The sequence below is a fragment of the Zalophus californianus genome, chromosome 5 (genome assembly GCF_009762305.2).
Source record: "Zalophus californianus isolate mZalCal1 chromosome 5, mZalCal1.pri.v2, whole genome shotgun sequence".
Taxonomy (NCBI): Eukaryota; Metazoa; Chordata; class Mammalia; order Carnivora; family Otariidae; genus Zalophus; species Zalophus californianus.
Genome location: NC_045599.1, coordinates 128,388,212 through 128,532,390, shown reverse-complemented (window position 1 = coordinate 128,532,390; position 144,179 = coordinate 128,388,212). Strand labels below are relative to the sequence as shown.

The window sequence follows — 144,179 nt, the reverse complement described above, 5'->3', positions numbered from 1 at the left end:
ATTATCTTAACTTCTCCCCTCTCCCCTCCCAGGAGGTGGGTGGGGGTAAGGGGGTAGGGCAGAAAATTCTTCTTCTCATTACATGCTTGGTTCCGTTGGCAGCCAGCCCCTGTCCTGAGGCTCTCCAGGAGCCCCCAGCCACCAGTCATCCCATGAACATTCAAAAAGACACTACTTCAGGGCGCCTGGGTGGCTCAGTTTTGGTTAAGCGTCTGCCTTCAGCTCAGGTCATGATCCCAGGGTCGTGGGATCAAGCCGCGCACCTGGCTCCCTGCTCAGCGGGGAGTCTGCTTCTCCCTCTCCCACTCCCCCCGCTTGTGTTCCCTCTCTCGCTGTCAAATAAAAAATAAAATCTTAAAAAAAAAAAGACACTTTCAGAGATTCCAGGTGCCAGGAAATGAGACAGACACCAAATATGTATTTCTTATGTCACAGACATCCTGTTGTTTTTCAAGTCTTTTCTGAATTTGGGACTTGATCTCGTAGCACAGCAATGTTAGGATTGCTAAGGAAGACTGCTTGGTGCATGAGAATAAAGACAAGAGTTGACCTAAAACTTTCGGAATTCATTTTACAAAGTCCTGGTGAATTTTTATTGTTGTTCCGTTTGCATCATGACAATACAATTATCCAGATGAAAAAGGAAATGAATCACAAAGACACTGTGTGCCCAACTTTCACTTTCTCCCAGCAGTCATTGGAATGCCGGCAATGACGTCTCTTGAAAGTACTGATCTAAACACAACCCAAAGTTGGTTTCTTCAACAGTGGGATTGCACGTTTCCCAGGGACACGAAGAAGGCTTGTCTAGGAGTGTTAGTGATCACTCGAATATTAGTGCCCACTTGTGTGGGACCAATCAGGATGTTTGTATAAATTTTTTTTCCCCTAGCAACAGTGAGCTGTTTGGGTAGATCGCGAGTTAACGTGACATCGAGTTTTGCAGGTGAGTGGAACAGAGGGTGAGGTGGCCAAGGGAGTTGAATGTTTGCAAGGGAGGATTTTAAGTGTTGGACGTGGGATAGAAGGTGGGTGAGGTAGGCAGACAGTATATGGTGCTGAGGGTGAGGGCGGGTGATGGATATTGGAAAAATGGTCATGCCAATAAGTTGGAGGTCTCAGTGAACTCAATGTTTGGAGTGGGACTTGGGGTCAATAAGCTATAGTTTGGATACTTCAGTTCAAGATTTACAAGGCGGCTGAGGAGAGGTGGAGGAAAATTTGTTTGAGATGAGTGGGCTGGGGAAAGGAGGGAAGAAGATATTGAATGAATGGAGTCGTCTTTGATGCGTGAAGAAAGGGTGACCAGAAGGTCAGTAAGTGACTGACACTAACGCAGAGGCTTAGTGAGGGATCAACAGACTTCAAAATCATCTGTAGTTTAAAAAACTTTTGTTTCTGAAATAATTTCAGACTTTAAGAAGTTACAAAAAATAGCACAAAGGATTGCTGTAAGCACCTCACTCAGATTCTTACGATGTTAATAAAAATGTCAAATCACAATATAATTGTCAAAATCAGGAAACTAACATCAATACAATATAATACATCGTCTTACAGACATGACTCAAATTTCACCATTGTCCCACCAATGTCCTTATTTTTGGTCCAGGTTCCAGTCCAGGATCACACACTCCATTTTCTCGTCATGTCTTGTTTCCTCTAATTTAAAGCACTTACTCAGTCCTTCTTGACCTTGACATTTGAGAAACATACTGGCCAGTTCTTTTGTAGGGTATCTCTGAATTTGGGTTGTCTTAATGTGAGTTGATGATTAAATTCAGGCTCTGCGTTTTTGGCAAAGATGTAGCCTTTTTAGTACATCTTATCCGGAGGTACATGATGTTTATTTGTCCCATTATTGGTGATAACTTTGACAGTTTGGTTAAGGGGGTGTCTGCTGGAGGTCTCCCGTGTTGTTTCCCCAGCGGAAGGAGGAATAATATGGGTGAGACAAGGAGAACACTTTGGAAGGAGCAAGGAGGCCTCTACCCTGCCTCGTGCCTCCGAGCTCCCCTGCAAGTGAGGGAAGCCCCAGCATCAGTAAAGAAGGCCACGGGGTAGCATCCTCAGAGGGTGTCTCGTTTCTGTTCAAACAGGGCCATGAAGGGAATGCTGGGAGGAGAGGGATTTGCTGACAGAAGCTGATTCCAGAGGGCCTCGGAAAGGATGGGAAATTGGGTGAGATGGGGCCAAGTGCAGAGCCGCCTGGGGAGTAGGAGTCCGTGATGACAGGCGGCCTGGGGGCTCGGCCTGCAGGTGGTGGCCCAGGGGACAAGGCCTGTTGGACTTGGTGGGCGCAGGCTCATGGCCACGTGACCCGAGAGCTCATCGGAGGTGTGGAATTCGGGCCCAACTTCAGGCACTGAGGAGCAGAATCGACAGTTTTCACAAGACGCCCGAGGGGTTTGTAAACCTCTCAAAAAGCACTGTCTCAGCGGACGGGGAGCAACCGCGCCCGCATCGCTGGCATTGCTGATGTCCCCCGCCCGCGACCCCCACCGCCGCCAGCCCGGTGCAGCCCCGCGGCTGCAAGCGGTCTGCGCCTCCGGATGCTGAGCGAAGGAGCTCGCGGTGGGTCAGCCCTACCGTGAGGCTTGGCACTCGTTCACGGAAGCTCAGCCTAGAAGAAGCTGTTTCTTTAGCCCTCTCAGTGATTCTGAGATATAGATCCACAAACAAATCTCTTTCTACCTAAACCGAGTGGGCCGGATTCTGTTGCCTAGCACTACGAAGCTTGCGCAGCACACGTGTCCCCTGGAAGTGGGTAGTTAGGACAGTGCTCCACGGGAGGTGCAGGAGGAAGCCACCTGCGTGTGGGTCTGGCTTCACGGATTTTCTCCTCGCGGGACCACAGCCAAAGGGAATTGAGAGGTGGGATCTAGCAAATTCACAGGCTGGAGACCATGAGACTCCGCCCAGGAGCTGACCTCACTAACTGTTGTGAGCTGAATGTGTCCCCCCAGTATTCAGATGTCCAAGTCCTAACCCCCAGGGTGGCTGTATTTGAAGATGGAACTTCTAAGGAAGTAAGTCAGGTTAAAGGAGGTCATCAGGGTGGGCCCTTGATCCAACAGGATTGGTGTCCTTATAAGAAGAGGGACCAGAGCTCCCTCGAGCTTGAGTGCTCTCTCTCTCTCTTTTTTTTTTTTTTTTTACAGATAAGAGGTCATGTGAGCGCCGAGAGAGATATAAGCTAGGAGGAGAGGTCTAGGAATGAAACCTGCCTTCCTAACACCTTGATCTTGGACTTTCCAGCCTCCAGAACTGTGAGAAAGAAATGTCTGTGGTTTAAGTCCCCCAGTCTATGGGATTTTGTTATAGCAACCCAAGCTGACCAGTACAATTACTCTAGCTGTCCCCGCACATGACTTTCTGCAGATTCAACACTGTTTATGCTGCACAATGAGGTCTTTGTTATAGTGAATAATGAATAATATGGTTCCATATTGTATTTTCAGTAGGTAAAGATTTTGTTACAGAATTGATAAACATATACACCAAGATTTTATATACATATATAACATATCATATATAATATAAAATAAATATATGTATATATAATATGGTGTATGTAAATATAATTTATGTATATATTTATTTTAATGTCAACAAGAAGCGTACTAAACCTTGGGTGAAAATGTCAGGAGTTGGGGGGTGGGACGAGCTGTTCACCAGAGACAGACACGCCTGCTCGCTACAGGGTAGTCTGTCTCTGACTTCTCACAGCGGAGTCTGGATTTGCCTGTGTGGCTTTAATGATCTGTGAATAGCATTACACAGGTTGCATCCTTTTGCATCAGATGTCTCTCCTTCAGCATTTGGCTCGTGAGATCCGTCCCTGTTGTCATGTATGGTTCTAAGATGGCTCACTTTCATTGTGTTCGTATTCTGCGTGCCATCTCTGCATATTGTTAATGTTTAACATGGGCAGTTCTGTCTAAACCTACTTCCTCTTATATGTACAGCGTGGGTAAATCTTCCTTGACGTTTGCCCGTCTTGTTTAGTATCTATTTATCTTGCTTCCTTCGAATGACAGTTGAATGGTTGGGTATTCTTTCCCTTCCTTCTTCTGTATACCAGCAGTGTGTTTTCCTTGTGCAGGACAAGGTCAGGTCTTTTGGCACCAAGTGCAGCCATTGGTGGAGATCCTGGTCTTTTTTTCTCTTCTGAGCCATTAAAATGTTCTGTCCGGGGTGTATTTCACACAGCCGTTGGTGTGTCCCACCCCAGTGGGCATAAGCTCAGTCCCCTGACTCAACCTATTGCTCTGGATGAGCTACGGCAACACTTCCTGCTTCGGTTTTTAACTTCAACGGATGCAGGGGAAGTAAATACGTAGACAATATGGATTAAACAAAATTGTGGACACTCATTCTAGTCAAAGATCGTAAGATGTTCATTATTTTGCCAGAAGATGGTAGCAAAGTTACAATCAGATGTTGGGTAAAACATTTCAACACTCAATGAAAACCAACCAAGCCAAATAAAAACAAAAAATGGAAACAAACTAGGAAAATGATAAAATGGCACCTGCTTATTGAATATGTAATTTTTACGTTATAATCCTATTATTGGAACTCAGTATTATTAGAAGAAAAAATGTACAAAATAAAGACAATTCTTACCTCATAAGTTTGATGAAATAAATGATTCTAAAAAAATTCTTGAAGAGTCCAAAATCTTTATCAAACTAAATTTCTACCTTCTCAATAGTATTTGCTACTGAATTAAGAGATTGGAAATGAAAACGGTAAAGTAATAAAGTTCACAACATGCTATAAATTTTCACAGTGGTATCCCATTTGGTATCAAGTTACATTATTCAACATGTTCTCCAACAGGAAAAGGTGTGGAAAGAAACTCAGATCTAATAACTAAAATGTTTTCTATTGAGACGATGATGATTAATTTATGAAAATTAAAGTAGAAAATGAGATGAGGAGAACTGAAACAGATACTTTTCTTGCTCCTTTCTTGCCCTCCTGTTCAGGATATTTTCAACATTCCTTCATTTCCTTTCCCACTCTTGCCTACCTAATGAACCCCCCAGTTCATTCATTCATTCGTTCATTCCTTATTCTTCATTGAGTCTAACATATGCCAGGTACGTTCTAGATGCTACGGAAATCACAGTGACAAAGGCAAATAAGGACTCTGCTTTGGTTATAGTCATGCTAGTGTATCACTAGTTGTCAACAGACTGAAACAGAAAATTTTGTCTTTAAGATTTCCAGAGGCTAAGCCTGTCACCTAAAACCTTATATGACATGAACTTTGAAAAAATTTTATGAAGCCTCGTCTCTTTTTGCTGTCAATCAACAAGCAAGTTCCTATTGAAGATACGATTGTCTTCTAGACATGAATGCAAGAACCAGCTCCTCACGGGGTCTTTCCTTTTACTTGTTAAGATTTTTCAAGGCTGGTCTATTTGGCATGGGTTTTGGCTAGCAGGGTAGGGATGAGAAATGCCTTTGAGCTAGGTAAAAACACAGAAGTGGAGTTGTTGAGAAAAAGTGCACCAAAGTTTTAGAACAGCCTATCTCAAAGGATGACTTCCTAAAATGCACTTTTCCTGCTCTATTTCTCTAACTTTCGTAAGCACCCTGTGGGCCGACCCGTGAAAGCGACACTGGATCCAAGAGTCCCTTCTCTCACCTGCCTGTGGGATCTGCTTTGTGTTTGAACGTGGAAGCCGGGGGAGATCACTGTGCTTTCCTGAGACCAACAATCCCATTTTTAGAAGTCAGGAAGTTTTCAAGTGACTCTCCATACATTGAGCTGTAGTTAGTTGCTCCATAAGGTCACCCTCGCTTGATACTTTGAGAGCTAAAAGGGAAAGATCTACTTTTCTTTTCACATGAGGAAATTCACATGTTGGGAAACCCATGGACACGCCAGGTGAAATCCACTCGACGTTCTCCCAGGGTGCTAGAGTCTCCACTGCGCTCCTCCTCCACCGCCTCTTCCTCCCGCGGGAAGCTCCAGGCGGCCGCACGTGCCGCCCAGCCCAGGCTCCTCCCCTCCCTCCCCCGACCCCCCTGCCCGGGAGCGGCCAGGAGCTGCTTTCCTCCGCCCGCGGAGATGGCGCTCGACCCCACAGGGCAGCATCTCAGACAAGTCGAAAAGGATGTTTTGATTCCTAAAATAATGAGAGAAAAAGCCCGAGAGATGTTCTGAACAAGTTCAAGATTTTACCAAACGTTGCAAGGACTCTGGAATCCTTATGGTAGTAAAATGCCGGAAAGAAAATTCTGCATTGAAAGAATGTCTAACTGCTCATTATAATGATCCAGTCTTTTATGAAGAATGCAAAATGGAATACCTGAAGGAAAGGGAAGAATTCAGAAAAACTGGAATTCCTGCCAAGAAAAGGCTACAGAAACTTCCCACAAGCATGTAGGCAAATACTCAGATACTTAGCCCTGATACTCATGGAAATCATTATCACCTAAAATAATGGACTCAAGGAAGTGTTTGCTTTATCCTAAATTATGGAAATAATAAAGATTTCCTTTTAAATTTCAAAAAAAAAATGCTGGTGCATTTCTCCCTGAGACCCCCTTGCTAATTGTAGCCATCACCACCTTGTTGGCCTTCTGGGGGCCTTGTCTCCCAACCTATGGGGGGCCACATCCGTACCAACACTTCCTGCTCCTGCTGTCAGTCCTTAATTGCCCATAGACAGCCAAGACCAAGAGCAGTTACTTCCCATGGCTCCCACCTTTTTTGGTACACACAGTGATTTGCAACAATGTCTTTTGTTTACTCTCTGGAAGCCACCTGCCCATCTGATCCTCCCAGGAGGGCAAGGAAAGAGGGCATGTGCAAAGATTTTATCCAAACCCCGTTCTCTTTCAAATTCTGTCTTGCTCCCACCCTCCTTGCGGCTTGTGGCCGAGGCGCCCCCCCCCCCCCCCCCCCCCCCCCGCAGAGCGTGGTTTCCCCCTCAGGCTTGGAGGTGCTGTCGCTCTCTGGGGTTCTGGGGAGATGGGAGCCAGAAGTGTGGGAGGCAGCGAGGTGGCTGGACTGTGTCCTTGCCACCCTCCCCCACATTCTCAGTCACATCATAGTGACTTCTTTTCTTGATTTGGCAAGGACAAGGTGAAATCTACTTAGGAAACCTATTACGGCATAGTTACTGTTTCTGAAAGGAAAATACATAATACAACGAAAAGATGAAGAAGTGAATTGAGTAAAGAAAAAACGCTAGGGGCATGAAACACCCAGGATGGGAAGGGGTAGCACGTTCGCAGGTGCGTATCTATTAGAGGAGGCTTAGCTTTGGCCCAGCGTCTGGCAGGTATGGACTTGGAAGCTTTCTTTTAGCCCTAAGATTCTGTAATTCTATTTCCACTGAACAAAATTCCACAGACGCCTCTGGCAATTTCCAATGTCTCCCAAGTCTTAGAGTCAGGAAATTGCATGGAAATCCTCAGAAAAGAAGTTATAATCCATGGCACACTTGCCACACATGTGGGAATGTGGGCTGCGATGAGCGCCAGGAATTAAAGGACGCTTCTCTGCATCGATGAACTTCTTACATGTGACTTTTCAGCCTGGAAGTTGGAATGTTTTAAGGGACGGGAAGAATACCTCTGAAACAGAAACTCAAGGCACATGGACCAAACCCGCCTTTCAAAATGCTAGCACGCCGGAGAGAACCTTAGAATCCATCCCTTTAGCTTCCGTGGTGTTTGCTTTCGGAAATGGCCCCGTGTTTTACAAGAGGATAGCTGGTTTGCTTGGATAGTGTTGTCTTCTATATACATAAACATAGCACTTGGAGTCAGGAGACTTGGAATTCAGTTTTAGATCTAGAAAGACTCATTAGCAGTAGGGCCTTTATTAAGTTGCATAACTTAACAGAACCACGGTTTTCTCACCTGTGAAAGGGGATGAAATTAGCAATAATGTTTGTTGTTGGAGAGCAACGGATATTTTATCATATCTGAGCATGTATCGTAGACACTATGCAAGGGGTTATTCACTATTAATTGAATACAGTAAGACAAGCAGCTAATCGAACTAGCTCATTATGTGGTGCAACCAGCCATACTCCCAGGGTTCACGAGCTGGTCCTCCTAGTTCATGTTGTTTGGAGTTTGTTATATAACCACCCAGAAGGGTTTGAGAGGAGAGTGTAGGTCCTTTTTTGGAGCAGAAGAAGGCAGTAGAAGAGCTTGGGTTCTAAGCATTTTGTCGGAAGCACAAGCACTACCCACTTTAGGAGACCACATCTGCCTGCTCAGGTGGCTTTGGTCAGTCCCCTTCTCTACGCCCCCTGCCTTAGCAGCTGTCCCCTCTCCCTGAGGGTCCCCGTCTTCCACAGAATCCTAATTAGACCCTGGGCTCTCTCAGGAAAAGCTCTGAGATCAACTCCTGCCCCCTCATAGAAATGTGTTTTGTTCCTTTCTTTCAAGGTTTTACTTTGTTTTCGAAGCCGGTCCCTGCCTGCATCTGAGCACAGTTTAGCTCAGTAAGCAAGCAGGGGCCGCTGCATCCTCTCCCAGCTCCCTTCCTTGTTGTCCGACAGATATCCTCGCTAGTCTGGGCGACGGGAAGGTGAGAAGGCCAGCAGGTAGAGGAGGAAGGCTCTGAAGACGGGGCACTTTTATCTGCGTTTCTATTCAGCACGTGAAGGGCATGCTAGTGACTTTCTGCACGCTGCTCCATGGGAGCGGGAGAGACAGGACGAGAGCTTGGGACTCAGTCCTTGGGCCTGCTTGGCTTGTCTGTTCAGAGGAGGGGAGCCCTTGTGGGAGAGGTGCTAAGGCAGGAGCCCCCAGAATGAAGATGCCTGCTCTGACCCCACGGAAAGTCACAGACTGACATGTGCCCATGGCGGACAGAATCTTTCAGTCTTAGGATCTCTCTTGGTCTAGACCAGCACTGTCCAGAAGAACTTTATGCTATTAAACAATTATGAAAAATTAAATAAAAACATTGTAAAGTCTGTTGTGGTCATGTTAACCACATATCAGGTGCTCGGTAGTCACGTGCATTTAGCGGCAACCGTTTTGGAAACATAGGTTCAGACTAGCCGCCCTGGGGGTGTGGGATGTCCATTACTGTGCTCCCAGGATCTGCTAGTCGGTGTCCTGATACAGACGAGAGATCGTGGACTGACAGGCCCCCAGGGGCCAGGGGGGTAAAGAGAGAGTGTGTGGTGGGTGGGTGAGCTGAGGGAGGGTGGGCACTGGGCCAGCTCAGGAGTCTGTACCTCGTCCCAAGACCAGCTGTTACTTGGCTTTAGCTAATGGTTGCCATTTGGAAATGTAGGTCCCAGCGGGGGGCGGGGGTAGGGAGGGCAGATCTTTCTTTTTTTCTGTTTTGACATTGATAAAGGAATTTCTAAAAAGTCAACATTGTATAGGTTAAAAACAGCGAAAACTTGAAAAGCCAAAACCTCACCACGTGGAAGCCTTGACATAGTCCATGAGCCACCAATTTAAAGCTCTGCAGATGGACCAAACCACTGTCCCCGAAACAGCTTCTGTGGGATCAGCCTCATGTGGAGAGAGGGCTGTGGGAACGTTGGCTGCAGGAGGACAGAACTTGGGGGTGAGCTTCTAGAAACAGGCAGACTGAATGAAGGAGATGGTGGTAGGAGTAAGAAGGAACCAAAAAACCAAACACATTTGTTTGTTTTTTTTCTTTTAAAGGTCAAAAGTCAGAGAAGCTTCCAGTATGAACCCAGGTTGACGGAGAAGGCGGCTCCCTCGCATCCCGCGAGGAAGAATCTCTGATCAGAGGCTGTGATTTGCCCCGGGGATCCCAGTTTTCTCCATGTCAGCATTTTGTAAGTGTGCTGTGGCTCATCCACAGGCGGGGGGCGGCGGGGGGAGAAGGCTTTCCTTGCCCCAGTGCGCACAGCTGTCTAGTTGCCCCCAAATCTTCACTGTATGGCCGTGGCACAGGAAAGCATCTCAAAATAACCATGCTAACATTTCAGTGGAAGGAATGGATGGCGGGGTGGGGGGGGTGGTGAGGGAGAGATTTAGTTTAGTTACAGAGATGTCAATTATCTCAATGAATAATTGTCCTGCTCTTCTATGATGAACGTTAGTTATCCTATTTCAATTCAACCAGTTCTGACCATATAAGGGTTAGAGACAGCTTTCAAATTATTAAAAGTAAAATGCATCACAAAGAAGGGATCCGTTTTATAAATTCAACACTACAAAAAAACTTGCTAGATCTTTTTTTTTTTTAAGATTTATTTATTTATTTCAGAGAGAAGGAGAGCATGCGAGTGACTCCACATGCACGAGCGGGGGGATGAGCAGAGGGAGAGAATCTGAAGCAGACTCCACCCTGAGCGCAGAGCCTGATGTGGGGCTCCATCTCACGACCCTGAGATCATGACCTGAGCCAAAATCAAGAGTCGGACTCTTCATGGACTGAGCCCCCCAGGTGCCCCCCAATTGCTATATATTAAAGTCCCAGTCTCTTTAACCATATGTATTATTGGATTGTATTTACTACGTATTTTGGTTCAGATACTTCAAGAAAAATGATTTATTTGCATTTCAAATTCCTGGGTTATGTCTTAGTTATGACTCAGATGTTCTGCTGATCATATTAACACTGCCGCTTTACAATGCTTTCCCCCATGATGCCAGGAATGTTGCATAAACCAGATTGAGAAACCTGAGTCAAACTGAGGCAAACATGAGCAAACTTCATCCAAATGAAAGTAGAATTGGCAGTTTTCAACCAGATATTTACAATGGCTGAGTTTTTGTTTTGTTAAATTTCACTGGAGGCAACATTTATGGAGTAACTATTGTATACTCTCTCTTACGTGCCCTGGGGTTGGGATATAAGGATAAATTCAACACTTTCATTCTTGCCCTCAGCAAGTTTGAAACTCAGAAATGCAGTCTTTGATATTTCCTTCTGAAATTCAGTGGAAGTTGACAAATAATGACGGAGGGCCTGGGGTGTTCCAGGCAACATGCTAAGCATTTGGAAGTTACTGCAGGAGACAAACAGGAATACAGAACTTGCTGAGTAATATTGTAAAATACCGACAAGGTGTTTGCAGATACAAGAATTAAATCCTCTCTCAGAATGTGGATGTTTTCTGGAAAAGAAAATGCTGTTAAGTGAAAAGAAGTTATTGCCTTTGGAACCCGGAGTCCCTTTCCCCTTGGAGCTTTGGAGCTTGTACTTTACTTTATTCAAACCATCAGCAAGTTTGTTGAGATGCCTCTTTCCCCAGAGGAACAGTCCTCAGAGAACTTGCATCTGTGAATACAGTGTTTTAACAGGCACCTCAGCAAAGGGCAAGACTATTCTGGGAGCTCGAGGCCTTGCCTCCTGTGTTAGTCCACCTGGGCTGCCAGGACGAAATACCACAGCCCAAGTGGCTTAAGCAACAGAAATTTATTTTTTTCATAGTTTTGGAGGCCAGAAGTCCAGGATCAACGTGCTGTCAGGGTGGGTTTCTGGTGAGTCCTCTCTCCCTGGCTTGTAGACCGCCACCTCTGTGGCTCACCAGAGAGAGTTCTCTGGTGTTTCTTCCTCTTCTTCCTTTTTAAAAAGATTTTATTTATTCTTTTATTTTAGAGAGAGCATGGGGGGAGGGCAGAGGGAGAGAGAAGGAGAGGAGTAGACTCCCCACTGAGCACGGAGCCCGACACGGGGCTCGATCTCATGACCCTGAGATCATGACCTGAGCTCAAATCAAGTCAGACGCTTAACTGACTGAGCCACCCAGGTGCCCCTCTTTCTCTTCTTATAAGGACACCAGTCCTGTAGGATTAGGGTCCCACCCTTATGACCTCAGATGACTATAATTAGCTTTTTAAAGGCCTCTCTCCAAATACAGTCAAGATGGGGGTTAGGGTTTTAACATATGAATGTGGGGGGGGACAAAATTCAGTCTATAACAACTTCTTTCATTTTAGATATCAGATCATTTCATCTAGAAAACGGTAGTGCCTGAAAGTAATTGTCCCCCTCCCCTAATTTAATAAAAACCAACCAACAAACAAACCAGGTCCTTCGAGGTTAACCCTGGAAAGAGAATCTCCTGGAGAGGAGGAACGGCTGGATCCTATGGCCCTGTTGTTTGTCCCCCACGTTCCACTGCACTGTGGCGGGGTGTGTGGGGGGTCCTTTTATATGCATTCCCGCCGCCAACTCCACGCTGGCTGGGGGGAGTAGTGAGAGCGGCGAGTATCATTTCCCCTTTAACAAAACCGGCCTAAACAGGGCAGCATGACCTTTCCATGCATGCCTACAGCACAGCCGAGCCAAGGTTATGTCACTTAAGAGAGGCTTTCCTGAGAGCGAGGAAGTGACAAAAGGCAGAGAATTACTGACCTCTATAGGAAGCATGATAATCCTTGGGCCAAGTCTTCTCTGTTTAGGGTCCACTAGAGTGAGCCGCCTTGCTTCCTAGTTCCTGGGGGTATTAAAGACACCTAACCTTCGAAATGCTATCCCAAGAGAGAATGCCTAAGCAACTTTTTTTCTCTTTCCCATTTCCCGCCTTGCTGGTCACACCAGCAGTGACTGCCCCTCTGCAGGAGAAGTCGTGGAGGCAGAACCCCAGAATGACGACGTACCAGTGTGCCTCTCAGCATTTCCTAACAGGTCAGCCCTTTGCTGGCAATTATCACCCCTTTGTCTCCATGGATGTGGCTAAACCGTGAGTCATCTTTATCTTCCTAGTGTTCCAGATTAAGCACCGAGGTGTGCCAGACACCCTTGGTGGAATAAATGGTTCACATGCCATCTTTTTGTCGGGGTGCTAGATGATCTCTGCTTCATTCCATCTCTTCACTCTTGCATCTTTCTTCCTTCCAAGTGACAGACGTCTGGTGCCCCCAAAAAGAAGTCAGAAGGGATGAGATCAAATAATTCCACCAGATCTTGCTTGCAGAGTTCAATTTTCATAATTACTCAACAACCTCCGACAGCATGAAAACCCACCCTAAAATCCTGATAGGCCCCCCAATAGTTGCACAGCAATAACGAAAGGACTAAAACAGTGTATTTACATGTAGACATTCTGAGCAGCTAATCTTGGTGACAACATTTAAAAAGTACTGTTTCCCATACATGCATTTTATCTACCAAATAAAAATTGATGGAAAATGCTTTCATGTAGGAAAGGAGAATTTTTTTTTTAGCAGTAAAAGCCAAGGTTATTTTCCTAACTCAATCACAACTATAATTCTCAGCCTTCTGCTGTCACTCTTCAAAGCAGGCCCCCAGTCTAAGATCTGGGAGGCGATGCCAATTCCTGATTCAGCTCCTGACTCTCAGTGTGCAGGATTCCTCTTTGGGCATTCCCTTGAAGAACTGAAACCCACTTCCTTAAAGAGAAAATTACAGAAACTTAGGACACTGTGTTGTGATCTTAGTTGAGACAAATGTTCAAAAGGAGTTCCTTTTTTATTTTATTTTATTTTTTAAAGAGTTTATTTATTTGAGAGACTGAAAGAGGGTGTAAGTGTCAGGAGGGGAAGCGGCAGAGGGAGAGGGAGAAGCAGGCTCCCCGCTGAGTAGGGAGCCGGATGTGGGACTTGATCCCAGGGCACTGGGATCCTGACCCGAGCTGAAGGCAGACACTTGACAGACTGAGCCACTCAGGTGCCCCAAGGAGTTCCTTTTTTAAAAAAATTATTTTAATTACAAAAAAGTAGACAATGATAGAAAAGACCAGGAAGCCAGACTCAGTTTTTCTTTGAAAATGTTTAATTTCCGTGTTTCCAATTTTGAGTATTTGGGCATGATGGTAGCTCTGAGCAGAACCTTTTCAATCCATTGGTGTCCTTGAATTAAAACAGGCCTCTCAATCATTCATTCATATAGTAAGCATTTATTAAAGGCCGCCAGGTAGGTCTGAGGGATGCAGAAGTGGGAAGGGACACTCTCCCTGCTCTCCAGGGTGCACAGTCGGTACCTACGGTGGGGTGAACAGCCCCTTCAAGCAGTGCACTCACTAGCACCGGCAGCTTGGTGGCCTTTGCGGGAAAAGGGGTGGCTGGGAGGTTTGGGGCAGTTTGGAACGAAGTGGGGTCCTGTGTCTTTCCGTATATAAAGTAGGACGTGAGGGGGGACTCTGGCTGCAGGCCTCTCTGGGTTCAGCAGATGTCAGAAAAAAAGTTATTTCGATGTCTCAGTAAAAAGAAGAGAGAGGAATCCAGGCTTTTGATCAAATATAGCTTATTCGCAGGAGGCTGGGGCAGGGAGAGGAGAAAGTGGGGAGAAAAGCATACCTAGGTACAGCAGTGCAGATGCCCAAGAGTCTACCAGGCAAATGCAATTGACTGCAGGGAAGACCTCCAGGGAAGTGCCACGGAGATGAGCTGATGGACACGGAAAGGCTCCAAAACAGTGCCTGGCGCATTTATAGTAGCTCTCCTGAGAAGACTCCAAGGACTTAGTGATGGTAGGAAATTCATTTTTATTGTCTGTAACACTCAACAATACTTTTTAATATCGGTGCTCCCCCTTCTCTATTAATCTCTCTCTGGGCCACCCATGGGAATTCCCCCCCCTGCCCCCCTCCCCTTTTGCCTTCCTTTGAGTCTTCAAAGCTTCGCTAATTCCCCTTTGACCTGTAAGGTGGCGGTGTCTAACACAGTCAGTAGATGTCACTGTCAAATAGTGAAGGTGTCTAACCAACCAAGCCCTGAGGTCAGAAGCTTCAGGTTCCCTTCGGTGGATTTACTCCCTCCTTGGTTGGCTCTGAGAGGTCTGAAATCTGTGCATGTATTTACTGAAGACAGCGGTGTGGCCACCTCTCCATTTCAGATCTGACGTCGGAGGCTTGGTTTCCCTGGGGTCTGTGATCCCAGGCTCTCACCGGCGTCCAGCTGCAGCGCATTGCCTCATGCCCTAAGAAGCCACAGTTGCCCTTCAAGGCTGATTCAATGGCATTTAATGGTATCTAACCCTGGCCCTTCGCCCTCTGGACTTAGATCTTTAAGTTGTGGCCAAAATCTCAGCTCCGAAGATGGAGACAGGATCAGGTCCCACATGGTCTTGAGGGCAGGAGTCAGTCTGAATGTGTCCTGTCACTTGATAGCAGACAGACACTCTTCATCAGCTACTCAGGACTCCAGGCGCCAGGAAGTAAGTTGAGGTCAGGGAGTTTGTTTTATCTACTGATTTGGAAAAATATTTAGCCTCCCTGGAACAGGGATGTGCATTCCGTGTGCCTGAAGCCATGAAATTTGGCAAGTCTCATATCAGATGCCTAAAACTGTTATACAACTCAGTTTAATTTAGATTGTAAGGCTGCCAGAGGGAACCGGGTCTCTCATTTGGCCCAAGAGTCCCCTCTGACAATTCTTAGGGCCCAACAATCAATACCAACCCACAACAGTAATAATGATAACAGGAATAGTATCCATTTCCCAGATTCGATAACATAGCTTTGCATAATCAGAAGCTAGAGTTTGGTCCAGAGGGACATGTGAGAACTTGTGCAATAATTTGGCCCTCCTGCAAATGAAGACAAAGGTATCTGATGGCGTGATTAGAATGAAAACATCATCCAAGCTAGTGTTTCTTCTGTAATGGGCTCTGGCGACCCAAAAAGAAAAGCCATCTTTCTTAAAATTTTTCAGAGAAGAGGCTATCGCATGTCCCAGGTCATTTTTATTCAAGATTGTCTTAGAAAGATTTAATTCCACTTATTTTGCATGGTATATATGAATCTGTAAGAGCAAGCGCTCAAAACTTTGTTCTCTGGCCAAGTAACACTTAAAAGAGAAAAGCAAACTCAAAACCAGTATGTCTAACATTTACCTTCCAAATGGTGAGTGATACTTACGTTGTGTTTCTGTGTATGTGTTCAAAACTGTGAAAAGAGTGTATATTCTATTTTTTAAAAGATTTTATTTATTTATTTGAGAGAGAGAGAGGCAGAGGGAGAAGCAGGCTCTCTGTTGAGCAGGGAGCCTGACGCGGGGCTCGATCCCAGGACCCTGGGATCATGACCTGAGCCGAAGGCAGAAGCTTAACTGAATGAGCCACCCAGGTGTCTCAAGGGTGTATATTCTAGATTCAAATAGATGTGGGTTCACCTTGTCCCACAGCATATCCTTCGGCTTTCTCATCTTTATGTTCTGCTCATCACACCAAGGTGTATTTTGTGGAACGCTAACTTTGTAGAATAGAAAACAAGGAACCCGGGAAAGAAGAAAAGAAACAAGAGTTAAAAATTAAGTTTGGGAAGGGGCAGGTTGAATAAAGTTCTACTGGCTTTTTAGTCGTAGGGTCACTCAGAACCTTTACTATATTCACATATAATGAGAGTATCAAAGAGGGGAGCTATATAAATGAAAACACAAGGAATCTCCAAGAGTTGCTCAAACTTATCTATGGGAACTCTTTCTCCTAAGCATCTCATGGGATCCAGGAACTTAGAAAAATCATGACTACACCCCTCAGGACTCTTCAGGTTGTAAATAATAGAGACCCAACGCTAGCTTAGACATTTGCTCGGGTAACCAAACCGAAGGCGGGACACGGGTGCAGCAGCTTATAACAGTTACTATTTATTGTGAGATGACCACGTGCCAAGCACTGTTCAACATGCTTCACACGTGTTAACATGCTTCACATATGTTAATTCGTTCAATCCTCACAACAACCCCACGAGTTACGTACTATTATTATCTTTTTACAGATGTGAAACTCAGGTTGGGAGGTGTTCTTTCCCAAGGTTACCCAGGCAGTCTGACTCCGAGCCCACACCTGGAAGCACTGTGCGTTGTGCGTCTCCAGGGACTTCAGTGCTGTCAAAGTTTATTTTCTCAGTGTGACTCTCGTGTCCTTGGGTCTGTTTTGTTCTCTTCAACCAACTTTCCCAGTGAGATTAGAGACCAGGCTCTCATCTTTTAGCTTGCTCCTCACCTCTTTCCCAGGAAAGGGATCCTCCCCCATAATGCTTTATTGAAAACCTTCTGGGCTACAATTAGCCGACTTGAGGTCACACACCCCGTCTTGGTGGGCAGGAGGGGGAGGTGTTCTCATGAGCTCAGCTCACATATTGCTACTGTGGCTGGAGGAGTGGAGGACGTGATTGGCCACATCCACTCTATCAACATGGTCTTCATGGTGGGGGAGGGGGGGAGCAGGTCTCTGAAAGAATGTATGTTAGACTTACTTCTGAAAGAAGGAAGGTGTGTTTTCCAGAAGAAGCAGCCTGGGGCATTGGTATTCTGAATTCTGACACACCCTGGGATCTTTTAGGATCGAATGGACTATGTATCTAGAGCTGCCAACACCGTCCCTGGCTCTGAAATACGTTGTCAATTTATTGCTGGCTCCTTGAAGAATAGAAAGCCCCTTCATTTAATGGGGGCACTAATCTAACTAGTGGCATGGCTGGCTAGGAAGTGTGCTTTGTATAAAAGTCACAAGAGTTAGTCATGTCAAGGTCTAGGTCTCAGAGGTCAGACCAACCTGGAGGACAAACAAAACCAGGTCACAAGTCCAGGGAATGGGGCAGTGAGATCCAAATCTGTCATAGAGCATAGATAGACATGCTCAGATGGGACCCATCAGGAGTCCATGTCCAGAGGTTTCCCATCTAAGTAGAGGGCACAGCCAGGAGTCCCAGCGTGCAGGAAGGGGTCCAGCTCAGAGCGAGGTCTGGATGTGCCCACTGGGGTCAGAGAGCAGGATCCCGGGCGGGTGGATCCCAGGGAGCCGCCCTCAGACATGGAACAGGGAGACAAGACCTCAGATTCCAACATCAGGGGTTGACTAGGGAGCAAGTGATACCAGAGCGTTTCCTCCAATTCCTGGATGGGAAAGATCACACAAACAGCACACCAATTTACTGCAGCCTACCACACCCACAAATTCTAAAGGCCATTGACTCCTTGCAGGAATGGGCTGCCAAATCCCCAGTGGGGCTCTGTGGGGAGCACTCGCGGCTGGGGTTCTGAAGGACACTCTTCTGCAGGTTAGTCGTGGTATTGGCCACTCTGGTTCTTGGACCAGGAGGGTGCAGTGCGCCTCCTTTTTTGTGAGTTTCAACAAGGTGGGTCCTCCTCCACCTTTGCTATTGTTCATTTCATGGCGCCGCTGTCATAAATTACCACAAACTCAGCGACTTAAAACAACACAAATTTATTACCTCTCAGTTCTGGAGCCCCAAAAGAGACACTGGGCCAAGATCACTGGGCTAACATCAAGGTGTTGGGAGGGCTGTGTTCCTTCTGGAGGCTCTGGGGGAGGATCCCTTTCCTTGCCCTTTCCAGCTTCTAGAGGCTGCCGCATTCCTTGGTTGGGGGCCCCTCCTCCATCTTCAAAGCCAGCGGCCTAGCATGTTCCAGCGTCTAACTCTGACCCTCTGTGTTCCTTGTTAAGGACCCTTGTGATTACATGGGACCCCAGCCCCTTCCAGATAATCCAGGGTAATCACCTCTTCTCAAGGGACCTTAACTTAATCATACTTTCATGGTCCCTTCTGCCATGCGAGGAAACACATTCACAGGTTTCAAGGATTAGATGTGGAAATCTTTGGGGAGCCATTAACCTGCCCACCACAGTGTCATATTCACTTGTAAACCTCCAACAGCTTTGGCTATTTGTCACATGCATACATCATTTCCACAGGGCTTCTCCGGTTCCGGGTTTCCTAAGCACCAGCCTGGGTACCTGCAGGATGAAAACTGCATGCCCTGCATGTTTTAGCTCTCCCCGTGGAGGACGATGGGGCTGGAGGGCCCCCGCTGTTCCCCAACGTGGGAGGTGGGAGTCATTGTCTATGGTAGAGGCCCAGGTCACCCAGAGAGCCCTCGCCGACGATTATGTTTTCCTCCACGAAGGGGAGAATTTCTTGGCAACCTGTTGCTAGCTGCAGCCATATAAATCTGCTCTATTTAAGCAAGCTTTATGGAAAAGCAAATGGGATGGATAGGTCTCTGGAAAAATTCTCATGCCTGTTCTCCAGGAAAAATGCATGAGACTATTCATCACTGGTTGTAATGGTAAAAAACTGCAAACAAGTAAAATTTCCTTCAGTAGCAGAACAGATACTTAAACTATTGCTAAACCCTATGGTGATCAGCAAAGTGACTTAGAAGTCTGTATATGAATATGGAAAAAATATTAAAAATACAATGTTAAGTGAAAAAAAACCCAAGTTATAGAATAATATTGTTTATGTACTTAGGAGGTAAAAGTTTAAAAATATGCTCGGGATGGAAACACTTCAGCTTCTGGAAAGTGGGCTACTCTGGACTGGAGGGACGAAATGACATTGGCTAAGGCCACGGAGGAGACAGTAGTCACACTAAGTTTCATCTCTTTAACAACAACAAAAAACTGAAGTGAATATGGCAAAGTGAAAATATTTATTATAGCTAAGTGGTATAATATATACTACAGTATTTTTGTGTATGTTGAAATATTTGATAATAAAGTAATAATGAAAAATTCTAAGCATAAGATATAATGGTTAGATTTTTTTGAAGCAACATTTTTTATCTATAATATAATGTTAAAAAGAAATTTGAATTAGTCCCGCTATGCAGTCAAATTACATACTGAGCCAGTGAATGATTAGTAGATTTTCAGTGCTGTAGCCTGAGTTAGCGCTCGAACCTCAGGTCTTTACTTCTAATGCTGCAGCTAGTCCTCTGCCTGCTTGTCTGTCTACTTAGCACGGCCGGTGAGAATGTATTCTCTTATTTTCCTCTTATACAAAATCCCACTTGGAGAGGGGATGAGGTTTTTTTGTTTGTCTACCAACACTAATTCTCTTTTTAATGCTTTTTAAAAAAAGATTTTATTTATTGATTTGTCAGAGAGAGAGAGGGAGAGTGTACAAGTGGGGCGCAAGGGCAGGCAGAGGGAGAGGGACAAGCAGCCCCCCCTCCCCTTAGGCAGGGAGCCTGATGCAGGGCTCGATCCCAGGACCCTGGGATCATGACCTGAGGTGAAGGCAGACTGAGCCACCCAGGTGCCCCTTACCAACACTAATTCTTACTAAGAACCTCTCTAGTATAATTCCAGCATGAACTTGCTTTAGCAGGGTAAAGTCAATGTTCCAGATTTCCCCCCCCCCCCCCCCCCAGGGACTTATGCAATAGACATGAATTTTCTCTCTGGAACTAGATGGAAACATATGCTAGGTAAATTTTTTATAATGAATATGGAATTATCTCTTTACTACAATCATATTGAATTTTGAATAGGACATCGTCCAAACAATGATGTAAGAATGCAGCTTCCCCAGGGCTACATTTCTGCCTTATCCGCAATGTTACAGGCAAGTTTAAAAGCAACTGCTGTTTAGAAATTTGATACAATCTTCCTGTGTCTTTTCTTTTCCAGTCACCTAGTACTTTGTACTTTTCTTCTCTCTGCAAGTCCCATGTTGTACTATTTCTCCAGTCTTCCCAAATTGCAAGGAGAGGTCCCTGACAGTCTGCACGGAAGGAGAATTTATAGTTGAAAAAAAAGATTTTAAGGAGTTGAGGTAGTGGAGTCAGAAGTGAACATATAAATGTTTTTATACAATTTCTTATTGTTGTTCACTAAGTTAGAGCGGTATAGGTAATACATTCATGGCTGCTGCTAGGCCATACAGATGCTCTGTGCAAAATTTAAAATGCACCCCTTTCTCTGGGTGGACACAGCCTCAGTCGGCCAGGTGCCCTTGTGCAGGGCACAACTTGCCCAACCATACATGGCTGCTCTGAGAGGGATTATCCATAGCACTTCATACATCCTAAAATACTAATATGGATAAGCTACAGATAATTTAAATGTCCTTGGTGGAAACTTTTTAGGGTCTTTCTTCTGCACTTGTAACAATATGCATGCAAATATCTTTGCTGAGATAGCATGTATAGTAAGAGACATGTTTCTTCCTCTGCATCTGTGTCCATCCAAATAGTCAGTGAGTGGGGACTGTTGAGTCATTTCCCACACTCACTGTGGCTCCAGGGGTGATGCCCCCCGCAGAGCCCGGAGGGTGGTGGGAGCAGGCATCTGCCCAGGGCTGATGCAGCACGGGAAGGCACTAGTGCAGTGGGACATTGGTTCAGACAGATGGCACCTATGGGTAGACATAAAATAACTTGAGCGCCAAGCTCTGTCTCCAGACTGTTCTTGCGATGCCCACGCACAGTTCCTCCAGCCAGTTAACAGTGAGCCATCCCAGCAACTGGGATCCGCAAACCAAGGAAAGCATGGCACAGGGAGTTTCGTGTGGATGGAATAAATGACGGAGGACGGATTTCTTTTATTATTTAATATGCCTCCCAATAATTGGCTAGGATTAGAAAATTCCAACGGGAAACAACTACCACAAAAGCTGGAAATGTTCTGTTGGATTTTTTCAGACCACTGACTACATTTCAGTCAGAATTGAATTTGCGTTTCTCATGCACTTTTTTTTTAAGGCTTTATTTATTTATTTGAGAGAGAGAGAAAGAGGGAGAACACAGAGGGAGAGGGAGAGGGAGAAGCAGGCTCCCCGATAAGCAGGAAGCCCGATGTGGGACTCGATCCCAGGACCCCGGGACCGTGACCTGAGCCGAAGGCAGACGCCTAATCAACTGAGCCACCCAGGCGCCCCATCTCATGCACTTTTAAGAGATAAAATTTTGAAGCAATCACACAGGAAAGCTGCAAGTACCCCACAGAACATTTTTACCTCTGAGACTTTTCTTTTCCTCTTTGTGATTAGTCAGTATTTTTGTGGGGAGATATATATATCCTGTACCTCATTGAACTGACAATTCATTGATTGTGTTTTTCCATTATGAGTATGGGTTCATGTGTTTGGGTAAGAATCTATGATTACCGTAACTTATCTTGATCAACTGTCCCTGTTTCGGCCCCCATTCAGCCTGGCTTCTGTGTCCTTTCTGGCATGTCCCCTCATTCTCTGAGCACTTGGTGCTTTCTGGCCTCAGATGCTCCAGATGCTCCAGCCTCATCTTCTACTGTGCTGCCCCAGGCTGAGGGCGGGCCAGCCATTTCCCCGGGGAGCCCTGGTTCTCTTCAGCGACCAGTGGTAGTTAGGATTCAAGATCTGGGTACTGGGTGTACTCACTGTTACTGGAGTATTGTTGCTCCCAGGCCCCTTTAGTAGGTAGATTGTTTCTCTGTCCCTGTCTCTCTTGATATATGTATGTACAGAAACACACATTTAAATTTATATTAATTTCTGTATCTGCTGTTATTGCAACTCATGACCTCACGTCAATACCTCCAATTGGAATCCATCACCATAAAAGTTCCTTCCTTCCCATGTTTGTACCTCTCTTCTGCATGAGAAGCCTGGCTCCATTACCTTTACAGTTGTCCCCCCCTTATCAGAGGTTTCCCTTTCTTGGGCTTCAGTCGGCCGTGGTCAGCTGTGGTCCAGAAGTAGACGATCCTCCTTCCAACCTATTGTCAGAAGGTCACTAGTTGCCTAACGGTCCAGCACCATGCCTCCGCCTCAGTAAGATATTTGGAGAGAGACCACATTCATGTAACTATTACACAGTGTATTGTTAGAGTTGTCCTGTCTTACTATTATTGTTGCTAATCACTTACTGTGCCTTATTTATAAATTAACTTTATCACAGGTATGTATGGCCAGGAGAAGATATAGTATATATATAGGATTGGTACTCTCTGTGGTTTCAGGCATCCACTGGGGGGTGTTGGAACATATCCCCCACGGATAAAGTGGAACAACTATACTGTACTCCTTCCATCAGCCAATCTGCCACTCTTGTCCCTGCCCAGATGCCTTCTTCACCTCCAGAGTGTGGGTACCCCTTGCCCGGCTGCCCCTCCACAAAGATACCCTTCTCCCCCCTTGCCCCAGCACCCTGGCCTGGTGGCCCCTCACCTCCGAAGGATGTCCTCCTCCTCATGCAGAGCTCTAATGCACCCCACTGCCCCAGTGTGCAGACACTGCGTTCCCCTTGCTGAGCTGACATTCCATTCTGGGCCACCATGGCTTCTTCTCTCTTCTCTCCGTCTCCTGCCTCATCTGGTAGCTTTCAGACTGAACGGTCTGAGAAGGAAAGAGAAGCGAAGCAGAAGGAGGAGGAGGGCTTATCTGTACTTTTTAAGAATAAAAGGACCCTAGGGGCGCCTGGGTGGCTCAGTCAGTTAAGCATCTGCCTTTGGCTCAGGTCATGATCCCGGGGTCCTGGGATGGAGCCCCGTATCGGGCTCTCTGCTCAGCGGGGAGTCCGCTTCTCCCTCTTCCTCTGCCCTCCCCCCCAACTCATGCTCCCACTCTCTCAAATAAATAAATAAAATCTTAAAAAAAAAAGGACAGAATAAAAGGACCCTAACCTTAACCTCACTAAATAAATGTTGAACCATTTTAAAAAATAACATTGATTTGGAGACACGCCAAATTGTTGGCCTTCCCAGAGCGCCTTGTGTCTCTGCTCAGCCCTGGCTGTCAAGCCCTCTCGTAGATGTCTTCGTTCCTTCCTTCTGTACAATCCCAGAGCCCAATCCTGAGGAGGTAGACTTCTCTCTGCTTCCTTTACCTTCCTGAGTTTTCACTGAAGACGTGCTCTGTGGTCTACCTTCATTTTCTGTTTTCAGCAGTCTGGCTCCTGCCTGCATTCTTCCTTTTCTAAATACGCCTGTTGGGAGTGGCTTGGGTTTACTGGCATCAGAATTCTCAAGGTTGCCACAGAGATGTGTAGTGTTAGGTTTGTTGCTAGAATTTATCAGGAACTTGTGACTGCATTTCTTTACATGTTTATTCCTGAGTCTAGAGCTGTTTTTCTTTCTTCTTTTTCTTTTCTTTTTTTCCTTTTCTTTTCTTTTCTTTTCTTTCTTTCTTTCTTTCTTTCTTTCTTTCTTTCTTTCTTTCTTTCTTTCTTTCTTTCTTTCTTTCTTTCTTTCTTTCTTTCTTTCTTTCTTTCTTTTTTTCTTTCTTCTTTCTTTCGTTCTTCCTTCCTTCCTGTTTTTTTAAGACTTAGCATCATACCTGACATGTAAGAGTGATTGTTATATGTTTGTTGGATTGTAACACATGATTTTGACTGATGTTGTACTCCATAGTGTTTGAACACTTGATGAGTTGAAACTGGGAAAATTCCTGACTTTTAATTTATTTGGTCAGCTGTCCCTTTGTTCTGGAGTCAAGACAGGCCTTTAGTAATGAAAGGTGAAGCAAAGGCCTTCCTTTGGAACAGACAGGGGTTCGCTAGGTGACTTGTCTCTGTACATGGGGTTGCTACTGTGGGCAGAGCTGCCTTGCTGCCTGTTGTCTTTGCATTAATGGGGTTTCTCTAAGTACAGATCCAGGCCATGATGCTTTGTATGTCAGTGCTCCAAATATTGGAGCACAGTGTATGTATTCTTGCTCCCATATCAGGAGCAGAGACCCTGAAGACTCTGGGAGCACACGCAGCTCTGGTCTCCTCTTTCCTTATGCTAGAGGAGAGACTGTGCCAAGGAACTTTGCTTGGAGCAAAGCGACCTGGGTGGGATTTGGCTGACTCCAAATGGTGTTATTAAAGACTGAATCCCCCATTTGGTAAATGTACTAATACAGAAATGTGTTCTGATGTCTTTTGGGGCTAAAGAACAATACTACAGTCCTGGGAGTGGAGGCTGGAGTTTTCTGTGAAAGGGATGGACAGTCCGACCACCAGTCCGTCATTCTGGAAATGTCAGTCCTGGGGAAGGAGGTGGGAGCATAAAGGGTCAGTCTTAGCAGAGGCAGAGGAAGAATGTCTTCTTCTCTCTAAGGCCTCAGGTCAGTTAGCCTGGAGCACTTAGGAACTATTTCCAGGAAAGCTTCTATTTCACTTGCTCTTAGACTTACTTTGAGTACTCCATTCCAACCAAAGGGGGAAAAAAAAGCCAATTCTTTCCCCACAATTCTTTATTTTGATAAACATGCTCATGTGTGTCATGGTGGCTCACAGCATTTAATTATCTGGTTTACCCAAGATGATTGTAAAGAAACAATGACATAAAATAAAATGTTGAAATGTCAAAGTGAAAACATCAGAGATGATCTATGTTAGTTTCACAATAGGGTTGTGTTGGCTTTCTGATGGAACAATTCTTTGTTGTATGGGACTGGCCTCCTCAGTACAGGGCATTTAGCATTCTTGATTCCCTTAATTTTTATGACAACCCAAACCCACCCCACACATATCCAAATGCCCCCGGGGTGGAGGAAAGTAACAGTCCTGTTGAGAACCACTAAAACCTCCATTACCTAGAGGATAGGAGGCCTGAAGTAGTCATGTGACTGCCAAAATTACAGAGTGAATTAGAGAGCCTGAAAAGAAACCAAGTGCTCTCACTCCTACATGTCAGTCTTATTATCCTCTTCACCTGAAATTAAGAAACTAAAGTTCAGAGTCGTTAAGGACATGTCTTGGATCACACAATTCATAAAAGGCACAGCCTGTAGTCAGCCCAAGACCTGGCTGGTTTCAAAGCCCACCCATTGCACTTCATCATGTGATGCTCATAAGCTAGCTCGTATCCAGCTAGAAAATGAAGACCCTGATGTGCTTGACACTTTCTGCAGGGTATCTCTTCCTTCCCCAATTTACAACTAACAAAGTGATAATCCATAGATTTTTCTTTTCTTATTTTTTTAAAGATTTATTTATTTATTTGAGAGAGAGAGAGAGCACGAGCATGCGCAAGCAGGGGGAGGGACAGAGGCACAGGGAGAGAATCCCAGGCACACTCCACGCTGAACTGAGAGCCCAACACAGGGCTCCATCCCGAGACCCTGAAATCATGACCTGAGCCGAAATCGAGAGTCAGATGCTCAACCGACTGAGCCACCCAGGAACCCCCATAGATTTTTCTGATATTTCTAAAATGTTCTAATTTTTCTCATATAAGGTACTGTAAAAGTTGACATTTTAAAGTGACAGATGATGCAGAAATCTCTAAATTTTTTTGGTTATTACTCAACTATTGACTCATTTGGAATTGTGCAAATAATTAAACTTGCCCAACCCTACATTCTTTCAGTATGACCAATTTCATCATGGGAGTTTCATACAGAGATCTAAAATGTCCACAAAACATGTTACTATTAATGTATGACTATTAAAAGCAGATTCTTCAAATTTTTAACTGTGGAAATTAAGGATTATATATTATATTTTGTGTAAAATGAAACTAAATTTTTTAAAAAAGTTTTTATTTATTTATTTGAGAGTGAGAGAGAGAGCAAGGGGAAGGGCAGAGGGATAAGCAGGCTCCTTGCTGAGCATGGAGCCTGACGCGGGGCTCGATCCCAGGATCCTGAGATCATGACCTGAGCCGAAGTCAGATGTTTAACTCACTGAGCCACCCAGGCGCCCCAAAATGAAACTAAATATTAAGAAGATGTTTCTGTATAGCGTCTCTTCATAAACCTAGCCTATTAACTAGTTCTGTTGATCTAAGTAATCAGAATCATTCTGGCATTTGGAACTAGCACATGCAAGATTACTTTTTTCTTATATGATGATTTAAGAGCTATTCTTCATTGAAATAGTCTCAGTGCTATTTGTTCATGTTTCTAAGAGACTTGTAAACAAGGCATAATTATAAATTAAAGAGACCCATATCACCAGTGATAATCAAAATCTTTCTCATTGTTATAGATGGTCACCCAGATAATCATAACATGCTGATATTAAACTTTCTGAGGTTATTTTAGAAATATAAATGCAAAATTCAAACAATTCTTTGTTTGAATTCTTTACATATGAAAGCATTTCTCTTCAGCTATCACTGTTTTGTGCCTTATTAAGATGCTGTAATTCTGAGTCTAACTCAGCCACATAATTTAGAATAACTTAAACAATGTATTTAGAAAGTCAGTGCTTGCAAAGTTTAGTTGAGTTGATCTTTTTAAATGGAGCAGAATGTCGTTTAGTCTTACTGGATCAGAAATATTTTTAAAATCAAGTGCTGTGTTTCACAATCACTGGGAAGCAAAATTCTCCACATGTGCATTTACTCAGAATAGCTAGATAATTATTAGCCATTTTGTAACTAGAGGAATGGTCAGAATCCCAACCTCTATTAACTCAATTTACACCCTTTTTTTTTTAAGATTTTATTTATTTGTCAGAGAGAGAGAATAAGCAGGGGGAGGGGCAGAGGCAGAGGGAGAAGCAGGCTCCCCGCTGAGCAGGGAGCCCGATGCGGGACTCGATCCCAGGACCCTGGGATCATGACCTGAGCTGATGGCAGACGCTTAACCGACTGAGCCACCCAGGTGTCCCTCAATTTACATGCTTTTTTTAATACACTTTGACGAACACGTATTACTGTATTCATAGAAACTGGAGTTTTCACCCACTCCATAGAGGTTATCAAGAGGCTGTAAGGTATTTTTTTTTCTCTTTAAATACAATATACAGGGCGCCTGGGTGGCTCAGATGGTTAAGCGTCTGCCTTCGGCTCAGGTCACGATCCCGGGGTCCTGGGATCGAGTCCCGCATCGGGCTCCCTGCTCCTTGGGAGCCTGCTTCTCCCTCTGCTTCTCTCTCTCTCTCTCTCTCTCCCTCTGTCTCTCATGAATAAATAAAAATAAAATCTTTAAAAAAAATAAATACAATATACAGAATATCAAGGTCAGAAGAACTATCAGAATGCATATGGAAATTTTATACCCAACACATATGTAGGAATTTATAGCAGCAAGTCATTGTAATACCCTTTTCAAGTTTAGTTCATCACATATTTATTCTAAGGATCACATCACATCACATATAATACCCTTTTCAAAGGGTTCATCACATATTTATTCTAAGGATGATGCCAGTGCTCTAAACACCTCTTTCTCAAACTGGGGGTCACAATGCCTGGGGTCCCAAGGATATAGTCTCAGATATCCATGAAATCTACATAAGAAAGTTTAAAAGTTGCATTTATGTTTCCAAGGTACTCTAAAAAATTTCAGTATCAGCCATGTTATGGATCATCCGAGTGATCATCTCATTACTGAGCATTGCCAAGAATTTTTATGCCTCTGTTTGTGTTTCTGATTCATTAACATCAAATTATTCTAATTATCATGGGTTAATAAGAGAGCACAGATATTTTCATGCCAAATGAAGGCCAAGTCATGACCGGCCCTGCTGTCCCAAGGTTTCCCCGTGGATTGAAGGGATAAAGTGGCGGGAGAACTGAGTCATCAGCAAGTATGCAACCACACCGCAGTGCTGAACTCCGAAATGCCTCAGTGTAGCAGGCAGAACCCGAGGCACTTTGGGAGTAACAGCTCCGTTTCAGAAAAATATCAGCTGTCAAGTTAAACTTGTGTAAGTAACTTCAATTATATTGGTTTCATCATTTTGTTTGGGTCGAATTTTAAAATGTGTTGTGCCTTTATAATTTTATAAGTGCTGTAAATCCAAGGAAATTTTTACCCCTGTTTTCATATTTGTACACATCTAAGTAATGTTGCAGTGAAAAGTAATTTAAGGCAACACTAGATGGTCCGTGAGCTTTTCTTTTAAAATCTTTTATTTATTTTGTTAAAGTGGTCTTTTTGAGAAACAGTGCTCCTAAACATTTTGGACCTTTTCTTGAGGAATTTTCTCTGTTGTGCATTTCCTTGAATATTTTCACTAGTCCAGATCTTTCTCCTCTGACCACGGATGTGTTGAGGTCATTGCGGCAGACATTTTGTTGCCTGCCCAGCACCCACGAAGTCTATCTACAGTTATTGCTCTTCTGCTTTCCTTTCTGGAAGTGGTCTCAGTGGAACCGCCAGTCATGGTGCCCCATCCCACCTCCACCCCCACCTCCCTGGCCTGGGGCTGGATGGGGATCCCAATGATGTCAGACAGGCTCTCACTGGAATTTGAGGCTTGACGCAGAGTGACATGAGGACTGAAAATAGTTGATGCTGATTCATCCCAAAGGGTCGAGTCTCCTGCTGCTTTATTCCTTGGTTTTTTGCCTGGGTTCTGTCCTTTCCAAAATTTGCTGATCAGTCATCACTTTAATTCTGTGGGCTAACCTTACCTTTCAACCCATCCCTTTATTTTTGATAAGTTTAGCCAGAGTTGGTTTCTATTACCCACAACAATTGATGGAGCCATAAGAGTGAAGTCTGGTAAAAAGGGTCAGTGATGATACCAGGAAGTTTTGTCTGGGTCACAAAATGAATGTATAGCAGTTATTGGGGTTCATCATCTGGCTGTTCATTTTTTTTTTTTTAAATTTTTAAAATTTTTTTAAAGATTTTATTTATTTATTTGACAGAGAGAGACACAACGAGAGAGGGAACACAAGCAGGGGGAGTGGCAGAGGGAGAAGCAGGCCTCCCGCGGAGCAGGGAGCCCGATGCAGGACTTGATCCCAGGACCCTGAGATCATGACCTGAGCCGAAAGCAGACACTTAATGACTGAGCCACCCAGGTGCCCCCTGGCTGTTCATTCTATAAACACTCTTGAAAGAGGCTGTGGAACCTCAACACATTTAGTATCACATGGAGCCGGTTCTCTCACTTATCAGTTGTGTGTGTTGCCTTGGGCATGTTCCTTAAACTCTCCAAGCCTGTTTCCTCACAGCTGGGATCATAATGGTAAATACCACATGGTATTGTTGTGAAGATTAAATGAGATAAGATATGTAAAGCTTATAGTAAAGACTTAAAATATAAAGTGTTATTCTTACAATTTTCATATGTTTTATGAGACAGTCACTGAGCTCTGTGCTGGGGATGCAAAACTAGTAAGAGAAAAGAAATTAAGTCCACTGATTATTTTTCTTGGAAAACACATTGACTTTGTTTGAAGAAGTACATTGATAATCTGCCTCGGGTGGAAAGCAAGGAATTAAACACCACTGAGGAAATGCTTAATTAAAAGTCGAATGAGAATGGGAAGAGAAGAGAAATTAGCCAAAGAATGACAGACTGGGGATTTTAGAGTGAAAGGTGATGTAATATGATGTAGCCTATGTACAGTTAGGGGACAGTTGTTATCTGTGTTTTATTTCTGGAGTTCTGTGTGGGATCGTGGAATTAAGGGACAACTTCCAGTTTATAATTTGTATTATACTCAGAAAGCAGACCCTTGAAACAGGATTTTGAGACTGGGTTGTGCATAGCACAGAGATCATGTGCTTGGTAAGAGTGAGGGGAGAATGGGACATGGAAAATTCATGGCGTATAGCCGCAACATGACTACCCAGATGATCATGGTATGACAGCAAGAAGCCAAGTGCGGTGGAGGGCAAGGCATGGGGAGATCAAGTGGCTGTGGGACTTAATTGCCATAGTGATAGTCGTGTTTGTAAGGATCATGGAGACACCTGGCTTCTTCTGAGAACCCTAGATAGTCCAAGGGAAATGAAAAGCTTTAAAGATACACTTAAGAATGCACACAGGAAACCAGAAGGCCTCCATGACAGCTTGGAGGGAATCCTTCCCTTTTTGTAACTGCAGGGTTGATACGGCTGAGGGGTAAAGGTACAGAGGGTAAAATCTGCTAGGCTTCTTACCCTAGGGTAAGTCTGAAGGTTCAGTTTCGTTGCCTCTAAAATGGAGCTGAGACTAATGGCTAGTTCAGAGCGTAATTGTGAGGTTTCAGTGAGCGAATGCCTGCTGCCGTTTGTTTTCACTGAGCAAGTGCTCAAAAAGTGCTTCCTCTTATTATGCCCTATTGCCTTCTTGGATCTCAGTTCCATGCCCTTATGATCTTGTAGGACTAGGAATAGTAAAGAAAAAATGTGATATGATTTATAAATAATATAAAGGAAGTTGGGGGAATAGAGCATCTAGTATAAGAGAAAGATGAACTATTTCACGAAGGTAGAAAATAGATCCTAATAGAGTTTACAAAGGCAGAAAAATTAACTTAAGAAATGACAGACAAAAAAAAAATCAGTATCAGATTGGGAAGGAACAGGACATTTTGACTCTCCTAAAGCTTTTATACCACAGACATTTTGATAAGCAGACGGCAAAAGCTGTGATTGTTATTTGGGTGATAACCAGTGGTTTCATACCTTCTTCATAACCCTGGAGAATAAAATGAAGTAGATTCAAGGCCATTAGGTTTTTTTTCTGCTTGGAGTTTGTCTTTTTTTCCCCTGTCTTTTAAGAGTTCAGCTCGTCTTTGTAAAAGCACCCAGCTCATGTTACAAGTCTTTTTTTTTTTTTTTTTAAAGATTTTATTTATTTATTTGTCAGAGAGAGAGAGAGCACAAGCGAGAGAGAGAGCACAAGCACGGGGAGTGGCAGGCAGAGAGAGAAGCAGGTTCCTTGTTGAGCAAGGAGCCCGATGCGGGGCTGGATCCTAGGACCCTGGATCGTGACTGAGCCAAAGGCAGACACAATGTTGCAAGTCTGACGGGAGGAGACACCTACCCCCCCACGTTGGAAGCCAAAGAAAACACTTTCTTTTTTCCAACCTGCGCACCCAGCCAGGGGCAGCTCTGGAGCTGCGCTCTGCAAGCAGACACATCTCTCAGACTTTGGCTCCTCTGCGGGGGATACAGTGTGACGTGTGGACTGGGCTCTTCTCAACAGGCCTACCCCTTTTGAGTTCTGTGATTATCTATTTCCCGGCTTGCTTGTGAACCCTCCCTCCCCTCAATCCTTCGCACCTCCAGGAGCCTCCCAGTGAAATCCCTTTGTGCTGAAGGGAACATGCTTAGTTTGATTTCCTCCAAAAGCAGATTCTGGGCAAAGAGTTTGAAAGCAAGGAGTTTATTTGGGAGGTGGCAGAAACATCGGTTAGGAGAGTGGAGACGGGAGGCGGGAAGAGAGACAGCTGATCAAAAGTGTATAATCAGAGCCGTCTGGTGGGCTCCAGAAATGAGCCCTCAGCAGAACTCTGCGAACATGTGGGAACACGGATCTTTTGAGTTCTCTTGCTCACGTGGGGCAGGCACAGGGGGAGTTAGACACTGATTTCTGTGAGTCTGAGCCTCGGGGCTGCTTCGGGCTTGCTCACTGTCGGATCCTTCTGGCAGCCGCTAGCGTGGGTAGGGCAGCCTGCTCCTGTTCGGGGGGCGGGGCGGGGGGAAGCCTCCTGTCAGAGGGCCAGCTCCTGGCAGTTGCCCCCGGGGTGCAGCACACAGAGGCGAGGCAGCGGGGCTGCTGAGAGCATCTGCTGCAGAGCCAGCCTGTCCCAGTTGCCTGAGAATCAGAACCGGGCCTGCCACATGCCAGAGGCAGGCTGTAGCCAGGCAGGCCACTCCCAGGTCAGTCATGCCGACCCCACCTGCTTCCCCGACGTGGCCGCGTCTTCCTCGGAGTCTCAGCCAGCCGGGTGCTCCTCCTTCCAGATTCCTGGACCTTGGCAAAACCGGGCCAGCCAGCTGTGTGCTGGCCGCCCTGGAATGGGGAGAGGAAAAGGCTCTCTTTGACCTGATTTCCCCAGTGGGAGGCAGAGCACTGAATCCCAACCTCTATTGTCCTAAGATTGGGAGGGGTGGGGGGTTGGGAAGCCATGGGGGAAGAACACTGACCCATATCCACGGCAGCCATCCCTTTGGCATTTCCATTTCCACCTTCTATAGCAACCCCAAATCACACAGCCCAACAAGAAAATCAACCTGCCTAACATGATGAATTATTTCAGGTAACTAAAAATGCACACATTTTGTTCTCCTAAGGAAGACCAACTAAAATCACATCGGTTATGGTAAACAGCTTCTGGGTCGGGATTTCTCAATAGTGTCTGTCCTTTCTCTAATTGTGTGGTGATCCCATCACAATATTCCTGCTGCTGGAGAGCAGAACAACCAAAGGATCAGGCCTCACGTGTAATTAGAAGAATACTAGTGCTCCAGAGGTGGTTGCGTTCTCCAATTACCACGTCTGTGACACCAAGGTCAGGGCCACGACTGGCAAAGGTTGGTACCCTATGACTTGGGATCGGGAATCTGGGTTGATGCCTCAGAAAATCTCAACTCCTCTGAGTGTCCTGAGCCTGAGGAAAGGGCGTACTACTTCCTGTTAAAAACCATGCTCCCTGCTTGTTTGAAAACAACACAGAAGCGTCTGCCGTGCAACACAATAGGGAGCCCCCTCAGGATCTCCAGCCATCTCCTCCTCTGGCTGTCAGGCCAGTAAGCGGGGTTAAATCACAATAAAACTCAACCGTGGGAGTGCTGAGCCTGCTAAGGAAGGACAGAGGCTCTGGGAGGAAGGCACTGAGGGAGCCCACCAGCGTGCACTAGCAGCGGCCGGGAAGGTGTAGCTGGAACTGGATCCTGACGGTGCCCGCTGAAGGGAGGTTAGAACATAATAAAGAGAGTTTATCATGGCAGCATTCTTCCATAATACGTGATGTAACACCTTTGGCAATGACCCTGGGAAATGATGGCTCTTTAAAGTTTGAAGAAAGGCAAGGCCCACACCAAGTGAAGTAGAAATTCCAGAACTGCTGTGGCAGGAGGTAGAAAAATGGGTCAGAAGTCTGAGAGAAGAGGGCGTGCTAGAGTGGACATATAACCTAGGGCCAGAAAGCCCACCAACGGATTAAGTTCTGGGGCAGGGCCCAGAGGACAGTCCATTTATCAACATATTAGAGAATGTTCTGTCAGGGCGCCTGGGGGGCTCAGTCAGTTAAGCGTCTGCCTTCGGCTCGGGTCGTGATCCCAGGGTCCTGGGATCGAGCCCTGCGTCGGGCTCCCTGCTCCGCGGAGAGCCTGCTTCTCCCTCTGCCTCTGCTGCTGCTCTGCGCACTTGTGCTCTCTCTCTCTGTCAAAGCAATGGATAAAATCTTAAAAAAAAAAAAAAAAAAGAACGCTCTGTTAAGAGGGCACTAGATTGGCTGAGAGTCTCTTTGGTAGTTGTCCCTGGAGGACAGGGCTGATGACAGAATAGGGCTTCCTGCTAACAAGGGGGTAAAAGGACCCCAAGATGATAAAGACCAGCAGGTCTGTACTCGTCAGAAGCAATGAGGCTACAAAATCGGAGTGTCATGGGGGTGCGTGGGGCTGATCGCTAAGAAGGCTACAGAGTTGGTTAATAGATGTGTTCCCCGGGAGAGAGACAGATGGACAGGCAATAAGGGTATTGCTTAATTTAAGCCATCGAGAGAAATCAAGCATGGATGATAAGAGACCTGAGCTGTTTTAAGACCCAGGTACCCTGAATTAAGGAGAGACCATGTCTCCGAGAATGAAGGATACGACAACACCATGGCCAGTAGGTATGGTAATGATTCCTCTAGTCCTTTCCCAGGGAGACCCATGGCCATTTGCTCAGATAACCAATCACTGGGGAAAGGGAATAACCAAACATTTCCAAACCTATTGGACATAGGGTATAAGTTGACATTGCTATCTGAGAACCCAAAGCAGTTTTGTGGTCTACTGTTAGAGTCGGGGCAAACGGGAGGCCAGGAAATAAGAGTCTTGACTCAGGTCTACTTCAACAGTGGGTCATCTGGTCTCTAGTGGGGTCCCAGTTGGCCCTGAAATTGGTATATGACAGAACCTCTACATTGGCTCCTTGGCCTGAAAGATAAGAGCACCACAGTGGGTATTCCCTGAAACTCCTCATCCCCTTCCCACTGCTCCAGCCCAAACAATATTACATCTTCATGGGAAACAGCACAGGCTAATGTTACCCTAAAGGATGTAGGGGGTAGTGGTCCTCTTGTATTCCCGTTTAATTTGCAGATTTAACCCCTAAAACATCTAGACCAATCCTGGAGGATTACATAAGATTACTCACACTCAACCAGGTAATATCTTGGACTGCAGTATTGTGCCAGATGTGGGCATCTAAACAAAACCTCAGGTGCGCAGATAGCAGTGGTGAATGAATGCCGGTGTGAATGAACATTGAACAGTGAGGAACGTGTCCTTTTCCATTCCTGTCAGTGAGGGGATTAGAACAGTTCATCTTTTGCCAGGGGTGGACAATGGTATACATCTGTGGTCCGTAAATGTTCTTACCTTGAGTCACTTCTCTTTCCACATGAAGTGGACGACTAAGTGTATGGCCCCAAGCTCTGCTCGTTGTGAATACTTGCCTTCACTGCTGTGTTTTGGGGCTGTCCTTATGGGACAGCAGTGGTCCATTTTCAGGCCTTCAAAGTGTCGTCAGCTGGTCATCAGGGACTCTCCTCCATATTGCTTTGGGTGTGAGCTGAGCTGAAAGAGGGGAACTTGATGAACCCATCTAGAGTGTATTCCTCTCCATTATTCTAATGAATTTCTGTCACCTCAACTTTGTTTAACTTTGGTCACCATAGTTTAATATTGGAGAAATTCAAGCTGCTTGTGGGCACGCTGAATCCAGAATCTTGGGTAGGTTACCAGTATCAGTCCAGGTTCAACCAGAGCGACAGAACCAGTGGAAGATATACATTAAGAGATTTATTCCACAGAATTGGCTCATGTGATTGTGGGGCTGGCAAGGCAAGTCCAAAATTTACAAGGCAGTTTTTCAGGAATGGCAGGTTGGACTTCTTGAATAAGAGCCTTTTTTTTAAAAAACAAAAAAGATTTTTATTTATCAGAGAGAGAGAGAGAGAGAGAGAGAGAGCACAAGCAGGGGGAACAGCGGGCAGAGGGAGAAACAGGCTTCCTGCTGAACAAGAAGCCCAATGTGGGACTTGATCCCAGGACTGGGATCATGACCTGAGCAGAAAGCAGACGCTTAACCAACTGAGCCACCCAGGCGTCTCTTGATTAAGAACCTTATCTGCTATCCACAGGTGGAGTTTCTTCCTCATGAAAGCCTCAGTTTTATTCTTTAAAGCCTTTCAACTAATTTAACCAGGCCCACCTAGGTTATTTATAATTCCTTCACTTCAAGTCAATGGATTGTGGACTTTAATTTACATCTACAAAATACCTTCACAGAAACACCTAGATTAGCGTTTGATTAAATAACTGTAGGACTATAGCTCAACCAAGTTGATGCATAAAACTGACCATCAGAGTATCTGTAACATTAAATTCAATCCCATTTAAAAATCAAATCTTAAAAAAAAAAGCACCAAATTTATAGATACAGAGAACAGATTGGTGGTTGCTAGAAGTGGGGGGTAAAGAGTGGGGGGAAATGGTTGAGGGGCGTCAAAAGGTACAAAGTTCCAGTTATAACAAATAAGTTACGGGGATATAATGCACACACAGTGACTCTAGTTAATATAACTTTATTGCGTGTTTGAAAGTTGCTAAGAGAGTAAATCTTAGAAGTTCTTATCACAAGAAAAAAAATTCTGTAGCTACGTATGGTGACATGTTAACTAGACTTATGGTGGTGATCATTTCCCAGCATACGCAAATATCTAATCATTATGTTGTACATCTGAAACTAATATGTTGTATGTTAATCATACCTCAATAAAAAATCAAATTTTAATGTTTTTCATTTCTTTAAAAAAAAGACTTCATTTTTTCCCCCAAGTTTTTATTTAAATTCCAGTTAGTTAATATACAGTGTAATACTAGTTTCAGGTGTAGAATTTAGTCATTCAACACTTCCATACCTCTTTGACATTGGCCATAGCTACTTCTTACTAGATGTGTCTCTTAGATGGGAAACAAAAGCAAAAATAATCTATTGGAACTTCATCAAAATAAAAAGCTTCTGCTCAGCAGAGGAAACAATCAACAAAACTAAAAAGCAATCTACGGAATAGGAGAGGATATTTGCAAATGACAGATCTGATAAAGAATTAGTATCCAAAATATACAAACAACTTATAAAACTCAACACCCAAATAACCCAGTTAAAAGATGGGAAGACATGAATAAACATTTTTCCAAAGAAGACATCCAGATGGCCAACAGACACTTGAAAAGATGCCCAACATCAGGGGCACCTGGGTGGCTCAGTTGGTTAAACGATTGCCTTTGGCTCAGGTCATGATCTCAGGGTCCTGGGATTGAGTCCTGCATCGGTCTCCCTGCTCGGCGGGGAGTCTGCCTCTCCCTCTCCCTCTGCCACTTCCACTGCTAATGCTCTCCTGCTCTCTCATTCTGTCAAATAAATAGATGAAATCTTAAAAAAAAAAAGATGCTCAACATCACTTATCATCAGGGAAACGAAAATCAAAACTACAATGAGGTATCACCTCACACCAGACAGAACTGCTAAAATGAGCAACACAGGAAACAACAGGTGTTGGTGAGGATGTGGAGAAATGGGAACCCTCCTACACTGTTGGTGGGAATGTAAACTGCTGCAGCCACTCTGGAAAACAGTATGGAGGTTCCTCCAAAAGTTAAAAATAGAGGTACCTATGACCCAGTAATTGCACTACTAGGGATTTACCCAAAGGATACAAAAAAAGAAAAGACTTCTTTTTTAAGGGCAGTTTTAGGTTCATAGCAAAATGCAGAGGAAGATATAGAGATTTCCCATATACTCCCGCCCTCACACATGTATAGTCTCCCCCTAATTATCAGTACCCCCACCAGAATGGGACATGTGTTACAACTGATGAACCTATCCTGACATATCGTAATCACCGTAAGTCGATGGTTTACATTAGGATTCATTCTATGGGTTTGGACAATTGTATATTGACATGTATCTATCATTATGGTATCAGACAGATTATTTTTGCTGCCCTAAACATCCTCCATGTTTTGTGTATTCATCTCTGTCCCCTCCCCAAGCCCTGGCAACCAGTGATTTTTTTACAATCTCCATAGTTTTGTCTTTCCAGAATGTCATATAGTTGGAATCATACAGTATGCAGCCTTTTCAGATTGATTTCTTTCACTTAGTAATATGCATTTAAACCTTTCCTATGTCTTTTCATGGCTTGATAGCTCATTTATTTTTAGGCTGAATAATATCCCATTGTCTGATGTATCACAGTTGATTTATCCATTCACCTACTGAAGGACATCCTGGTTGCTTCCAAGTTTTGGCAAATATGAATAAAGCTGCTATAAACATCTGTGTGCAGGTTTTGTGTGGGTATGAGTTTTCAATTCCTTTGGGTAAATACCAAGGGGCATGATTGCCGGATCATATGGTAAGTGTATGTTTAGCTTTGTAAGAAACAGCCAAACTGCCTTCCAAAGTGGCTGCACCATTTTTTATTCCATCAGCGATGAATGAGAGTTCCAGTTGCTACACATCCTCACCAGCATTTGGTGTTGGTAGTGTTTCAGATTTTGGCCATTCTGATAGACATGTTGTGGTTGAATCATTTTTTGACCGGCCAAGTTTTTAGATCTTTCCATTTACTTTTGAGTTATTTGGGAACTCTTTTGAATAAAACGTTCATCAATAGCACAAAAAATAAACCCTAGTGTTACTTGGTACCAGGCAGCACACTTAGGATTTTACCAGTATTGTCTCATTAAAGATTTTATTTATTTATTTGAGAGAGAGCAAGAGAGAGAGAGAGAGAGAGAGAGAGCACAGAGCAAGGGGGAGGGGAAGAGGCAGAGGGAGAAGAAAATTCCTCACTGAGCAGGGAGCCTGATGCATTGTGGGTCCTCGATCCCAGGACCCCGGGATCATGACCTAAGACAAAGGCAGGTGCTTAACCGGGGTGGCCTTGAGCCACCCAGGCACCCCTGTATTGTCTCATTAAATACCATGAGATCAGTACTCTTGTTACCCTATTTCATTTTTGAGGAAAGTGAGATTTAGGGAAATTGCCTAAATTCATTCAGCTGGAGTTCAACCTAGGTCTCTTTGGCTTCGAAGTTTATGGCTTTTTATTTTAGAATAATTTTAGGTTATAGAAAAATTGCAAAGATAGCACAGAGCGTTCCTGTATCCCCAGTGCTATGGACTGAATATTTGTGTCCCAGAATTCCTATGCTGAAGCTTAAACCCCAGTGTGAGATATTGGGAGAAGTGATGTTTGGGAGGTAATTAAGTCATGAGGGTGGAGCCCCAATCATGAGATTAGTGCCCTTGTAAGAGACCCCAGAGAGCTCCCTCACCCTTCTACAATGTGAAAACACAGCCTGAAGATGGTCGTCTGTGAACCAGGAAGTGGGCCCTCACTAGACACTGAATCTGCCAGCACCTTGATCTCGGACTTCCAAGCCTCCAGAAGTGTGAGAAATGTTTTTGTTTAAGCCCTCCAGTCTATGATATTTTTGTTATAGCCACACGAATGGACTCACATACTCAGTTTCCCCTAATATTAACATCTTCTGTAACTGAAGCACATTTGCTAAAACTATGAGGTTAACGTTGGTTCGTTACTATTAACTAAGCTCTAGACTTTACTCAGATTTCACAAGTTTTTCCACTAATGTCCTTTTTCTGTCTCAGGATCCAATCCAGAATATACTGAATTGCATTTAGAAAAGCTTGTCGTTTTAACCATTTCACTTGCATTGCTCTACAGAGAAGTTTATAAATCTACAAAAAGGTAGAAAGTTCCATAATTGTTCTTTGAGTCTGGGTGACACAGCCTAATAATGGTGTTCAGGTAGAACATTTCTGTTTTTCTTAGAATATAATAACCACTTTGATTTTCAGATATACTTTGATTTTTGTGCCTGACCCAAAAACTCAGACTTTTCCTTAAAGCTTTTTGTAATAGCTTTCAGTAACACTCTTAGTTTCTTAGTTTTCCAGAGAAATAAGCTCCCAAGTAACCATGTTAGTGTGACTTGGAACTCTGCCATCCTTCCACAAGCCTTCATCTCTGTTCCCTTCATCTCTGTTCCTGTTGCTATCACCTGAGTCCATCCAGGAGAAGATTATTTCACATCCGGACTATTATAAGGACCTTTAAAGGCTCTTCTAACCTCTAGACTTCCTTCAGTTCCAAACCCATCTTTAATGTCAAGACCAGACTGACCTTTTAAAATCATTAGCTTCATCATATGGTCCCCCTGCTATAAAATCCTCAGGCTCTGCTTGATGATTTCAGGAGAAATATTCAACCTCTAAAATGTTATTAAAAGCTTTCCCTATTCTTTTTCCACTCCATCTTCCTATGAACCCTTCACCTCAACAAGTCCATTCCTCTGAGACCAGCCAGCATACTGCTAACTGACTTGGAGCTCATGCTTGTGAGACTACCCTTATTTGGAATGTCCATTGTCCTTTCTTTTCTGTGTCCAAATATTTTCCATCTTTTAAAGAATCATTCAAGGTTTATCTGATGGTTCTCCAGGGTGTGTAAAGAGTAATTCTCTTCTGATAAGTTGGAACCTCCAGTGTTTATCAAAGTGTCCTAGTGAGCAGGGGAAGCTGATTTGTAGTTCTAATTACGTCCCCTCATGTGTCCTTTCATTTTGTTATTCCCGCCAGCCACCTGTACACAGTCTGTCTAGGCAAGAATCTCTTGCCTTGTGTTCCCTGGGTATAACTGAAACAAGGACAGGGCTTTGAGAGACTTTCTGTAAAACAGGGGGAAAAAAAAAGGAAAATAAATCAAGTTTCAAAAAGCCACAAATTAGCCCAGTGTACATAGTACAAATCCCTCAATCTACCTTGATGTACTAGTTAGGATTAAATTCAGCTGTATTGGCTAAAAACTCAAAGAATGGCTTGAAAATATAGTTTGTTCACTCTTGTAAAAGAAGCCCACCAGTCTATCACTGGGGACTCAGATACTGATTTTCCTACTCCACCATCCTTGGCACGAAGTCTTCATCCCCAAGGTCATTTCGCAGTCTTAATATGACTGCTGGAGCTTCAGCCATCATGTACATATTCCAGGGAGGAAGAAGAGAAATGGCCAACGGAGTCAGAATATTGTCCCCCTTTAAAGAGCCTTCCCGGAACTTTTACCCAACAATAAATTTCCACTTACATTTGACTAGCCACGTTTATTATTTTTATTATTTTGTTATCTTTTTCAAGGTTTTTAAAAAAAGATTTTATTTATTTATTTGTTATTTATTTATTTAGAGACCCGTGGTGGGGAGGGGCAGAGGGAGAGGGAGAGAACATCTCAATCAGATTCTGGGTTGAATGAGGGGCCCGCCATGGGGCTGGATCTCATGACCTTGAGATTGTGACCTGAGCCTAAACCAAGAGTCATACGCTTAATTTATTGAGCCACCAGGTGTCCCTATTTTTTCATTTTTATTAAATTCCAGTTTGTTAACGTACAGTGTAATATTTCAGGTATAAAAACTACATCTGACTCATCATTTGCATATAACACCCAGTGATCATCACAACAAGTGCCCTCTTCAATACCCATCACCCATTTAGCCCATCTCCCTGCCCACCTCCCCTCCAGCAACTCTCAGTTGTTCTCTACAGTTAAGAGTCTGTTTTCTGATTTGCCTCTCTTTCCCTCCACCCATGTTCATCTGTTTTGTTTCTTAAGTTCCACATCTGAGTGAAATAATATGGTATTTGTTTTTCTCTAACTTATTTCACTTAGCATAATACTCTCTAGCTCCATCTGTGTTGCAAATGGCAAGATTTCATTCTTTTTAATGGCCAAGTAATATTCCATTTTATATATATATACCACATCTTCTTTACGCATTCATCAGTTGATGGGCACGTGGGCTGTTTCCACAGCTTGGCTATTGTAGATAATGATGCTATAAACATTGGGGTGCATGTATCTCTTTGAATTAGCATTTTTTTATTCTTTGGGTAAATACCTAGTTGTGCAACTGCTGGACTATAGAGTAGTTCTATTTTTAACTTTTTGAGGAAAATCCATACTGTTTTCCAGAATGTGATTAGCCATATTTAGCTTCACATTGCCATACTTAGTTTCAAGGGAGGCCAATGAATATAATTTTTCATTAGAGAAGATTGTTGCCTTGAATAAAATGGATCCTATTAATAAGGACAAAGGGAAGAACGGATATTGGGTGGACAACTAGCCCTCTCTGCCGCAGATCGCTTCTATGGCTGAGAATCCCTGTTCAGTAGATGTCTTCCAACACCAAAGCTCAAAGTCTCATTGTCTGTTTTGTTTGTACCTTGAATTTTCTCTAGTCTCCATGTGGGGGTGTTGTCTTAGAATCCATTAACTCAGTGTTCCCTCAATCTCCTGGGCTGGCTCAATCCAGAAGAGCCAAATATTTCTTTAGGTTTCAGTTTTTGGCCAGGGAGTCGTACCCCTTTCTAGGTGACTCTCAGTAAAGCACTAATTTTAGTGTAGTATGCTGTGGAACTGTCCTCTAGAATAGTAGACTGTTATTTTAATGGCTCTCAATGAAGCATGCATCTGACACTCACTGCCTTATGTGGCACCTCCCCATGTTGATTTTGGGTTTGGCCATGTGACATGCTTTGGCCAATGAGACATCAGCAAACGTCAAACCAGAGACTTGTTATGTACTCTTGCACTGAGGCTTGCCTACTGTGATCGCCTCTGTATAAGAAACGCAGGCCATCTTATCAGAGAGGCTGCATGGATGAGAACTGAGACATTCCAGCTGGCAGCCCCATCTAATTTCCAGGCATGTGAGTGAGGCCCTCTTGGATCTTCCAGCACCAGAGAAGCTGCCAGATGATTATAGCCACATGAGTAATTCTAGACAAAATACCAGGAGAACCCCTCAGTTGAACTCACTTACAGAATCATGAGTAAATAAATGGGTTCTGTCTCAAGCCATTAAGTTTTGAGGTGGTCTCTTATGCAGAAACAGAACTGAGCCATCTTGGATATTGCTCAGAGATGTTGTGGCTTGGGTTAGGACTGTGGATTGGTCATACCTACTAACCACAGGCTATAGTTTTAAGAACATATGCTCTAGTAAGCACTTGTTCTGGTCATTCAACATCCATTTCTCTCTCTTTTAGTAACAACACTGGGATTTTAGTTAGGGCCATCAATTATTCAGTTCTCACGTGTGATTCCTTTGGCCACAGTGTTTGGACAGGAAGAGGTGGGTGACCTAATTAACAATTAAAGTCAGGTTTAGGACTTGTTCAAATTCTCTTATTGTCTAGAAGACAGACTCTGTAGTTATGAAGTGTCTGAGGAAACTGGTTCAGCCCTCCTTTTTGGTAATGGAGACACACTAAACAGGCATTAGGAACATACTGAAGTTTTACTCTAAAGAGGTTCCTAAGGGAAACCCTCATGTGAAGCTGGTGGGGATGGAAACTAATGCTGGCATTCTGCAGAGTAGTCTGGCCATAGAGAGTAAAATAAAAACACATATACCTGTGACCCAACAACATAAACCTCAGGAAAACTCTCATATAGGGGGCCCAGATGACGATCCTTATCCGAGCTGTTTCTGGCAGCAGAGAATTAACATTGGTTGAAAGCTAGGAGAATGAACAAGTACGCTATAGTCAACTACTATGCAGCACTCAAAAGTAACAATGTAGTTCAGCAACATGGCAGGCTAGAAGGTCCTGATGTTCCTCTACCCCACAAAAACAAACCAAAAAACCAGTAAGCGAACAGCTGATGAAAATGGCTCTGGGAAAGCTCTGGACTACAGTGAAGCATCAGCAGAAACTCTGCAGAGCTCAAAAACTGAGGATGTTGAAAAGAGTACACATAGACAAGAGTAGGAAACATTTTGCCTGTGTCATCCCAGCCCCCTGTCCAAAACAGCTCAGCACCAAGAGGGAGACCCTTAGAGGGATTTTACCCCATGGGGGGAAAAGGAGAGCAGGAGAACCCTAGTAATCCTCACTCCTGAGGATGCCCACAGTCCTCACCAACATGGAAACCATGTGCTGGAGCTGCCCAGAGTCCCTGCTGCTGTGTTCCCTCCCCAGGGCTGCAGCTGTCACCGCACTGACCTATGAAAGTCTAACACAACAAGCCCACAGCCATCATCATACTCAGTGGTGTAAAGTTAAAAGACTTTCCTCTAAGATGGAACAGGAAAAGATGTCTACTCTCACCACTTCTGTTTAACATAATATTGGAAGTCCTAGCCACAGCAATTAGGCAAGGAAAAGAAATGAAAGACCTCTAAGTTGGAAAGGAAGAGGTAATGTTATCTCTGCCGTTGACATGATCCTATGTAAAGAAAACCTAAAGATTCCACTAAAAACTGTTAGAACACCATTAGTAAATGAAGAAATGAATTCAGCTAAGTTGCAGGTTACACAATCAACGTATAAAGATCTGTTATGTGTTTCTATCCACTAACAATAAACTATCTGAAAGAGAAAAAAAGGAATCCCATGGATGGTGGCATAAAAAAACAATAAAATACTTAGGAATAAATTTCACTAAGCAAGTGAAAGGCCTGTGCACTGAAAACTATAAGACATTGATGAAAGAAATTGAAGACACAATAAATGGAAAAGATACCCCATGTACTTGGATTAGAAGAATTAATATTGTTAAAATGTCCATACTACTGAGAGCAATTTACAGATTCAATGCTATCCCTATCAAAATTCCAATGGCATTTTTCACAGAAATAACAAAAACTATCCTAAAATTTTTATGGATCCCCAAAGGATCCCTAAGCCAAAACAATACTGAGAAAGAAGAACAAAGGTAAAGTATTACACTTCCTGATTTCAAACTATATTACAAAACTATAATAATCAAAACAGTAAGGTTCTGGCATAAAAACAGGCACACAAACCAGTGGGTCAGAATTGAGAGCCCAGAAGACCCTTGCATCTACAGTCAACAAATCTTTGACAAGGGCAACAAGAACACACAATGGGGACAAGGTAGTCTCTTTAATATGATGTTGGGAAAATTGGAGATCCACAAGTGAAGGAATGAAATTGAACCCCTATCTTACACCACTTACAAAAATTAACTTGAAATGAATTAAAGATTTACATGTCAGGCCTGAAACCACAAAAATTTTAGAAGAAACAGGGAAAAAGCTCTTTGACATTGGTCTTGGTAATAATTTCTTGGATAGGACGCCAAAAGCATAGGCAACAACAGCTAAAACAAACAAGTGGGACATATCAAACTAAAGAGCTTCTGTACAGCCAAAGAAACCATCAATAAGGGCGCCTGGGTGGCTCAGTCAGTTAAGTGTCTGCCTTCAGCTCAGGTCATGATCCCAGGGTCCTGGGATCAAGCCCTGCGTCAGGCTCCTGGCTCAGCAGGGAGTCTGCTTTTCCCTCTGACCCTCTCCCATTTTGTGCTCTGTCTCAAATAAATAAATAAATTTTTTTTAAAAGAAACCATCAATAAGTTGAAAAGACAACCTATGGAAGGGGAGAAAATATTTGTAAACCATGTATCTGATAAGAGGTTAATATTCAAAATATATAGAGCCTGTACAAAATAGCAAAAAAAGTAAATAATCCAATTAAACAATGAGCAAAGGACCTGAATAGACATTATTTCCAAAGAAAATATACAAATTAATGGCCATTTATGGCCGATGAAGGAGAGAAATTAAGACAAGAAACTCGCAGATTGATATGTGCCAGATTGAATGGGCCAAGAATTGATGCTATGGTTAATTTAAAAATTTGTACCTGAGGTGAAAAAAACCTCACCGTGATCTACTACAGCATGAATGATTTGCAATTTGAGACAATTTGTACATACACTTGAATATGAGAAATTGCCCAAGTAGAAAGTCATTTCCATGTCATACCCTGAGACTTCCAAGAGTCTGCAAAGCAACGGATTCAGGTTAAAATAATCTTTACTATTTTCCCCAGGCAGTTAGTAAAGGGAGAAAGAGAAGAAGAGTTGAAAGGAGAATATTTTTGAGGGATGGATGAAGAGGAAAGAAGAACATTTAATGTCAAAGGAGTTACCAACAAGTGAAAAGTAACAATGTGAGCTTGAAGAAACAATTTTCTCCACTAGTGTCGGGGCGAAATTTGATGTCACAACATGATCACCGAAAATATGAGAGGGCAAATGTCAAGAATTTTCCTGATGTTTTCCTCATGGCATTCTATTCTATTTTAGTCTCATGTATCAGCTATCCAAGATTTAATACCTAGTGGAATGTACTTGCTGGAAAGAAATAAAAAATTATATCTCACAACATTGCACATAGTGTAACAAAAATTTTCCTCATCACCTTAAATTCCTGTTCATAGCATTACAAAAGATAATATACTGATTTTTTTTTACGATACTGCATTTTTCCCATTAACAAGGAAATAATCAAGAATTGAGTACAAGTGATGAAATGCTGGTGTATCAATGTGTTAAGACCTCTTAAAATTGGTATTTAGGATTTTGGGCCTCTTATGTTGTTTGCGTATTCAGAAATCCAACATGGTCATATCTGAATGTTTTCGAAAATTATGAATTTAGAAGTTTATATATATGTTTGTGTCTATGAACAAATTTCTCTTTGAATTATCTTTTTTTCCTTTCATTGCTTTATTATTTGTCTTCTAAATTCTGTTTTATGGGAAATTTGTGTTCTTTGGATTTATCGTCGGTAAGAAAATTTTAGGTGCCTGCTATATCCTTCTTGAAGGAGGCAATGCAGGATTAAAGAAAAAACCCTCAGTCCTCATGAAGCCTGTATTCTAATAGATTAATGCTCATTAATTTAGAGTATAAACCATTCAATATTGTAATGTAATAACAGCAGGAAAATTATTTTTATGTTTTTGAAATTTGATGTAATTTTGTCCTGATAATGTTTCTCCAAAACATAGCCCAGGTGAGTATTATAGCGTGATTTTCTATCACATACAAGTAAGTATAACTTGGGTCAGATCATAGCCCCAAACAAAACAAATGAATGTCTGATACAGTAGGTTTAATGAAGCCCCAGAACACCATAGTCCTTGGCACACTGTAAGTATCTTAAAAGGTTTGCTGAATTGGACGAGAGCATTAAGCTCCGGCCTCACATTTTTATTACCTGGGTAGTTAGTACATTAGGATACATTTTATTCTTTTCTCATTATTTGTGATAATGTCCTCCATCTATAAAGTAAACACATTCCTTCCAGCACAACCTTTGTGCTTCCATACAATCTGCCTCTTGCTTCCCCAACCCCAAAGTCCTGTCCCCTGCACAACTGCTCTATTCCCCACCCCCCTCTGTTTAAAGAAATCACTCTCTGATGTATCCCTGGCTTCCCTTGCTCCTTTAGTTCTCTGAGGCTGGAGGCAGCCTGACTTTGTGGAGGAAACTTTGAGATGGGAAGGGCAGCTGTGGGTGGCAAACATCAGCTCCTACTCTCTTTGCTCCACTGTGCAGAGGGAACACTTGAACAAGCTTTTGTCTCCAGCTTACTAGGAAATATCTGAGGTTGGGAATCCAGGGCCAGTATCACAGTGATTGCCAAAAGGGTTCCCCCTGGGAAACCACTGTCACCAAACAAACATTGTTAAGGTCGATAGATAATTCCAAGCAAGTTACACCAAAGCCACACTGGTTTGGATTTTGAATTAATTCCTTCATTCCATAAACATTTATTGAACACTTACTTGGTCTAGTACTCTTTACCAGGCATTAGAGGGAATTTAATAACGAGAGCTGCCATTTATTTTCCTACGGGATACAAAGCATCCTGCATCTACTTTTTTCTGATCCTTATTTCTGCAACACCAGGACAATATTATTATCTCCCATGTAGAAGCGAGAAAAATCGAGGCCAGTGAGGACACTGAAGGTCAAACAGGCGAGGTGATAACCTGCCTAAGAGCTGGGAGGGTTCTCTGGGGGTGCTCTTTCCCTAGGATGCCCCTGGGAAGCCTGGCCCCCAGCCCGGTACTCAGGTTACACCAGAGCAGTAACTCTACGTTTTTCAGAAGTCTTTCTTTCTTTCTTTCTTTCTTTTTTTTTTTAAAGATTTATTTATTTATTTATTTGACAGAAAGAGACACAGCAAGAGGGGGAACACAAGTGCGGGAGAGGGAGAAGCAGGCTTCCTGCTGACCCTGGGACCACGACCTGAACCGAAGGCAGACGCTTAACGACTGAGCCACCCAAGTCTTTCCAATGTCATTTTGTCTCAGGACATCTTCAAAGAAGTGAAAAGAGATTGTGGCTAATGGGAACCTAAGAGGGGACAGTAAGACAGAAACAAATCTGACCTTAAGAATGTAAGTCTGTTAGAGTTGTTTTCAAAAGAATCCCTCAAGCCCATCTTTAGCCGCAGTTTCTGGTGAAATTGAATCATACATTTAAATGGAAAAAATATGTAATTGCTATTTTTTATAGTGCTGGAAAAAAATCACAGATTTGTAAAACAGAAGAAAAGGGGTCAATGAATAGAGTCCCTGCTTGAGGAGAGATAAAGCCCAGAGGCAAAGTTGTAATTTAATTTTTTGGCATTCACTGATTCCTCTCCCAGGTCTTGAATGGTTCCCTCTAAAACATCAGCTATATGTTAAAATTAAAACCTCAATACTCATTAAATTACAGAAATGTTCTGAATTGTGCGTAATATTCTTTCATCTTTTCTGCCTCTAGGGGGAAGTGTGTTTTCAACAATTCTGTCCCCAGAAGGTATTTTCTTTGTGGGCTGCTGGCTTCACAGGGATCCTTTACTGTCCCTTACTGTGACCTCAGGGCTGGCTTCACGAGGGAGAAGATGTTCTCTGTGAAAATCTGGAAGGGTTCTTACTTGAGAGGTTGCCACTGGGTTTGTGAGGGAGAAGGTCATACAGACTGTTAAAATTGGTGGAGAAAACTTCCTTATGATAGCATTTCTAACACATTTCACAGAATGGCATGTTGGGCTTCTCTGGATCATGCTGTCTTTCCTGGTGGTGGAAGAATTAACATACAGACACCGGACATTTCAAAGAGCCGGCAAAGAAACAACTGAATATAGAAAACTGGTCACCTTATTTTAGTAACTTCAAGTTCAAAAATATAGTTTGTGGATATGGAGGAAAACATTTCTAAATCCTATATAAGAGTCAACTAGCTTTTGTAATAATCCTGTTTAGACCTCACATTGCCTTTCACTTGGTTAATTTTATTTTCAGCATTTCCCTGTAACTTTCTTTTGTTTTCATTCAGCAATTGTTGCCAGAAACAATGTACTAAGTGAAAAGGTTAGGGATCTTTTTTTTTTTTTTTTTCCATTTCACTGTTTTACAGACTTGAAAGGAACAATGTTTAGAAATTGACTCTAAGGGATGAGTTATTTCTCTTTCTTTTCTTTTTTCCTTCTTTCTTGGCTTGATCTATATTCATGTTTATAGTGCTGCAAAAATTCTATTATACTCTATTAATAATTATCTTAGTGTGCTGTATAACCTCAAAATTTAGCTGTATATAAAATAAAATTTTAATACAAAGAATGTTATTACTTAATGAAATTAGCTTTGTCTCCAAACTTCTCTTACGTGGTATAATAGGTGGTACATGCTTATTTCTAATTCAATCCCATTTTAAAATACTCTCAGGGACGAAGATGTATTTAAGTACCTCATTTTTATTCTTTGGCCTAATTCACCATCTAGTGAGTGAGGGGTGTCAGTGTGGTGACTTCTAAAATCTTTTCCAGTTCTATGATGGGAGAACTTCACGGTATTCAAGAAATTTACATAGGCTTTTGGCTGCTTGGAAAAAATCTTATTTGATGGAAAGTAAACAAACTCATAATATTAAAATTCATATACTTCCTACTTCCTATAATGTGCACATTTTCAATTAAAATTTTTCTTTAAGAATCCTAATTTCTATAAAATATATAAGTCCTGGGGAGGTAAGATATAGCGTGTTGCCTATAGTTAAGACTGCATTGCAAATCTGAAAGTTGCAAAGAGATCTTAGAAGTTCTCATCACAAGAAGAAAATTTTTGTAACTATGCATGGTGATGAAAGTTATAACTAGACTTATTGTGGTGACCATTTCCCAATATATACAAATATGGAATCATTATGTAGTACACCTGAGACTAATATAATGTTACATATCAATTATACCTCAATTAAAAAGAACCCCAGCTTCTGCTCACTGGAACAATTTAAGGGGTGCTTTGAGCACCAGCAAGGGCACTAACGCTGGCTTCTCTGGTTCTGCTCTCTAGTTTGGGGGCTCTTCCTTTCCACAGCTTGGTTTGTCAGTGCCCTTGGGTGACAAGCTGGAAGTTGAGAGAGCTGATCCAAAGGCCACCGAGAGGCTATGATACCCAAACATAAACGCACTGTCCTGGGTGTGACCCTCAGTGTGACTGGGGCAGAAGCGATCACGCCCGGTGCCACTGAAACCCCAGACTCTCCTATTAAGCCCACACCACCCAGTGTGCAGAATCATAGCGCCATTGGTGTTCTCCAGACACAGGGCACAGAAAGCAGTAATAGGAAACCTTGGTTCCTTCACGTCTCCTGGCAACCAGTTTGGAAATCCATTAAGACCCTTGGAATTCGTGATTTAGCTCTGTTCTCTCTCCTTCCTTCCTTCCTTCCTTCCTTCCTTCCTTCCTTCCTTCCTTCCTTCCTTCCTTCCTTCCTTCCTTCCTTCCTCCCTTCCTCCCTTCCTCCCTTCCTCCCTTCCTCCCTTCCTCCCTTCCTCCCTTCCTCCCTTCCTCCCTTCCTCCCTTCCTCCCTTCCTCCCTTCCTCCCTCCCTCCTTCCCTTCCTTCTTCCCTCCCTCCCTCTTTCTTCCCAGGAGTTCAGGGAGGGTTTAATTGCTGTGAAGTGCTAAATCTCAATTTCCAGTGTGTGCGAATTACCCTCTTTGTGGAATTAAAATTTTATAAAGATGCCTCTTTTGCTATTGATTAGCAGCTCTAACTAAATAAATGAGAGTTCTTATAGGAGCAGAAAGGTCCTACTTGAAGATTCAGGGATCATAGTGCATAATCTGAAATCTAAAAGATCCAGAAGGTGATCTGTTGTCCATAATTACATTTCCGGTGCCAGAAAGAGCGTTCAGGAGGTGCTGTAACTGGCATCCAGCGCTGTTGCTTGAAGTTGCCACGTCTCCTGTAATCCCAATTTGCCCTTTCACCGTTACAAATGAGAACGATTGCTCTTTTGGGGTCTCCCTGTTGAAAGGAAGAGAAAGGAAAAGCAAGGAAAAGAAAAGAAAAAAGAAAAGAAAGAACAACCAACAGCAAACCAACGAAACGCAGCGCCTGGGACGGTGGCATCAGCGATAACAGCCGGCTGCAAGTTTCTGCCGAAAGAGGGCGTTGGTCTAAGACTAATAGGAATTCATGGACACAGTCTAATGAAAGTCCCTTTAAAAACATTTTCAATTTATTTTAATTTGCGGCACTTAAGTATCGGAATTCCCCAGTCCAATGTAGCACGTTCGAACTGCAAATGACTTCGGTCTGTTGTCACGTTCAGAGGGTCAGGTTCCATTTGGACCTGCCCTGTAGCGCGGAGGACTCCCGCGAGGCCCCTCTGGCCACGGACTCACGGCCGTTTCCATCCTTGTCTCCGCTGCTGTTGTGGCTCTGACCAGTGGCAAGTCTAGGTCTCCGACACAGGACCTTTCTCGGCAGTGCAAGACCGCGAGCATAGTGTCTCTCGCGACCGCGAGGAGAAGCGGTTGGAACGGACGCTGCTCCTGCACCCAGGGGACCCTCGGGTGACGATATAGGGAGGTCTCTTTAGTTCCCTGGTTTGGCAAACAAAACCTTGAGGACGCCTCGGAGATGCTCTTCAAACTATTCGCCACCTCCAGAAGCCGAACTCTTCGCTCGCCTTTGGGAGCAACAAGTTTCTCTTTTCCGCTTGCAGCTCGCGGGCTGACGGTCTTTGCGTTGGGTCCCTGGAATCCTGGAAACGCCGGCGGCGACTCCAGCGCGAACCGCGCGGCCCAGAGGGAGAACGCGGGCGCGCGGCAGGGGAGAGCGGGGGAGGGAGGGGTGCAAGTACCGCCTGGGCTAGCTGGGAGTTCTAGGTCCTCGATCGAGCCGTCTGCACTGGAACCTTGGTCCCTGTTCCCGGACCTTGTGCCCGGGGACTGGGAAGGTCGGGTGCCCGCCCCGAGTTGGCGCGTCAGGAGGGAATTTGGCTGGAGTGAGAAAGAGGTGAGAGTGAGCGGGATTTACCGATTTTTGCAACGAAACTACAAATTTCTAGGACCACCCCCTTCCTCTAATCCTGTTGTTTTTTGCACAGTGTGTGTGCCTGCGCTCATTTACTTAGAAAACACATTTCCCTTTTTAAAGCCTGGAGCTGGAGAAGGCGGTGCCGCGTGCGGGGCCAGGGTAAGGCGGGGGATCCCAGAGGAGGTGCGGTGTGCTGGGGACTCCCGCCGGTGCGGACGTGGGCGACTGCGGCTTTAAGGACAAGGCCGGGGGCTGGCTGGGAGTTGTTGGGGTTAGGGACCGGGGAGGGGTGGGAAGGTAGGGGTGTGGGGAGGAGCCCTGATGTAAGAATGTTAATGAGAGGCTCCCCCAGCCCAGCCCCCACCACTCCCCACCCCCACCCACCCCACCCGCTGGAAATACAAGCCCAGCCTCGGAGCGCCTTGTGTGGTAACACGCTCCGCCGCTGCCACGCTATTTAAACGCGGGCTATGGATCCAGGAACCGGCGCGAATCAATGAGATCAAACGCGGGGGAGATGCACCGTCAATTACAAGCACTTGGACAAGTCTAACTTTTTTTTCTTTTACAAATACGCTTTCAAAAGCAATCTTAGCAACGCCCAAATAAGAAGCCACCTCTAAGCAAAATAGTATATATAAAGGGAGGGCGAATATATATATATATATATTTATAAGTATATATATATAAATATATTACAGGCGTACAGGTTTACACGCGGTGAACTTTTTCTTTCTTTTCTTTTTCTTTTTTTAAACGAGTGACACTGCAAAGAAAGACTCTTCCTCTCTGTCTTTTGGCGAAGGGGGTATTCTGTTTTCTTAGAGCGCCCAAGGGGGCGCAGGGACCTCGGAGAGAAGAGTGGGGAGGAAAGAGGAAGGGTGGGTGGGGGGCAGAGGGCGAGTCGGCAGCGAGGGCAGGCTCTTTCCTGCAGCACGATGCCGTCCCTGCTGGTGCTCACTTTCTCCGCGTGCGTCTTGCTTGTCTGGGCGTTGCTGGTCGGCAGCACCCGTGGCGGTGGCGGCGGGAGCGCCAGCCTCGGCGGATGGCGCCGGGAGAGAGAAGTACTGCAGCCGCAGAAGATCGAGGTGCTGGTGCTGTTGCCCCAGGACGACTCGTACCTGTTCTCTCTGGCCCGGGTGCGGCCGGCCATCGAATACGCGCTGCGCAGCGTGGAGGGCAACGGGACCGAGCGGCGGCTTCTGCCACCCGGCACTCGCTTCCAGGTGGCCTATGAAGACTCGGACTGCGGCAACCGCGCACTTTTCAGCCTGGTGGACCGCGTGGCGGCGGCGCGCGGCGCCAAGCCGGATCTCATCCTGGGACCCGTGTGCGAGTACGCAGCAGCGCCCGTGGCCCGGCTTGCGTCGCACTGGGACCTGCCTATGCTGTCGGCAGGGGCACTGGCCGCCGGCTTCCAGCACAAGGACACGGAGTACTCACACCTCACGCGCGTGGCACCCGCATACGCTAAGATGGGAGAGATGATGCTCGCCCTATTCCGCCACCACCAGTGGAGCCGCGCCGCACTGGTCTACAGCGATGACAAGCTGGAGCGGAACTGCTACTTCACCCTCGAGGGGGTCCACGAGGTCTTCCAGGAGGAGGGCTTGCACACGTCCGCCTACAATTTCGATGAGGCCAAAGACTTGGACCTGGACGACATAGTGCGCTACATCCAGGCCAGTGAGCGAGGTGAGCAGGAGTGCGCCCCGGAATTCCGGCCCTAACCCAACCGCTCTCGCGGCTCTCCCTACACACCCGTCCGCTCCTCTGCGGACCCTACCACCCCCTGCTGCACCGAGGACCCGGGGAGGACGCGCACGCGGGGATTCGCCCGGGTGTGCACCGTTTGGCTGCGACAACTTTTGACCATCTCCCTTCGCGGTCGCGGGGTGAATATAGAGGTCCGAGGCGGGTGGTGGAGCCTGGGGGAGGGGCATCTGGGCCTGCAGCTCCCGAATGCCCAGGTCCGACAGGTGCTGTCAGATTGCTTGGGTTTTTCTTCCTCTCTCTCCCTTCGCCAGCGCCAGACTGGTGATTGGGGGCGCACTCTCGGTGCCCTACTGCAACCAGGGTCTGAAAGCGTCCCGCGGCCGAGAGAATTAGTTACTCAGTCCTTTACCATCGTGCGCCCCCTCCTAGTGCGGAAGCATGTTTTTTCGCTCCACAACTGGCTAGCGGCTACTTGTCTAGCTTCGTTCCAAGGGTTTCCTTGGCTGCACCTTCCACAAATCCCAGCTTTCTTTTAAAGGGTCATTGTTTCGCCCTTCTCATTCCTTCCGTGACCCTTATAAACGAGCCTCTGTGGTTTCCACCAAAAATGCCTCGCTGTGTCTGGACTCGGGCGACGCTTACTACCCCCCCCCCCCGCGCGGTCGGCTCCAAGGTCTCTAAAGCGCCCCGAGCGAGGCTTTGCAAGAGCTCGCGCTGGGGAAGCGGGCGCTTACAGCCTTTGCACGTGCGCCCCAAGTTTTCTCCCCGGGTCTGTGGGAGTTTGAATAACTACCAAACCCGACAAAGCTCAAGGCTGAGGATGGCGGCTACCGCGGCAGGGAGCAGGGAGCGGGAGGAGAAGCGGGTGGTCGAGGATACCTAATTGCAGAAGACCCCAGTGCGGCCCATTTTACTGCAGTGTAGGCTGCGTGAAGGTGGGCTGAGATCCCAGCATAGTGCATTCCCTCTTTCCTGTGTCAGGTTTGGGGTGCAGAGTCCCCGGGGGGAGCCGGGGAACCCACCTCGGCTTCCCCCTCGGCGCGCACGCTCCTGGATTGCCAGTGGTGCAGTCGGGGCAAAGTTCCCCACGACCCCACGCGGGGAAGCCACAGGCGAGAAGGGCTGAGCCAAACACAGGGCTGGTCCACGACTCGGCACGGCCAGGCGCCTGGGCGCTGTGGCTGTGGGACACAGCGCAACCGGAAGCTAGAAGCCTCAGGAACAGGTGAGAGTGGGCAGAAGCTCCCTGGAGGATGGCATCGTGGTCGCCCCCTTGCTCAGTTTGGCCACTCGGACTGGGGAGTGAACGCACTCTTTAGAGAGAAGAAGTGGGAGGTGTTGACAGTGTTGACAGTGGGGATGCATGGCCAAGTTTTGAGCATTCGAACTCCAAGCTGTCTGCGCCGAATCCCTGCCAGACAAGCAGGCGGGGCGCCGGTTTTGCTGATTATGAAAAAGGGCACTTGTGTCCAACCGCTGAGGACTCGTCACGCCCGGCGGAGAAGCCCACATCTACTTCTTTCCCCTCTCCCAGTCCCCAGGTTTTTGCAGAGCCTGTAGACCTCAGGTTGCCCTGTGTCCCCGGAACCTGATTCTTCAGCTCTGGTTTTCATGGCACGAAGGGCTGGAGATGGCCGGGGGGGGGGGGGGGGGGGGGGGCGGGGAGGAGGGGGGTGTTATCCGGCGGGCGCGAGCCGCGGTCTGCCAACCCGTCTATGCTGCTACAGCCCTGAAGGTCTAAATGCTGGCGGTGACCGATGCACACACCGCCTGAGATCCATGGCCTCAGGGGAGCGGTCGGCCCCATGAGGGCAGATCGCAGCCACCGGTCCCCTCAGCCTCACAATGGTGTGGCTGAGGCAAGGGGTAGGGAGGTGCCAGTGCCCTGCTAGGCCTGGGGGCTTCAGAGAGCTTGGACTACAGTCTGGTGCCTCGGATTAATTTAATTCCTGAAGCCTCATAGCTGTTCCCAGGTCTTTTTGCTGCTTCTCCTTCTCTCTCTCTCTTTTATTTTGGTTTGAATTTAGTGGTGAAAGTTTGCTGGGCTGAACTGTGTGTATTGCAGGTGATGAGGCTATCATTCATAATCTAAAGTCTATTTCCAACAATGACTTGGCAGAAGGATAAATATTCATAAATATAAAACAAAACCGTTTCTCTACTAAGTCTTCTCTCCCATTCCCTCTTTCCCTACCCTCGGGTGAAAGTTGCTTGATCACAAAGCTCTCTCTGGGGATCTTTTACTAATCACCCTTACTTTGCCATAAGTGGTTAAAGTGTTAAATAGGGCTTCAGTTCAGGGGTTCCGTGGAGTTTGACTTCCAGAGCACCTGCCCTAGCAAAAGAGGTTTGGCTGCTGCTACTAAGCCTCATACCTCAGGCTCCTCAGCTAAAGTGGCAGTAGCTGGGGCAGCCCATGTTGGGGATGCTGGGAGGGTTAAGTGAGTGAACACGTGGAATGTGCTGAAACAGTGCCAGGCACATACCGGATGCTCAGTCAATGTGACGTTTGATTATCGTTATTCTTATTTTATATATATGATGATAATCGTCCTTACCGAGGTGAGGCCATGCCTTGGGGAGAGAACTCTGGCAGGAGGAGCAGATGCTCTGGCTTTGGGGTCCCCTCTCCGCTGCTGCATGGCCCTGGGCAAAGCATTTACCTTCTCTGAGCAGGGATTTCCTCCTGCTGGAACAGTGGGGTCAGATGAGAATTAGGCCTCTTCACGCTGATCTGGGGTTTGGATTTGTGCTCACTCAAATATTAAAAACATAATAACCGACCACAATTTTGTCCTCGAAAACTCCATATGAAACATCATAGAACCAGAGAGTGTCTGTCCTCCCCCCCCCCATCTTTTGGTGATAACATTCTTAGCACTTTTTCTGAACTTATTTTCATCTTTAAAATCATATCGAGAATGTTTGAATTTCCTAACGGGTAAAAACTGATAATGCCACCATCTCAAATAATAATATGACTAAAATTTCACTTGGCTATGTGCTGTACTGTAAAATGAAGAACTGAGGGGAACTGATCATTCCTTTTAAGGATTTACCATCAAGGTCAATAATTAAAAATTTTTTCCATCTTTTGTCTTTAGCCAACATAGAGCATCACCGAAATACACATGCCTGAGTCTGTATCAGTAAAAACATAATGATCTTTACTTAAAACTTATTCAATGCTAGTCCACGACTGCCCTCAGTATTCTATAGTCAACAATAAATTTATTTTTTTTAAAAAGACAAGTTTAAAAATAACAATTTTTTCAAGCAATAGAAGCTAGCAGTTGTTTTGTCTATGCATCTTAGGAAACACAGAACTGGAAGGAGTATACACACACATTTTTTGTATGAAGAACTGTAGTTTTAGCCTCTTAGTTATTAGTGTGTCACTGATGTGGGCCTGCTAACAACTATAGAGACAACAGTATTTAATCAGTACAAGAGTCACTTATTTTTAGATTTAGACTAGGATAAATGACCAAATGGTTGATCAGCAGAATTTTCAAGCAAAGAACGCATGATAAGTGTAAAATAACTAACACACAGCAGGGGAAAAATGAAGCACTGTAAGCTGCAGTGTAGAAACTCTGAAAGTCTTTGGAGTGGATGGACCTTTGTGAAAAACAAAAGTGCAATCTCTATTTTGCAAATGAAACCCATTGCTGTATAGTGTAGAAACAGCCAGAAAGAAGTCTTTTTTAAAAAAAGATACTAATTTTATGGGAGTTACTTATACAGTTACATAGATTAAAAAGTCAGAAGATCACCCAAGAATAAGAGTTTGCTCCCTCACACTTTCCATGTTTCACTTGCCAGAGGAAAGTACTTTCAGCTCTTGCAGTGATTTCTGTAGGTATTTGACTTCATACCTCTAAATAACATGTGACTTTGATTATTTCGGTTTGAGGGTTTGTCTCTTGCCATCCCAGGGACAGATGATAATTTAGTTCTCTTCTCCTGCGTATTAACCACCTGCTCGAGCTCTCCTTGCAGACATCATTTTTTTTACCTTATTTTAATTAAAAAAATTTTTAAAAAAATTTTTTATTAACATATAATGTATTATTTGTTTCGGGGGTACAGGTCTGTGATTCATCAGTCTTACACAATTCACAGCACTCACCATGGCACATACCCTCCCCAATGTCCATCACCAGCCACCCAATCCCTCCCACCCCCCACCACTCCAGCAACCCTCAGTTTGTCTCCTGAGATTAGGAGTCTCTTATGGTTTGTCTCCCTCTCCAGTTTTGTCTTGTTTCATTTTTCCCTCCCTTCCCCTATGATCCTCTGTCTTATTTCTCAAATTCCTCATATCAGTGAGAGCATATGATACATGTCTTTCCCTGATTGACTTATTTCGCTCAGCATAATACCCTCTAGTTCCATCCACGTCATTGCAAATGGCAAGATTTCATTTTTTGATGGCTGCATAATATTCCATCGCACGTGCGCGCATGCATGCGTGTGTGTGTCCTTGCACACACCCTCTCAGAACGGTGGTGTAAGAATTTTTGGTTAGCTCAGCTTTCAGTGTCTCTATCATTGTCCTCTAAATGCTATCTGTAGTCGGACCAAATCAGCTATTACAATGACATTTCCTGCTTTGTTCTAGTTTTCCTTGGGTTAAAAAAAAAGTCTGTTTTTGCTTGTTTGCTTAGTTTCCTATGGAGTTACAACCAAATCATCCATCAACTCTATTGTAAGCCCCTGAGATGCTCCAGTTTGGTTATTTTCTAAGCAGATTGCACAGTTGTCACTCTGGATTCTTTCTTTAACACCCCCTGCAACTCTCATTGCCCCTCTCTCTCTCTGACTAGATCCCTAGGTGTTCCTCTTTCTTAGTTTGTGTTCTTGTTTTGGTGGATCACTTCCTCCAGGAGCTTTCTCAGAAAGGATGTAGGAGAGCTAAAGCTTGATACCTTTCATGACCGAAAGGTCATTTTCATGACCGAAAATGTCTTCATTCTACCCTTATACATTTTTATGGAATTCTAGGTTGGAAATCATTTTCCCTCAAGATCTGAAGGATTGTCTTACAGATTCCTATGTTGCTACTAGGAAGTTTGAATCGATTTGGATTCTTGACCTATTGTTTGTTATCTGTTATTTTTTTCCTGAAAAACTTTAGAATTTTCTCCTTGCTCTCAAAGTTTTAACATTTTGTTATGATGTACTTTCATGCCAGTATCTTGCCTTATGCATATCAGGGTATTGGAGGGTACACCTCTTCAGTTCAGAGACTCATGTCTTTTAGTTCTGAAAAAATTTCTTAAATTATTTCTTTTATCCCCTTCATTTTCTCTGTTTGTCTTTCTAGAATTTGTATTATTTGGATGTTAGACTTACTGGATTGAAACTCTACCTTCCTTACCTCTTTTCTCCTATTTACCACCTGTCTTTTAAGAAGAAATTCCTCTCATTTAAATATTTCTTTGCTCCCCAAATTTCTATTAAGTTTTGGTTTCTAATTTCTGCTATCATATTTTCAATTTGCAGCATATGGCATATATTGCTTTGCTTCCATAAAGTAACATCTCTTTCTTTTTTAAGCTTAGAATTAAATGGAAAATGGATGCAAGAGTCAGATAGAGAATGTGAAAATATGTTCTTTTAAAAGACTTTATTTATTTGAGAGAGAGCATGTGAGCAAGCACGAATGGGGGGAGGAGCAGAGGGAGAGGGAGAAACAGACTCCCCACTGAGCAGGGGCTTGATCCCAGGAACCCGAGATCACGACCTGAGCAGAAGGCGGACGCTTAACCAACCGAGCCACCCAGGTGCCCCCAAAATATGTTTTTATTATTATTATTATTTTTTAAAGATTTTATTTATTTATTTGACAGAGAGAGACACAGCGAGAGAGGGAACACAAGCAGGGGGAGTGGGAGTGGGAGAGAGGGAGAAGCAGGCTTCCCGCCGAGCAGGGAGCCCGATGCGGGACTCGATCTCAGGACCCTGGGATCATGACCTGAGCCGAAGGCAGACGCTTAACGACTGAGCCACCTGGGTGCCCCATGTTTTTATTATTGATAAAACCAATCGGAAAACATGGATTTAGATTTGTTGCCACTTAGATTTGTTGCTACTTACTGTTATTTCTCCCTTAATATGTGCCCCTCTGCAAGCAGACATGCACCCAAAAGAGGAAGGAAGAAAGGATCCAGCATGCCATTTTTGTTTTCAGACTCACCTCACCAATCCAACAATTTACTCCTTTTCCTCTGGGTGGTGGTGGGGGAGGGAGGGATAAATGAAGGCACATTGAGGGATGAGGAGTCTCACCCTCTTAGAGGTAACCCCAGATGGAAACATAAGACTGGGGAAAAGATATCCCCCCTAACTCAGGTATGCCACCTGGACTGTTTCTGGTTCTCTGAATTGGCTTCTGTAGCCACCCTTTAACGCTTCTCTCTGCCATTCTTAGAGTGATTGCAAAGTCACTTCCAGAAGACACTGGGAGTCAGATAGTGGAGGATGCCATGGGACATCACAAGTCTTTGGCAAAGAGAGAAATAGAGCAGAATGATGAACAGTCCATCCAGAACCTTAGAATCACACCATCATCCCTCGTTTTACAAGCTTAACAATTTGACCAAAAAGTGAGTATTTATATATTTAACTCTACTTCAATACAGCACAGATTGTCTTAATTGGCCGTCATTTAAGCCGCCCGCAGGGTCAGCTGCAGCTCTCTTGCTCCACACACTGTACTGACTCTTGGTGAATGCTGGTCACTGTATGCTTCTCCTGATTATGGCCGCACGCTTCTCACACTTGTCCATATACCCTCCAAGAGTTGTCGCCAAATCCGTTTATCCCAGTTGTATTTATTATAATAGATGTGTAATTTAATTAGTTATTATATAAACTGATGAAACATGAGCAGGAGGAGAAAGCTATTTTAGTGAAAACTATTTTAAACCTTCTGACAGATTGTATAAAGGCAAGTTGCTAAAAATAGTTGCTGTTGAATTAGGCATGAATGAAACAGCCATATGAGATTAGGAAACATTCTACAAATCTAGAAGGATTCTGCATTCTCTCTGCTTTGCCAGTGTCTGTAAGTGCTTGCTCCAACTTCAACTGGATGATAATGTGCATTATGGGCTTCTTTTATGCAAGAAAAACAATATCCTGCCCGTGAACTTGGAAATTAGTTCTCACAAAGGAGGATTTAACTGCATGGTCAACACAAAATGGATGAGATCTAGAATAATTAAAGTCTGCTCAGATAGACACACTGCTGCTCTGTGTCACTCTTGCTCAGTCCCAGCAGGTACTGACATTTAAAGAAAGAGTGTGTCTGTCAGAGGGTTTGGTCTTTGTGGTGATGGAAATAGGGAGAAGGAGATGGGCCAGAGCTGTAAAAATAGACAAAGAAGTGACAGGGGGGCAGTGTCAGGCAGAGCCCATCCAGGACTTAGGAAAGCTTATGTTCCAGCCTGAGGACACAGCCTGTTAGGTCCTGGGCTAGGTATAGCACTTCCATGGATGCTTACGTTTACCAAGGCCTGATGCCTTTGGATGCCTGAATCCTCCAACTGACCTCCTTGATTCAGATTCCATCCTCACCTAACATCGGACTGCTTACACTATGGCTTCTCATTTGGCATGCCCAGGGACATGTTGATGCAAATGTGTGTGTGACCACTGGGGTCCTCATTGAAATGAAGTTATCTGCATTTGAGAGTATCTAAAAACATCTGCGTTAGATTATTGGGATTCTACTTCCAAGCAATGACTCTACTCTTCATGTGCCGATAGAATTAGGTTCTATATCTGGGGGTTTAGGGCCAGACTCCGGACTATGATAAATTGATCACAAAATGATGGGGGCTGCTGGTGGACAGTTAGCTAGAGCCTCCGGGGTCCTTCTGTAGATGCCCACTCTTGGAATCTGCACTCTTGAAACTTGTCTAGCCTCAGCCTTTTCCTTATTGGCTGCTCTGTGGGACACCGTGGCTCTTTTTATCATTTCAAGGGACTAAAATTGAATCAGAGCTGAAACAAGAGTGTAGGTCCTAATGAGTGATGAAGAGTTTCTTTCAAAGCTTCCTTGCTAAGGCATCTTGGAATTTGACTATTTATTCCAAATATATACCAGTATTTCTAGGCACAAACAACACCTACTCCCACAGTTACAGACCTTATGGAATTTCGTATTGTTAAAACTTGTTCTCCAGAGCGTGAGCCTGCTCAGCGAGCCCTTCTGTAGTAAGAAATGTCAGAGTCACGATCTAACACTCTGAATTAACATGTGTAATAAACGACATATCAACAGGCGCCTAACCCTTCGTGCAGGTTGCCAAGGCAGCTTTGGCCCAGCCTGGAGTTTGTTTGACGTCTTTCAGCACCCATGCTTTTACAAAAAACAGACACATCGCAGAGGGCTGGCGTGTGTGGTGATAATGTGGGGACGCCCGCCCCCCCCCCCCGGGCCTCCCCGGGTCTCCTGTGAAACACAGTGGTCTGCGTCATGGGGACCAGAGGCCACCGACAGTGATGGAATTAACTGGATGACAGCCAGGTACCCGCTTCACGCCAGCCTGGTGTAGCTCACACGTGGCAGGCCACAATGTTTTGGAGCTGCTTAAAGCTCCTCAAACCTGCCAGTGTGGGTACAAACGGAGAGAACATGAGGAGGGTCCTGGAGTCTCGTTAACTATTTCCTATACACGTTGAGACAGCTTGAGAGAAATGTTTCAACATTCAGATAGCAGAAAACTTACACCACTCCCTGCATCCTCTGATTTGCCAAACGACTGTTCTCCCTAGAGCCGTCAGTTTGCTTTCTCAGGAAAATGTATTTGCCATGCTGTGCAGTACAAAAAGCTGTTGATACTCTTCACTGGCTTGTATTGGGCAAATTTGATGATATCTTTGAAGTCTTTTTTTAAAAAACTTGATTTTGAAATAATTTTATACTTTTAGAGAAGATGTAAGAAAGTTTAAGGAAACTCTGTACAGCCTTGACCTCGACTGTCACCAGTTTTAACATTTTGCCCCATATGCTTTCACTCCAAATCTCTCCCCGCTCTTTCCCTTCCTACCACCTTCAAATACACACACACACACACGCACACACACACACACGTATCTTTTTAGGAACGATTTGAGAAGTAAGTAGAGCCGTCATGCTCCCTTACCCTTAAATACTTAGGTGTGTGCTCCCCAAGAACAAGGGCACTCACTTACAAAGCCACAGTATAAGTATGAAAAGCAAAAACTTTTAACACAGATGCAATACTGCTATCTAATTTATAGACTTCCCCAAATTTTTCCAGTTGTCTCAATAATGCCCTTTATAGCAAAACTTTTATTATTATTATTTTTTTAAGATGCAGGATCACACATTTTAGTTTTCTGTTCCTCTAACCCCTTTTTGGGTTAGAACATTTCCAAAGCTGGGTTTTTGGCTGCTCTCCTGATTGGATTCACGTTGCCCATTTTGACCTTTTTGGTCCTGGGTGTTGGTTCATGCGTGTGCTCCCATGGTTGGTGATGGGGGCTTCCATCACCTGGTTATGCAGGCGTCCGCTCGCTTTCTCCACTGTCAAGCTCCTCTTCTTTCCCTCTGTAATTAGTAAGTCATGAGTAAGGTGGTGCTTTAGGGCTATATTAGTCCCTGGTTCCTTGTCAGACGTCCCCACCCCTGGTTTCCGTGTCCTCACTGGCCTGTGGGAAAGGGCGTTTCACACATGTTGTTTGTTCCTCCCTCCCCAGTGGTGATCATGTGTGCGAGCAGCGACACCATCCGGGGCATCATGCTGGCGGCGCACAAGCATGGGATGACCAGTGGAGACTACGCCTTCTTCAACATCGAGCTCTTCAACAGTTCTTCCTACGGTAACTGTGCTTCCAGTTTCCCCTCTCTCTAAGCTGTCCAAAGAGGTCCTGAGAAAGCCAGTAATTTGAATTACCTCAATAGACTTGGTTCCATAAAAAGGAACTTAGAAATTTGTGATATTGAACACTCCCAGGACTTCTCGTAAGGTCTCAAGCTTTTCTTCTTTGAGAACTCAGAGCAAGAAGATACCTCCTACTTGGGGTGGTCACGGATTGTCTGGGAGTGAGCATCACTCCCTCCAGCACTCTGGATGGTCATAAATCCAGGCCCTAACGACCCCTCTCAAACGTGTTTCCCACTGCAGGTTACCACCGTGATGGACGGTTGGAATATTTTAATGAGATTTGGGCATGATTTTTAATAGAATAGACTAGACTATATCGATGTAATAGAACATGTCAAAGTGTGTCACACATGCAAGTGTATTATTTCACAAAACTTTTATTTTGGTAATATAATTGTATGTGTCTATATATCTAAGCAGGTTACACATAGGGGTTTGTAATGGGCTGCAGTGTGAAAATAAAATAACCATTAGTATAAATTGAGGTAAAAGCATTTTTTAAAGCTACTGCTCCCAGCCCCACTTGCTTCCAGATTACTGCCCGTTCAGCCTCCCCTATATAGAAGTTTGAGACCCACCAACACATATGATTGAAAGCATATGATTCCTTAAGATGGATCTGGGGAAGTTCCCAGTGTTGCTGGGATGGAGGGTGTTTAAAAAGGTCACAGGTACAAAACATTTCCTTCATATGTGATTAGGGCTCTCTCTGAAGGAGACAGTGTAGGACAATGGAACATTTTCTCAAATAATGCACATTGCCTGCTCAAAACTGAGCAATTATAGGGAATCATAAGTGTTACTTGTCACAAATGGCTTGTTTATGCTGAGCTCTACTTCCCCGTTCTTGCTGTTGAGAGACAGTTAGACAGGATCTAAACCTTAAAGCATACACCTCACTTTCCTGCTTTGATGCCCTGGCTTAGTCAATCAACTCAAAGAGTAGAGCATTGCACATAAACAGATAATAAAACACAATTCTCACAGGGCTAAAGAAAAGTTGATGAAACAAAAGTAGCTCCTGATTCCTGTAGTGGAGAAGATGAGAGATTTGAGGCTTGCAGGATAAACACCCCTTTTTCCTCCTTGTTGCCATGGGTGTCTTTCCCCTTCTCTTTGCATAGGCCAAGTGTTGGTTTCACTTTTTGACCCCAGATCAGAATGCAATTATACTATTGAGTTCACTGAGATAGTGGTGGAGACTGGTCAAAATGAAAAACATTTATTCTGAGTTTTGCAAGCTGGTAATGCAAACATAGCGTGTATTTGGAAAAAATGCATGTGAGTGCACATTATAAATGGGCCAGTGCAGTGCAAATATTAGGTACTAGAATTCCTTGCATTCACAGATAAAGCTTGTATTACCTTTCTTTGCTAATTACAATACATGAATATTATAGAAAAATTGAGAAACAGAAAGTTACAGGGAAGAAAATAAGTTACTATAATTCTGCCACCTAGCTAAAAAGTATATTGATAATATTTAGAAGTATGTGCATCTTCCTTATTTTATAAAAAAATTTACAAAAATATTTTTCAATAGTGGTGATACTATTTCAAGTGTGGCTACATAGTATTTTATAATGTTGATATGCCATCTTTACCTAAGCAATCTGTCATTTTTCAATATTTATGTTGTTCTCAGCTTTTTACTATTAAGAACAATGCTATGTTGAGTAGCCTTGTATGTGCATGCACACACGCACATACCCATACTTATACATACATATTACATGTGAGATAAATTTCTTGAAGTAGAATTTATGAGTTGAAAGTTTTAAGTTCTGATAGATCTTGCCAAGTTGACCCTTAAAGAGGTTTACCACTTTATGCTTTTGCAACAAGCTATGAGATTGTCTGTTTTCCTGCATCCTTACACCATCTAACTTTTCAATTATTTTACTTATTTGAATTTCTTCTTATGTCCATAAGCAACATTTTGCAGTTTCTTCGTTTATATTCTGTACCATTCTTGTTGAGTTCATTCTTAGATATTATGTTTTCTGGTTGTTATTATGATCATGTTCTTTTCCCATTACATTTTATAACTGTAGTTGTTATATAGAAAAGCTATGAGATTCTGTTTATTTATTTTTGCAAGAATTCCACATATTAAATCCTCTGTTTTGATAGTTTTTTATATTATTTTCATATAGCAACAAGTGTTTTTCTCCATTTTGACAATTGATCATTTTTTTCTTTTTTTATTGCATTGGCAAGAACCTCCAGAATTATATTGTATAACAAATGGTGATACTTTAATTTCTAACTTCTTGAATTGAAGTAGATGTTAAAGTCTCCTTTTATTTCTAGTTTATTAAGTGTGGTTTTAAAAATTAGAAATGAGTAGGGAATGTTATCAAGTACATTTGACCTATTCTTTTATTCTTTAATAAATAGGAGATTGAGCCATTGTAGTATTCTTAGAATTAAGTATACTTTGTCATGATGACTTTTTTAGGTGTATTGCTGATTTTCACTTTTGGTATCTTATTTAGGACTTTTGAGTCTATATTCATGAGTGAGATTGGACAGTAGTTTTCTTGCCTTGAGGTGGTATTGGCAGATTTTAATATCAGGTTTATATTAGCTTTATAAAATTAATTGGGACACTTTCCATTGTTTTTGTGCTCTAGAACAGTTTATATACCATAAGAATATTCCTTGAAAGATGGAAACAATTCAACTCTGTATCTGGACCTAACTTCTTTTTAGAGGTAATTTTTGAAAAACTTAAAAAAATTTATTTTGAAATAATTTTAGACTTACAGAAAACTTGCAAAAATAATATAGAGAGTTCATGTATACTTTTTACCCAGATTCCTCTAATGTTAACAATTTAAATAACCATAGTACAATTATCAAAATAAGAATATTAACATTGGTACCATACTACTAACTAAACTGTAAGCCTATTTGAAATTTACTACCTTTCCTAATGATCTTTTTCTGTTCCAGGATCCAATCCATATAGTTGTTGTATTTTCTTAATCTTTGCCAATCTGTGTTATTTCCTCAATCTTTCTTTGTCATTCATAATCTGACAGTTTTGATGGGCCTGTTATTTCGTAGAATGTCTCCCAGTTTGGATTTATCTGTTGTTTTCATGTGGTAAGATTGAGTTTATACTTATTTGGCAAGAATACCAAAACAGCGATATTGTGTCCTTTACACTGCATGATATCCCTGTGTAAGAAGTCATAGCCATATATATGACTTAGTATTGGTGATCTGGGGATAACTTTTTTTTTAAGTTGCATTTTTAAAGTATTTTTCCATGAGTTCAGTTTTTTTGCTTCTTGAAAATTAAATTACATAGAGTTATACAGTGTGCTCTATACAACTTGCAAAGTATCCTTGGTATTTCTGATTAGACCTTTCTTTTCCTACCTTTTATAGCATGGGTGCTCAGGCTTTGGCCTCTGCTCTCAGTCTGCCTGAGAGGCTGTGCTTGATGTAACCCTGCCCTCCCCCGTGGGCCTTAGTTTCTTTTAATGATAATAATAGTACTTACCTCATGGCATCAAGCAGAGTAATAAATGAGGTAATGTGTGTGAGATACATAGCAAACTTCTTGAAACATAAAGTGTTTAATAAATGTTAGCTATATTATTAGTCTTAGTTTACTCTGATGATTATATATAGTTCTTAAAAATGGTAAGTTTATACATTTTTCTTGGTGTAGTTATTTTTTTAAGATTTTATTTATTTATTTGAGAGAGAGAGAGAGCAAGAGAGCATGAGCGGGGAGGAGGGGAAGAGGGAGAGGCAGAAGCGGGCAGCCTGCTCAGCAGGGAGCCCCACATGGGGCTTGAACTCAGGACCCGGAGTTCATGACCTGAAAGAAAGGCAGACACTTAGCCCATTGGGCCACCCAAGCACCCCTCTTGGTATAGTTTTATAGATAAGTTTAGGCCATACATTCTGTTAACAAATGAACCAAGAATGGATGTAGGTGCATTAGAAATTACATCTGCATGCAAATAACCAAGACTCCCACCTATATTTATTTAAGCAAATGTAGAGGTTTTTCCTCTCACCTGTAAGAAGTCCAGAGGTGGGCAGTCCAGAGTAGAGATGGTGGTTCCATAATATCATCAGGGTTCCAAGCTTCTTCTGTTTCTCAGCTCCTTTAATCTTAGTGAACAGCATCCATCCTAAAGATCACAAGATGGTGGCTAGGACTCCAGGGACGGTGTCTTCATTCTAGGCAAGATGAACGGGGAAAGATGAAAGGCAAAAAAGACACTATCTCAGTTGACTCAATTCTGTTTGAAGATCTGTCTGTCTGGAAGCCCCTCTGATTAACTTCTACTTACATATCATTTGCTACCCCTGGTTGTGAAGGATGCCAGAAAATGTGTGCTTTCAGCTAGATTCTCTGTTACCCCAAATCAATTTAGGAAACTGTTACTAAGGAAGAAGGAAGAATGGATGTAGGGAAGCAAATGTCTATGCTTGCCACAGACCCTGAAGCCCTTTTCCTCCTCAGAATAGAAGCAGTAAACAAAATCTTATTGCAGGCAGAGAGACCTAGTAAAGGGTCTTCTTTGAGATTTTTAAAAAATATTTATTTATTTATTTGAGAGAGAGAGTGAGCAAGCATGCACATGTGTGAGTGTGCATGAGTTGGGGGAGGAGCAGAGGGAGAGAATCTTCAAGCAGACTCCCCACTGAGCGAGGAGCCCCACATGGGGCTTGATTCTGCCGTCCATGAGATCATGACTTCAGCTGAAACCAAGAGTCAGAAGCTCAACTGACTGAGCTACCCAGGAGCCCCACTGTGCCTTAAGAATCAAATATATGCTCATGAAAAATTCTTCAACATTGTTTTCTCCCTGTGCTTCCTCACAGCAAACTTTATACCAGTTCCAGAAGAAGGCTCTATTTTAATTAATACTTACTTGCTATTGGATTTTTTTTTTTAAAACATACAGTGTGTCCATATTTATTGATTACTGGGTTGTTTGGTCTTGGTGAGTACTCAGACAAATTCTCAGATCTGCCCAAATTATAGTTATAGGAATTCAGAATATATTATGGGGGAATTCAGGTGGTGGAAAATAAGATTGAAAGGATGGGTTTAAAAAAATTTAGAGAGAAGTGATGTCTGGGTGGCTCAGTTGGTTAAGCGTCTGATACTTGATTTCAGCTCAGGTCATGATTGCAGGGTTCTGGGATCGAGCCTCATCTAGGGCTCTGCGCTCAGCATGGAGTCTCTGCTTGAGATTCTCTCCCTCTCCCGCTGCCCCTCCCTCCTGCTTACTCACGTGCTCTCTCTCAAATAAATAAATAAATAAATCTTTTAAAAAAATCTAGAAAGAAGGTGATATATATTGCCCTGTAGAGTTCTTAATAGCACCCACTGGCATTCTTGTTCATTGGCATTATCTTCTTTGGATGTAAGGTAGGTGGCAAAGTTATTTGGGTGACCCTGTCCAGGACTGTTAAGGGTAGTGTAGAGCCTTCTGGAGTTCCTGGTAACTCAGAGGGCACTCATTAAGGTGAAGATGGAAGTATAGTAGAGCTAGGTGATACACATAAATTATTTGACTCGCTAAAAGTGGAAAAATAGAAAAATTGAGGAGAGATTAGATTTATTACGTTTTACTACAAAAGTAATATATGCACATTCGAGTTTGTTTGGGATGATGTGAAGAGAAAAAGAATTCTCATACAATCTTCCAGCTGTGACGGTTGTCAAACCACATTTAGACGCTTCCTCTTCTGACTTTTCCTTCTGTGTTACTTTTGTTCCTAACACTTTTGTCATCCCATTGCATGGTCAGTTTTAAAGCTTGGAACACCCCAAACTCTGATGAAATGAATATGGAGCAGGGACGGCGTGGCACCAGTGTTTGGAGTCTGGCTTGCACTTGAATCCATCTTCTGTTTATTGGCTAAGGGACTTGGGACACGTCAGTCTCCTTGAGCCTCAGTTTCCTCGTCTGTAACGTGGCACTTATGCTTACATCCTTCTCGTGGAGTTTTTATGAGGATTGAAGAATGAAATGCTACAGGCAATGCCATTCACAACGGCATCGCCCAATAAGCGGTGCTGTTGTTACTGATGGGAGCAAGTGGACCAGCCTAGCTCATGGCAAGCGTGTAACACCCGGCCATTTGGAGAGGGTGGGGTGAGGCGAGGTCAAGAGCCAGACTGCTACACAGCCAGCCCAGGGGAGCTCCAGGCATTCATTTCTTGGACATATTCTGTGATGTCTTAGCTAGTTATCCCAGGGTGGGTACCCCTTGCCAACTCCAGACCCCTGGCCACAGGATTGCTGAGTACAGGGCTTGGTGGTGAGCAGGTTATTTCCTCTTTCTTTTTTTTTTTTTTTTTCCTTTTTTAAGATTTTTATTTATTTATTTGACAGAGAGAGACACAGTGAGAGAGGGAACATAAGCAGGGGAGTGGGAGAGGGAGAAGCAGACTCTCCACAGGGCGGGGAGCCCATTGTGGGGCTCGATCCCAGGGCCCTGGGACCATGACCTGAGCCAAAGGCAGACGCTTAACGACTGAGCCACCCAGGCGCCCCTGTTGTTTCCTTTTTCACAAATATCCTGTGCTCTTACTCTAAACACAAGCTTGGGACTCCATGATGTTTAAAACAAAACAAAGCAAATTCACTTTTCCTCATTCCTGAAACAACCTCAGAGGATCACCTCCTCTGCCCTACTCTTCGCTAGCAGCCTTCTTTTTCCTCTTCTTGATCCCTTGCTCAGGACAACTGAAAGAAGATGGCATTAGCACTAACCACTCTGAAAGTGTTATCATCAAGGTCACCGATGACCTCATCACCAAAGCCCTTAGCTTTAGGTCAGACCAAGCCTCCGTGCCTCTAAAGCAGTGCTGTCCAAATGGAATGTTCCATGATGCTGTGTTCGGTTCTTTGTTGCCCAGGATGGCAGCTACTAGCCACACGTGGCTACCAGGCACCTGAAATGTGCCACATGTGACCGATGAACCGAATTTTACATTTTATTTCATTTTAATCAATTTAAATTTAAATAGTCATACGTGTGGCTGGTGGTTGCTCTATTAGGCAGCACAGGTCTCGTCTAGAGCATTCCATTTTGTTCTCACCAATTTCTTTCTGGAAACCTATTTTTCTTAGTGTCGGTAGCACGGCATTCTTTGGTTCTCTGTCAGCTCCTCTCTGTCTCCTCGTACTTCTCCTGGCCACTAGAAACATCATCCCCAAAGTGTTTTCTAGTGCTCACTCCTCTTTCTGGCTTCAGACCACTGTCTCCAGCTCCAGCCTGGTGTTGTCACCTTGGATTGACCATGACCCTGACTGAAAGACATCATTACCATTTCCACGTCATTTTCCTCCTCCTCCATCTGGCTCTGCTCTTTCTTCTAATAACATCTCCTTTTCCTTTCCTCTCTGGCGTCACCAGATGTGATGTGATGTGCCTCCCTTTCTGTTGTCCCTCACTCCCTCACTCTTGTAGAGTCTTGAGATTCCTCTTGCACTGTCCTGCTTTTCATTCTCAGGGGCTCTCCCTCTTCTTACGATTCCAAAAGCAGTAAATGCTTATTATTGAAAAATTCATTAGATTCCCAAAAACACAAAAAAGGAAAAGAAAAAAGAGAAAAGAAAACTTGCCCATAGTTCTAGCTACCCAGAGAAGCACGCTTAGCTTTTTGGTGTGTGACTTCCCCTGGATCGCCTCTCGTAACCTCTTGCCTGGACGGCTGTGACTGTGAACCCTCTGTGTCTCCCCATTCTAATCCATTGCTATTTCCCAAGGCCTGATTCTGATCATGTCATTCTTCTGTTACACTCGTAAATCTCCAGAGGCACCCAGTTGTCTACTGAATTAAATTTGTCCCTACTGATGGGGCATCATGCCAAGCCAGCTCTGCTTTTCCAGTGTTCAACAGCCTGGGTGTGGGCAACGTTACTGACACATTACAACAAGGAACGCCCGCAAAAGCAGGAAGTCACAGGATCAATTATGGTGGTGACTAGATAAGCATTTAGTTTGGATTAGATTTACTAAGCAGATTGTTTTCCATTTTTTTTTTTTCTTGAAGACAGAACTCCCAAGTTATTACCCTTTGGATTGCGGTAAACAGATTTATTGTATTGGATTTCACTTCTTGGGAAAAGTGTTTTCCTCTTTCAGTGAGTGAGATGGTTGCTGTTTCTAGTTCTGTATATGTTGTCTGACTGCAGTATAGAACCCTTCAGGGTTAAGTATTTTCTTTCTTAAGCGCCTGGAGAGTACTCTTTCCCAGAGTTGAGAAGCTCTGACCCTCTGCCTATAGAACATGACTCCTGTTGTCTTGATATCTCAAATCAGTTATAAAGGAATCAATAAATATTGATTGCACGCTTCAAAGAAATGTATTCCTCCTTGGGATGAAGATGTTCTGGACATTCTTAGAATTGGGGGGTCTTCCTGGCAAATGGGTTTGGCTCCTTAACAAAGGCCATGTTGTCTGTGTCTCGAGCTCGCAGCTGGGCTCCCCCTGGCTGGGGGCAGGGACAACAGCTCTCCCTCACTACAGGCTCAGCTGCCTGCCCTGCATGCTGTCACCTCCTTGGTGTTTGGGAGGTTTCATATGGAGGAGGACTTTGTCAAGTTTTGTTTGGTGGCCTGAAATTTAATCTGTGCTCCTTGAGAACGGATCTAGTCCTTAATGAATTCTGTCCTCAGCTCTGTCTTATTTATCTTTTAACAGCTCCCTGGCACATAGAAGCAATTAATGAATGGTTGCTATTATTAGGATTATCATTACACAGATAACTCCACAAACAAATTCTTTGTCTCGGCCTTTTCTTGTGCTCGAGACTGAGGCTCCCAGCTGCCTGCTGAATGTCATACACATTTGCACCTTTGCCTGTGCCACGGGCTCGGCCAAGCACACCTTTCCATCCTGCTCGCCTTCTATTAAAATCCTAGTCACACATTTAGGGACGACCGATGCCTCGTCCTCACTTGAAACCTTCCCCCTTGGGAGTGTGGGAGCTCCTTGCCTCTATCTGTACCCTCCACATTGTTTCTTACTACTCCCTACCTCCTGCCACAGTGAGCTAGCTGTTCCTTGCTGTAACTTCAGCTGTTCACACGGACGGCTCCGAAACCCTGTCCTCAGGTGGTGGAGGCTGTTCAAGCCCTTCATAATGCCTGCTGGGGTGGCGATCACGGAACCTTGCGTGTGGTACATGGCTGATTACTTTCTGTCTGATTTAAGCGGGTCTAGAAGTTCCCAAGCCACCAACTCTTTCTTGAACTGTGTCTGTAAGAGAGTGAGATCTGCGGAGCCCTGGCGGCACGCTCCGCAAGCATCCTCACTACTCAGCTGCTGGCTCCAGGGGTGCACCGTGGACTAGGGGCTCAGTGTGAACAAATGACTCTGGTGCTGGACTCCAGCAGGTTGAATTCTTTGTTGTGGCTCCAGAGAACTGGAGGGATCATAAGGATAATTCATAGAAACAACAGTTTATTGCCAAATGTTAGAAGTCCACATTTCCTTTTGGGGTCCTGCAGGCCACATGTTTCCTCAAAAATGAGATTAGAAAGAGAAGAGTACTAAATCTTATCCATGTAATTTGCCTTTGCTTTTGTGAAAGGGAGCACTGTGAAGCAGAGGGGACCCAGTTTCTCAGTGCCTCAGTTTCCCCATCTATAAAAGAGGATAACATACCCAAACCAAGGAGTCTTGTGAAGATTAAATGAGTCCTACATATAAAGTGCTCAATAAATAGAGCTTTTTAAAAAAGATTTTATTTGTTTATTTGAGAAAGGGAAAGAGCACGTCTGAGAGAGAACATGAGTGGTGGGGAAAGGCATAGGGAGAGGGAGAAGCAGACTCCCTGCTGAGCAGGGAGTCCAACACAGGGCTCCATCCTAGGACCCTGGGATCATGACCTGAGCTGAAGGCAGACGCTGAAATGACTGAGCCCCTCAGGTGCCCCAATAAATAGAGCTTTTATTATTATATATGTGCTCAGTAAGTGTTAGCAATTTTTATTTTATTACTGTTGATGCACTGATGAATATTGTCCAAAAAATAATTTTTATATGAGGTTGCCAGCACTAGAGAGAGATAAATCCTCATGGTCACTTAAGTTACTTTCATTCTGAGGAGATTCCACAAATAGTTCAAAAAATATCAATAATCTCAATCTCCAAAGTTTTTCTATGAATAGCGCCCACTTTATCATACTTGCGCATATCCGTTGTGATACACGGCGCTCCTGTCATTTCACATCCACACAACGTCAGGTGTATCGTACTATAGTAACGACTCGGTTGACCTCCGCAGTTGACTGTAGATATTAAAAAAAAAACAAGTGAATGGAAAGGAATAAAAGCTTTCTTCTTACTCCTGCAGTGCTGCAGTTCTCAGGGGCTGAAAATTACAGTTACGCTGTCATTATAAGGCAGTTAACTCTAGAATGCTTTGCTTTGTCTCTCGCATTTCAAAGGAACACGTGTCCAAAAGGCCTTCTCCTTTGAGGATCTTGGCATCGTCAGGTTATGTCCAAGGGCATGACTATGACAATACCGTCTGCCCCAGCTGCCAAAAGTAACACGTAGTGACACGCTGCAGTCGAAGGGGGGAGAATGGTCCCTTTATGGTGACTGCCTTGGAATTATAAATATTTTTATTTCTCTGTAGGAGATGGCTCGTGGAAGAGAGGAGACAAACATGACTTTGAAGCTAAGCAAGCATACTCATCCCTCCAAACAATCACTCTACTGAGGACAGTGAAGCCTGAATTTGAGAAGTTTTCCATGGAGGTGAAAAGTTCTGTTGAGAAACAAGGACTCAATGAGGAGGATTACGTAAGTGCTTGATTATGGGCCTAGGCCTTCTGCATCCCGAAAACAGTCTTCTAATTAAATCAGAGGTGACAGTGTCCCATTCTGAACCATTCAGAAATTCCTAGGTTCATGTCTGAATGTCACTGAGCTTTCTCTGTGTTTTTTTTTCTGGCCCGCTTCCACCCCCCAATCACCCCCCCCACCCCACTTTTCCAACTGCTGCAGGAAGGAAAATTGCTTTTTGTGGGTACTTGTGGTAATGCTGAGCAGATGTTGGTAGACTTCCGGCACCTATTTGACTGGGAGCGTGTTGTGGGGGGAAGATGGATGATGGAGTGCCCAAGTTTTGCATGCTGAATTTTTCCAAAGCCCAATGGCAGGAGATATTTTGGGTTTTAGAAGTCTCTTCCTTATGACAATCTTTTTGGCAAGTCTGCCCCGTCTCCTGTGGCAGTGTCATTTCCCTTGGGGCTTCTAGAGCTTCCTGCTCCTCAGTGCTGTTGTTACTGATGCATTTTCCAAGAGAGGACGAGGGTCAGGAGCTTTGGCCATGCTAAGGACCGAGCAGAGTCGCTCATCTGAGAGGTGGCACCGAAGCCGGCTGGCCACACCTCACTTGGCACCCTTGTTCTGCCACCTCTGGTTCCTCAAAACTCTGCATCATTCCTGTAGATTCGTTCTCAGAGCTGGGTGAGCCATGGATTCCTCAAACCGATTGGGTGCCTGTGCTGGTTTTCAACACTGTTCACTCCACAGTGTCCAAGGCAGAAAAGAGACACCTTCTTAACAGGAGATATAGCGCTTTGGATTGTTCTTGCCCGAAGTGGATAATGACTGTCTTCGTAAGACCAGCTTCACTTGGGCACTTCCAAACAGGGCCTCTCTCAGTTTCTTTAGTTGAAGTACTGCAGGGTACAGACATTGGCCCCAGACAGACCTACATTCAGAGCCTGAAGCTAACACTTCTTAGCTGTGTGATCTAGGGCAAATTACACAGTCTCCCTGGTCCAAACTACTCCTCCCTGTTGGGAGGATTACGGAGAATCTATCTGAAGCATTTAGTATTATCCCAGTCAAAAAGTTGGAGCTCCATAAGGGATGCCTCTTTTATACTATTGTTATATTACTCCTGGCTTTATAAGAATTTGCTATCAAAAGACATATAAAGGGTCTTATAAACATATTTATTCATGTTTTAAGTGTTATATATAATACACATATCATTTAAAATACCTTTTGACTTTCTAAATCAGTACTGTCCAGTAGATATATATATATGTGAGTTGCAAATGTGAGCCACATATGTAATTTAAATGTAATTTAAAATTTCTAGTAGCTACATTTTTGAAAAGTTAAAATAACCAGGTGAAATTAATTTGAATAATACATTTTATTTAACTCACATAGAAAATGTTCTTTCAACATTGAATCAATGTAAAAACTATGGATGAGATTATATATTCTTTTTATTGTGTAAAGTCTTTGAAATCCAGTGTGTATTTTACCCTTTACAGCATATCTTAATTCCCTTCGAATGCTCAGTAGCCATGTGTGACTAGTGGCTACCATATTGGACAGTGGGTTCTGAATTATGAAGGAAGTGGAGCTTCTGCAGTAGAGCCCAGGTTTGAGGAAACCTATGATAGTATTGTCATCATCCAAATCCTTTGCCTCAGGAATAGGAAAGAATGTAAAGGCACTGAGCATTTTTATTTGGCCTTTTACCTGAAGCTGTTGAAGTTCAAGTATCACAATAGAGACTGTCCCACATAATGATACTTCTTGGGCAAAAGAAATGTGTACCTTTGTACCTACTAGAAAGATCTATAATATATTCCAAACCAAGTGCTAGTGCTTTAGAGATTAGTTGTGGTTGTAGATTACAATTATACAAATACAATATACAAATTATAATGTTAAGTAGAAATTAGAACTCATAATAATTTATTTCAATTCTGAACATGTGTCTACTTTTTTATATTTTATGTATTTTTTTAAAGATTTATTGATTTATTTTTAGGGGGGAGGGGCAGAGGAAGAGGGAGAGAGAGAATCTCAAGCAGACTCCCTGCTGAGCGCAGAGCCTGGCGCGGGGCTGGATCCCACAATCCTGAGATCATGACCTGAGCCGAATTCCAGCATCAGATGCTAAACTGACTGAGCCACCCATGCGCCCCATCATATTTTATGCGTGTTTAGTTGGGCTCTTCTCAGTGCCATCTAGTTAGTGTGGACAGGTAGTTGTGGTGAGTATTGTGGAAGAGGGAGATGTGGGAGCCAAAGACCCAGGAGCTGCTCTAGCTGGGACTCACAGGTGCTAGAACTTGATCTAATGCTGTAGGAGACACTTAACACAGCTAGCGAGGCTTGGTGGTCTTCATTCTAGGGCTCAGCTCTTTCCTAAGTCTTTCTACTTTTCTTCTTTGTACCAATGGGTTGTCTTATCTGCTTACTTAGAACTTCAGTTCGTGACACTCATCATGGGCTCTTCAGCCTCTGCTGTTGATTTCAAATCCAGCAACTTTGGTGGACTCTTATTAGTTCTAAAATTCACCACTCATTTTTTTAAACAATCACATGACTTGTGAATAGTGACAGTTTTGTTTCTTTTCAATTCTTCTCCTATGTATGCTTAATTAAAAGTATACTTCATTAAATTAAGCATATTAAATTAAATTAAGTATAACTAATTACATTAAAACTTTTAATGGCATTGGCTGGGATCCCAGTACCGTATTGAATAAAAGCAGTGATAGTGAGCATCCTTGCCTTATTCTTAACTTTAATATGAAAAACACATAACGGTTTCCTATCTGTTCCAATCATCATTTATGCATAATGTTTAGTGTGGGGTTTGGGGGAGAGTCCTTATTAGATTATGGAAGTTCCTTTCTATTCTTTGTTGATGAGGTTTTGTTTTGTTTGGGCAAAACTATATCTTTTATTAGAATAACTGAAACAAAGGTAGCATAACAAGCATTGGAGTTTATATAATGGACGTTAGGGAAAAGCGACAGACACAGGTTTTTTATTGTAGGCACTGTAAATTGTAATATATCCCTGACCCTCTGTCATACGTGTGAGTGCTGCTTTCATCATATTCGGTATGTAGGCAGCAGCCTTGGAAATGTTGTGATCTCAAAATGCAAAAATGTGAAACTTTAAACTTTGATAGCCTATACTGAAACATTGGGAAGTTGGAGGGGGTATGATTATTAAAATAAAATTAGTATTTTATGTTTTCAATTTATCAAATTTTGATGGATTAATGCTATTTTGTTTCCATAAAATTGATCTTTTCCTTCATCTCTCCCTTTTTTCCTCCGTCTCCACCTCTTGCACTGTCTTTTTAAAGTTGATTTTTTAATTGAGATAAGTGCAGTTTTAAGATGCAGTACAGAGAGATCACTTGTATACATTGCCCAATTTCCCCCACTGGTTACATTTTGGAAATTATGTATAAGATCACAATACAGATATTGACACTGACACAATGCACTGACCTTATTCCTGTGTATGTGTGTGTGCGTGTAGTATAGAGTGTGCAGATTAAGTTCCATGCAATTTTATCACCTGTGCAGGTTGGGGTGTTTGAATTTCATCAAATGCCTTTTCTACATTTGCTGAGATAATCAGACGGGTTTTTTTAAATTCTGTTATAATGTACTAAGTTGTATTACCAGATTTTTCTCTTTTTCAGTATTATTGAGATATAATTGATATATAACATCATATAAGTTTCATATTTGATATATGCATATGTGGCAAAATGCTTACCACAGTTAGTTTACTTAACATCCATCACCTTGCATAGTCACAAAATTTTTTTTCTGGTGATGAGAAGTTTTATGATCTACTATCTTTGCGACTTTCCAATATACAATACAGTATTAATTATAGTCATCACACTTTACATTAAATTTCCAGAATTTATTTATCTTATACCTGAAAGTTTGTAACTTTTAACCACTTCTATTACTAGATTTTTCTAATTTTAACAATGTCTGCACTCCAGGCATAACTCTGCTCTCTCTACTCTTCAAGACTTTGAGCTTTTCCGTTTCCCAGGTCATATTTTGGAGAATAAGATTACGGTTGAACCTATGCATGTTTGCCTGGGTGCAGCTTCTTCAGCTGTGCCATCTCAAGGGCTATTGGCAGCCTGTACGTTAGCATCTCTGGGTCAAGTATCTACTCCTGTTTCCTTTATCTTTGGTGGGTAGTTTGGCAGGTGCGTGTGTGTGGCATGATAGAAAATCAGACTGCTTAGGGCTGGGCTTTCATTGGGACTGTATGTGTTGCATGTACTGTAATGGTCTGGTTATTAGTATATGTGTCTTTATGATGATGTTTCCACCATTGCTATGGGTAATACAAAATATATATTTTTAAAAGATTATTTATTTTGGAGAGAGCGAGAGTGAGAGCAAGTGCTTATGCGAGTGGAGGTGGGGGCAGAGGGAGAGGGAAAGAAATCCCAAAGCAGACTCTCTGCTGAGCGCAGAACCCTATAATGTGGGGCTTGATCACACCACCCTGAGATCATGACCTGAGCCAAAGTCAAGAGTGGGCCACTTAACCGAGTACGCCACCCAGGTGCCCCTAAAAATATTTTTTTTAAAGTACATTTGTCCTCTTACTAGTGAACCCGGTGGAGACCTATTCCATTCTGATACACTGTGTTCTAGGAGGACCCAGGAGCCATTGCTGCAGACAGTGTAGCCTATGGTTAAAATATGTAGGCTGGGGTTTCATAGACCTGGTGCTGCCTCTTACTGTTCTTATCTTGGGCACATTCCTGGGAAGCTCTGTGCCTTAGTTTACTGACTATAAAATGGGGAAAATAATTTTTAACTGACAAGGCTATTGAAAGAACTCAAGAATCATACGTAAATAATATTTAACACAATGCCAGGCATTGTGGCATATTGAATACAATGAATTGTATTATTGAATACCTTTGCATATTGAATACAATTGAGTTCAATACATATTGAATACATATTGAATACAATGGATGATAGCTGTTATTTCTTTTACTTTTGTTTCTTACACTCGAGACCATTGTACATGATGCTCCTGCATGCCTACGGTATCCGGTACTCCTACCTACCCTTCAGCTCTCAACTCAGGCGCCACCTTCTTAGGACGTGTCTTTCCTGACACTCCAGACTGTCTTAAGGCACCCTGATCCTTCCCGTCATAGCCTTTAGCTGTGTGTGGGATTTTCTAATTAAATCTGGCCTCTTCTACCAGACAGTAAACTCTGTGAGAGGAGGAACTATGTCTGTTTCTGTTCATTCTTGCTTCCCCTTGTATGCTTGGTACAAAGGAAACAGCCAATAAACATGAACTTTTATTATCAGGCTTATTGTTTTAGTTATTATTGAACCAGAGGACATCAAATCCAACCCATTCCCAGCACAGTGATAGAAAGGTAGAAACTGAGGCCCAGGCAGGTGAGGTGGCCTTTCCAAATATAACTAGGACGCTGCACTCAATATAACAATGTTGAGTGGTGATGGAATCCTAGACCTTGTTAGGTCCACAAAGCGAGGAGTTCAGTGTCACTTATACTGTGGGAAATGGTATTGGGGGATAGTAATGGGGATAGTTTTCATAATGGGAATTCTGAAGACCCTCTGGGAGTCATCAGAAATCTCAAATTAGAAGTAAAACCCCACTGGGAGAGGCCCTCAGGTATCAGATGGGCTCCCAGCGTGGCTAGGACAAGTGTTTGCAAAGTGCCTGCCTGGCCTTCTCTGCTGGTTTTTATTGTGTTGCCTACATGGGCAGTGGCTCTCACTCCAGGGCATCTTAATGGGTGTTTGGCCTTTGCCATGTGAGTGGTTCCAGTTCTAGAGCTCTGGTATTTTGTTTTAGAATGTGCTGTGTGGTGGCCGAGCCAGGATTAGTTGCATCCCCTGACTCCTGCTTCAATGTCATTAGTCTGACCTTTCTAATAACAACACACCCAATATGGGGTTGAGCCCGTGACCTGAAGATTAAATGTCTCGGGCCCTGCAAGTGAGCCTGGCAGGCAACACAGGCTGAAGTCCTTCCTTCCTTTTCCTGCACCCTGCCTGATCAAATACACACTTTTAAGATATCAGTTTCTCTTTGCTCTTTTACACGCTTGATGAAATCTGGCCAGAACTCTGTCTCTTCTTCATCTGCAGCAACCTGTTTTCTTCTGAAGTGTAAATCATTATTTTATAGATCATGAGATACTGTTCATTGAGTGCTCCAGAGAGCATGGCTGTGAGCTGGATTTGTGAGCATGCAGTGGTCCAATCCGGGGTGAGATCCTCATCACCTAAAAATGCTTAAGCAGGTCTATCCATGGCCATGAGCTCTGGAAGCCCACAAGAGCCACATTTCTATGCCAGCATGGATATAAAACATTATGCACCTCAGTGTAGGACATTTGCATATACTGACAGTACTCACAGAGATGTGGACAATTTATCTTGTAGCAGACCGTATGTGGTGCATATGTGAAAATACCCATGGTCCTAGAGGAATAAAGTCAACCACAGTGGAGTGGGTTCGCTTAGTTCTTTAGGAGGAAGCTCCTTCCCAATTCATCCAAGTTTCCATGACCTCTTTAAGTGGATAATGGTCTCTTGACTTAGTGTTCATTAACTCTTCTTAATTATGTACACACTTTTGTGTGTAAACGAACATGTGTATATTTCTGGAGAGAGAGGCCAGTATCTTTCACCTGATTCTTAATAGGGTCAGTGTCACAAAGAAGTAAGAATCATTGAACTAGACCCCATGGCTAGTCAGCCTACCATTTGCCCGGTTATTGTCTGAAGCTGTATTTTTTCTTACGGATAGGGTACAACGTTGTGCACACACAGCTGCATTGAAAACTCATTCCCCTGGAAGAAAATGAAGAAACACCTAAATGCTGGAGGATTTCCTAATCTTAAATTCTAAAACCATTAGTTTTATTGCTGAGATGAAAGAGATACCAGGTCATTCTTTCCTTCCTTCATTTTGGACTAGAGAGTCAGTCTAGTCTTTCCAGTTCCTAGTGTTTTCACATTATGTCTTTAAGAGGTCGACTTAAATTTACCCTTGCTACTATTTCTCAGTTTAGACTGAGCCGGTGCTGGAGACCTCCTTTCCCCTCTGGCAGCCTGTCTGACTTCTCAGCCGTGTAAATCCCAGTCTTGGCCTTGCCCCATTCTCCCTATTGTGTTTGGCACTTCTGAGGCCCATTCACTGGCTGGCTTCATAAATAGTTGGCTCTGCCTTTGGGTGAAGTTCGTCTTCCCCTGATGTTGTTGTTGTTGTTGTTGAAACCAAAATAATACATGACTTTCTAGATTGAATACAATCAACGAAAGAAAGAACCAGATGGAATTAAAAATAAATTTATGGTACTGTAAGAGTTATGGACAGACAGCAGTGTCTTGTTCTTCTCTGCTCCTGACTCCCATTCCTTAGAGGCAATAATCCTTAATGTTTTTATGGGCTTTTTCTGCTGTTTCCCTCTATATTTCTAAAATAGCTTATTTATGCTGCTGTTTTTGATATGTAAAATCTGGTATCATCTCATTTTTTTTTCTAAAATGGAAAGAGATTTAGCTCCTTTACACACTTTCTCTACAAGTACTTCCTTTTCCTCCATCCTCCCAATATTTTATAACATAGTTTTTAGTTAAAGGTACATTCACAAAGTAAAATTTGAAGAAAAGTACCCCCACCACATTCAGAGCTATTATTATTATGACCATATATATAATGAACCACATAGCAGAACCATGTGGTGTTTTATGATTACATTTCCTCTCCTGTGTAGGCTTTTTTCTCTGAATTTAATAATTTCTTTGTTTTTCTATTTGCTTCCATGTAGTTCTCATTATGTCATTCTCATTCCCTAGAATGATGTTAATGATTTTTCTTCTTCAGCTTTTTGTTTCCTGTTCCAGTTTAGAGTAATTGCTTCCTTTAGTATCAACCTGGAAATGTCCTTCAGTTTTCTCTTGTATTAGTTCCCCTTTTTCTTGGATATCAAATCTCCTTCTTAGTTGAATTTCACCTTAATTTTGAAGAAGATGATACGAGTGGAAAATCTTTTGAGACTTTGAATATTAGAAAACATTTTGTTTTATTTTTATATATAATCGATTATTTAGCTGGGTATAAAATTTTAGCTTGAAGATTAATTTTCCCTCAATTTTGATGTCATTGCTCTATTGTTTTGCAGCTTTTTGTATTACCATTCTGATTATCTTTTTCATGTCACTTTTTTTTCTCTCTCTCTCTAGAAGCCTTTAGTGTTTTCTCTCTATTGTTGATTGCTTAATCAGGGTCTAGTCAGGAAAAACTAGGTAATTCAGCAGAAGGAACTTAATAGGAGAAGCTAACTGTAAGGTGTAAGAAAAGCTGAAATGCCAAATAGAATAGTAAGGCAAGCCAGAAATTAGCAACAGCAAAAGCTATTACCACTTCCAGAGCTAGAAGGACCAGGAAAGAAACAGTTTTACCAGGACCAAAGAGTTAGGGCTGCTCATAAGAGCTAGATGCATGGAAGAAATGCATCTTCTGCCAGGGATGCTTCCTAAGACGAGGTGAGAGAGAGGAAGTAATGTCTCGGCTTTTCTCTTCTTCCTGACTCTTCCACGAGTGTTTCCTGTTGGCTGAACCAACCAGAAGTCTGCTGACAAGGAAATGCAGCCTGGAAGACTCATCCTCCTATGATGTAGAGCAGAGCAAAGCAGATGCAGGGAGGGAAATGAATTGGAGGCCACAGGCAGACAATTGGCTCACTGGGGCTCCAGTTTTTCACAATGATGTGTCTTGGTGTGGGTCTTTTAAAATCTTTGCGCTGGTCACTTTGCTCTTTCCAGAAATTTTAAAGTTGGATGTTGGCCCTTTTCAGTTGATTCTTCAATTTTTTCTCCCATTTTCCTACTTGGCCTTTTCTTTTCTGTTCTGAGAGACTGTTTCAACTACATCTTCCAAAGTGTCCATTGAATTTTTAAATTCTGCTATCATATTTTTAATTTCCAAGAGCTCTCTCTTATTCTCTTTCTAAAAAATAGTACCCTGACAATGTTTCTTGGATTCAATATCTTATCTTTCTGCATATACCCTTTCACCAGTTCTAGATTACATTTATTTCACATTTTAACTTATCTGAAGTTGGGATCCATTTTATAATTGGTGGACTGTCACAATTTAGTAAGTAGAATTTTTTCTAAGGGAACATAAAACAAAGATGCTTTTTACAATTCTGGTATCTTACTTTTGTTGAGACAAGGTGTTTTTTGTAGGTTTTCTTTTACTTTTTCATTGCTTATTTCGAGTTCCTTTTAAAAATATCACTTTTGATTTCTTTCTTTTATATTACAAGGTTTTCTTAAACTATTGGTAACCCTTAGCTATTTATATTTAAGGGTGATCCATGAAAGAGGCTATCTAGAAGCTCTGTGTACATGGGAACTTGTTTAGAGGTAGATTTTATTGTAGGGAAATAAGGTATTGAGCTAGTTTTTTCAAAGGGTTATCTCGAATATGATTAGCTGGAGATTGTTTCTCTTAGGCTTATCGGGTTCATTAGAGAATTCTCCTCCAAATCCCTTCTTGAGAGTTGTAAGCCTTCCCTACATTCTCGGAGAACATGGTGTGGAAGCCTCACCTTTAGGATTGTAGACTTTTCACTTAAACCTGATCTTCAGTTTTATGCTTTATCTGAGCTCCACCTGTGCCTGATACCTTCCTGTTCAGATCTTTTTTGTGTCAACACTTTTAGCCAATAAACCTCCTGTTTTCTGTCTGGATGGAAAGGGGAAATTTCTTCTCTGGGTAAGATGTGGCAGTGGCTGGGCGGGGGTGGGGGCGGGGAGGGGCAGGGAGCTGCATTTGAGTTGAAATGATCTGTATACAGACTTTCAACTAATCCCACCATTTTCAACTGCATGGCATCCCTGCCTCCAGAGGTAAATAGTGTCTCCAATTCTAGAACTTCTTTACGAGAATTTTTTTTTTAAAGATTTTATTTATTTATTTGACAGCGAGAGAGGGAACACAAGCAGGGGGAGTGGGAGAGGGAGAAGCAGGCCTCCCGTGGAGCAAGGAGCCCGATGTGGGGCTCGATCCCAGGACCCTGGGACCATGACCTGAGCCGAAGGCAAACGCTTAATGACTGAGCCACCCAGGTGCCCCTTGAGAATTCTTTTTTATTGGACCCCCGCCCGCCCTGTTCCTGTGCACAGTCTAGTTTTAGTTTCTTGGGTCCATTGTGTCGGTTACCCCTTTCCAGCTTCCAAAATTTTGTTGACATTTCTCATCTACTATTTCCTTCCCATACCCTTTCCACTTACAAGTTTATACCTAAAAAATTTCTTTTATTGTTTTCTTGGTAGGAATTTTGGAGGGAATGTGTGTTTTACCAGAAGTTTCCCTGGATTGTTGAATCTCAGGACAATGCAAATATTCAAAGATGGCGATGCCATCTTGTTTTGTATGTTTGTTTGTTTTTTGGTAGTGACAGGTGTGGGAGGTTAATCTCATTATATTCAGAGCAAGGAAGAGAGTTGTGTGTGTTTGAGAGAGGGATCGACCCTGTTTCTTTTGGTTCCAAATGCTGTAGCTCCTTTAGAAATTCCTATTTGGTTTTCGTTCCCTTCTAGTGACTACTTTTTCTTGACTTAATAGCTTATTGCTCACTTTTTCACCCTCACAGACATGTCTGCCTTCTGTGATTCTTTAAAAGCAATTATACACAAGCAACATACATTAACAGTAATACTAAGAAAAGGGTTGTTCTTTTACAGGTTTGTTATACTAGTGTATGAAGACTGTCTTTTTTTATTTTACTTTATGTCTAGGGCTAAACTCCTCTTATATAGCTTATATACCAGCTTCACTTGAAAAATGATTTTTTTGTACATATACAAGAACATCATCTAGGGATCCTGTTGCCAGTCCAAGTAGAAGTTAAGGTTTTAAAGCAGATTTTTTTTTAACAGCCAAGTTGACTCAGTTTAAGGTTAAAGGATGGGATATTTAGGGGCGCCTGGGTGGCTCAGTCGTTAAGTGTCTGCCTTCGGTTCAGGTCCTGATCCAGGATCCTGGGATCAAGCCCCACGTCAGGCTCCCTGCTTAGTGGGAAGCCTGCTTCTCCCTCTCCCACTCCCCCTGCTCGTGTCCCCTCTCTTGCTCTGTCTCTCTCTGTCAAATAAATAAACAGAATCTTAAAAAAAAAAAAAAGGATATTTAAATAAAAATAATGGGAGCTGTTTGTGCCCTGGCCGGTTATTTGTAATTTATCATAGTGCAGTGGTAGCAATTTAAAACCCTTTCTAGAATCTGTTAGGACTCTTTTATTGTAAACAAAATACTTCAGAAAAAAAAGTTAAAAAACATTTGAAGATATTAAGAGGGCCCCAATGTGGGGCTCAGTTACCTTCCAAAGCAGAGACTGTCTCCTCTGAATGTGATCCAACCCCTACTAATCTCCACTATTGCAGACAGCATTATTCTAGAGCCAAATGCAATCCAGCTGGGAAAGAGCTGTAGGAGAGAAGGCAGACTTCCTGACCGTGGACTAGGGCAGTGGACTTGGGCTGAGAAAGTCCTTGGCCAGGTCCCTTCACCTCTTGGGGCTTCCTCTATTATAAAACCAGAGATTTGGGCTACCACCTCAAGGAGCTTTCCCATTCCCAGGTTTCTGTTATTACATATTGAAAATGTTTTTCTGACTTTGGTCTTAACTTAGAGGCTGCATTTCATTGTCCTTATCTGGGTATGGAATGTACATATCCTTTACTGAAAAATCACAGTGTAACAATCATCACAAGGCCCCCTTGCCCCCCCCCCCCCCCCCCCATTTTAGGAGACTTATTACAATGTACTATTCTGCTGCTTGTAACCTTACATCAGAAGAGTCTCGGAGATTTTCATTACTCCAGTTTTTAAGAACAAAGGACCAACTTTTCTTCAGCTTTGAAATAGTCATCGTTCTATGGCATGTGTTTGAATATGCAAAACTCACTTTTGCATACATAAGGAATTGCAGTGTTCTGGGTTCAATTTGCCTTAGCAAAGATAGAGCTGCGAGTGTACTTTTGCAAAGACACAATTGGAGCCTGGTTTTTAAGAATGGATCAGAACTGTTTTTTAGTCTTTCTCCAGTGAACCTCAGAAATGGCTTTTTGTTATTACAAAAAGGTGTTCTAGTTATAAAGAACGTGTAGAGTCCATTTTTTTTTTTTTTTTTTTATGAAATAATGCTGCATCCTTAGTGCTTTGGCTTTCAAATTCAGTTTCATGCTTCTTAATGCCACCTCTGTTCTTGACTTGGGGTAGAATTTGGTAAATGCTGTTTTTATTTCTAACCAGGTATTCTGAGCAGGGGGTGATTTTATAACCTTGAATATTTGCTCGTTTGAGGTTAGCGGGCCACCCATAGCTTGTTTTTTCTCCTTATTTAAGAGTTGAAAATTTAACTAATTAAACAAATATTCCGGCAGTGTTTGATGCCCAGCAGTATTGTTAGGGAGGTGGGATGTTTATTTGGGCATTGTCTCTCTCCCACGTTTCCCACTGACACTCCAGAATGAAATGGGAGCCTGCGGAGCAGCCGATGTATCCAGCCAAGGTATTTGAACAGAGACAGGTTTAATAAATCATTGTTTAGATAGGCCACACATTACATTTTGGAAAGCCCGAAATGTTGGAAAACACCACTCTCATTTCCTTCAGTGAGGGGATGGCCTAGCAGTAAAGCTGTCTAAACCAGCTGGTATTTTGACACTGGTTTTGCACAGGAACAGTGTGGGAGGTGACATCAGTTGCAAAGTTATCAGATCATCAATAAAATCTTGGCCAGGCACTTCATCCCCTCTTGCCTTACATAATATCATTTAATGGACTCTGTATACTCTTACTGAGAGTTTTAAAATTTAGCTCTTCAGTAAAAGTCATGGAAGAAGAAAATGCAGCTGATGGATGCAAGCCGTATTTGCCCCACTTCTGGTGAGATGGTGCATATTTTGTGTCTGCTTTTGTGTCTGCCAGAGATGCATCAGAATAGAGGAGGTCCTCCCCTCTCACCCCATCCCCCACCCACCGGCCATCTCCCCTTTTTGTCCTCACCCCTTTTCTTTAAAGCCAGCCGGGGAATAATTTGTCCAAATGAAAAGGCCCTTTCAGGCACTGGAGAGCTTTGCTGATTGTATTTGAAAGAGTAAAAGTGAACCATAAGTTGGCTTTTAACAACAGAAGAATAATGAGTTCACATGCCAACATATTAATAAGATTAGTTTTATTAGGAAAATGTAATCAGGCAGACAGTGGCACTGCAAAAGGAGTGGCTTATTAAAAGCCATTCTTTGTGCTAGCTAAAGAAATACCAGTTGGCTTTCAAAGCACATTTAAATAAAGATGCACTGAAATCTAAAAAATAGTCACTTTCCTTTTCTTGAAATAGGAGAATTGCTTTGAAATTGCTTATTCCTATAACTTTTAAGTAGCTTTAGTTGTGCCAAATTAGAATATTTTAAAAACTTGGGAACCTCCCAACTGAAGTGCTTTTTGTTTGATTGTAAACCATTATCCATTTGCTTGTGAGTTTTCACAAATTGGCAGGTGTGGATTTATTAATTGCAAAAATAGTACTGAACAGGTGCAATGTGAAAATGTTTGAAAAAGGAAGAACCACAGTACCTATGAAAAAGGACTTTTCCAAGCAGTAGGTTTCACTGACCTTTTGAAAGACAATCACTGTTTTTTAATTTCCATTATGTACAGTGATATAATTTCAGTTAGAAAGATATTTTGCAATAATAGCGACAATATACTCAAATATGCATGAATAAAATAGCAATGCAGTGGGGAAATACGTTTCACAACTGAAAGGCTGCGCTGTTTTACTTTTTTTTTTTTTTCTGCATGGAGTAGAGGGCATTTTAGCACATTTGGCCAAATTCTTCACAGTGAAAACACAATCCAAGTTCTTTTTAGAATAGTCAGATCACTTAAAATATGGACTGTGGCTACATTACCAGTTGGGCTTGCAACGAGAATATGCATCAGCTTGAACGATTATACTCATTCCCATTGGTGCCAGTGAAGGAGCCCACAGCAAAACTGTCGAGGAGGAAAGCTCTGATTTATTTATTTTTTCTTTTCTCCCCTGGTGCTCCTGGAGGCTCAGCGTCTCAGCCTCCCTCTTTTTCCACATGGTGAGGAACTCATTTACACAAAGATATTGGGGTTCAATAGATTAGCATCACCAGGATATCGCATTTATAGGAAGAACCTAGAAAAGGAGGGTGTACAGTAAACGAGCCTAACGGTGGTATTTTGCTGTCAGGAGGAGGAGGTGAAAGAGTCTCCCATAGGCCAGGATTCATTCTTTCTCTAAGAGCTCTGCTCGGGAAGCCTGGCTTTAGTTAGATCACCCCCTGGCTGGAGCAGGTCTTCAGCTCCCCGACACGAAGCCTTGCACTTTACTGATAGAGCAGCAGCAAGAAGACTCTGCATTTCGCATAAAGTGACAGGAATCAGAAGCAAATGCCCACGTGTCCAGCCTTCCGGCTTGGGAGAAGGGAGGCGGATGGGCCCTGGCCAGATTCGTGGGCCAGTGCACTAACGCAGGATCCTGGTGTTTGATGCTGAAGGCAGCCGCAGGGTTTTAAAGTCCAAGGGTAGAGCTCTGGTTCATAAGGCCTGGCCGGTGATGCTGCTGTCCGTGTGGGTGGATGCGGTGGAAGAGCCCGAGGCAGTGGTTCAATAAATATTAATTAATGGGCATTAAAACAATTGATGACCTCGGGGCATGCCACCTTGTGTGCCAGAGACTTTGATCTGTGAAATGGAGAAAACCGCACCGAGTTGCTCTTGGAAGTTATGGAAAATGATTGTAAAGGGGTTTTATAAGCTTAAGGGCTTCGAGTGATAGTGTCCAAAGAAAAGAGGCCGGCAGCCGAGGGCGGGACATCCCATAGTCCTGCAAGCAGCGTGCAGCAGTAGTTGGAGGTGACATCCTTTCTGGGGGCCGGCCAATTGTTAAGGGAGAGGAACTAGAATAATATGTTGCCAGGGGCCCGATCCTCTTCCCAGGCATGAAATCTGAAAGTAGCTCAAGCTGGAGGAAATTATTTTGGATTAGTATTTGTCTCCTGATTTTTGCCCCCGCCCCGGAGTGAGCTTGCTTCATTTTGCAAAGTTCTTAAAAATCTTGCTCCTACAGGCTGTGATTGGAGGTAGGGAGGAGGCGAACTGAGGATTTTCTTTTCTTTTCTTTTTTTTTGTATAATAATTTGACAATTGGCCTAAATTGGGGGATCTTTAATAATTATTTCCTTTATTCTTTCCTTTTCCTGTTCTCTCAATGAGAGATAATTACTGACTCACTGAAGCCAGATGGCTGTGTTTCCAGCCCATCGTAAAGATCTTAAAGATTTAATTTCTCTATTAGTAAGTGGCCCCGTGTCAGATTGGCACCCTAACTTGCCCACTGTTGCCATACAAATTGCATGCATTGCAATTTTAGGACATTTTTCCTTTTCTGTACTCAGCAGTGACATATTTAATGTCAAACCTATGTCCAAGAATTTCTTGGGGAGGGGCACCTGGGTGGCTCAGTTGGTTAAGCATCTGCCTTCGGCTCAGGTTATGATCCCAGGGTCCTGGGATCGAGTCCGAGTGGAGTCAGGCTCCCTGCTCAGTGGGGAGCCTGCTTCTCCCTCTCCTTCCCGCTTGTGGTGCTCTCTCTCACTGTCTCTGTCTCTCTTTCAAATAAATAAAATCTTAAAAAAAAGAAGAAAATGTTAATTAAAAAAAGAAAAGAATTTCTGGGGAGAACAGATTTCAGATACAGTTCCTCAGCTCTCTAGATGCACATGTATTCCTGCTGACTGCTTGACCCCATGCATCACCATGCATATAGTTAAGCCTGGAGATGGTTGTTGTTTGAATTTACCAAGTCCTTCCTTTGGTCAAGGCCTTGTGTCAGGTCCTGTGAGGACAATTCAGCATCTGTGTGGGTGGCTCTGGAAGGACAGGCAAGAAGAGATGGGTACAAATGAGCCTCCTAAGTGAGGCTAAGTGAATCTAAGCTCAGAAGTAAGAATGCCATTAGACGCATTTAGGGAATAGTGAGCAAAATAACCTGGCTTGACCGGAGGGATTTCACAGAGGAGTAGTTTGGAAAGGTCTCTTTCTGTGTTGAAATTTGCCCCTCCCTTGGCTGCCAAGACGCCTCTGTCTCCAAGTTCTCTGCCTACACTGCAGTCCTTCCTAGTGCCCTTTCATGAATCCTCTTTCCCACTCGCTCCACAAATATTGGTGTTTCCCAGGGTTCTTCCCTTGGCCTTTTTCTCTCTAAACACTGTTTCTGGGCAGCCCATCCACTTGTCTGGGCGGGATGTTCACCTCTATGTGGATAGCACCTAAATTTATATCTCCAATTGCAACCTCTCTCCTGAGTGGCAGGCCCCCCCTTCCAATTTCCCACTGGCACCTCTGCCTGAATAACATGGTGTCTGCCTGCCTCATCCTTTTATTGGGAATTGCTCCATTCCGGCGCTTGGCTGGACAAAGCAGAGAGGGGAGTCAAGGAGGATGGAAGTTTGAATTCAAAGAACTTGTTCTACATGCAGAAGGAAATAGGAGATTGTAGTCAAAAAGAGATTGTCAAGGATTTTGAAAGTAGAGCAGGTGATGATAAGGTCTAGGGTCTTGCTACTCAAAGGGTGGTCTCTGGAGCAGCTACATTAGAATCAACTGGGAGATTGTAGAACAGAGGACTCTTGGTGCCTCATTCCTTAGACCTACTGAGTCATCATCTGCATTTGAATGAGGTGCCTGTGTGACCTGTATGCCCAGTAAAGACTGAGAGGCCTTGGTCTAGAGTGTGTGCATGAGAGTGAGTTGAAATTGAGGGAAGATGAAATTTGCCAAATAATGGCAGTCAGGCAACCAAGAGGCTATGGTGTTGAATGAATGAATAATGCACAGGGACATTGAAATGGCCCAGTATGAATGCAATAACGTGGGTGGAGAGGAAGAATGTGAGCTGACTGCCAACCTCCTTAATGCATTCATTATGCCCTGGGAGTGAGGGAGGGTCCTTGTGTCAGATGACAATGATATTTGACAGAAGATTTTTGACATCTCAGTTCTTTGAGAATAGAGTCTCTAATTAGGATTCCCCCCCAACCCCCACCTTTAAATTCCATGTCTCAGTTCTTAAAATAACATAGCAGGTTCTTAAATGATGATGGATTGGCTTTATGAACAGTGGACTTAACAAGGCTAAGCTCTTTTTTCTGCTTTATGTCAATTTACAATTTTTCTTTTCTTCTTCCTTTTTCTTATAGCAGCAAGACCTGACTTTAATGATCTGATATCTAATATTACCCTTTTTTTCTTCCTTTGATCCTATTTTCCTGACAATTAAAAATATGCTTGCTAGGATAAAATTTCGCATTCTTTTTTTCTTCCTCCTGATATGTAGATGGCATCTTGGAAATCTCATGTTAGAGAAGTTATATTAGTCTTTGAAAGAAGAGGCTGATATCCTTGGTGCTCTATCCTGGCATGAGAATTCGACCCTTGGGGAGGTGCCTTGCTTGATAAGCAAGTTAACACTGATGATGAAGGTGCTGGTTTGGAGTTAGGAGACTTGAGTTCTGGTTGTAGTTCTGTCCTGATATCTGTGTGACTTTGAGTGACTCAGGCAACTGTTATGGGCTTCAGTTTCTCCTGTAATGATATGCTGGTTGGACTGTATGAACTCTAAATTCCCTTCGATTTGTGGAATTTTGTAATTCTCTGATTCTTTTGGGCTATACCCACGAGTTTCTTCTATTGTGGCCAATATATTTATTGAGCTCAGTGTTATTCTGCCTTTCAAAATATTGGGGCTAGCCATGAATCAGAATCATGACACATCTGCATCTAGAATACTCTGTTTTGGTAACTTTCTTAAGAGTATCGAGTTTCCTCACATTAGCAGAGTATGTTAGCTCTACATGTTTTTAAAAAGAAATAGAGATTCTTTTAATTGCCCAAGGGAATGAAACAATTTTCTTAATGAGATAGACTTAAAAAGACCAACCTCTTCAAAATGTATAAGATGTAGCATGAGTCAACCTTGTGAAGACTATGGGGCATTTCTTGAAATTTGAAGACTTAACTGAATTCTCCAACTGTAGACCTGAAGGCATACTTTCAGGATAATTACAAGGGATGACTATTTTTCCTGGTAGTTAGTAAGCATATGAAACTCATTATTTGCATAGTTTCCAAAGGCTGTCTTAAAATGTGTTCCAGAATGATTTAGATAACTTCATTATGATGGATTCCAAATGGGACTGAGAGAGTGTTGATCATTTGGTGCATTGCTCTACTCTTTTAGGTTGATATTTAAGATCTATAAATGTCTTTTTAAAAATCATTGATTTAAAAATTAAAAAAATTTGGGGCAACTGGGTGGCTCAGTTGGTTAAACGACTGCCTTCGGCTCAGGTCATGATCCCAGAATCCTGGGATCAAGTCCCACGTTGGGCTCCCTACTTAGCAGGGGAGTCTGCTTCTCCCCCTCCCCCTGCTCGTGTTCTCCCTCTTGCTCATGCTCTCTCTCTCTTAAATGAATAAGTTAAAATCTTTAAAAAAATTTAAAAATTTTTGATTGATGGCAGAAGTAGGCTGGACAAAGCATGAATGTTGACCTGATTGTTATGTATTTTCATATGTTCTAATAGCACCAACTGTGGAAAATTTCCACTATTCTCCTGGCTTGAGTTGTTCATTTAGGGAATTGATTAATAAAGAAAACTTTTTATTGTGGGAAATTTCAAATATATACAAAAAGAGAGAGCGTGATATAGTGAAGCTCCATGTCCCCATCACTCAGCTTCAATAATTACCAACTCAGTCTAATTTCATCTATAAACTTGGCCGCCTTTACCCCCAACACCTGATAATTTTGAAGTAAATCTAAGGTATCCTCATTTCATCTGTAAATATTTTGGTTTGTATCTAAAAGATAAGACTCTTTTTTTTACAAGTATACAATACAGTATTGTTAACTACAGTCACCATGTTATACATTCGATCCCTAGAACTTACTCATCTTACAACTGTAAGTTTGTACTCTTTGACTAACATCTCCCCGTTTCTCCCACCCCCAGCCCCTGGCAATCACCATTCCACTCTTGGTTTCTATGAATTTGACTTTCTTAGATTCCACTTATAGGTGAGATCATAGAGCATTTGTCTTTTTCTGTCTGGTTTATTTTGCTTAGCATAATGCCCTCTACGTTCATCTCTATTGTCACAAATGGTAGGATTTCCTTTTTTTATGGCTGGATAATGTTCCATTGTATATCTACCAGTTACTTTATCTATTAATTTATTGATGGATACTTAGATTTTTTTTGTGTCTTGGCTATTGTGAATAATGCTGCAATGAACATGGGGTTGCAGGTATCTCTTCAAGATACTGATTTCATTTCCTTCAGACACATACCCAGAAGTGGGATTGCTGGATCATATGGTAGTTTTATTTTTAACTTTTTGAGGAATCTCCATACTGTTTTCCATAATGACTGTGCCAATTTACATTCCTACCTATGGTGCCCAAGTGTTCCCTTTTCTCCATATTTTCGCCAACAGTTATTATCTCTTGATTTTTGTTTTGTTTTAAAAAATTTTTAAAAAAGATTTATTTATTTATTTGAAAGAGAGAGAGAGAGCAAGCTGGGGGAGATGCAGAGTGAGAGAGAGAATCCTCAAGCAGACTCCTTGCTGAGCATGGAGCTTGACACGAGGCTTGATCCCAGGACCCTGAGATCACAGCTTGAGCTGAAATCAAGAGTTGGATGCTTAACCGACTGTGCCATCCAGGCGCCCTGTTTTGTTTCCTGTTTTTAAATAATAACCATCCTAAGAAGTGTGAAGTGATATCTCATTGTGGTTTTGACTTAACATTCCCCCAATGATTAGTGATGTTGAGCACCTTTTCATGTACCTGTTGGCCATCTGTATGAACCCTTTGGCAAAAAATGTCTATTCAGGTCCTTTGTTCATTTATAAATTGGATTATTACTATTATTTGCTGTTGAGTTGTATGAGTTCCTTATGTAGATTGAATATTAACCCCTTAACGGATAAATGGTTTGCAAATATTTTCTCCCCTTCCACATGTTGCCTTTTGGTTGATGTTTCCTTTGCTGTGCAGAAGCTTTTTAGTGTGATATGCTTCCACTTGTTTATTTTTGCTTTTGCTGCTTATGCTTTTGGTGTCATACCCAAAAAATCATTGCCAAGACCAATGTCCAGGGACCCTTTCCCTATGTTTTCTCCAGGTAGTTTTCTAGTTTCAGCCTCCTGTTTAAGACTTTAATCCTTTTTTAGTTAATTTTTGTGAGTGTTGTAAGATAGAGGTCCAATTTCATTCTTTTACATGTGGATATCCAGTTTTCCCAACACCATTTATTAAAGAGACTACCCTTCTCATTAGGTATTCTTGCTTCCCTTGTCAAGGATTAATTAATCATATATGTGTGGGTTTATTTTTGGGCTCTTGATTCTGTTCTATTGGTTTATGTGTCTATTTTTATGCTAGTACCATACTGTTTTGATTACTATAGCTTTGTAATATGTTTTGAAATCAGAAAGTGTGATGCCTCTTGCTTTGTTCCTTTTCTCAAGAATATACTATGTGTCTGGCTTCTTTCACTCATATGCTGTTTTTGAGATTTTGCATGATGTCTTATGTATTAGTTCATTATTCTCTTTTTAAAATTTATGAGTAATGTTTTATTGTATACCATAATTTTATAACTTATTCTCCTGTTGATGGACTTTTTTTTTTTTTTCCCAGGTTGGGACTATTATGACTAAGGCTGCAATTAACATTCGTGTATAAGTCCCTTTGGGGACTTAGGCTTTAATTTTTATTGGCTAAATATCTAGGAATGAAATTGCTGGGTCATAACATAGGTGTATATTTAACTTTTTAAGAAACTGCCAAAGTAATATTATTTTAAATTCCCACCAGCAATGTATGATAGTTACAGTTGTTCTACAATCTCATCTACATTTGGTGTTGTCAGCTTTTTACTTTTAGTTAATCTGATGGAGGTAGAATGGTACCTCATTGTGGTTTTAAATTGCATTCTCCTGGTGACTAGTGATTTTGAACCTCTTTTCATGTGCTTGTTGGCTTACTTCATTTTTGTGATCTGTTTGCTGAAGTATTTTGCCCAATTTTAAATGGAGTTATTTATCTCTTGTTATTGACTTGAAAAGTTCTTTTTAAATATTCTGAATATAAGTCAGTTATATGTATAATAAATATTTTCTCTCAGTTTTTCACTTTTTCATATCTTTAATGACACTTTTTGATGGCAGAGTTTTTTATATCAATGAAGTCTTTTTTTTTATGGTTAGTGCTTTTTTTGTATTCTCTTTAAGAAAAACTTGCTAATCCCAAAGACACAAAGATATTCTGTTTTCTTTTAGAGCTTTATAGTTTTAGCTTTTATGTTGAGATCTGTGATCCATCTCAAATGAATTTTTGTATATGCTGAGAAATAGAAATCAAATTTTAGTTTTTTCCTGTATTTTTTATCAATTTGTCCCATCACAATGTGTTTAAAAGATTCTGTTTTTCCCATTGTGAATTGCTAAAATGATTTAGTCAAAATTCAGGTAACGATGTAAGTGTGGATTTTGGACTCTTTATTCTGTTTCATTATTCTATTTGTCTGTATTTATAACAATTCTATACTGTATCGAATACTGTGGCTTTGCAGTAGATCTTGAAATCTGAAAGTCCCCTAATTTGCCTTTCTCTTTCAAGGAAGTTTTGCATGTTCCAAGTTCTTTCCTTTTTCTATATAAATTTTAGAATCAACTTGTCAATTTCTACAAAAAAACTTCTGGGATTTTTTGATTTGGATTGGATTGATCTGTAGACTAATTTGGGGAAGAACTGACATGTTAAAAACCTTAAATCTCCAATCCATGAACATGGTATATCTCTCCATTTATTTGAGTTGTCTTTAATTTTTCTCAGTAATGTTTGTAGTTTTCTGTGTGGAGGTTCTGCATATGTTTGATTAAATTTATTGCTAATAATTTTATGTCTTCTGAAGCTGTTGTAAGCAGAATACAAATAAAATTTTCAATTTTTTGCTGGTAAAATATAGAAATGAAGTTGTTTTTTGTATATTGACTTTGTATTGTTTCTGTTCTTTAAACTGAGATATTTATTGTTGATACATCTTTTTGATCATGGACTCACTCTGCTTTTAAACTTAACCAGTGAATATTTCTTTTTTCAATATTGCACTTTTTAGTTCTAGAATATCCACTTGTTCTTTTTTAAAGCTTCCATTTCTCTGCTGATTCTGTATTTGATCATTCTTTGTGGTCATCTTTTTCTTTAAGTCTTTGAACATACTTATAATAGCTGCTTTAAGGTTCTTATCTATTAATTTCAACATTTGGATCATTTCAGGGTCATTTTTTATTCACTATTTTCTTGACTATAGATCATCTCTCCTGCTCCTGAATGTCTAGTATTTTTTGAGTTTGTAATGTATGTTGTGGATGATATATTATAAAGACTGTATTCAGCTATGTTCCTCTGAAGAGTAATTTTTGTTCCAGCAGAGAGTGAAATTACTAATTACTTTGAACTTTTGGAAGCTTGGTTTTATTTTTCATTAAGATAACTTTGCTTTCTTTGGTTTGCTTTTAGTTTTAGGATGAATCCTTAGTCTCTTGGTATAGACTACTTCCAAGGTGTGGCCCATATAAGGTTTTACTAGAAAGCCTAAGATATTTGCCAGGTTACAAACTCCTAACACTCTTCTGGGCAGAAGGCAGCAATTTAAATGTTCCTTAGCATCTTCAGCTTTCCAGATCTTGCTTTCTACTGGATTTCTTCGTGTCTTTCCTCTGTGTGTACAGTTTAGGAATCAACTAAGGACAGCAGAATTTATGAATTGATTTGAGTGCTCCCTTCTCTGTGGCTCGCTTCTTCCCAGTATTTACTCTCTCATTGTATGTCTTCAGGATCATCTCTGAACTACATCCTCTGACCTCTAAAGCCAAGAAGGCTTTGGCTTTCTGCTTGAATCCTAGCTACCCCATGTCTCCTGGACAAGGAGTACCCTTAGAGGATACTCATATACATTTAGTTCTCATGAAATATGGTCCCTTTATCCAAGGATCAAATCTCCTATATTTTCTGCCTCTTTTTGATCACTTCCCAGTGTCTTCGATTAGTTCTTCTTAAAAATTTTTGTTCAGAGAGTATAATTGTTTTTTGAAATGTTAATCTGATACAAACTACTCTACCACTACCGGAACTCTCTTTTTAAAAAACAGAACTGTAATGCTATTATCACACCTGAAAATTTCCAGTAATTCCTTAATTTCTTCAATAAACAGTGTTCAAAATGTGTAGGGAATTAAGTTTCTTGTGAGGGAGATAATATTTAGTTTTGTGTGTGTGTGTGTGTGTGTGTGTGTGTGTAAGATGGCATCAAGAGAGGCACAGTGAAAGTAGCAGGTAGTGACAGGTGACAGTGGAGTCAACTCCAGTGAGTGCAGTCTCTGTGTTAGATGCAGGGCTAGATCCCAGGGAAACTAAGATACCTACCATATGGTTTGTGCTTCAAATAGCTTGTGGAATATCAGAGTATGGAGGCATGCAAAAGTGTAAAACAGACTGGTCAGTGAGATAATACAAGTTTGCATTAGGTGCACTTGTGGAAGAAAGGAGGAATTGGATGGTTCAGGGAAAGAACAAGTTTGAGTGCCTCACAGAAGGTTGATGTGTCCATCAGGATCCTGGGAGGAAATAAAAGACACATTGAAAGGAAATGAAAGAGACCTCAGTGAAGGGACGATTATAAAGTTATGTGTGGAATTAAGGAAGATCAACAGAAGATGGCAAAGAACTGCAAGGCCTGCAAATCTGGGAAGCTGTTACAACCCCTAGACCAAGAGGAGGGGGAGGTTACTAGCACCCATGAGTCTTGTGGCAGTTGGGGAAAGCCACCTGTGACATCTGGTGGAGGAGTGCAGCCCCTGTTCTCCTGACCTTTATCTCCTTCCACCCTCTCATCTGCTGAACCAACCAGAAGCCTGGGGACAAGGGGACCCAGGTGAGTTGTCCATATATGTCAGCCTCCCAGAGCTCAGAGCTAGTTGAAGAAGGGTGGAAGTGGATCTGGAGGGGGTAACCTGAGAATATCCAGCAAAGTTGAGGAGCAGTTTGCTTTGGATGAGACAAGGCCCATGGGGAGGGAATTCCAAGCCCAGGGGCTAATGTGTAAATGTACCTCATGGCATGCTCAGAGAATCCAAGAAATTTTGTAAAGAGTAGGGCATAGAGTTCATTTGGGAGTGTGGCTAATAATGAAGAGTCAACAAGGAAGAAGTGAGAATATCTAGGAACATACAAGTCTGGTGTCAGAATTGTATAAAGAGCCCAGTGCACTTTTTAATAGCAATGAAGGCTACTGGACTGCCTATTGTCATAGCCTTACATATGGAGAATCATAATAAGTTAATATCACATGCAGCATACTTGTGCTATCAAGGCAGGAATGTATGTAGCTAATTTAGAATGTATGTGGCTTCCCCCAAGAATACTTCCATCAACGGTGTTTATATTTAAAAATTTTGATACTTAGAGAAAAAACATTTAAGAACCTGGAAACTTTGCTTATATGAAACATCTTTTTTTCTTTGATGAAGCTGGGTAGATGAAGCTTTGCTACATTTATTACTATTATTTATCAAAGTCATCATATTTCACATTGAGTGCTAGTTAGAAAAGAATTACATCAGTAGATCTTTTATTACCTGGTTTGGTTGCTGATGTGCTTGGAACAGACTGGTCTCTGAAGTAGGACCCTCATCCTTTACATCCAGCTTGTTTAGATGCTCCTTTGGCATAAAAGGTCTTTTTACTCATTGCAAGGTCAACTTTATTTGAGTCCATGACTTTTCAGAAATCCTGATCCACTTGATCTGAGTCATGTATTAACTCTGGTTTAAAGATTGAATTAAGAGATGAGGGACAATTAGCTTGTTGCCTCATGTCCCCTTTCCTCCTTTCTTCTTCCACCCTCTGCCTTACTATTCCCTCTCCAGGTGTGGAATTTGCTTCTCCATCACTGAAGAACATCGTCAGTCTTAATCTTCTCTCTATTACTCTTATTGCTCTTTCCAGTCTACATACTCAACTTGTAGAGCTACCAAGCCAATTAAAAACACAAACTAGAACACAAAGCTGTTTTCCAGTATTAGTTGGCTGAACATATCTGTCAATAGGATAAATGTCATAACTAGGCAGTCCTGGTTTGGACCCCTACTAAGAACTTGCCCATCCAACATTTTCTGGAATCTTGACCCCATCCATTGACCAAGATATCTCCATTCTGTTAGAGGGTTAGTTAGAGTTTCTCTCCGGGATAATAACAGTGCCTATCTATGAAAGTTTTGTAAAGACAATACAATAGAACTTAAGTGTTTACATAGCTCCTAGCATGTAGAAGATGTTCAATGAAAGTTAGCTGTTATAATAATTACCTGGCCTTAAAGAGAACTGCTTGACTTTGTTCAGTCTAACATTTTGTAAACTTGTTAACCACAATACTGCTATTTCTAGAGTCATCTTTTAACATTTTAAGGAATGCTGCTGCTCTATGGAATACATCTTGGGAGACTCTAAATTAAGAACTGAACAAAATTAAGCTTTTGACTATTCATAGTGATTGAATAAATCAATAATACTTGAACTAGGAGTTGGAGTTCTGGATCTTAGCTCAGTCCTTACCATACCTTGAAATTGCTTAAAGAAAAAGGGAGATGTTTCATTTTAAGATACATGACAGAAATGAAAATAAGTCCACCCCTTCCCCCCAAGAAAGAAACCCCAAAGCTTGAATTTTTGCTCATCTCTTCCTTGCCATCACATCTCCGGATGACTTAGGGGAAATGGTCTGAAGTTCTCAGGCTGTTTAAAAGGATGTCATCAAGTTGGAGAACTTAGAATTTACATGTTCCTTCTTATTTTGGCCTTTCAGAAATAATGAAGCCAGAAATTGCCCTCCTGTGTTTCCCTGTCTCCATCTCCCTCTGGCTTGGTCACTCCTCTTCTGTTCTTGGGTCTACATTACCACCTGACAGTGAACATTGCAGGCCATGCAGGGTCCTGCTGTCTGCCCCAGCCCTTCTCCCACTGGATTTTGGAATATGCATTTATCCACTTCAACATTGTGCCTGGTAGGACCCCAGACCTCCGGGAAGAGAAGCCAACGAGTATCCAGAGCAGTCTGTGGGGGTTGGGTCATCACGCCTTCCAGAGGCACAACTCTCTGGTTGGGCACTGATGGGATATCAAGGCCAAGCACAGATACCACTCCTTGGCCATCTGAAAGCCGGGGACAGCTGTGTCATTATGCATGTGTATTTCTCAACTAAGCCTTCAAGGTAATGGGTGATGAGAAGCATCCAGAAATGACGTGTGCGTGACACATTCAGAGGGCAAATATAACAGATGACTGAATTCTCTGCATGAGCAGAGGGAAAGTTTCTGAGTCATTCTCATTTGCTTGTGCTCCACAGCCACCAATTCGAAGAATCTAATTCCACAGAGTCTTCCTCTACCTTGTTGCTCCCGACCAGGTGGCCCCATGTGGCTTTCCTTGCTGAGATGCTCTCCTGTATGCCATATACCAGCCCTGTGGTCCCTGTGCTTAGCCTCCACAGCCGCTGCAATCATTAAAAGGGCAGCCAGTTGCTGTAGAATGAGAGGGATCATAACTTGACTTAATGATCTTCCTAGGACTGCTTTTGTTTAATGATCCATTCTGTTTTAGGTGATGAGAGAGAGAGAGAGAGAAAAAAAATCTGCTTCTATCTGTAGGCAGCCACACTGTAGGCTGTAAGATCTGAGTTAATCCTAGGGTAGGAATTGCTACATGGGTGGGCCTGAGCCCAGGATAGGACAGTCATTTGGGAAACCTAGGGCAAACCCCCATCCCATGTAAGTCATAAGTTCAGTAGAGGGAGGAAGAAACCTGCCAGACATGATGGCAATGCTTCGGCCAAGCACACAGCTGGGCCCTGGCTCTCTCCCTGATGTGCTGCCTAACTCCTGTTAGGAAGCCTCTTGACCTTTGCGTTTCCTCAGAGTTCAACTAGGATAAGGATTTAGATTTTCAACTTAACTTTCCTCAAGGCTAAATTAAGCAAGTGACCAAGTGTGAATTCCATGAAGGCAGGCCCAGTAGAGAAGAACAGGCACTGGAGCATCTGCCAGTAAGAACGAGAACTCCCTCTTTCGGTGTTGAAGAAGTTGTGATGTCACTTGGTTTATGGACATTCTTGCAGGGACCTTAAATTATAGATTTTTAATTTTATGGTTCAACAGGAAGTTGAATTAAAATGAAATCTGTTTTTATTGCATGGAGATCACTCGTAAAGTGTTCATCAAATGGATAATATTCTTTAACCTTTGGCCCATCCCTGTGGCATGCCGAGGTCATTTCTTTGCCCTGTCGGTGATCAACAGGAGCCCGGTAGGTCAGGATAAGTTTCATTTAAGGGTCTTATTATTAATCAGACAAGCTGTCATTGTTCCTGATATGATGGGGAAAGGGAATGTCCTAGACCCATCTCTTTTCTTACCTTGTCACCATCAAAATTTCCGTTTCCTGGGGCATAGGAGTGGTGCAGTCGGTTGAGCTTCCAACTCTTGGTTTTGGCTCAGGTCATGATCTCAAGGTTGTGAGATCGAGCCCTTTGTCAGGCTCTGAGCTCAGTGGGGCATCTGCTTGAGTTTCTCTCTCCCTCTCCCTTTGCCCCTCTTGCTTGTGCTCTCTCTCTCTAAAATAAATAAATCTTTTTAAAAATTTCCATTTCCCTCCTCTCCCCTTCAACTGAATGAGAGGTTAAGGGTCATGTCTTTTTCAAAAGACTCTTGAAAAATGTTGCCCAACACCCTCAGCTTTCCTCATTTGCACTGGGAACCATCGGTTTGTGGTAAGGAAGATAGAAACACTGTGTGATAGGCTTGAGTTACGTGAATACCACAAGTAAAATCCCAGGACAGCCTAGCCTTGCATTTAACTTTCTCCCCATAGCCTCTGTCTGAGAGCTTTAAAGGCTTTCTCAGATATCCAGACGACCCGGGGAGCTAGATTACTCCTGTGTTATTCACTCTCACTTTACAGAACAGCTGAGGCATGCAGCATACTTTGCTTACTTGTTTGGAACTCAGGCATTGAGGAATTCATCTATGAATTTGCCCCTCCAAAGAGAAATGAGAAAGACTCCACTCACTGTCACAGATAGGAGCCATGTCATGAATGGTAATTCTTTATGATCAGTTAAAATATAACAAGATTTCTATTCAGCTTTCCCCATGATAGAGGATTAAACAAACAAAGAAACAAACCAACCAACATTAATAGACGTGGTTGACAAGAGCTCTCAGAGAGGAAGGCCAGTGGCAAAATGGCATTCTTTCATTTGGAATACCTGCTGCTGGCCAACTACAGAAGGTAAAATCAAGAGAATGGCGATGAAATGATGGGAGTGTTAGTGCCAGCATGCTACCTTGTTCTCGTGAACTTCCCAGAATGAGTGGAAGATGATGAGTGACTTCCATTTTGTTTAAATGATAGATGCTTTATTTGATACACAGCACAAGTAATTATTACCCTGAAACTTGCCCCTCATCATGGTCTACTTCATAACTTTCTTGTGTAGAGTCCATCTGTGTGTTTTTGTGTTGCTGTGGTCCTATTTGGTTGAGATTGTAAACTCTCAGGGCTCATGAACGATATTGCTCAGAATCTAACAGGGGAATGGTTGTGTTTAGGAATTTAATTAAGACTTACGGGGTGCCTGGTGGCTCGGTTGGTTAAGCGTTTGCCTTTCGGCTCAGGTCATGATCCCAGGGTCCTAGCATCAAATCCTGTGTTGGGCTCCCTGCTCAGCAGGGAGCCTACTTCTCTCTCTGCCCCTCCCTCCCTCCCTCCTCCTCTGCTCTCCCTTGCTATCTCTCTCTCTCTCAAATAAATAAATAGAAATCTTAAAAAAAAAAAGACTTATGCCTAATGACGGTAAGGAAGAGCTTTTGGTTAGAAATGATGCTAAATACTGGAATACTCAGGTGAGGGAATCGTATTTTCTTTGATTAGTAACAATAGCATGATCTGTCAGTCAGGACTTTGTGGTTCAAATTTTGTTATGACCAGAGGCAGGGGGACATACCAGATGACTTTGTTCCTTTTAGCCTGGAGGTTGAGTGAAAAATGTTTCAAAGGCAACTTAGTACTTTGGATCTTTTTCTCCCTCCTTAAAAAAATTTTTTTTGCACTTGCAATTTTCAGTGTCTATAATGTGCTAATGGGCTTTCCGCCCATTTAAAAAACACGTGTGGATGTGAGAATGTTCTCCCTGAGAAAAGATGGTCTGTAGGGTTTTGTTTCTGGCTTGAGGTTCTGTGAGGTAGGTGTTATGAAACCTCCCCCACAGCAGGCTGGGGTGCCAGTGAACCTCGGTGGGGGTCAGCAGCTCTCCTGCTAATTTGGGCAGGAGAGGGAAACACTCAGCCACTTTGAGAGGAAAGAAGGTAAATTTTGCAATCCATTTGCAAATCAAGGTAGAATGAGTTTTCAGACCTGGACACGTGTTCAGAACCTATCTGTTCTCTTCTACCATCAAACCTGGTAGGAAGAGAGTAATCCAAGCTCATGTTTGTCAGCTGGATAATTTGGGAGTGTAAAGGGGGCAATCGAAAGAGCATATCAAGGAGGAAGGAAGAGGAGGGGCCAGAAGGGGGTTGGGGCTGTCCTGTGCTTTGGATCACCGATGACAGCATGGTGGCCCTACGTTAGGATTTTGAGAAGGAATCAGGAAGAAGAGAGAGAGAAGTGGACATCTGATACCCAGTAGCTGGTCCTTTACAGTTTAAGCAGGAGGCATACTAGGCTCTCCAGGAACAATGAGTAGAGAGGGAACAACCCTCCATTAGAGAGTCCAGGAAGACTGAATGGGAGTGATGCTCTTTTGGTTCTAAAAGTAAGGAGAGGATTAGACCAGAGCTTTTCTAAGGCATCTTACATCTCCCATATCCCAAGCTTCCGTGATTTCCTTTTGTAGCAGGCTGAGTTTTATATAATTATCAAAGGGAAGATAGAGCTATCTTTTGAAAAAAATTTTTATCGTGGCCTGAGATATTACATAGCTTAAGTTCACTTATTAAAACTCATTAACTCATCAGCATGCACACTTTCTCAAGCCATGATGACTTCATGGCTTAAGTGAAAATTTCATACTCTTTTGGAAAATTGAACTAGCACAGCCAAATCAGCAGAAAAGTTATCATTGACCAGTAGATGTTATTTCTGTATCATTCTTCTTTGCCTAAGAAAATAATGACTCTGAGACTTAAGCTTGACGACTAAGAGTAAAAGCCAACGTCTACCATTTGTTCTCGCGGTCCCAGAAACTGTTTCAAGATGTTTTATATGCACTAATTCATTTAATCCCCAGAAAAGCTCTGTGGGATCAGTAGGTACTAAACCCCCATTTAGCCAATGAGGAAATTGAAGAGTAGAGAGATTAAGTAATGTGTCAGGGCTAGGATTAGACTTTGGGTCCAGCAGCTAACTCTGAGATTTCTGTGAACCAACATGCTTCCCATCCTCCTCCTTTTCTAGATGGTCCGTGGAATTGACCAGCGTGGGCTGCGTGCTTCACGCTTGGGAGGAATTAAGGGTGTGATACTCTGGAAGTAAGAGAACTGCTTGGTATGTTAAAGCATGAACAAGGAGCCTTAGTTTCCATTAAGTGTAAAATGGGTCCCTAAGATATGTTATACCATAAGTAGATCACTTATCTTCTGAATACTGCTATTAGGAATTAAAGGCTAAGCAAGATCCCTTGGTTTATAATTCTCTATATGTAGACAATAACAACACCAAAACCTAACAGCGAGTACTGACTCTGTCAGGCGCTGTTGGAAGTCTTTCACATCTACTAATTCATTTAAACCTAAGAGCAACCCCATTGGTACTAATATTTTCCAGAGAGGGAAAACTGAGGCTCCGAGTTGTGGAGAAACACATCTAGGAAGTGGCAGAGTTATGTAGTGAGCCCAGGCTCTAGCCGTTATTCTAAACTGCCTCCAGCACTGGGCTTTGGCAAATCCAAAATATTTGCTTCTGTGATGAGAACAGGACTCACCGTGCTTAGGGATGGGATGAGGCCAACTAGTACTGGACACTGGGCTGTGTCTTCTGTGAATGCTTGTGTATTTGAACCAGGTGATGCTGGTCAGTTGTGTCTCTCTTCCTGTGGGATCTTTTTCTAGGGATGAGGCATAGAATGCCTCCTCACAAAGACTCCCAGTGGCTGAATTCATTCTGCTCCATGGCATTCCATTCTTGACACTTTCTCCTGAAATAAGAAAACTTGTTTTGATTTTTGTTTTTGTTTTTTGTACTTTTATGCAGAATTTGGAAGCTACTCAATTTCAAGATTGTATTTGCTTATATCATGTTCAATGAATGTTCAATGGGTTTAAATATGGTATCAGAACTTTCCAGTGGTGCTTATGGAATGAAACAAGGCTGAACGAAATTAAGAGGCTTCCCCAAATTCACATGAAGCTTAAGTTTCTTGAGGACAAGGACTATCTTATTTGATCCAGGACTCAGCAGTGATAAACCAGTGGTCCTATTTCCATTCCTGTTTGTGAGAGCTTGGGAGGGGGGTGGTCCAGAGGTTGGGTAGGGAGTGGTCAGATGAACAGGAACCACTACAAACATAAACTGGAAAGAGAAACTGAGATGCCATTGCCAATGGAAGAGAGGACACAGATGCCAGGCAGGTAGAAATGGCAGTGCCCTGCTCCTCTTTGAATCCTTAACACCAGTGCTAGAGTAGGCTTTCAATAGTATCTGAAAATGAATGAATGGATCTGTACAGTTCTTTGAGTCGGTGTCACATTCAGAGCATGGAAATATCATGGGGACCGTTAAAGATGGTGAAGACCTCACGGGGGAGGTTGGACTTAGGTTGGCTTGAGGTAGAGAGTAGACGTGAAGAAGGAGGAGGGCTCCTATGTAGAGGGAACTTTGGACAAAGGCAGATGCACCTGGAATACTTAGCCTCATCAACTGCTGCAATTTCCTTGACTTCTGTAATATCTTGTCTGCCCTCCAAATTCCTGAACTGAGGGAGGGTTTTCCTTACTAAGCCAGTGCCAGGAAAACCAAGGCATGATTCTTGTTAGCTACCCTTCTGCCCATCTCTGCCACTGTTTGTGGACCTTGAGTCTAACTGGTTAACTGCTTTGATTTGCTTACATTATTCATGAATGTTGAGACATTGGTGTTTGGGCTCACCCAACTGGAGTTTCCTTTCCAGGTTAACATGTTTGTTGAAGGATTCCACGATGCCATCCTCCTCTATGTTCTGGCTTTACATGAAGTACTCAGAGCTGGTTACAGCAAGAAGGATGGAGGGAAAATTATCCAGCAGACTTGGAACAGGACATTTGAAGGTGAGGATTCGGTCTGTAAGGCGACAACACTCTGTAGGTGATCAAGCTGCTTCTTCCCTGGTTCTGCTTTTCTCTCTTACACCTGTGGGACATTGTCAGTTTCTTGTTTTTCTCAGCTGTAAGTGAGGATAGTAGGTCAAGATCAACCCACCTCACAGGCTTGTTGTGAAAATTAAATGAGATAAAGCTTGTGAAAGTGCTTTGATAGAGTCCCACTGATGCAGGAAGTGCCTCATCTCCGTCTGATTGTTAGATAACAACTCTATGCTTCTTCAAATTAAATTTATCACAAACCTCATTCACAACAAATAATCAGTTTGTGAAGAGTTCTGTGATCAGTTTTAAAAGAAATAGTACTAGATATATACATTCATCTGTTCAATCCTGGATGGTTTGGGATGATAAGCAAGTCCAAACAAGCCCTGTGCTTTTATTTTTAAGATGGTGACTATCAGCTGTGGCCTTCTTAAGAACAGAGAAGTATAAGAACCATGGCAAAAAATGGCCCATAATCTCATTACTCAAGCAACCTCTGTTGACACTGAAAAATTGTCCAAGAATGAGACTACTCTTGGCTGGAAAATTTAAACAGTACAAAAATGTACAAAATGAAAAGTGAAAGTTTTCCCTCCCACCCTAGTCCCCTCTTCCTAATGTAAGCACTATTAATTTCCTATGAGTCGGTCTAAAAAGATTTTGTGCCTTCTGCCACCCCTTATGCTTTTGTATATCTTATCAAAAAACATACACAAAAGGAATCATATGATGAACGCCACTCTTCATCTCAGCTTTTTAAACTTCTATGTCAAGTAAAGAAAATTTGCCATATGAGCACTCATAGATTCAGCACATTTTTAAATGGTAGTTCCATACTTTTTGACCATATGGCTGCATAAAGATTCCTTTAGTCTGTCTCCTACTGATGGATACTGCAGTTGTTTACAGTTTTTGCTGTCATGCAAAATGCCATCACAGGCATCTTACACATCTTGATGAATATTTGTGAGTACATCCAACAGGGAACATTTCTAGTCATGGGATATCTGGGTCGAAATGTATGTTAGTGCTTTTTTTTTTAGATTTATTTATTTGAGAAAGAGAGAATGAGAGACAGAGAGCACAAGAGGAAAGAGGGTCAGAGAGAGAAGCAGACTCCCCGCTGAGCAGGGAGCCCGATGTGGGACTCGATCCCGGGACTCCAGGATCATGACCTGAGCCGAAGGCAGTCGCTTAACCAACTGAGCCACCCAGGCACCCTATGTTAGTGCTTTGTAAAGTTAATTAAGTATTGCCAAATATCTTCCATAAAGGTCTACTAGTCTAAATTCTTGCTAACAGCATATAGAGTGCTGGTTTCCTCTCAATTCACTGACACACTCAAAGAAAATGAACCTGAGAATGACCCAGTTGCGAGAGACTTACAGCTATCAATTTCATATTCATTCAGTCGTTCATTCATCAAATAGTCTTGAGCACCTTCTATGTGCCAGGCATGGTTCAAAGTGATGAGGATTCAGCAGTGAACTAAAGATTCTCCCTGCAATCAACTGAGCTTTCAGGGTTATGGGGGGCACTGGTGATAAACAAATAAGTACACCATTTCAGGCGCTATAAAATGAAGCAGGGTAGGGAGACAGAAAGTGGCAGGAGGGGGTGGTAGGAGATGGCTAATTTAAAGAAAGTGACCAGGGAAGGTCTCTGATAAAGTTCAGTCCTGCATCCTGCCAACTCTTCCCTTGAGCCCTTTCTACATTTATTTGTAATTCAATGAATGAGATTTTTCAGTGATGGGAAACAAGTACTTCCAAGTCTGGATTTGGGGCCCATATATATGGGTTTTCCTTTGGGACCTCAATGCACTCCCCGGCCTCACGCTGCCCTTGCTTATTAGAGGGGTCAGGTTCCAGCTGTCTGGGCAGCGGCTATGGTGACAATGGATTTAATTTCTCCTTGGTGACTTTATTGAATGTTGCATCTTACTCAAAACTAGAGTGACATCTACTTTAACATTAGACAGATTGGAGGACATGAACCAATAAGCCTCTCAGATTGTCTTGCTCAACTTCGGACTGCTTTAGTTGAGCTGGAATCAAATAGGATAATTCAGGGGGCATGTTAGGACAGAGTCAGATTTCCCAGAAGTTGTGCCCAATACACTGAGAAACCGGCATGTGTGGACACAAGCTCAGCTTCCTCACTGGACATTTGTTCCTGGTCTTCCGAAGGAGGTTGTGAAGGGAAGGGCAGATGCCCACCAGGGCTGGAATTCAGTTTTGTATAGAGGGCATGGACTAAATTTTCCTGTAGCCTGTCTTGATACTTCCATTTCAGGGCTAGGTCTATACTGGCAATATGGAATAAGTCCTAGAACGATCGACTATACAGTTCAGGCTAAACTTAGAATCTTATGTGTCTGAATGTAAAGATAATTGAAGCCAATTGGGCTTGAATTGTTTGGAAAGCTCATTTTATTTGCTAAATAGTGATCAATCTGAGGGTAGCCCCCCAAAGAACTCTGAGAAATGGTCACTCTGTAAGTGACCATTAAATTGTCAAGGGAAAAATACTCTGGATGTTATTTGACAAATTTGGATTTTATTACCTTGAAACCTATGACCATCTCTCAAGGCTCTCAATAAACGGCCTGGGAAGAAGCTGAATTTCCTCTCTGTGAGAGGTCAGAGTAACAAGGTAAATAAGACTGTGGTTCAAACCTAAGGTCCACTACAGGCCAATAGAAATGGGGGTAGAATCTCATTACTTATGTACAGGAAAATTCTGCTGTCAGCCCTACAATCTCACCTTAACACAATACTCTCAGGTGAACTCTCACTTGCTAATCGGCCACCCGGAGGGTTCTCACTCCATTTCTTGGCAGAATTGTAATAACCTAAAGTGTAATGAGGTCTTGGATTACTAGGGCCACCTTGTTTTATAAAATACTCTGCAAAAGCCTTAGCAGAACACACCTTTATAAACACCTCTGAACAGAATGACAAATGGTTTTGGATAAGCAATATGTTTGGAGATAAATATGATTTTTAAAAATGACATTTCTTACTTAAATGTTGTATAGGCTGTCAAGGATAAACAAGTTTGAGATAGGTGTATACTTTGTAACCAGTCTGTATTAAAAAGACAAAAAAAAAAAAATCAAGATGAATGGTAGCTCCATTCTGTTTGTGGCAAAGTAGACCAAAGTCTGGAAAAATCAGTGGGCCTTCAAACCACAACCCAAAGGACAGTAAACCCAAATACTTGCCCTCTCCAAACCACACCAGAGGATGGAACTTTCCCTTGGGATTGCTTTTCCCAGACATTCATTTTACTTCCGGAGAGAATCAAATCAATAGAAACACTAAGAATTACACTGAACTCTATTAGGGTCTAAACTGAAAGAAAACAAATAGTCTTAGTTAATTAGGAAGTGGCTGACATATGCATTCTCTTACTTAGTTAATGAAAATTACAATGCAGACGTATTTAATAGCAACTAATGATACATATTTGCTTTTACTGATTAGCTGTCTAAACCACTGTTGCTAGCCAGGCAAATTCAAATCCTTCATGCGGGCGCTTAGGGCCACCCGATTCCAGTCTGACATCTCACTGCTTCCTTCCACACACAGGGGCTACCTCCCCCAGAACCTCCTGGTCCCTCTGCTTCCTTTCAGCTTCCATGCCTTTAAATACTAACAAGGCTGGCCTTTCTGCTGAGAATAGTGCTACTCCCTCATGGCTACTTGTCTAGGTCATGGACTTCACTAACATTCCTATAAAAGACCTCCTCTTCTACTGAGTCTGCTTGAGTCTCCAACTAGACGCCACCTCCTTCTCTGAGTGGCATGGGCACGGTCGGAGGTCCACTCCCAGATTCCAGGCCCAGTGGCGGTAGCAACAGCAGAAGAAAGCAGCTAACATCTTTTACACCTGCGGCGCAAGTGCTCGACCTCTCGTGGCTCAGTTAATCGTCTCAACAGCCTCTTGGCTGGGAGGTGCTGGTGTCCCTCTTTTACGGTCCTAAAGACCAAGGCCCAGAGGGCTAAGTCCTTGCCCATGGACACGGAGCTCATAAATGTGAAAGCTAGGATTCAAATACATGTAGTCAGAAATCCTTAGTCCGGGCTGCCCCTGTCTTGAGGGGGAGAATGTGTCCAGTTCATCTTTGCCTGGGCAGTGGCATTAAACTCAGCACCTAGTGCTGGCCCAGAACTCATCTGGATAAACAATGACTGATTTAGTGTGTCTCTGTGAGATGGTGGATGTCAACTACGCTTGACGTGGTCACTGTTTCACAGTATATATAAGTCAGTCTTTTGTGCCATACACTTGAAACTCATACAGTGATGTGTGTCAATTATAGCTCAGTAAAGCTGCGGAAAAAACCCCAAAACAAAACAAACAGGAATGGACACAGTGGGGTAAAGACTAGCTCCTCTTTAGCTCTTGGCCCCCGTGACCATGAAGCAGGCCCTCAGCTTTCCTGGGCATCACGGGAGCCCATAATGAAGCAATTTGCTGAGTCCTGGGCCTAGAACGAGTTTTCTTTTCTTTTCTTTTTTAAATTTTATGTTATTTTAGAACGAGTTTTCTTTTCTAATGTTTGGTCAGTGATAACACATACTCATGACAAGTCTAGGAGCACACTGCACTTCCAACCTCTCTCTCCTTGCAGATTTTTTTTTTTTTTTTTAATTAATACAAAACTCTGGGATAAGCATGCTGCTTTCAGGATTAGCTTTAATTTTTTTTTAACATATTCCCCGAAGAAGGTCATTTATTTCTTTTTCTTTTCATTTTTAAATGAAGAAATGTTAAGAATTTAGGAATGCAGACACAGTACAATGTCTTTCCAAATGCCAACAAAAATGCTCAGAGTCTGATGAGATTCCCTGTGGCATGAGTTTGTTTAAAGAATCCTGTCAATTCACTTTCTTGTTTTTGTTGGCGGATGGAGGCCTTGTAAGTCACTAACTTGGAGTTCTTCACATCTCATCCTCTAGGTATTGCTGGGCAGGTGTCCATAGATGCCAACGGAGACCGGTATGGGGATTTCTCCGTGATCGCTATGACAGACCCCGAGGCGGGCACCCAGGAGGTGAGCAAATGACACCCTGCCTCGGCTGCTCCTTCTGCTTGTTGAGATTCCAAGGAATGCATTCGTCCCTGTGTCCACATAGCTGTCCCCAACGCAGTCTCCACATAAAAATGAGCTGAAAGTCTTGGTGTTTCCGAGTAGGGAGGGCTTACTTCTGGTTGAGGATATCCTGGATGATTTCAAGAAATGGTTCCATGTTTACCCTAAGTGGGCAAATGCTATGTTTCCAGTGGCCAAGTGTGCTTCTTTGATGGCTGTCGCCCAGAGTTGATGTTCCCATGGCACTTGATGGGACCTGGCATAAGGGACTTGCTGCTTTTCTCCTAGTGCACATGTATCGGGCCTTTGTGGGAAGAGCAGAGCCAGCAGAACCTGGCACTTGCTACATTTACTGAATGCTTCTTTAACCCTTGGAGTGGTCTGGGTCTTGTGGACATTCTGGTCTCTCCCTCTGTGAAAGGTGGGTAGTAATCGTCCATTGTAGGGTGGCTGTGAACATTCAGGAGTGGATGTGTGTAAAGTACTTGGTAAGTGCTCAGCACATGCCAGTGATCGTTAGATTTTGGTGATTATCTAGAATTCTTTTTACTACGACATGAACTAGCCTGTGGATGCTTGCTGGGCCTCTGTCAGGAGAGAGAGGGGTGACGTCACAGGCCACTCAGGGAGCAATGTGCGGGTGCCCAGCAGAAAGAGAAACAGATCCCGAGAACCTGGGTGGGAAGGTACTTCCAGATCAGGGCTCAGGTAGCTGGTGAAACATCGGTTTGAAACAGAAACTGGACAAACCTTGAATTGAGTCAGCAAGGAAGACTGTGCCCGTTGAAAAAGAGAGTTCAGTCTGGAAATGGGGGCACAAATAGGTAAATTCATCAGAGAGGAGAATGTAACTCCTGAAGTCACTGACTAATCTTCCAGCCAGAGAAGGGTGAAAGAGGATGTTCCTAAAAGACACTTTTTTTTTTAAGATTTTTATTTATTTATTTGACAGAGAGAGACACAGCGAGAGAGGGAACACAAGCAGGGGAAGTGGGAGAGGGAGAAGCAGACTCCCCGCTGAGCAGGGAGCCCGATGCGGGGCTCGATCCCACGACCCTGGGACTGTGACCTGAACCGAAGGCAGACGCTTAACAGACTGAGCCACCCAGTGCCCCCTTTTTGACTCTTTATATGCCCAGCTGATTGAGTGGTATGAGGCTGTGTACCTGTAATGGTTTAATCTGGCTATGAGGTGGGCCCCGACTCTCTCCCACATCCCTGAAAGCAATCTGGGCTGGGCTGGGCTGACTGTGTGGGCTGCTCGATGGCGGATGGCAGATGCGTGGAGCGGCACCTCCTCTGATGAGCAAGGGAAGAGCCATAACTTCTGAGATTGTTGTTTTCTGTATAACCACTTTCCTGCTATAGGGAGCCACAGTTCTCCCTAAATTATGCTTACCTTAAAAGCACCATTAGTGACTGCAAATATTGATTTACAAAGTCCTCAAAAAGACATCATTATAGTCAGAGTGACGGGGCGCCCACCCTACGCCTCCTTTGGAAACAGAGAACTTTGAGCTTTCAGTTTGCACATTTGTTTTTTGCTTTTACATAGGTCATTGGTGATTACTTTGGAAAAGAAGGTCGTTTTGAAATGCGGCCAAATGTCAAATATCCTTGGGGACCTTTAAAACTGAGAATAGATGAGACCAGAATTGTGGAACATGCAAACAGCTCTCCTTGCAAATCATGTAAGTTTAGAGACTTAATTTGCTCTGCTTTTCACAGTGTGCACTATCACCACAATGCAAGTTTAAAAGACAGATTCTATCCAGGAACTCATGTTCTGAAAGTCCACCTTGCTTTTTCTGATGTGGTAAAACCCATGGGAACAGTACACAAACTGGCATCCCACTTTCGTCAGATGTTTCTGGGTCTTTCTTCTTTTTTTCAAAATGGTAGAAGGCCTCTCCCTATTATTACCCCTCTTACCATAATACAATCTCTTCACGTTTGAGATGTCCACTTCGGGAAAAGAAAAAGAGCCCATATTAAATGTGTAGCAAGTCTCATTCTGATTTTCAGAGTTTGTAGGTGTCCTCCTAGCCCTCAGAACCAAACAGATAATGTCCCTTAAACACCCTCAGATTTACAAATTGGCAAATCAGTGTAAAATATGCCTTTGATGAGTGTTTTGTTTGGATATCAAACAAACATAAACATAGAAGCAAGTGGACATTCTTACAAGGAGCCTACAAATAGGAAATTGCTGGAAATCCTTGCTTTAGAGATAAGCTAGTGAGGGAGAACCAAGTGAATATCGATCTTTCGGGCCATTTAGTCACTTTAGGCTAATATATGTATGCTCCTTACTTTGGGACCAGCCTTCAAACGGTGTTATTTGTGTATATGCGATAATTATGGGAGGGAGTAAAGCAGACATATGTTAAAAAAAGTCTCTGGAGTTCCGGGCGTGGATTTGAAATCCCACCCTTGTCACTTAGTGGTTTTGTGATCCTAGGAATGTTCCTTTACCTCTTTAAACCTCAGTTTCCCCATATGTAAAATGAAAAATGTGTACCCAATCCTTCGGGCTGAGGGTTAAATGGGATAATGCATTAAAGGCTGTTTAATATATACTGTTTATATAAAGGCTATTTATCGTATTTATATAATAACTGGGACGCTACTGAACTCGATTGTTTCAAATTGATATTCACATTTTCACAAAGCTATATAGGACATTTTGACATGAAACTCCAGCTTTGGTGAGAGAACATCTAAAAACAGAACATTAGCCCAAATCATTTTTCACCAAATCTTGTAGCACTTTGAAGTGTCATCATCTGTCTGTGAAAATAAGATGTACTGGGTCAGTCCCACGGCCCGTCCAGTTGTTTTCTCTGACTAGGAGCTCAAGAGAGAATGGATGTACCTGAAAACCTCCGTTTCCAGCATTCCTCAGATCTTTCTTGAACCTGCTTTATTCCCATTGTTTTCCTATGGTCCTTTCTTAAATGCTTCTTAAGCTTTGTACTTGGCAAAAAAAAAAAAAAAAAAAAAAAAGGAAACTGCAGGATCCCCTAGAAAAACTTTCTTAAAAAAAAAAAAGAAAATTTGCCACAAGTGGGAAATTGAGATATACCTTCCAGTGACTAAAACTTGAGACATTTCTGTTTCTCCAAATGAACTCTGATGATCTATGTTTCTTTTTTAAGCAGGTGGTCTAGAAGAGTCAGCAGTGACAGGAATTGTTGTGGGAGCCTTACTAGGAGCTGGCTTGTTAATGGCCTTCTACTTTTTCAGGTTAGGATGCTTTATCAAGTTTTAGAACTCACTGTCCTCTATTGCCTTGGTCACTCACGTTTGCATAGTCCTCCTTGTGACTTGTCCATATCTTGCTCTTACCCTGAAAACATGGCGGTTAAAAGAACGAAGCCGTTCTTTTTGATGGTCTTCATGACCCTGCTGGTTTGGTGGTCAGTGGGCCAGGGCTTTCTACTGCATCCCCCTGTGGGCCACAGAGCCCTGCCCTCCTTTGATCACAAATATTCTGATGTAAATTCCTACCAAATGTGTAAGTGGAGAGGGAATCTGGACAAAGGAGAAACAACTTACCTATTCTTATGCTGCCTCTGATCCAGAAATAAGTGTCTGGGTTCATCTTCTGAAGAGGGGGAGGTGGTTCTGAGCAGGCCACACTCTCAGGCTGGTCTGTGCTCAGTACTTGGAGAATCCACACATTTAATTGCCACTGTGGTTAAGCCCCCAAACTTGTAAAATTGTAATATTTACGTGTGTTCAAGGTATTGATAGTCGTAAATCATGAGGGCGGTCCATTCCTCTGTAATCTTTGGTGACTGAGTTTGTGGCTTAGTCTCAAGTCATTAGACCAAGATTTCTTCATTTCTGTATGGAAATGTAACCCCGGGTGTATGTGAGTCTTTGTGGGAACAATTGTATTCCTGTTCCTTTGGTCACAGTACACTTAATCTGATCTTTATCTAGGGCATATCCTGGGAGTTAGGGAGAGCTTCTGTGGCAGAATAGACAAGACTTAACCCACAAGGCACCCAGGGAAAAAGGGGAGGGCTTGTTCTATGGCATTTCAGAAAGCATGCCAATTTTCCTCCTTGAATAAGGGCATAACGCCTTGGGGCACACTGCTTTAATCTCTGACCAGGGTTTCGTATTCTGTCACTTCTCATTTATCAACCCAAACCCAGATGTCCCTTGAGGGCATTCTTTGTAAGAGAAACCATAGTATTTTGTAGCCAAGTGAGATTTTATTACTACATTCACTTTCCCTTTACCCAGGAAGAAATACAGAATAACCATTGAAAGGCGAAGCCAGCAAGAAGAAAGTAACGTTGGAAAACATCGAGAGTTACGGGAAGATTCCATCAGATCCCATTTTTCAGTGGCTTAAAAGAAAGCCTTTTCTTTTGGCCTGAGATTCTTTAAGGAGATAGATGGGATGAAAGACATCAATGGAACAGAAGGGGCGCTCTTGAAGAACTCATTCTTTTAAGCAGTTAATCATTTCATTGTAAAATTTCTTTAGAAGCTCAGGAACTATAATTAATCACCATATGCCTCCTGGCCTTTCACCCGATTACAAACAAATATGAGAATACAACATCACTCTGTTAAATGTTCATACTGTTGCAAGGGCATATGATTAGATTTATGTTTGAAAATCTGATGTCTCCATATCTTGATGGTTTTTGGGGGCATTTCATATAAGGCTACAAAAATGCGGTTTTCTTAAATGAAATGTTTTATAGCTAGAATAAGATCATGTTTACGAGTAGAATATTCTTGGAGAGAATTTAACATCCAAAAAGAGGAAAATGTAATGAAAAATCCCAAGGTTGGAAATACAGTGTTCCTTTTTCTAGTGCTGGTGGACAGATTAGAAGTTGAGGACTGCTCTGTCCAATGTATGTATATTCAGGACCTGACTTCATATCTCGAAAAAGGATTTCCTGCTTATCTCCTTCAGTGTCTCATAAAAGCTATTCTGGAAAGTTGTAACTATTATTAAGATAAGAGGATTTATATAAGAAAAGCAAATCTAAAATGTTTCACTTTTTAATGTAAAAAAAAAGCCCTATTTCACACTAACATTTTATTTTTAGGTATTTTAATCTTATATTTTGCTATTAGAAAATGTGTCTATTTTTTCATTTTGAAGATTAAATTCCACTTATATTTTAAAAGCATGGGTAAAGTGTACAACAAACCAGCAATGATGAAAGATGCTTCTCTTACTCTCCCTTTTTCCCTATCCCTCTTGGCCAAAGCCAAATGCCAATTGCTACTTTAATTACAGAGCTCTAGAAATGTATTCAGATCACAGACTCTACAGGAGGACATCGATTTACCTGCTTTAAATGCAAAGTTATTTTAGAATAGACCTCTTCCAGTTCTGGTCAAATGATGAGTTTCAAGATAAAGAGTGGAACTGATTAGAATTAACTAGGGTTTAAGGCAGCCCTTTTTCCTTAAGAACAACTTATAGAGTATTAGAATTTGACAGTAAGCACAGAAATGATAAATTTAAAAATGCATACATGACATTTTACTAAGATTCAGTGATATTTTGGTTAAAAGAGGGAATCTAATAGCTACTATATTCCTTCTTAGTTGACTCCACAAAGCTTTATAGTCATCCACTAATAACCCGTGTAATAGCGGGTGAGGTGTAGATATAAGAGATTTGAACAAAGTTAAATAAATATTTACTGAATATCTACTCTGCACCCAGTACTCTGCACATAGGTGTAAACTCAGGTTGCCATTTTTGCTGGTAATTTATGGAGAAAATATGAGAGAAGAATAGGGAGTTGGCAGATTAGCATACCATGTTGTAATTATGTCACTAGGGGCTTTCCTTAGTAACATTTTGAACATCTGGAAAATAGTTTTTAAAATTATCTTAGTGACTATAAAAGATCATGCATAGGGAGGAAAATAGGGGAGTTTGAGCAACTCCTTGGTAATGATGGAGGTCATAGCTCACACAGGCGGGAGTGGAGGCAGGCAGAGGGAAAAAAGCTGCATATCTTGGAAGCTGGCCTGAACTTGTTTGCCTGGAGGAGTCTGCCTCTGTCCCTCCTACTTCAACCAGCCAATGGATTATTTCAGTGAATGGATTATTTCTGTGTGAGGCATATTGCCCTTCTACATTTAAAAGATGGGATTTAGGCAGTTGGAGAGCATGTTAACCGAATGAGCTATGATCAACTGAAATGACTCTGTTGTAGTTCTCCATGGTGGATGCAAAGGAAAAAGTGCTGACTCAAAAAAAGATGGCAAAAGAAGACAAGAAGGCAAGGTCCAGAAATTCCAATGTCGGAAGAGAGTTTGGGAAGTAAAATCTAGGAAAGCAAAACATTTAACAACTCAGGACTCCTCAAGTGAAAACAGAATGGAAGGTTTGCATCCATCTTTTTCTTGTGAATTGAAAGCTTATTTCTCTCTCATTTTTATTTTTCATGATATTTTCAATGTATTTTAGAGATATTCATTTTATACTACCTTGTGTTTGTGAAAAAAATTTAAATTTCAAGCCTATGTGCTTATTACAGGTGGGAAATCACTCTGCCTGGTTGCAGTCTTTGGACGTGAACATTTCTAACCTTTCTGGAAGTAATATAGGGGCTGTAACTGTAACATTAACTGTAACATTTTTAAAGCAAATATCTTTTATTTCTCCTTCACATAGAGGAATAGTTCTAAATTTAATATTATATCCCCAGACAAAATGGTAGAAGTGAGATTTTAGTTTTATTTAAAATGACAGAACAAGTCATGAGGTTTCTCATAGGTACATGCCATTCGGTTCCAAAGTTAACCGTTCTGGGAGTTCCTAAGACTGAGTGCTTATTTCCATGTCTGTTTTCACTTCTTTCCTCCTTGAAGTCATCATATGAGTTACCAAAACTCCATTAAGTTTTGAAAACTCCATTAAGTTGGAAAACTTTGCTACAAGTGTAGGTGTTTGGCGCAAGTGTATTCTGGGTTAGGACCTCTAGAGATTATAATTTGGGACTTAATTTCCTTACTGCTAAGCAGCATCTTTGACAACTAGTCATTCATACTCCACCAGAAGCCACATATCATACAGTAAAATAAATAGGGCTTTAGTTCTTAAATCACTCTATAAATTTTTACCCTGAAATCTAGGGCATTCAGATTTCAGAAGGGAAACTTTATCAGTATTTTTTCATCTGGCCAAAGAAGCTGATATTTATATAGGTCAAAATGAGTATATATTTCTCGTATATACTCACGGTGTTGGAAGTAAGTATAGGTTTTATGGTCATCATTGTCACCTTCTTAGATTTTTTTTTCTGGATTCAAAAATAAAAGCTTTCTCCAGATGATCACTTCTATCCAGGAATAATTTTCTGTATAGAGTGCATATCTTCCCCCCCGACTGACTACAGTATCCACAAGGAAGCCCCTACAACATTACATTTCTCAGAACTGTCAGCTTGTCCTTTCCTGAACCACAGACATAGTTTCACAGGCTTTGAGATAGTTATTATTATTATTTTTTTTACATTTCAGAAGCTATATTTAAAGGAGGGAGAAGAGAAATGTATGGAAAGAGAATGTCTCCTTTTCTCCTCTTCCTTGAAATTCAGACTTTTGCTTTAAAATTTCCCATCACTTCTCCCTGTTCACAGGTTCTAGGGTTCTTAACTTATTCAAGGTACCTGTGCCCCCTTTGTCCCTAATTTACCACTTTCCTTCTGGTTGCTACTGATTTTGGGAGTGTAAGCTATGCTGTTGGCAGTGAAATTAAAGCTACTGTATAGAACTCATACAGACAGTGACAATTCAGAAATTAGCTTCCCATGGCATCATCACCTTCTTGTGAGTGAGTATACAGAGCTATTTGTGGAAGTCTCTTTAGGAGGCCAAATAAAATATTATACCACCAGTATAAGGGATTGTTTATAAACTGAAAGGAATGCATACTTATGTTTCTTGGGACCCAAAGAACCCAGATCCTGAGTGGGTACAGTATAAAACCAAACACCAACACAAATTAGGCCCCTCGATCTATATTTCAGGGGTTCTGTTTAGTTATGCCCCTGGTGGTTAGTGCTTCATGGAGAAGATGAAAATGGGCTGAATTTCTTCTTCAGTGGAAAAAACTGAAACTGTCTGAAAACACAGAATATGTTTTGGGGGCAGTGTGGAAGCATAGAAGATGAGAAGGTACTGTTCAGAGGGATTTGTTTCTTTTTCAGTTGATCTTTAAAACTACAGAATACCCAATAATTTAGCCCATCTTCAACAGCCAGACTCAGCAAGAAGCTTGGGACACATCCAGCCAGAAAATCAGGAGCTTGATCCTCCAAAACAAACAGAAGAGAGTGGCATTGCAACTAGCCCCTGTCCTTACCACTCCTTTCTCACTCACAACCCCTGCCATCATCCATCTCCCTCAACACCCCCCCCCCACCCCCGCACCATCCACTTGAAGCTCCAAAGATGAGTTGGCATCTTGCCCATGCAGGTAGAAACTTGTGAGTAGGACCTCTGTACTTCCTCAGAGGGAAAAAAGACAAAATAGTGCTGCCTATAAGAACGTAGCTGGCTTTGGATCAGAACCCACACATGCTCTGGGGCTGGGCAAGCCTGTGATGTGCCTATATTCCAACAAGCCTCGCTTTGGTTTTCAGCATGTAGATCTCACGAATGTCTCTTGAAGGCATACCCCACAGCTAGACCCTAGGATTAAAATGACTTTCAAAAGGGGCTAGATTGGAGTTTGTTCAAATTTTTCATTAACCACTAATGTTAATTCATACCAAAGGTAAAGCAATTCTAAACCAGCTGATGCTGTTAATGCTCCTGTTTTAAGCTACGTCGAACATGGTGAAAGGGTTTCAATGGGAGCTGAGTGTCAGAAGTAAAAATGCATGTGTTATAATAGCTCTTTGATGTATCAGGCGTGGAATGTTTCCTAGGGGAGACATTTGAACAAGCAAAATTAAGAGTTAGCAAAAATGGTGTTACTTTGATTCACATGTTTAAAGACCTAAATTTTATGCACAGGAATAAAGGGCCCTTCCACCAAGGGTGTAAATCGTCACATGGACTACCAAATTGTTTTTTATTTGCTAGGGGAACAAAGCTGTGATAGCACACAATAATTGGGCAGAAAATTTCGAGAAAGAGGAAAAGTTGGATTTCTATATAGGATGCCCTATTTATTATTTAATGCCAACATCTGAAAGAGTTCAAAGTGGTGCATCTTACTTGCAAGACAGCAATGGGGTGCCCTCAACAGCCTGGAGATGTTGTGAGTTTGCAGACTCTTTTTGCTGGGTCCTGGGAATCTGAGCTTTGTTCCTCATGCATGGTGAATAGTTGAAACCAAGAGGACATGGAATAGATACCGTGGAGGATTATTTCTGCAGCCCTTGTCTTCTGGGCCATATTACTCATTGTTATTCTAAATATAGGACTACCAAACAATACAAATCTACCATGAGTATGGTAGAAAAAAAAATAAAAGCTGCACAAGCTACAATTTATTATTTTAATGTAAGTAGAACTATCTGCATATAATGTGATTTAATTTATTGTTTTGTGTAGAAAATGAAAATTAATGACTGTGGATATAACCCCCCGTTTTGTATAATATATTTTATTTCTGGTGCAAACTGGTCGTTTAAAGTATCTACTTCGTTTGGTGTTTGGATAGAAATGTGTATGTGTTCTTGTAAATGTTTCTCTTAAGCAAGAATGCCACATGCTCGCAGTATAACAATGTGTTCTCATTAAAAATACATCCCACAGAAACCTTTTCCTGTTTATAATTCAACCAACATACACTGCACATATCCATATTCTCTGAGGACTTTCTGTTTTCCTAGGGAGAGTTTAAGTAAAGATCAGTTAGTGGTTGTGATGAATTGTACTGCTTGAATGGTACCCATGAAAGAACACAAGAATTTTTGCCCAGCAAAGGGAAGTTTATATAAATAAGAAAACAATATATTATAATGAGTGGTAAACCTTGAATTGGCAGGTAAGGAAAGAACTCTTCAGGAACACTGTTACTTTGCATCTCTACATGGTTACACATGTAACCATCACCGACTCATATGGTGATGTCCCTTGCCCAGCTGGAAGAGATCCTAAGTCAGTTTTGTCACTCTAAAGAGCTCTTCAGGTTCTAGCAGACTAAGCAAACTGATTAGCCTCAAGCATCTCCAGTTGCCTCAGGGTTGTAAAAAGCTGCTTCATTATCTGGAAAGTTATTTATGATTTATTTTAAGCTGGAGAAACACAGCGATTCTCATGGTTGGAGTGATGTTTCCCTGTTCCTGCTGTGGCTACAGCTGCCGGTGATCTCCCCTGACAGCACCAAAAATGCCATTCACACTGGGTGCCCAGGTTTGAGAAGATTCTGAGCAGGATGTGTTTCTGGGCTGCAGGTGGGAGTGGGGGGTTGGGGTGGTGGTGGAGGGCCTGACAGCAATGAAGGGTGGGGCCAGGAAATCTCCAGGAAACACAGGCTGTCCACTGGGGCTGCCAGACCAGAATACCACAGACTGGGGGTCTTCACCAGCAGAAATTTATTTCTCACAGTTCTGGAGGCTGGAAGTCCAAGATCAAGATGCCTGCTAATTTGGTTCCTGGTGAGAGCTTTCTTCTTGGCTTATAGATGGCTGCCTTCCTGCTGTACCCTCACATGTCCTTTCCTGGGTACATACATGTGCAGAGAGAGAGAGAGAGAGAGAGGTATGTGTTGGGAAGCCCAAGCCAGTGTACTGAATTAACAACATGCAGAGTATGATTTCATGAATGAGGGGGCACAAGGTACCCACACAGGGTTGGCAGGTAGCTCCCTTAGCATTGGAGCTCCCACTTTAAGTAAGTGAAAACCTTGGGGTTCTTTTGATTGAAGGCACAGTTTCAATATACTCACACAAAGGAAGTAAAGTCACAAGATTTGTTACTTACAAATCCCAGGAACAGGTGTGTGGAGGACAGGAAATGCAATGAGGGGAGTAGGGAAGGGGGAAGGCAGTCCTCTGTCCCAGGTCATGAGTCAGCATGAGACAGATAGCAGGAGGGGTGCCTGGGTCACTCAGTCGGTTAAGCAGTTAAGCATCTGCCTTTACTCACATCATGATCCCGGGGTCCTGGAATCGAGACCCACAATGAGCTCACCACTCAGTGGGGAGTCTGCCTCTCCCTTTCCCTGTGCCTCTCCTCCACTCTCACTCTCTCTATCTCTCAAATAAATAAAATAAAATCTTAAAAAAAAAAGGAGAAACAGGGTAGCAAGCATCTATTATTTATAAGGTAGTAGGGGCAGAGATCTCTAACTTTTCACAGGCTTAAGTCCAAGTGGTTATTTTAAAGGGCACCCTGTGAAAAACAAAGCATACTTTCAAATTATTTCATTACATTTTACTGTTATCTATGCATTTGAGATTATTTACATCTACTCTATCTGCAAGATATCTATAAGGAATCATGCACTACTATACATCTCTTTTTAGCTCCACATTCAATGGAATCAGGTTGGTAGCTTGACATTGGCCGTGTTATGAGTATTTACACCATAAACACCAACAAATGCTATAGATCATGGCACATTCCCTCCAGAGAACTGGTTGTTAAATGTTTACCAACGTACCATTGTTTACCATTTTCCTCTTCCTACTAGGTGAACCCAGAATGCAACCCATCAATGATGCTTCTCTTTCACAGAAAAAGAAATTGATATTCTGAGAAGTTAAATGACCTTTTCAAAGTCTCACAGTTGATAAACAGTAAACCCAGCACTAGAGCCCAGGTCTTCAAAAGCCTACCTAGTACTCTTTTTATGCTAGGGAACGAAGGATACCTCAGACTCTAAAAAAAACCTTGAATATTGGGATAAACTTCCCAGCTTACTAATGGCCCTGGAGAAAGCACTGCCCTGAGAGTCTCCCAAGAGATCAACGATTTGATTCCTGATTCCTTAAAAGACAAAAATGCTTTTATGGCCATAGCTAATAGTCCCAACTGTTTTATGAGAAACCCTCAGTATTTTAGTGAGGTTTGTATGTGCAGTGGAAGTTGGAGGATGGGAAGGGAAGGTGCCAGAAGGATGAGAACCCTTAGGAATCTGATCATTGGAAACTTTGCTTTTGTTGAACCTTTAAGAACCCCATCTCTTCCCCCATTTACGGCTCCCACCCCCACACACCACATACATACCCATACATGGCACACATAGTAAAGTTGGAAATGTGATTAAAAATATAGAAAATAGTAGGCCTTCCAAGTAAGACGTCGGTCCATGCATTTGCATTATACTATATCTTGTGGCATTTTAAATATTACATTTATAATGTAGAACCAATCTAAGCACACTCATAGTGCAGCAGAGAAATTTTACAGGCTTCCTCAAGAGTAATGAATAATATAATTTCCCAAACAGAATGAGGAGTCCAGCCTCCTATATAAACTCTCAGAGACCCACCACTATTTTTTAAATCACTTATAGAACAGTGTTTTTAATATACTTAGTTTTATTCCATAAAATTAATAAAATTAATGTAATAATTGATAATAAATTAATGGCTTGCCTGGTCGTTTCATGATGTTATTTGCCTGGCCCAGCTACTGCCCTCTAAGGACTAGGGTTTTCTTTTTCTACCCTCACTGGCCAAGCATGTTCAGTTCCTCTGTAGGTATCATGTCTGTACTTCTGTGATGATATATCTTTTTTTTTTTTAAGATTGTATTGATTTGTTTAGAGAGAGAGAGAGTGCACGAGTGGGAGGGGCAAAGGGAGAGAGTGAGAGAGAATCTCAAGCAGACTCCCCACTGAACATGGAGTCTGACTTGGGGCTTGATCCCCAGACCCTGAGATCATGACCTAAGCTGAAGGCAGATGCTTATCCAACAGAGCCACCCAGGTGCCCCTGTGATGGTATTTCTGACACAATATTTGATTTTCAATTTCACACCCAACCTCCCACCACTCAAATTTTATCTTATTTTCTATTGTAGGAACTCAGGTACACTGTAAATATTTCCCTTGACAACCACAATATATACTGTTAGTAATAGAGTATTTGTCTAGATGCAATGTTATGCTAAATACAAATGGGCAGGAAATATTCTCCATGTCAAGCCATAGACCTAGGTATTCAAATTGCAGTGATCCCCTGAAATTTTTAAGAATGAGTGGTGCTTTCTGATATATAAATGAAGGACTGTGAATAAGCAAGAAATGGACCCTCAGTATATCTATTGGCCCTCTGGAAGTTTGGGGATCATTTAGATGTTCACATGGTTCTTCTCTTCACTATTGTTACATTCAAACAGGATACTGAGAAGTGTAGGAAGCTTATACTGTTTAGTTTAACACAGAACTTTCAATGACGAAGAGAGATCTGGGTAACCTTGATAGATTTTATATTGCCATGTTCACATATCATGTAGAAGATACGGAGTCCAGGCATGCCCTATCTCAATTAAAGCCACCAATTACTTCACTGCATTTGGTGAAGACGATTCCCGATTCAATCGGACTTCTTGCCCTTTGCTTGAGAAGCCCATGGTAACTCAGCTATACTGGTAAGGTCCCCAAGAGCTTCATTCCTTAAATCCCTTTCAAACATGTACAGGAGACATTCCTGCAGCCTACTTAGGAAACTATTTCTTGAGGTACGGTCATCACATTTCTGAAAAATTATGGTGGCAGCTGATCCAAAATCTTGGCCTTGAACTCCAGCCAATGTTTTCTTGACTCCAAAGTGTCCTGCCAAAACAAAGTAATTGCACAGCTGACAGAACCTCTCTTGTTACCTCTTAGGAATGACCATAATTTACAGCCAGCAATGCCAATGGGGGTCTCCCAGTGAACATATAGCCACTCTGGGTGCATTTCAGTGAGTTATCTCAGGGCTAATGATCTTCTCATTTTTACCTTCTCAGGAAAACACAAAATTCCTTGTCTGAGGAGAATGACCATCACTGATAAGGAGCTCTGTTTTTACTGTAACTATGTGCTCCTTTTTTTCTTTCTAGATGTCTACCGGTTTCCTGACAGTTTGGTACCATTTCCTGAGACCTCTAATTCTTCAGCTAGGTACTGGTTCCAGGCCTGAGGTGGCCATGACCAAAGCTGTCACTACGGAGACTTGTTAAAGGAAAGACATCCTATTTGGCTTTAAAAACAGTTAGGCAGGTGAGGTGGTTGCCAGAAGGGAGATGGTGTTTAGAGGGGTGGGCAGAACAGATGAAGACGATCAAGAGGTAGAAACTTCCAGTTACAGAGTAAATAAGTCACAGAGATTAAAAAGTACAGTATAGGGAATATAGTCAATAATATTGCGATAACATTGTATGGTGACAGATGGTGACTACAGTGATTGTGGTGAGCATTGAGTAATGTCTGGAATTGTCGCATCATCAGTAATGTATAGAATTGTTGAGCAGTATGTTGAGTAATGTATAGAATGTTGAAGCAGTAGTTTCAGTACACCTGGAAGTAATATAACATTGTATGTCAATTATACTTCAATAATAGATTAAGAAAAAAAACTAAGCTCATACAAAATTCAACTTAGCTGTTTGACTTGAAGGTTGCAAAGTAGGAGGAAGCCAGAAAGAGAAGAAAAAAGAAAGTGAGAAAGGCTATGAAGCAAAGACTGGGAGACTGGTCTTTAGGGCAGGAAAAAGCCATCCCCTGAGCATGGGATTTCCCTTGCAGCACAGAGGAAAACATCACCCAGCCTATTAATGTTCTAAGTAGCAACTGAGATCACAATCCAGAGATGCCACCCTTTTGTGCTGAAAGACTGATTACATGATGTGGTATAAAGGCCTGCAATCATTCATTGGTTTTCAATAATTTTTTTTTTTAATAGAGAGTTCATGTGTGCTTGTGAGCATGGAGGGATGGGGGGTGGAGAGAAGGGGGCAGGGGTGGGGGGAGGGGCAGACGGAGAGGGAGAGAGAATCCTAAGCAGGTTCCGTGCTCAGTGCGGGGCCCAACGTGGGGCTCCATCCCGACCCTGAGATCATGACCTGAGCCAAAATCAAGAGTCAGACGATTAATGGACTGAGCCACCCAGGCACCCCTTTTCAATAAATGTTTTAAGTGCTTGTTGCTAGATGTTGGGGACATAATGATTCAAAAAAAAAAGGAAACCTAACAAAACAAACAAAAAACTTGCAAGCTTCCTTCTTCTAAAAGGAATAATTGTTGAATTTTTCTGAAAGAACATTCTAGGTTTAACTGTTCATTTTAAGGTAAGGTAGGTTCTGGGCTCAAGATCCTCTGGGCTATAGATTACAGAATCTAGGAGCCTTTAACGAGGCAAGTGAGAATATGTATTCCTAAACTTTGTGAACCTGGACGAGAAGACGAGAAGCTAAAGGCTCATGGATGACTAAATTTTGCACAAACTAGAAGACTTTGAGGGTCTCCAGGGTTTGTTATTGTACTTAAGAAGCTTCAATGTCCTCTACTTTCTGAGATAAACATATCCAGAAGAAGCACTGAAGAAAGTTCATTATATTCATCTTTAGGAACAACGAATGGGAAGAAAGATTTGGGGACTGGTTCTGACAAGGAGGCTAGAAGTCCACCAAAGTCACCCAAGAGAGGCACCTAGTCATGGCAAAATTTCTCCAAAACATTCATTCTTCTTTCTGGCATGGCTGTTAAGACCCAAGTCCTGGTTTCTGTAAAATGGCAAACTCCCCACCTCTCCTTCATGTCAAGGGTAGTGGCCATTTGGCTCATGCTCTTACTGCTCTGGAGTTCATTCAGTTCCTTCTGAATTTTGGGGCCCTGGGGCCCTTGATTTTTTTTTTTTTTGTGAGCTCAGCTATAAATTTACAGGAATGTTTGATTCGCTCTCTTTCACTCTTTCCAGTATTTCTAGCTGTTCTGTAGTGGGCAGTTTCCAGGTAATCATATCCTCTGTACTTCCAGAAATAAAGTCTTTGCAATCTAATTAAAGGCAATGAATGGAAAGAGATCAAGCTAGAAACAGTGAATGCCTTTTCTTACTCTTAGTTGGAAGGGTCAATAATTGGTGAAGTCTTCAATCTGGGTCTTTGAGGTAAGATGAATTTCTGTATGGAATGGTCTATATTTCTGCTGCGAAGAGCTTTCTGACGGGCATCAGTTACATTTGCTGTAGGATTCCTGGGTGTGCTGCTTGGACCACCTGACTGAGTTCTGAAACCTCCGTTAGTTATACTTACCCCCTGGGGAATTGAAGTTCCTATTCATGCCTATGATCTGGACTACTGGGCTCTGCTCCTCAGGCTCTGTCCCACTGGCTAGCCTTGTTTTTAGTTCTTTGTTACCCTCTGGTTTCTCACTGCCTGAATGTTTTGAATCAATGCCTTGCTCCAAACTAAAGAACTATGTATGCGTATTCCCCTTAGCTCGCTCACCTGATCCCCAGGTTTCCCCCCAAGCCCAATCCATTCTTGTGTTTTAGCTCCCAGGATATAAGTACTTTCTTTTAGCCTTCTTCCCAGAATGGATAGATAGGGGCAAATCATATGAAGACTTTGCCTTGACAGTTCAGGTAGTACAGGTTCTAAGGAGGAGAGAGTGGGTGGGTCTGTGTTATCAAAAGATGCGGATCTATCAGGACATTCAGAACTGGGGAGACCTGCGGTTAGCAGAAAGGAGGTCTTGCATTAACCTCTTCAATCCCTTTTGTATTCTGAGGTTATTATCTCAGCTCTATCTTCATTTACATTCAATACTTCCTAAGTTACTAGGAAGGACAGCCAAGTCCAGACCCCTTAAAACTCTGTATTCTTTCTCCCATCCATCTTCCCGTTGTCTGTGAAGAAGTTTCTCACCAGATCTCTACTGAAGTTCATTGTCAATGAGAGAATTTGTAGTCTTTTATTTTGGTAAAAAGTACATAACATAAAATTTACCATCTTAGCCATTTTTAAGTCCAATAATGTTAAGTATATTCACAGTGTTGTGAAACAGATCTTCAGAACTTTTTTTTATCTTGCAAATCTAAAACAACGACTCCCCTTTTCCCTGGTAACCATGATTCTTCTATTTCTGTGAATTTGACTACTAGATACCTCATATAAGTGGTATTATACAATATTTGTCTTTTTGTGACTGGCTTATTTCACTTAGCATACTGTCTTCAAGGTTCATGTCCATGTTGTAGCATGTGGCAAGACTTCTTTCCTTTTTAAGGCCAAATAATATTCTACTGTATGTATACACATTTTGTTTTTACATAAATCTGTCAATGGACATTTGGGTTGCTTCCACATCTTGGCTATTGTTAATAATGCTGCTATAAACATGGGTATGCAAATATCTCTTTGAGACCCTGATTTAAATTCAGGTGTATACACAGAAGTGGAGTTGCTGGATCATGTGGTAGTCCTATTTTTAATTTTTTGAGGAACTTCCATACTGTTTTCCATAGCAGCTGCATTTTACATTCCTGCAAACAGTGCACAGAGGTCCAATCCTTGCTAATACTTATTATTTTCTGTTTTTTTGACAATAGCCATCCTAATGGGTGTGAGGTGGCAATGTCTTTCTTATACTTCTTCATATGATTGCTGGAATTATGGATGTTTTGAAAATATCTGATCAACCAACCTCTGGTTGCTCAGTTTGACTTTAAATGGCTGATGGGTATTCAAATGATCTTCAAAATTCAAAGAAACTGTGACAAATTAAGAGTTTTTGATCAAGAGTGGAAAACATCCAGAACATTCATGTTTGTTTTCCATCCAAAATTATCACTCAATTAGTGTTCACCACCAAATTCCACCTGGTTTCATTACATAAACTTCATAGTGCTCTCCTTACAAGACTTCTGTGTGTTTTCCTAATGATGGAAAGACCACTTCATCTTGGCTTCTACTTTTCTTCTGTGAGCTCATGCTAAGGTCATTGTGCCATGTCTTTTATATGTTTGGACTAGGCTAGAACTCCAATCCCTCCTGATTCTAAGTATTGGTCTCTCTTCAGACTGGGGTGGTTGGCTTCTTTTGGAGGTCACAAAGGTCACCTTGGCTACCTCTAAGTAATGACCACAAGTAACATATCTTCACTGTAAATGAATTTTTTGTTTATCAAATTTTGTTTGCAGTTGATATTGGATCAAAACCTGGTATACTCACCTTGGTAGCCTGCATTCCTAAGAGCATCATGCCATTCCCAAGGAGGGTATCTTATGGTACCTTTCTGCCTGGTGTGCCTCTCCTCCAATGCATGGCTCTAAAATAATAAATCATACCTCTTATATTACCTTTTATTTCCTTATCATCTCTTGAGTTAAATCCCTGCATGCATTCAGCACAGCAAAGTACATGGCAAGGAGAGAGTTTATGACTCACAGTTGATGAATATTTCATCTCATTAGGAGGTAGACTGAGGGCAACACAGTGTGCCAACCTATGCTTGACCAAACACCATTAGACATTTCAGTCCAATACAACTGAATGCTTCTGACCTTGAAACTCATTGGTTGGTGCCTTATAAATAAATAGATATAGGACCATGATGTTTTTTGGTCATGTGACCAAGGTGATGGTTCTCAAACTGGGCACCCTGTTGAGGCAACAGATCTCAGGAACCCTATATACTCACACTTGAAAACACCTTGCAGAAGTACCCTCATCATAATTAAAGTACACAATAAATGTGTGAGGGATTGGTATGGAAAGGAAATTTTTTTCATGATGAAGACTATGGTGAGCATAAACCAGAAATCTTAAAAAAAAAATTCAATGGCAGAGAAGAAAGACTGGAAAGAAACTGGGTCCTTGATGATGTTGATGATCCATCCAGAGCCACTATTTTAAAGACTTCTTGTTAAGTGACATAATTATTATTTAAGAAAGTTAAGTGGGGATCTCTGTTATTTGCAATCCAAAGCATCCAAAACCTGAAGCCATGTTTAGGGTTTTAAGTAATGAACAATGGGAAGCTGCTAAAGGGTTTTAGCAAAAATGTAACATGGTCAGATATGAATTGCAAAAAGATGGTCTAGTTTCAGTGTTGAAGGTGGTATTGTAGGGGTTTAAGGATGAATGCCTGGGGTAAGTATAAAAGAAGACCAGGTTTGAGTGGGAAGATTATGAGATACATCTCAGACATGTTGAGTGTAATCTGCCTTTAAGTTTTCCTAGTGAAAATGCCAAGTAGGCACTGAAATATATGGAACTTAGAAATGAGATCCTGTTTGGAGAGATGAATTTAGGAGTCATTGATATATATAACTATTGAAGTCCTGGATATGGATGGATGGGCTTGGGATGAATCTTTGAGGCACTTCAATATTTAATGCTGGGATAGAAGAGGATGAGTCTCCAAAGGAGACAGAGAAGGATATGCAATGTAGAAGGTCTGAATATCTTAAAGTTAGTCTATGAATTTCTACTTAAGAACCCATGGGACAGAGGACTGGACTTGATGATTTCTCAGAATTCTCCTACTTCTGAGATCCTTGATTATAAGATAATTATGATTGTTCCACATTGTGGCATCAATGATAAATACTGTCAAATCTTATTTTGAATATTGCCAATATCAAATTATCCTGCCTCTGAACTCATATTGCATATTACCTGTATTCCTGTTAGGGTATATCCTACCTTGTAGTGTGGTTGTCTGTGACTATGTCTCATTTCTTTTACTAGAGAAGCTGTTCTTAAAAGCCAGAAATTACATCTTATTTATGCCTTTATCTTTATCCCCACACTGCTCTACCTAACTGACAAGGTGTTTTGAATATAGCTGGACACCAATACATTCTTTGGTGAATGAGTATTTGGTAAGTAATTAAAAATACTGAGTGAAATTGCTAATTTTTTAAATTGAATTCTTGAATGTGAACTAGAAAATCTGATTGAACACAAAGGTAAATAAAAATCTCATCCTGGAGAGATCTCAGGGTCATGGAACATTTATCTGAAGCCCTCTATCTGGTGAGCAACCAGCTGTCTAAGGTGGTAAGATCATTATGAATCACTGACTTCCAGTTTTCTGATTCAGTCTAATGATCAAAACATACAGAAGATAAAATAATCCTTACTGTGACCAGCACTCTTATGCCCCCAAAGTTGATAATTTTCCTATTTTCTGCAGTACTACCAAATTGGATCTTTCCTCATTTGAGGAAGAAAGAAATGTTACATTTAGTCAAAGCCGACTTTAAAAATGGATTGAGTACTCCATTACCAGAGCTTGGTATAACGTGCAAGATAGTCAATATCATCAGCTTAGTCTACTAATAATATAGTTTTGTGACTGTTTATACCTGGTGTCCACCCAAAACAACACACTTAACATTCAGCTGAGTTCATTACAAAATCTAAGAGTTGGCAAAAAATTGGTCCATTATTATAGGGAATTTGGATAAAGCACAGAATGGAAAGTTAAATGAAACCTAAATTTATTGATACCTTCCATTTGCTGGGCTCTTTAACATTGTAATTTCATTTGACAAGGAAAATAAAAGTATATGTACACTTGTTTTCAGGTCTTATTTATATGTTCTTAAGTAATTAAGAATTTTGAGTATTATTACACCATTCATAATTATCAATTTAAAATAAAAAATTAATTAAATGACTTCCATGTCCCAGGTTTTAAAGAAATCTAGATAGGCACTTCTGCTTTCCCATATCCAATAGTCCCTCAAAAATTCCCTCTTTTTAAAGCCAGCAACCATTAAGTTACTCTTAAACCCACACTAAGTACTATTTAACACAGGGGACGGAAAGCCAGATAGGTCTGGTTTTTGGTATCAGTAGTGTCTTTGTTGTGGAGAGATGTCAGTTTCCAAATTCTCACTACACTGTACAGAGCTGTGTACCTCAGGCAACTTTATAGCTCAAACCCCACTCCCTGGGGACTTATAGCAACTTGTAAATCCATGAGGAATTTTTCAGCAAAGTTCTATTTCTTAGTTTATTCATGGATTAGACTTATAAGAGTAGATTCATTCTAAGGCTCTAATGAGCAGGTTTTTTTTTCCTTCACACTGAAAAGAACACTTGCTTCTCTTTTTCCAACATTCGGCTTATGATGGTTTTAGAATTTATGTTCTCAGTTATATCCCCCATTGACTTTGAAATCTTAGAAAATACTCACCATGGTTCTTCCCAGAATCCAACACTATTCAAAGCCTTTCTTTATGTAGCATTAGAAAATGGAGACCCACAAAACTATTTCACATGAGTTTGTTGCTCTGGTTTACTTCTAAGAACATTGGCTCTGCTCTTCCAACTAACCAGAAGTCATGACAGTGGTCTAATAACTGAGCAATGTCTGTTATTAGGGGTGGACAACCCGAAGAGGATTTCCATATTAAGTTTCTCAGAGTTGGGCTGAAGGTAAGTTCTTTTTTCTTTCACTGGAAAAGATTTGAACTAGAATTTTTCTTTTCTTTTCTTTTTTTTTTAAACAACATATGTCTCCAGAATGAAGTCCATAAAACTAATCTGAGAAGTACTAATGGCCCCATTGCCCACTTGTTAGACGTGCCAGCATCACATTTGTAACTGGTCTGGGTTGTTTCATTTCATTGACTTCTATGGGACTATCAGTATATGGGCTTTTTACAAATTTTTATTTAGAACTGAATTTCCTTTCAGTTTTCAAAACTTGCTCATTTCTGTTCCATTATTTCCAAATTACATTCCTTTTTGTTTCACCTCACTTCCAATGCATTTCAAGGGTATCTTCCTCTTTTTGGATGATAGGACATTAAACTTTTGAGTTGAAAGGTCCCTTAGAGTTCACCCATTATGATGTCCTTATTTTACAGATGAGAAAAGTGAGGCACAGAGAAGGGAAGGGAATTGTTTGTCACCATTTATTGGGATTTGTCTTGAATCCTAGCTCTTCTGAGTACTGATTCAGCCACCTGCCTAAAAAGGCAATATAATCTGAAGCAGGGATCAGAACCAAGGCACATATCTGAACAGTTTGTTCCCTCACTATATGATTCTGTATTAGTTTTCTATGCTATGTAACAAATTGCCACAAACACAGTGTCTTAAAACAATATATATCTACTATCTATTATACCGGCTCCTAGAGGCCACCCTCACCCTCTTGACATGTGGGCCTTCTAACATGTCCATTTATTTCTTCAAAGCCAGCAAGGGAGAAAGTCTCTAACAAGATTGTGTCTTATACAACTTAACATAATCAAGGAGAGACATTTTATCACCATTGCCATATTCTATTGGTTAGAAGCAACTCACGAGTAACGCCCAGACTCAAGGCAATGAGATTACAGAAAGGCATGAATACCAGAAGATGAGGATCTTTGGGGGTCACTTTAGGGTCTGTAGACTACATCACCCCAAAAATGATTTACTTGTGCTAACATCAGAATAAATTTGAGGCAAGCAGTATTTTCACTGTGGATCACAGTCCATTTGCAAACATATTTTTAGAGGTGCATCTCCAAGATCCTCTACCTTGTTCAATAATTTTATTCTTTTTACCAATGAAGATGAGTTTTTCAAATTTATGGGTGAATGAGATCAGAGTTAACAAATAATTTGGATGACACAAATAGGTTCCATTTTTATTTCCATGCTAATGTAATGGGGATAATATTTTTGATTTATGTAAAATAATCTTCATATTTGAATTTCCTTATATGTGACCTCCTAGACAGCCAGAGGCACCCATTTGCCTTGCAGAATATTAGAATTTTTGCAGCAGGAATGCAACAACAAAGACAATGCTGAACTTTAAATTCCAAAATGGAAGTTTTGAGTTTACAAACTGATTATATTTTGGAAGACAAGTTTTGGTGGGGGAGAATAGATTTTCTAAACTTTAGTTCCTACTAATGGTTTTGATCATTGAGGGCAGAGGGGACTTAAGTATCATGTCATGGAAGCCATTAAGGAAGGAAGGAAAATTCACCCTTTGTAATCTCAGAGGGCTGTGGGAAGGAGAAAGGAGACCAAGTAGGGTATGAAGGTCTGATGGTAGGGCCCTCAGGGACCTTATTCAAGGGCCCCAAAATTCAAGGGTGCAGAAGTATTCAGATAGGTTTATGGAATGGGAATCCAATCATATTGGGATGATTGTTCAGTTTCTGTAGGCAGAGTCTGTGGTAACCTGCAAACTTCTAGAATTAGTCTCACAATGGGCTGGGCATCAATAGCTTCCAGGATGGTGTATCACTGACAGAGAGGTGGCTTGATAGATGGATCCAAGGCACCACTTCCAGCTTTCTGTGATCCATCTGTGTCATTCTTGGAGCCCAGAAATTCTCACATGCCCTGGAGAGGGCATATGGAGATGCTAAGAGGGCTTGGACTGAAAACCAAGGTTCACAGTGACAATGTTGGACCTTACCTGAGCTCTGTGATCCTGAAACAAGAGAGGGGAAGAAATCCCCCATCCTTTTGTGTTCCAGGAGAGGGTTCACTGCAAAGAACCACCCTCTCCCATATGACCTAGATAAGATTCTCCCCATGCTGCCTGCCTTATCTACAACAAGGCCATACACACATCCTCCAAATTCCCATTTTGCCTCATAAATGATTAGATGAATTGCTTGTGTCTATTGACTAAACAGGAAAAAATACTTTTTCATTGAACTTCATTCATTTATTTTTTTTAAGTTTTTTTTTTTTTTTTTAAAGTAGGCTCCATGCCCATTGCAGAGCCTTGAACTTATGACTCTGAGATCAAGACCTGAGCTGAGATCAAGAGTCAGACGCTTAACTGACTGAGCTACCCAGTTGCCCTCTAATTGAACTTCAGTTAGTTAAGACTCTCTCCTTACCCCAGGTCTCTGAACTTTGGCCCACCCTCAGCCTGAATCAGCATACAAGCCCTCCTATGAATAGGCTGGCCTCAGGGTAAAATATTCTCTGGTCTACGATTCCATCATACCACAGTTTCATCCCATTTCCCTACATCCAGTTCTTTTTAGTCTTGTTAACTCCTCTGTATAAAAGAAAAACTATTTTTGCGAACTCTTGAAATTCTTGCAGACCTTATGCTCAAGATGTCCTCCCTATAACAATAGTCCCTACTCCTACTTCTCTTCTCTCTTTTGGAACAATCCTTTTGAATAAAGTCTTTCCTTGGTAAGTCTGGATTTGTTTCTATTTGATAACAGCATAAAGTAAGTTTGTAACCAGAGTCGACTGGTCAGGGCCACTGATCCAGCTGTGGATGCCACTATGATGACCCAATGCTTAGGTGAAGTCCTCAACACCTCTGGGATGAGACCGGACAAATTGTTCCACTGTACAGACCAGGGAAGACCGGAGGAAGTCACCTGGATTTGGGGCCCCATTTCCATCATCATGAAATCTCATGATTCCTTCCTTTAGCCAGTCAACATCTTGGAGAAGAGGGGCTGGAGTGTTCTAAAGGACTAAAAATTTACTCAAAAGAATCAAGTCAGTTTCTTTCGGCCTAAAAGTCTTTTTTGAGACACTGTTACTGGAAAACTTATTTTTTTCTTGCCACTCAGCAGGGTCTTATGAGGGTGACTAGCTCTGCTACCAAAAGTTTACAAAAGCCACTTTTTCTTAGGACAACTGACAGTAGTGTGTACAAATTTGTGAACAGCTACACTAGAATTATGAATCAAATAAAACAAGATGATGTTCCACAGCAGTAAATGTAAGATCCTACCTTTGAGTTGAAAAACATGTAAGTACAGGATGAGATTATTTGGTTTAGGAACAGCATGGCAACACTCAGGAAGAAAAAATTAGGGGTTGTATTAGTCAGGAATTTTTTGGTCGCAACTTACAGAAACCCAACTGGAATTAGGCAAAAGGGCAAAAAAGGGAATTTATTGGCTCTCAGAATCCAAGAACAACCAGACTGAGGGACAGAATATTGCTGCTAGGTTTCAGGGATAAATTGGGCAAGGGACACAAAAGCCCTGGGGCCCTCCATTCTAGTCTTGGCTTCTCTTTGGGTGGCATTCTCTCCTTTGGGTTTTCTTCTCTCACTACAGACCATTTTTCCACGCCAGGCAGCATTATGAACTTTAAATGCTTGTGAGTCTTCCCTCTTCTGACTTTTGCTACTAGACTTGAAAGAGACCCAGAAAATTCTGTGAAAGAATTCTGATAGGACATTTGGTAAGGGCTCTCCTGTAGCCAGGGAAACACAATCATGTAAAAAAAGGAAGCTTTCAAAATGGTCATTTAAATGTGCTATGGGCAGGGGGAAAGAGGAGGGCCATTCCAAAATTTCAAGAAGTAAAGGGAGTTTCTGGATAAACAACCCTATATAGTTCAAATATAAGTATGTGGCCAACATTAATAGTAAGTCAATGAGAGAATGTGTTTTTCGGAGAAGCTGATATATCAAGAGTTTGGGTCTATAGATGTGTAGTTTCAGATGCAGCAGTTAGCACACCTGGAGGCTGGGGTTTTGTCATGGTGTCATGGTTACAGGAGATTACAGACCACATGGAAGATGTTTCTAGGAGAGCAAGTAGATGGGTGAGGGAACTCAAATTGTTCCATGTTATTGCTGATGCAGCTATCTTGGGGACCCCTGAAAGCACCGAGGATGTTTAGGTTGGAGAGGAGAAAGCCCAGAGACAGAGCAGCTATTGTCAGCTGCTCTTATTCTTTATGGACTAATACATAGAAGCTTCAGGGCAAAAGACTGGTTCAGTATAAGGGCTTCCTCACAATCAAAGCTGTCCTGGAATGGATAGGTGTATATGATGAAGTGGTGCGGTAACAGTATATGACAGTATGGGGTTCATTTATTCACTCCTCCATCCCTTCATTCATTCAGCAAATATTTATTAATTGACAAACAGACAACACTGACAAATAGACAAACATTCTATAACAGCAGCTCATCACCGCACTACTTACACCTGGCCCAGTGTACTGGCACTATGTTAGTATTTGTTAAATGAATGAAAGGTATGAATGAGTAAGGGGCATGGTCACTGTCCTGGGTACTAGGGATGACTAGGTGCCTCAAGGAACTGACAATCTAATAACTGAGGCAGCCAATCAAACCGTGATGATGTTCTGCATGCAGTGCTCTGATGGACGTATGCAGACATTGCTTTGAAAGGACAGAGGAGTGGTATTGGTAGAAAGTGCTCCTGGGGTTCAGAGCAGGGCTGGCAGAGTTGGAAACTTCTTATTGGAAAAGGTGAGCAAGGTGCAGAAGAATGGGAAGGACATTCCCAGAGGGAGAAAGAGTGTACAGAAGGGGAAGAGGTGGGGCCAGGTGGGGCCTCCTGCTCCTGGGTTGTTCCTTTGCTTAATGGAAGCTTCACTGCAGGCCCTATGGTGCTGGGTTATGTTCCTTCCATTTCTGCATGCATTTCCCATTCTTGCCCTATGATATGTGCTGGACTGGAGGGGGGCCGTCAGGGAACTCGAGGTGTGCTGAGGAGGCCTTGGGGTGGGGAGAAAGGAGGAATTGGCTATCTTAGAAAGTGGGTAAAAAAGCTAGGGCATGTGTTCACCTTGGAAATGTTCTATTTAACAACTGGGTCATGCACATCTCTAGATACATTTTTCTACCATAAGTGACACAAATAAATGTTTAAAAAAATGTTATTAAAAAAAAGCCTACATTCTCTCTACCTTCACATGGGGAGAGGGCAAAGGTCTAGGATCACCAAGGTGCCCTAATCTCCTTAGAAGCCTTTCACCCAGTCCTTCCTCTGAGCATTCTTATTGTCACTCTCATCTCCTCCCCTATTCAACCTCTTTTCTGTTGTGGTGTGATGTGTTGCAATGTCATGTAATATTTTCAGTCTCATAAAGGTGTAAATGATAGACCAAGTTGAATCTCTTACCGTTCAAGGTTCATTTACATTTTAATAATAGAGACCATTTTAGCTAAAGCAATGCCATCTTCAATGGGAAATTTAAGCATCTTCAGTAGAAGTGGGAGGATTTTTAGAGGATTTATGATAAAATTATTTTCTTTCTCCCCTACCCCCAAGAGTTTTTTTTTCACACTGTGGGTCATAGATTGGGAAGCCAATTTTGTGAGTTGCAGCTAGTATTTTAAAAAGAATGAAACAGAATTGAATAGGATGAAATAGAAGAGATGAAAACATCAGAGTTCATAGCATGAACATGAGCATAGCACATTCATAGCACATGGTATGAATAAGTGATGTTTCACAAAATGTTATTTAAAAAGCCCCAAAAAATCCCAAAATGTTTTTTCAGGTAAATATATATATGTGTGTGTAAATGATGTAAATTACATTTTTTTGCTGTGAGTTATAGTAAAGACAAATGTTTGAAAAATGCTGTCTCAAATTTAATCTCTAGAAAAGTACAATTTGATTTTGCCTAAATGAGTTGGCTTTTTCTTAGACTAGGAACAATCTTGGCTAGTCCATCTTGCTTGGTGGTGGGTTCTAAAAGAATAATTTACTTTTTTATGTCTCATATCAGAGGAATGGAAGTCTCTCAGTTTTTCCAAGTCCTCTCAGGAAAAGAAATAAAATGAAAGACCTCACAATCTCCTGCCTACCTAAGCAAATGATATTTTGCCTGAGATATCCCCAGGGAGCATTATAAGCAATGAAAACTAAGTGTTTCTAAGTGCCTTTGAGAATTAGAGTAATTAATAATGCATATCTGGTATCCATAAGAGTTAATGTGGATTTTCTATTGGACTTTTCTATTTGTTGAAGGCAGAAGAACCAACATGGCTTGTTTAAATCAAATAAGGTCACCATTCGAATAACTAATCCTGAGGAAGAAAAGCTAGATCCATTACTAGTATTGAAAAGCATTCCCCTGTTCCCAAAGGCCAGCTGTATCCTTGAGTCTACAGCACCAGATGATGGGGCAGAAGAAGGCACAGAAGTGTTTTTAATGATTATTCCATTTTAGGATAACTGTACATGAAAATGATAGTCTGTACAATTATTTTTTTCTCCAGAAAAGCCTCCTGAGCTCTGAAGAGATGCACGGAGGATTCCATCTTACCAAGTCAAGAGGATGACTGAAAATGCCAAGTCTTTTCTTATTTTAAGGTGAAATAGATCCCAGTAGAAATTCAGAAGGACAAGTGTGAGAATTTTTGCCCCAGGGAAACCACCCAGAATTGTAAACTACTTGTTTATGTGATAAAGTTTGCCCAGAGTCTGTGCCACCCAGATGCAAAAAAATAAACCCCCAATCCTTTGGCCAAATTGATAATGAGTAATGATTAACAAAAGTTCTTTTCCTTGGCTAGACTCCCGGGAGAGAGATTCTGTTTCTTCCAGGTGGCTTAAAGAGGAGCTTGCCTTTGTGTGTTCATCATGTTCCAGGACAAGGGAAGGCAGAGCTAATGTCTATCCTACAGGTAAATTTCCTTGCCTTAGGTGGTCTTTATGGATCAGGCTGCCTCCTAATTACATTGTGGTCATTTTAAAAGTGACCCACTTTTAAAAAGCCCACTCCAGGAAGCAGTGGGCCAGTGAGCAATTCCTCTGACTTCTTGGAGCCCCCAGACACACAGGAGTAAGTGGTTACCTTAATGCTATAATATTTCACAAACTTCACAACATAGCCTGGATGCTCCCTCCTTGGAATTCCATATTACATTATCCCTAAGGAAAATACAATATGCTGAAAGAAGTCACCTCCAAGCCTTATATGTTATCTAATTTTAGCATGAAAAATTTTTTACTTAAAAGCAATAAAAGTGTTGGGGAAGCCTGGGCATATCCAATGTTATTAGTATTTCTCTCACATTTGGCCCCATGCAATCTGAATAGACTTGTTCATAGTTTAATAAATAAATGTTTATAAAGAAGTAATGAAATTAAAAGTGGCATGCAGGTTCCAGTAAGCAGTATTTTAAGGAGATACAGAACACCATGATTATCAGAATGTGGGAGGATGGTGTTATGGACAATGCTGACTGAGGATTCACCTTTTACTAAACATTATCTTTTAAATAGAGAGCTTTGCTTAGAAATGAATGGTCCATCTCATATTCTTGCAAAGTTACAGGAATTATACCCAATATGATCTAAGTTTCCCTGGAAATGGTTTATGGACCAGAGAAGTATGTTTGGAGAGACAGTTGAAGAAAATTCAGTAAAAGCTATGAAATGTAAATGAAGTCTAATAGGCTTGAGCCTTCTATGAATGCCTGTAAGGAGTTTTTCCCAAGAAGAGTTCTGTGGGATGTACTTCTCAATTCCTTGTTTTCATCATTTGCAGCCTAATATATGCATTTCTCCTCTGTGTGAGCTGGGCATGTGTATACTTGATATCTCCTCTGATTCTTCATACCACTTAGCAGAATGCAGGAGTTTCACAGATAAAGGTTGAAAAGAAGGATGAAAGAGAAGAAAAACAAAGGGATATAAAAGGAAAAATGGAATGAGGGAAAAGAAAGAAAGAAGGAAAAAGAAGCAAGTCCTCTTAGAGCCTAGAAAATAGAATGTAGGCAGAAATAGAGGCAGGCTTCATTTATCCTGTTTCACAGTCTTGCGGCAGCCAGGACTGGTGTCTATTTCCTTATCCTGGGAGAAGGGGGGAATCTCGTCTATCTGGGCTTGGGATATGACCAGGAGTGGGATTCTAGAATAAGCAGCACCCACAGGCCTTCTAGGAGGGCCAGTCAGGTTGAGTGAATTTTAGAGAAGAGAAGGAGCAAAGAAGAAAAGAAAGAGGGGGCCCAGAGGCAGTACGTGGGAAGGAACTGGGCAAGTGAGTATTTCTGACGCACAGCAAATGCTTTGTAGATTGTGCAAACTAACAGTAGATACATGAGGTTGGTCTTGGCACAGAGTAGGTACTCAGTAAATAGTTGATGGGTGAGGTCTGATAATGGAATCTGGGGGTGGGCAGAGAAGTAGGTGCTAAAAGATTTAAAGGAATAAATGATTTTCAAGCATATTGGAAGGATTTATGTTTCAAATTGATGTGCCAATTATACACCATTTTATTTTCCTTGGTGAAGCAATTCCCCAAAGGATTTTGTTGGCAATGTGTGTGTTGTGTGTGTGTGTGTATGTGTGTGTGTGTTCCACTGTGGTCATCAAATGGACCGCTTCTTTTTTTTTTATTAAAGATTCTATTTATTTATTTGACAGAGACACAGCGAGAGAGGGAACACAAGCAGGGGGAGTGGGAGAGGGAGAAGCAAGCTCCCCGCAGAGCAGGGAGCCCGATGCGGGGCTCGATCCCAAGGACTCCGGGATCATGACCTGAGCCGAAGGCAGACAGATGCTCAACGACTGAGCCACCCAGGTGCCCTCAAATGGACCACTTCTTAATTCAAGACTCTGCAGTATTTTCTTCTTGTGAACTGGAGGCCAAGCCAGAAGCTTATCTCCCTGCAGGCATCACTGCTTCTGTGAGGGGTCCCCTTTTCCTCCTCTTGTTTCCCTACTCCCCATTTCTACCATCACTGTCACTCAGCAGAGACTGGGACTGCCATGTAAACTGTGGATATCTGCTCCTGCTTGCTGATGTTCACCAAAGGCCTAGACTTCCATTGCTGCCATCACCTTAAGTCTCCCCCCAGGATCCCCTTTCTGCTTTCTGGGATCCGCACCTCACTGTTGGGAGTTCTGCAGGTTACTATGGGTGGAACAGAAGGGAATGAAGGAGAGTCCCAGCATCACTCCCTAGAGTCCTCAACTGGAACTTGGGATGTTTTAATTTCAAAAGTAGATAGTTGAAAGTGGTGATGAGATCTCATGCTACTATTAGTGTAGTACTGTACTTCAGGAGAAAAATGAGTTAAGGAAGCATCTGGGGATTGGCTCAGAATCTAACCACAATGGTTCTATGGCAAATTGGCTACGAATTTGCCAATTATCAACTTAGAAATGACTATTAAAACAAGACATATTCGCCGAGAACTAACAGAACTAATATGGTCTAACTATTTCAGATTTTGTACAAAACGCAGATGGATCTAACTTGTCTGAATTAGGGCTTCAAATAAAGTAGATTGAATACATCCTATTCTAGCAGGCTGGCCTTCATTACAGGCCAATTTTCCCATCAGGAAAGTGGCAATAAAAGTCTGATACTCTGGTGGCACTAACACCTTCTGGATGTTTGTAGAAGGAACAACATTGGGCCAAGAGAGCAAGAAAAGAGGAAGTTCCTGAACCACTTGCAAAGGGTTGAGGCTGAAGAACAGATGTCTCTGGGCTGCCCAGACGTCTGCCACATGACCCAGTGGTGCTACTGCTGCCGAAACCCCAAGTCTACAACTCAGGGTGGTCTGGAAGTGAAGGATTGTTTTCTCGAGAGTGGTTTCAAGAATGTAGCTCCTCACCTAATAAAAGGAATGTGCGATGATTAACTGAGTCTAATATTAGCATCTGCAAAATAAAGAGGAATTGGACCTGCTATGAAAGAGAACAAAGCTTGCACGCACCAGCTGCCAGGTAAAATCTGTTCTTTTCCGGTCATAAATCTTTCTTGGATGCCAGAGAAGAATTTCACTTCCGTCAGAAACACTGGATGAACTAAAGAGAAAGAACATGGCTGTTTTGGAGTTGAAAGCATCTTGAGTTTAAAGCTCTTGGTGTCTTTTCTGCCTGTTTTGCTGGCTTCTTTCTGATGGTGTCCTTGACTTGACCATGCCTTGCATTATTTTTCATAGGATAAGGCAGCAGTGGGGAAAGGTAACGATGGGATATTTCCTTCAGGCTTTAGCTTCAGTTAGAGAATTAGCATCTGACATTGAATTTCATTGTTCTTTAGGGTGGACCCTTGGTTAAACTTTGAACACCAAATTTTGATAATTCTGAAGCACACATTGATTTTATGGTTTTCTTAAAGTCAAGGACGCCACTAATTGAGATGCAGAAGTTGAATTGACTTGTTCATCAAATAAGGTTAGTACTCTTGCTGAAGCAGAGATTCAAATTAGCAGAAGCCACCTTATATTATCTACTTTGTCTTCATGAAATCCTTTGATGTAGGGCATTGGTTCTCAAAGTATTAGCCTCACAATATCAGTATCACTTGGGAACTTCCTAAAAATGTACATTCTTGGGCCCCACCCCAGACTTACTGGGGCAGCGATCTGTGTTTTAGTTAAGTCTTCTAAGTGCTTCTGATGCACAATAAATTTTGGGTTTCACCAATGTAGGAAACACTATCACCATAGAATTTATTATATGCCATCTTATCTTGGATCTTTGAAATCCCTTAGAGCTAAAACTTTCAATGTTAAATCCTAGATTTCTAAGGATCTATCATGCATGCAGATGGCAGTCAATAAATGTTCTCTATAGATGCAGCATCTCTGAGGTATTAAGTCATTTTTTATTCTCCTCCCTTCCTCACTCCTTCCATCTCTTCCTCCATCCTTCCCTCCCTTCCTCCCTGCCTTTCCTTCTTCCTTTTTTCTTTTTTCTTT

General features: G+C 42.1%; 1 protein-coding gene and 1 pseudogene across 6 annotated transcripts; both read left to right on the top strand.

The window, feature by feature from the left end:
• Nucleotides 1-6,085: 6,085 nt before the first annotated feature.
• Nucleotides 6,086-6,483, top strand: LOC113929613 (annotated as a pseudogene).
• Nucleotides 6,484-50,908: 44,425 nt separating this feature from the next.
• Nucleotides 50,909-121,618, top strand: NPR3 (natriuretic peptide receptor 3). Of its 6 annotated transcripts, XR_003522292.2 has the most exons (9): nt 51,991-53,415; nt 63,172-63,294; nt 73,999-74,165; nt 106,584-106,719; nt 111,723-111,817; nt 113,412-113,547; nt 115,015-115,102; nt 116,114-118,236; nt 120,114-121,618. XR_003522292.2 is itself a non-coding variant. In XM_027606794.2 (8 exons), the coding sequence occupies exons 1-8, from the start codon at nt 51,322-51,324 to the stop codon at nt 116,223-116,225; spliced, it is 1,230 nt and encodes a 409-aa protein (XP_027462595.1). In that variant the 5' UTR covers nt 50,909-51,321; the 3' UTR covers nt 116,226-121,618. The 6 variants fall into 6 exon arrangements, 5 of the variants coding, with proteins under 5 accessions (XP_027462595.1, XP_027462594.1, XP_027462593.1 ...); XM_027606794.2 differs by lacking the exon at nt 51,991-53,415 and adding an exon at nt 50,909-51,695 and having other exon boundaries at nt 63,170-63,294; nt 115,018-115,102; nt 116,114-121,618; XM_027606793.2 differs by lacking the exon at nt 51,991-53,415 and adding an exon at nt 50,909-51,695 and having other exon boundaries at nt 63,170-63,294; nt 116,114-121,618.
• The last annotated feature ends 22,561 nt before the right edge of the window (nt 121,619-144,179 follow it).

Coding starts and splice junctions, on each gene's coding strand:
- NPR3 (XM_027606790.2), top strand. CDS start 52,659: ATGCCGTCCCTGCTGGTGCTCACTTTCTCCGCGTGCGTCTTGCTTGTC. Junction 53,416..63,171: donor CATCCAGGCCAGTGAGCGAG/GTGAGCAGGAGT, acceptor CTCCCTCCCCAG/TGGTGATCATGTGTGCGAGC. Junction 106,720..111,722: donor TTGGAACAGGACATTTGAAG/GTGAGGATTCGG, acceptor CTCATCCTCTAG/GTATTGCTGGGCAGGTGTCC.